Raw genomic sequence first — 144,179 nt, 5'->3', positions numbered from 1 at the left:
CTAGGTTACACAGTGAGGCTCTGAAAAAAAAAAAGTTATTTAAATGATTCCTCTGTACACAACGTGGAGACAGTGAAACACAAGAGCTTAAGCCATGTTAGGATAAAGATTGCCTGGGTATTATGCTAATCCTGACTCTTCACTCTATAACTTAAGGCAAGTTACTTTACCCTGACTGAATTTGGATTTCTTCATCTTAAAAACAAAAAACGCCTACTTCATTGAAACATGGTTACTTAACAAATCTGCAGTGCTAGAGAGGACTGTATGACTTAGTGATTATGCAGAGACACCTCTTAAGTGGCCCACATCTGTAATTCCAGCTACTTACGAGGATGAGGCAGGGGGATAGTAAGTTTGAAGCCAGCCTAGCAACACAGTAACTTAAAAAAAAAAAAGATTCAGCTCCTTAGAAGCTTGATCAAAAATGTGGATCACTTTAATATTAAGAGACACCTGACCAAGGCAGTGTGTGTAGCTGTGTATTAGAGCATGTGCTTTGCAGAGCCACATTTACATGTTTACATCTGTACAAATTTCCAGAGCCCTTAGCATCCTCCCTTCCTCCCCCTCCCTCCACTCGAGTCCCTAATGCCCTAAATGAAACCCAGTTCTTTTTTCTTTAAGAAATACTGTAGTTCCCACTTCTTTAATCCCAGCACTCAGGAGGCAGAAGCAGGTGGATCTCCGTGAGTTCAAGGCTAGCCTGGTCTACAGTGTGAGTTCTAGGATAGCCAGGGCTACAAAGTGAAACCCTGTCTAGAAAAACAAAACAGTCCAAAAAACAAACAAACATCAACAACAAAAAAGAAATACTATAGTTACTCCATATTATGAAATAGAAACAAAATTCTTTTATGGGCCCTCATACAAAAAGACACCCCTGGGGCTAGAGAGATGGCTCAATGCTTGCTGCTTTTCCAGAGGGCCTGAGTTTGGTTCCTTAGAACCCATGTTGGGTGGCTCACAACTCCAGCTCCAAAGGGCTCTGATGTCTCTTGCCTTCTCAGGCACCTGTACTCATGTACACAGGCGCGCACACACACACACAATTAAAAAAGAATAAATCTGAAGAGGTAAAAGGAGACTATTAAGGGCGGCGGTGGTGGCACATGCCTGTAATCCCAGCACTAGGGAGGCAGAGGCAGGTGGATCTCTGTGAGTTCGAGGCCAGCCTGGTCTATAAAGCTAGTCTAGGACAGGCTCCAAAACTACAGAGAAACCCTGTCTTGAAAAACCAAAAAAAAAAAAAAAGGAGACTATTAATATGTATAGTGCCTCATAAGCACTAGCCAGGAATATATTCCATTGGCCCTGCCTCTTGCTAACCTTCTTAGCTCATCCAAAATCTAGACTTACCTCAGTGAAGCTTGTCCAGGTCCTCACCGTGACCTTTGCCTATACTGGATGGAGTTCTGTGGGTTTGGGCCCATGGCCAAGATCCTCAGTTTCTCCTCTTAACAAGACCCTCACTCTGTTTCTCCTCTTACCCATTTTATGGAAGATCATTCTGACTAACAGGTGATTTTCTTTGCCCTCCCTGTTCATCTTCTTGCAGGAAAATATCCATGCAGATGTTCACTGCACTGCTCCCAAGCCCATTGAATATATACTGTACCACTGTAATATGAGACACCTTTCTAGGACTGAGGTTTGTCATGATCTCTTATGGATATTCCTTCATGGTGACTGAATCCAACCATGGAATCTATAAAGAATCCTTTTCTAGTACCATTGTCATGTCTGGAGTCTATAAGAACCCATGTGTGGCAAAAGCCCCATAGGCCTACTTCATCTCTTCTAAATAGAGCCAGACTAAACCTATTTCTTAGAATGCCAGTAGTAATGGCTCATAGCCTACAGATCGCTGAGCTTATTTTAAACTGTTCTGAGCTGGAAATCAGCAAGTACTCGTTAGTACAAAATGCTATCTAACAGCTGTGGAAATGATGAGGCTAATGCCTCTTTTTTTTTTTAAACATTTGTGTGTGCATACGTGTGTGTGTGTGTGTGTGTGTGTGTGTGTGTGCGCGCGCACACGCGCGCGCACCTTCATGCCACAGCACACATGCTGGTACAGAGGTTAGAGGACAAATTTCAATTGATGGTTCTCTCCTGAGTCCCAGGAATCAAATTTAGGTCCTTAGACATGATGGCCAGTGCCTTTACCTGCTGAGCATGTTTCTGGCCCTTAACTTTGCAATAAGGACAGGAAGTGTGGGTGACCACTGAGTTTGCGGAACTTGAACACAGTCTCGTGAACACAGACATTGTCTAGTATTTTTGAAAGTAAGTTCATATTATTATCAAGAGTCATTATCATCTCCAGTCTTGACTCTCTCAAGTTTACAAAGCAGGTAAATAGTTCACTTGGTGAGCCCTTGGTTAGCATTTCAAGAGCTACTTTAAATAAAAGTGATATTACTTAACAAAGGCTAAGGGAACCACTGTCTTCTAGGAAATAAAGTAAGATTGGCTTTACTTACATTTGTATCTGCAAGAATCATTTGTATACAGATCAGTGGGTGAGTTGTTAGGAGTCTGTAAGAGCCCATATGTGGCAAGAGCCCATAGTTAGGACTCACTAACTCATCTCTTTTCTTTGAATGGAGCCAGGCCAAACCCATCTCTTGGAATGCCAGTAGTAGTGGCTTTATTCCAGTCTCATCCTGGAGGTGAGGCCAAAGATTCCCTAGTTTAAGAAAGACTCCCCAGGTGGTTCTGATGTGTGGTTAAGGTGGAGAATTCCAGCTGTAGCTAGGCAACTACAACATAAACAACATAAAACTAACAGATGGACAAGCTGTAAGTAAACTGGAATTTGCTATAAGGAACATGGCATATTCTGAACTATATAGTAACTGCAACTTTTAACTTCATGATTATACTGTGACTTTAGTACTAGGTTCTTAAAAATCTGACAAGTAGGGCTGGAGAGATGGCTCAGTGGTTAAGAGCACTGACTGCCCTTCCAGAGGTCCTGAGTTCAATTCCCAGCAACCACATGGTGGCTCACAGCCATCTGGAATGAGATCTGGTGCCCTCTTGTGACCTGTAGTCATACATGCTGTATACAAAATAAATAAATCTTAAAAAAGAGAGAGAGAGAGAGAGAGAGAAATAGCTGCACAACAAAATGGATTCCCTTTAAGAAACCTGACAAGTAGACTTGTGTTGGCATACAGACTTGTAGAGGAGGTGAAGCAGGAATGGGCTTCCATAAGCCGAGCGCGGGCTGGGCTAAGCACTTCTGGCAGTAAGGTGTTTCTTCTCCCAGGGTTGTCACGTGAAGTATCTCACATGTGGGTGTGTTACTGGTTCAGCTGGGTCTACAAATCTTAACACAAAATTGGCAATTCAGTGGCTTTTTATTTTTTTTTTTATTTATTTTTAATTGAATTCGGCACACATTTGCTATTTTTTACTTGATTCCCAGTTCTGTTCTTCCTTATCTGCCCTCTGGAAAGTGTTAAAAGCTAAAAAGCACTTAGATAACTAGGCATATCAACTCAGGGAGAGAAAGTGGGCTATAACACAGGAGGCAGCATTTGGAGCCGACCTGAATTTGAACAGCAGCTTGTAATCAATAGCTACATGGGTTAAGCTGTTGGGTTTTTAGTGTATTTTACTTTTTTGCTTGTTTTGTCTGCACGTATGTGTGTACACCATGTTTGAGCCTAGTGTCCTTGGAAGTGAGAAGAGGTCACTGGATCCCCTGGAACTGGAGTTATGGATGGTTGTGAGCTTGAACTTGTGTACTGGGAACAGAATCAACATCCTCTGCAAGAACAAGTACCTTAATCACTGAGCCATCTCTCCAACCCTGAGTTAAGCTGTTTTCATACCATAGAAAATGAGGATAAGAGTTACTCCACATTCTGTATAGAAATATGATAGCCTAGGCTCTAGTACCATTTGATAGGTACCATTCTATAATATTCTTTATCTTTTATAGTCATTTAATTTTCTGATACTGTGACATTATGTTCTTCTCAATCTTTTTTTTTATCCTTCAAAAATAGTTTTCAATAAATTTATCTTTACTCAAAAATTCTAGCAGGGTGGTTGTGGCAGACACCTTTAATCCCAGCACTTGGAGGCAGAGGCAGGTGGATCTCTGTGAGTTCTAGGCCAGCCTGGGCTGCAGAGAGTTCCAAGACAGCCAGTGTTACACAGAGAAACCCTGTCTTGAAAAAAAAAATCAACCTAGTAAAATAATACTCAATTTGCATTTGTGTGTGAGAGCACCCACAAATATTTTACGTACGTGAAAGTTGTGAAGCAACAGGAAGGGTGCAGATATTCATTTTTCAGGTAAAATTTTCTAAATTCTCCATTTCTTTGCTCTACAGCATATCAAATCACTGATGAAATGAAAAATAAGATTTCATAAATAGTGTGATACAGTATAATTTTTTAAAAAGATTATGTAGTGTTCTGCCTGTATGTATGCCTGCATGCCAGAAGAGGGCGCCAGATCTCATTCTAGATGGTTGTGAACCACCATTCTAGATGGGTGCTGGGAATTGAACCCAGGACCTCTGGAAGAGCAACCAGTTCTCCTAACTGCTGAGCCATTTCTCCAGCCCCACAGTATAATTATTATTACATTTACTTTTGTGTGTGTGCATGCATGCATACATGGAGGTCAGGGTATAACCTGTGGAATGGTTCTCTTCCTCAACCATGGATGTGGGTTCTGGGATCAGTCTCAGCTAGGCTTGGCAGTGAGTGCCCTCACCCAGTGAGCCATTACACTGGCGCAAATACAGTGAATCTTATACTAACCATTGCTGTCTAGTTTAGGTTTTAATTGCATTCTGATGCCAAGAAAACCTAAAGGGGCTTATTATGCTTTAATCTGTCCTGTCCACCGCTATCTTCCCATTTCAGATGCAGTTTAAAAGATAATTTGTTTTAAGCCAGGTGTGGTAGCTTATACTTGTAGTTTCAGCACTAGGAAGGCAGAGTCAGGAACATCTATGGCAGGCTCAAGGTCAGTGTAGTCTACATAGTGGGCTCTAGAATATAACTGTAGCAAGGTTGAGCCTGTCTCAAGAAAATCTCCAAAGCAAAGGGTAATTATTAGAACACTAGGTGTGCATATTAATGGAATTCTCATTCATACAGCATGCATTGATTATATCCACCCTTCCACCCTCATCCCCTTCCTACAGTGTATTGTTCCCAGCCCCTAATAATCCCTTTCCTACAACATTTTTATTTTTATTTCATTTCCCCCCTCTGTTTTAGCAATCACGATGTTTCAGCTTGTACGTGACTACTGGGTTCATGTATTGGTTCCCATGGGATTTGTCTTTGGCTACTATCTGGACAAGAGGAGTGACGAAAAGCTAACTGCCTTCCGGAATAAGAGTATGCTATTTCAAAGGTTAGTTCACGCAGCTCTGGTGCATTTGGGCTCTTTTCCAAAGATAAAGATGTGATTTTTTTCTTCTCTGATGATTAACAGACAAGTGATGGATAGATACTTCAGGCTTGTTATTTAATCACTGGATGAAATTGTACCTCTGGAATATAAATAATCTTTAGTTCATGATCTAGCCCTTTCAGATCTTTGAAAGTTTCCTGGTTTTTTTTTTGTGTTAATTTTTTCATAGTGACTTTTTAAAAAATGGTTTTTATTTATGTGTCACATGTTGTGTGTGGGTACTCTTTGATGCCAGAGGAGGGCATCAGGTTCCCTGGAGCTGGAGCCTCCCAGTGTGAGGAGATCCTATGTGAGAACAATAAGCACTCAGAACCACTGAGCCATTTTCCAGTGCCCTCATTATGCAGATATTTGTGCTTTTCGTTCCCCTCACTGGTTCCCTTCCTCTCCCAAATGGACTCCCTTCTGTTTTCACGCCCCGTCTGTTTAAATCTAGATTGCATGATGGGAGAAATGCAGCATTTTATCTTTTCTAATTTTCATGACCTCTTCTTGTTGCCCTTTCCCTTGAGGCTTCCCCTCATAGTGCCCCTTCTGCAAAGTTAGAATTTTTAAGTGTATTTTAGTGTAGAAACAAAAGTGAAGCCAGCTGCCCCAAACCTATCACGTATGCCTTCGTATGTGTTATTGTATATGTCTTAAGCCATGATATAGCTGAAATAAATGGTAATGCTGTGGCATCACTGCTTGGGAGCATAACATATGGTGACTGAGCGGTCACACCCAGCAGTTGCCAGGGTCTATGGCACACCTAACAAGACCAGATAGTGTAGCTATCTGCCAGTCGCTATAGTGTTCTGGATTGGAAGCTCAAGGGATAAAGAGACTAGTAGCATCCATTGCAGGTGTGGTTCACAAATCTGGTATTTCAAGAAAGACAACATGAGCTACAAAGAATCTAGAAGCCATTAAGTGCACTCAAAAGAACAGAGCTGTCATGTAAACCAAGAGATTACTGTTCCTTGAGCTGGGAAAGAGACAGTAAAAGTTTATGAGAGAATTGAAGGGATGTTTAGATTAATCTAATATAAAACTTCAATAAGTCAATTTGATAGAATGTAAACAACTATAAATTTCTGGCCCTCTCAAAAAAAATATGTGGGGCTGGAGAGATGGCTCAGTGGTTAAAAGCATTTGCAGCTCTTAAAGAGGACCCAGGTTTGGTTACTGGCACCCACATGGTGGCTCACAACTGCCTAACTCCAGTTCCCGGGGACCCACTGCCTTCTCCTGGCATGCTAGGACCCCTGCACACACATGGTCATGTATATACTCTAAGGCACACACATAGACATAAAATTTGAATATTTTTCTGTAAGTTGATTTATTGTTTTTCCTTTCTTTATTTCTATTCACACAGGGAACTGAGGCCCAATGAAGAAGTTACTTGGAAGTAAAGCCTGTGGCTAAATCACAGAATGTTCACATTTTAAAAGTTATTGGAGAAATAAAAACATTTATTAATTAATTGGAAGGATTTAAAATGTGATTCTTTTTATACTTTTTATTGAGATAGTCAACATATCCTTTGTATTTTATTGAAGTATCTTTCAAGTATCAGGCACAGTTGACTTAAAAAATGACTGTTGAAGCCAGGTGGGGTAGTGAAGTCTATAATAATAGCACTGAGAAGGCGGAAGCAGAAAGATTTCTTGCAAATGCCACATCAGCTTGATTTACATAGTAGGCTCTAGATCAGCCAAGGATATATATATATATATATATATATGTAAGACCATGTCTCAAAAACAACTACAATTGACACGTTGTATACATAGGTATCCCATTTATTATTAGCATTTTATTTCTATTTCTCTCTTTGGATTACAGGTCTAAGTCATAACTACCTTTTTTTTCCCCTCATATTTTTCAAATATATGCTATGGTTTCTGAGTGTCTCCCAGGAGTTCGTGTGTTCAAGTTTAATCTCCACTGTGAAGTATTAAAAGAATAGAAACATCTTCGAATCCCATGTATAGAAGTAGGATTCTGAGAAGTGATTGGACTAGACTGTGCATCAGGGTATTGCAGCTGTAATTGAATGTCTGATAGCTTTGTAAGAGCTGTATCACTTGCCATGTGATACCTTATACCAACTCAGGACTGGCAACAAGAAGGTCAACATTGGATGTGGCTCTTGACCTTGTAACTTCAGAATCCTAAGCAAAAACCAACCTCTTTATTGAAGTTGTCTGGCTTCGAACACTTTGTTATAGAAAGTGTGCTTCCAATGATCTCTAAATGACGCTAGGGTTTTGTTTGGTAAAACCATTAAAAAATTAGGGAGCCTTAGATTTGGCAGTGATTTCCTAAATAGGACACACAGCATTGTTTTGTGAAAGATTAGTGAATTGTACTTAATAAAATTTAAAACTTTTGCTCTTTTAGGGGTGGTGGTACAGCTCAGACAGTGGTAGAGCCTATTTTGAACAGTTCAGATGACTACTCATCTTCCATGGCCTTCTGTGTGTCAATTCCCTAAGCATGGTTTTTGCTTTGTTTTAGGTTCTGTGTTATAGTATGTACCAGTGCTTCATTTATGTAATGGCCAAATGCGCCTTGAATGGTATTGTGTGACTTCCTGGGAGCTGTGAACAGACGCTTATTCTCCCCACACAGGGGCACTAACAAGAGACCAGAGGAATTATTCCATCCAGGTTTAGCTCCGTGAACCCGTAAGTTTACTAGGTTATTTACAGGAGCATGGGTGACTCAAAAGCAGCTAAAACACTAAAAAGCCCACCCTGGCATAGGCAACAACTCACAAAAGCTGCATCTTCTTAGCTCCCTTTTCAACCTACATGCAGCCTCATTGAAGAGTCCTCTCCCCTGGTGACTGTTTATTGTTTATAGAACCTTGGGGAAAGGTTGGCAAATCTTGAAAACTTTGTCTCTGGAGTTTCATGAGCTTGTCCTAGAACCCCCATTTGGGGGAAAAAGTGAGATGGTCTTTTGCATAGCTATGGTCTCAGCATTATTTCAATATGCTGAACATATATTATTTGTTCAATAAAAGTAAAGTTGGTGAAATCTGTAGTTTTTTTTTTTTTTTTGGTTTTTCGACAGGGTTTCCCTGTGTAGCTTTGCGCCTTTTCCTGGAACTCACTTTGTAGCCCAGGCTGGCCTTGAACTCACAGAGATCCACCTGGCTCTGCCTCCCAAGTGCTGGGATTAAAGGCGTGCGCCACCACCGCCTGGCGAAATCTGTAGTTTTAAAAGATCACTGACAATGTCATTCACTGGACATCTTAAGGTGGGGCCAATTCATAGTTTCGAGGACTGGACTACACATGAGGTCAAGAAGTTTGAACTGAGCAGTGACAACATAAAGGAGGGGTGGGGGTGGGAGATGGACAGTATGTGAAGACTGGAGTGAGGACAAAGAGAATCACAAATGAGGCTCCGGCTCTTGATGCTATCACCAAATCCTGTCACCTCCGAAGTTCACATGTTGAAAGATGAATTAGTATCACGAGGAGGGGCTTTGGCTGTGGCCTGGCCACGACAGCAGAGCTTTCCTCTATAAGAGAAGCCAGTGTTCTTAACCACGGAGCCATCTCTCCAGCCCTTCAGAGGCCAAAGGAAGCTTGTTTGTCCCCTCTGCTCCTCTGCCACACCAGGACAAACAAAAGACACCATCAATGAAAAAAATAAAACTTTAGACATTTGGTCTGCTCTATAGAGCCTTCATTGTGGGAGTCACAGCCTCCACAACTGAGCAGTAAATCTCTGGTGACTTATCCTGTTGCAGGTATTTTTTAGCAGCCCAGCTTCATTTATTCACTTGAACAATTGTATCTTTAAGAAAATCCTAGAAAACATGGTTTGCATTTTTCTCATCAGGCTCTTTTCCTGGTGAAGCCACAACTCCTTCAGCACATAGGGTATGCTTGTGTTGTGTGGCACTGTTCCTGGGGAGCTGTGAACAAACATCTCAGAACTGATGACAGGCCAAAGGAAGGATACCACCAGAGTCCAACTTGGTGAACCAGTGAGTTTTATTGAGATGACTTACAGAAGCAGAGATGACTCCAAGACAACTCCAGCATGGTGACAGCTCACAGAAGCTGGAGACATCAACAGCACTTCGCAACTCGCAGGAAGCTCAACAGGTCGGAGTGTCCCTTCCAGGCAGCTTAGCTGGCCTCTGCTTCTTCCAGGCAGTATGGTTGGTGTGAGCCTTTTCTAGGCAACTCCGCCTGTCTGAGTGTCTCTTGGTAGTCCTTACTGCTTATACATACTTGGGAGGAAGAAGCCTAGTGAATTCAATCAGTTTCAGGGACATCCACAAGCCTCTGAGTTGTTTACTTTCTGAGCTAACAATGCCCCTCTGTAAGATGGAACGGCCCTGGGATCAGTCCTCAGCTCTGAAAAAAAAAAAAAAAAAATAGAATATTCTCTTTCCTCACTAGCTTCCTTGCAAGATGGAATATTTCTCATCCCTTAGAATATAGTATCCTGCACCATAAAGAGCTTCCCTCCAATATGGACAGCTTTATCTGTTTTATCTCAAGAGGAAATTGCACACAGAATGTTCAACAAATAATATGGCACTCCCCTGGAGCTGGTCTTCCCTGGTAGTCTCCATTTCCTGACCTCTCACTCCCCTGCTTTTCTTGAACTTGTACTCACAAAGATGATCTTAACAGAAACAAATCTAAGCAGTCTCTTGTAAGTCTTCACACCCCTGAACTTCTTGGCAGCATCTAACACTGACTGGTCCTTGAAGCATTCTCTCCTGGACCTTCCATTTCATTATCTGTACTCTTCTTGCCTACTGCTCTCTACCTTCAGGGCTTAGCTCTAGATCCTCTTTTCTTGGGTTAGGGATTTAGCTCAGTGATAGAGCACGTGCCTAGCAAGCGCAAGGCCCTGGGTTCTATCCTCAGCTCAAAAAAAAAAAAAAAAAAAAAAAAGTTAGATCCTCTTTTCAATCTCTTCCTTTTCTCTACGATGAGACAGGGCTTCTTTGTGTAGCCCTGGCTGTTCTGGAACTTGCTTTTTAGACCAGGCTGGCTTCAAACTCAATGTAGATCCACCTGCCTCTGCCTCCTGAATGCTAGGACTAAAGGCATGAGCCACCATGCCCCACTAGTTACCTGCGTTTTAAATTTTTTTCTTATAGACATACTTTATGTGTATGAGTGTTTGCCTGCATGTATGTATATACATCACTGTGCATACCTGGTGCCTAAAGAAGCAATGGATCCCTTGGATCTGAAGTTACCAACTGTTGTGAGCCTCTGTGCACGCTGAGAATCAAACCCAGGCACTCTACAAGAGAAGCAAGTGCCCTTAAGCCATCTCTCCAGCCCTTTTAAATAGCAACCAACCCCACCCTACAGCTCAAACCAGCTTCTGTAAACTCCAGGCCTGATGTCTACTACTCAACAAAAACACCTGTATGCTAGGCAGACACTTAAATTCATCATTCCCCAATTAAACCTTTGTCCTTTCTTCCCAAGACCTTGCTCGCTCTGGAAAGTGTTTCTGATAGGGGTATTACTCCTACTGTAGGCGGTGCCTACAGTGGAAATCCAGAGGTCTCAACAACACCTCCCTTCCCCACTAGATTCTTCTGAGGCTGCTTCCTAAGGGTTCAAAATGGCCTCTCTGCATCCCTCCAATTACTACCAGAGTCATGACCACCATCATCTCTTCTCCCCAAATGCCTTCAAGTATTCTGTTCCCCAGGGGTCCTTTAAAATGCTAATTTGACCCTATATCTCTAGTTTAAAAAATCTTTAACTGCTTGTCGCCCCCTTTTTTTTGGGGGGGGGGGAGGAGAGCAGGGTGGCCCTAGGTAACCTGGGCTATAGGCTGGCATATCCCAGCTACCCTCCAACTCACTATACTCCTTCCTCTACCTTCAGGTGCAAGGATGCTAAGAATGAGCCTTCACACTGAGTTTCCTTGTTGAGTTTAAGGAACCTAAAATGGTTTCACGGTGCAACATCTGCGCCCATCCTATGCTTAATCTTCATCAATACGCCACCCCCGCCGCCTTTGCCTGCGCCTCCCAACATTTTGTTGGACTTTTCACTTCCCCACCGATGCTTCCTCCTTCAGAGCTAGATAGAGCACTTACCCCGTGACCTGACAGACATTTATTCCAACAGGCAGAACTGCCCTGGACACTGTGCTGTTCCTAATTTCTTCGTGCTTCCATTTCCTCATTTGTATACTATTACAACAGACACACACATCAAAAGATGCCGTACTAAACTGCACTTAGAAATGGGCTCTAAGTCAGCCCTAAATATTAGCTATAGTCTTTTTCACACAAGTACTAGGTACTGAGACAATACCTTTCCTTGAAAGAGGTTTTCAGTGGGAGAGGAGCTATTAATTACATGCTGTTAAGAAGAAAGTACCAAAGAAGATGGAAAAGAAAAAAAGCCAGGAAACCTGGCCACGAGGATCCTCATCTCGAACCCTTGAATCACAAGACTGTCCAGCAAAGCGCGGAGGGAAGAGAAGCTCCTCCGCACGGCAGGCGGCGCCGCAGCACCGCGCACGACGGGGGAGAACAGACGCCGGGAGGACCCACCGCCCAGGTCACGTGCTCCGCGCTCCCTGGCTCCGCGCGCCGCGTGACGTGCGCCCGCAGTAGTGATTGGTTGGCGGGAGGCACGTGGGCAGAGCGGGGCGGGCCGGGGTGGAGGGGTGGGACCGGGGGCGGAGCTGCTGGAGGGGGCTGCTCCGCGCCGGGGCCGTTGGCTCCAGACAAATAAACATGGAGTCCATCTTCCACGAGAAAGTGAGTGTGGGCGTTCGGTGGGGAGCCGACCCGGGCTCGGCGGCGGGAGTAGGGAGCAGAGTCGTCGCCTCAGGGACTCAGGGCGGGGCCCGATCTCCCCCATCCCGACCGGGCTGGGTGAGGGGCGCTTCCTGCCTCCTCCCGGTGGCTCGGCTCAGGAAGCCTCCTTCATGCGCTCCCGGCGCCCTCGCCAAAGAGGACCCGGCGGATAACCCGGGCTCATGGGGCATTTCGGGGGCTTCACCCGGGGAGTTAGCGCGGGCGTTCCTTTTCACTTGCCACGCCTTTTCGGGTTTCTTCTGTCTCCTCTCCTAGGGTCTAGTCTAGCGAGTCGCCCTCTCTACACCTCGTGGACCCTTGCCAACTCCACCTATGCTCCCTGACCTATCCTCTGGCAGAATCAACTTTTTCTTCAACTCAGTTCTATAATAGAATGACCCATGCATTTAGATCTTGATGATCTATCCCACGTCCTTCTGCAGATGTTACCATGGCTCTCCCATTGAAGGGCCTGACACTTAGGAAGTAAAGTAGGAAACCCCGGAGTCCCTAAGGGAAGTCGTCATAAGAGTTTTTATTACGGGATGTTTGGGCTTGGTTTGCTAGCTGGTCTTTCCGGACTAGGAGACCAGCTATGTTTTTAGGTATATGGAATAGATTAGAATCTTTCTGCTGTGTGATCAGGCTAGTCTCTTCCTCACCCTAAATCCTAAATGACTACGCTTAAAAGTATTGTGACATCTTGAGAAACTGGTCTTTGCTCGCCTGTAATTATTAAGTCATTTGGGTGTTCCTCAGATAACTTTGGCATATGATACTATGTTTCATAATCGTTTTAGGTTTGGAGAGCATTGCTAGTTGGGGCGATTGTTTAGTAGGAGCAAAGGGTCTTTGTTTTGTTGAGTACTTATAAATTCAAGGCATTTAAAGTTCATGCACCACAAAGGAAAAACAAAAGTGACGTAATCCAAGAAACTGTTAAATGAGGTGCTCTTGAAAAGACATTTCTGAGTCTTGGAACTGGAACAACTTAGTCTGCGACAAGATCTCTTGTAGCCCAAGCTTGCTCCAGACTCCCCATCCTCCCTGTCCTCCTGTCTTTCTCCTGAGAGGTGGGATTACAGCCATGTGCCTTGATTCCTAGCACCACCCCCCATACATTTGTAGTTGATTTTCCAAAGGCTTTGGCATAGAACCCATTTGAAATGTGGTAGACTTTGAACACTTTATACACTGCTTCATGAGACTCCTACTATGCATTCTTTTAGAAAACATTTTATTACTGTCATGTGTGTATGATGCATGTGTGTGCTTGTGTGGAGGTCAGGACAACTTTACAAAGTCGATTCTCTCCTTCCAACTTTGTGTGAGTACCAGGGGTCTAACTCGGGCTTATGGCAAACCCCTTACGCACTGAGTCATTTCTAGAGCACTTAATGCATTAAAACAATTTTTTTTTTTTAATGTGAGTGTTTTGCCTTTGTGTGTGTCTATGCACTGTGTGTTCTTGGTACCCACTGAAGACAGAAGATCCCCGGAACTGGAGTTGCAGAGGGTTGTGAGCAGCCATCTGGGTTTTAGGAATTGAACCCGGGTCCTCTGGAAGATTGGCCAGTGCTTGTAACTATGAGCCATTTCTCTAGCCCCAATCTCTTCTTTACAATATTGATTGATCCTCATCTGAGCAGATTTCAGTGAAGGTAACTACTGAACCATTATATCCAAAGTGCTAGCCTAACAAAAACTTACTCAGGCTGGGGAAATGCCTCCGCCGTGTAAGCATGAAAACCTGAGTTCAGATTCCCAGCAACCATTTAAAGTCAGACAGGACAGTGTGTGTCTGTATCCCCAGTACCTGAGGATCTTTGTGCATACATGTACACAGGAACACATATACAAATATGCACATGTGCGCACACATATACACACATAAACCTTGCTTATCAAGAAGTCACTCAGTTATCAGCATGTTTATACACTTAATAAATACTTGAGAAGTACATTTACACTGTGTGTGTATGTGTGTACATTCGAACAGATGGGTGGGGGTGTACATGTATGTGTATGCATATAGTGTCAGGAGGTATTCCTCACTGGGTTGGAACTTGCCAAAGTGGCTAGCCCCAGGTATCTGCCCATTTCCACTTCCCCAGCACTGCAGTTACAAATGGGTACTACCATGCTTGGCTTTTTAAATGAGGGTTCTGGGGGTTCTGGGGCTTGTAGCACAAATACTTTACTGACTGAGGCATCTCACAAGTCCTAAACAGTACTTTGCTTTTATCATCAACTTAAATATCCATAGCAAATGAACATTTAGTAAAGCCGTAGTATATTTCAATTCACCTGTAACTATAGGTGATCATGTAAGAGGCCATTTTGGGAATATTTGAGCATAAATGCTAATTTCCAGAGAATTCTTTTCCCTTCCATACTTGCCTTTAATCAGAGAATCTAAAAAAGACTTCAACTACTTCTCTAGGAATTAATTTTATAGTTGCCCCTTTGAGTATTTATTATTAAGTTGGAATATAAAAACAGTTGTCTCCTTCAATAAATGGCATTCGGCATTCAAAAAAAAAGGAAAGTAAGAAATTGAAGACAGTGATGTTCTAAAACAGGAAGTGGTGATGGTGTCATGGGCCTATGATGATATTGGACTAAAGTCTATCAAATTGTGCAAACAGGAAAATTGTATACTATATGAATTATCTGTCAATAAACATCTTATTTTTTTTTTTTTTAAAAAGAAAGAAACAGCAAAGGCAAAAAACAAACAAACAAAAAAACCAAAACCCAAAACAGAACAGTAGTCAGCCAGGCATGGTGATGGTACAGGCCTTTAATCCTAGCACTTGGGAGATAGAAGCAGATCTTTACATAGTGAGTTCCAGGACAGTAAGGGCTTAGCTAGGTAGAGAGATCCTGTCTCAAAAACAATAAATAAATAAATAAATAAATAAATAAATAAATAAATAAATAAATAAATAAATAAATAAAAGCAGTTGTCCATTGGTAGATCTCCAGTTGGAGATACTGTGTGAATGAATGGAGTTAAGCACATGGTATGTGCCTCTATCTCAGCCTTATGCTGAGACTAGAATTCCTGGCCTGAGTAAGACCCTGCACATATGTGGGTGAGGGTGAGAGTTCCTTGAGCATCTAAAACAGTGATTCTCAACCTGTGAGTCGTAACCCTTTGGGGGTCCAATGGTGCTTTCATAGGGGTCAACCTAAGACTATCTGTATATCAGATATTAGCATTATGATTCATAACAGTAGCAAATTACAGTTATGAAGTGGCGAAATTGTGTGGTTGGAGGAGGAAATGTATTAAGGGAGTGCAGCATTAGGAAGCTTGAGAACCACTGCTTTAAAAGATATGTGGTTCTATTTATTTAAAGGATACAACTTTTCTGTGACTTTTTTTTTTAAAGACAGGATCCCACTGTCTGGCCCTGGCTGGACTGGAACTTGCTTTGTAGACCAGGCTGGCCTTGAACTTACAGAGATCCACCTGCCTCTGCCTCCCGAGTGCTGGGATTACAGGCTTGCGCCACCGCCGCCCGGCGACCATCTCCCAACTTTAATAGTAAATTACCAATACCAACTGCTTTCTTGGATGTGATGTTTTGTTGTTGCTCTTATTCTGGTGCTTCCATTGCTGGCTACGTTCGGTGCAGTCTGTACCTGTACTTTCAGTGTACTGTGAACTGGGAGTGCAAAGCACAAAAAGATGGAATAGAGGCTGAGCATTGACCTTGTCACATCCATTGCGCCCTTTTGTGATTGCCGGCTCTTATTGATATTCAGGATATGTGGGGTTTAGGGAAAGCCTAATTCCAAATAATTGATTTGAGGAGATGGTAACAGCACAGAGCCTCTGCCTGGGTTTGAACTTCAGCTCTGCCACTTGCTGCTTGTAGGATTTCTAGAGTTATTACCTCTGTGGTTTACTTTTTTTTTTTTTTTTTTGCCTCTGTAGTTAATGACAAATTAGCTGCCTCAAAGTCACACATGCTAAGAAGCTGTCCAGAAGTCAGTGTAACTGCTGCAGTACTCAGGTCTTGTGTTTAAAGAACCCCATACTAAATAAGTGGCAGCAGAGATCTGGGGGTGTAGTTCAGTGGTAGAGCACTTACTTAATATGGGCAAGGGACCAATCTCCAGCATAAAAGGAAAAAGAAGGACGAGGAAAACACTAAGCAGTACAGAGGTGGTGACAGTGAGCATTGTGGCTGTGACTTGAGCGCTAAGTCACACAGTCCTTACCCACCCAGGGAGACCAGTCCACAGTCGGTCCATTTTTGAGCGTACCATTAGGGTTGTATTTGTTTTCTGTTATAGTTCACCTAGTTTCAGGTTGGACCCCCAAAACCGGGGGTGACTTGGTTGCAGTTCCCTTTTGTGATTTTATATACTATCTTGGTGGAAGTGGAAGTGTAGTGTGTTGATCTTCTAGGCCCAACACAGTAAACTATGGACTCCAAATCATAGGATTTTAGCAGCAAAGTGAGTTTCTCTTCTACTTGGTTGAAATACTTAAAAGTGTTTTATTACATTGTAAGAATTGTGGTGCTCCATGCATGTGGAGGGCAGAGGGCAATTTGGTGGGAGTTGATCCTCTCCTCCCACTGTGTGGGTCTTCATGATCACAGCAAGCAAACATTACCTCTTGAGCCGTCTTGCCAGCTCCCCACTTGGGTCAAACCCCGAATAGAAAGAGTTAACAGTCTAACTTGGGTAGTGGCAATAAGACAGAAAAATTCATGATCAGAGGTATAGATAAATAATTTTTTTGGTTCATGTAGAATTTGATCAGTGTGTGTCAATGAGATTTTTAAATTGAGTTGAACAATTTGTTTTTTTTTTTCCTTCCATTGATTATATTAGAACTATAGAGCATATTTCCAATAGCAGTACCATTTTACTTGGTCAAGGTTTGATTTTAAGTGCTTATTTTTTCATAATAAAAAGCTAGTTTTTTAGGAACTGGGATGTAGCTCAGGCCTGAGTTTAATCTATCCCCACTACCACATAAACTAGGCATAATGAGACTCAAACTTTTGTTTTTTAAGACTTCATTATTTTTACTTTATGTGTATGAATGCCTACATGGATCAAAGTGTACCATGTGCAGACAGTGACTGAGGAGACCAAAGGGCATCAGATCCCTTACTGGAATTACAGCCGGCTGTGAGTTCCGCTGTAGATGCTAGGAACCGAACCCAAATCCATTTCTCCAGCCTCCAAAACCCCCAATCTTTAATAGCAAGAATTTTTTATCAAAATTTTGGATGTCACTATTTCTATATATTAAATATGGCGACCAGGAGCTACATTCCTCAGTGATTACCAGCGCTGGCTGCTTCAGAGGACCCAGGCTTCCCAGCACCCATATGATGATGACTTAGCCCTCTGCAACTCTAGTCTCAGAAGATCCAACCCCTTTTTCTGGCCTCTGTGAATACCAGGCATGTACATGGTGCAGACATACATGCAGACAAAACACCTATACACATAAAAATAAAAATATCTTAAAAAAATATGGTGACCGTAGTTTAAGAACCCCACACTGAAGCATATTGCCTAGCAACAGGACTGAAAATTGCATCACAACTGCTTTCCCAAATTGAGTGTCTGGTTGCCATGTTAGATATTTCTTGATTTCTTTTCTTTCTTTTTTAAGGTGAGGTCTCATTATGTAGGTGACTGGCCAGGCACTCATGGAGGAGATACACCTATCTCTGCCTCCTGAGTGCTGGGATTAAAGTTGTGCACCACCACCACCTGGCCTTGTCTGAATGTTTTAAATTAAGTATGTCACACATAAGAACACACAAATCAAGGAAGCACTCGTGGAAGCTGCCCTTAGATGAAGTCACAGACTATTTCCCTGCACCCACTAAGTACCCTCAGTCCTCTCCTCCAGGAACTAGCCCTTCCAGTACTTACTTCTGCCAGGAAATTCTGCCATCATATATTAAGAGATTAACTTTGCCCATTTGTAAGCTCTTTTAATTTTTTAATTTATTATTATCATGTGTTTCTGCATGATATGTTGTATGAATGGACACATATACCTCTGTGTAGAGAGATCAGTGGAATGTTCTCTTCCACTTTTAAGTCTGTTCTATGGTTGGAACTCAGGACACTAGGCTCCTCTCACTTGCCCCACCCTGTACTTTTGCTGTCTTTGTTTGGTGGTGGTAGTGGGGATTGAACCCAGGGCCTTACACACACTGGCTCTGATGTCTACTCGTTTGAGTGTTGTGTGCTTTTTATTTTTTAAAAGTATTTCAGAGATTCATCCATATTGTTGCAGTTACTTGTATTTAATTTACTTTTATTCTTATACACTGTTCTTTTGTAAATACAGTTCTGTGATCTAAACTGTCTTTGAATGCTTTCCGGTTTGGAAGCCTACAAGAAGTGCTTTGGTGAGCACATTTGCAGTTTATGTGTGTAACCACAGAGCACACAGATGGTAAACTGTGGTAGAGATGAAGGTTGTTGTAGAGTGGTTTCACTAGGCTATACTTGTTCCTGTAACAACTGTTGTCTGTCATTCTAAACCTCTCGCTGTAATAGCTGTCCTGGAGACTGGATAGTAGTAACATATTGTGAATTTTTCTTTTATAAAAATACTTTTTTTTTTTAGCTAGGTAGTGGTGGTGCATTGTAACCAGAGGAGTTTCACAGTCTTGCCCCATCCCACAGCCATTTCCAAATAATCACTCAGAGGCTTATATTATAAATGTTTGGCCAATGGTTCAGGCTTATTACTAGTTAGCTCTTACATTTAAACTAATCTGTATTTCTTATCTATGCTTTGCCACATGGTTTGTGGCTTGTTGCCTCATTTTCTATAGTCTTGCTTCCTCAGCAGCTGGCTGGCATCTGCTGACTCCACCCTTCCTCTTCCCAGAATTCTCCTAGTCTGGCTCTCATGCTCAATCTCTTCCTCCCCAGCCCTCAGCCAATCAACTTTATTATTAACAAATGAGCATAATCTACATCAGTGCACATCTTTGATCCTAGCACTTGAAGTCAGAGGCAAACATTTCTTTTTTTGTTTGTTTGTTGTTTTTTTGGGGGGGAGGGGTTGAGACAGAGTTTCTCCATGTAGGTTTGGTGCCTGTCCTGGGTCTCGCTCTGTAGACCAGGCTGGCCTCGAACTCACAGAGATCTGCCTGGCTCTGCATCCCAAGTGCTGGGGTTAAAGGTGTGAGCCACCACCACCCGGCTGCAAACAGATTTCTATGAATGAGTTCCAGGCCAGCCAAGGCTAGATCACAAAGTGAGATCTTGTCTCAGAAACAACAACAGAAACATCTTTAGGGCCTGAAAGGATAGGTAGCAAGTAAAGGCACTTACTGCCAAGCCTTATAGCCTGAGTTTGATCCTTGGGACCCACATTGTGAAAGGAGAAATTTGAATCCTACAGGTTGTCTTCTGCATCTCCTCCAGCCAATCAATCAACCAATCAATCAATCAATAATATTTAAAAATAATTTTTTAGTGTTTGTGTGTATGTGGCATGCATGTGAGTGCTGGCATGCACATGGCCATGTATGCATGTGGAGGGAGGTCAAGAGGGCAAGTACTCAGGAGTCATTTTTCTCCTTCTGTAGTACTATCTGGGGACTGACATCAGGCACCTTTACCTGCTGAGCCACCTCCTGCCCTGTGTTGTGGTTTTGATACACATTTCCCTGGTGATTGATGAAGCTGAGATCTTTTTGTATGTTTTTAGCCTCTTGACCATCTTGTGAAATGCTTGCATTTCCACTAGGATATAAAGTGAACATCTGTATGTCTCTGCTTCATAGTAGGCAGTATTCAGTGGAAGTTGCTCCTAGCAGTAGATGAACAGTAGAAGGAAAAAGAGGCAGAGACAAAGACTTCTGTCACATGTGACAGGATACTTAACTCTAGCTCCAGGTCAGCCTGGACAACATTTCTTAGCAGATTATGAACATAAGTCTTGCTCCAGCTCTGTGTCAGACTCAAGCTCTCTGACTTCTGCCTTCTTATTCCATAGCAGACATGTATACTGTATCTACTTCAGCAATTATGTTTTGTTTCTATAACATTGATTCATCAGGGGGAAATGCATCTTGTAAGGTGCTCTTTGGAGTCATCATCTGCCATGTAACATAGCTCAGATCAGGAGGCATGATGCCTGGCAGGTTGAGTTCAGTAGGCCTTATTGGTCCCTTAGTGGGTCAGAGTTAACAGAGGAAGTTTTCTCCCACCTGCCTTTGCTCCCAAGAAAAGCAGATTTTGGTCTGTGTCCACCGGACTCATCCACTCCCGAGTCCCCCTTTTTTACCTATAGCTCAGGAAAGCAACACTGTTAGGACCAGGAGAGTGACAAGAAGGCCACTAGGTGCTGGGCAGGCTGGATTTGGAGTTTGGATTGGGCACCAGCTAACCGGCTGGTGGGATGTTGTACCCACCTCCATGAGAGGATGCTAAGGACCCCTTGGGGAGCTGAACCTGGCTGCAGTTCCTCTTGCTAACTTGTCCACTCATGGACGTGGGCTGCGGTCAACTTGGGGCAGTTCTCCTTTCTATATACCACGTGGAATGAGTCTGCAAAATTGGCTATGAAAGCCTCAGTTCTAGAGCTGGGTCTTACTTATTTAGCCTGAGACAGAATTGTTCTCACTTACACCATGTCTGGAGTTTGAAAGGACAGGCTTTTAATGTTAAATACTGACTAACTTGTTAGAAGAACGAATGTTCTAGGGGATAACATTCCCTTTTTGCAGTAGTAATTTGCCAGGAAATCTCCAAAGATGAATTCTTGTAGGTACTGAAAAATTCACAAGGCTAAATGTTCTTATAGGGTGAGTTTTAGGCTTCTATGAGATTGGGTAGTTGAAGCTGTACTGTAAATCATTCTTCATTTTTGTTCCTATAGTGAAGTAGCTGTAAAATAAACATAGACAAATGAAAATGCATATGCCCGTAAAATCAGCTTTGCCTAAGGATTATAAAGTTTGTTTTGACCGTATTAAAAAGTTAGTAATTACATTTTTTTTTTTTAGAAGATACTCTACAGATCCACTTAGTAAATCACATTTAAATTTGTTCTTTTGGAAACACTAGCAAGAAGGCTCACTTTGTGCTCAGCATTGCCTGAATAATCTATTGCAAGGGGAGTATTTTAGCCCTGTGGAGTTATCCTCGATTGCACACCAGCTGGATGAAGAAGAGAGGATGAGGATGGCAGAGGGAGGCGTTACCAGTGAGGACTATCGCACATTTTTACAGGTACTGACTTCAGACTAGCAAAGCCCGGGCTATTTTTAAAATGCGGGTGCTCTTTAAAGGAGGATGAGCCATTCTCCCCATAGGAGTGTGACTTGTTAATTATAACTCTGTTCTTCACTTGGTAAATGGGACTGTGCAGCGGCTTCTTGTCAGTGTGTACACTAATGACAGTTTTAATCCTTTTCTCATCCCTCTGCCCATGAAAATTGAACAGCAGCCTTCTGGAAATATGGATGACAGCGGCTTTTTCTCTATTCAAGTAAGTAGTCTGGAGTGTGTGCGAAGTGCTGCCTCATTTTAGTGCTGTGGTGCTCATCTACCTTTGTGGTTGATGTGGCCCAGCCTGGCACAGCTTTTTATGTAACGACGGAGCCTTCAGTAGTTCCCTGAGTGAACTGTGTCTACAGAAGACTGCACTCCAGGGCACTACACACAGATGAACATTAGGACTGTAAACCCTTCACTTTAGAACAGGGCTTTGGTCACTCGCTTGCTTGCTTGCTTGCTTGCTTGGGACAGGCAGGGTCTCGCTATGTAGTCCTGGCTGGTCTGGGACTTATGTACATTTTCCCATCTGTGTCTCCAGACTGGAATTATAGGCGTGTGCTGCCATACTCAGTTTAGAACAGGGCCTTTAAAAATTACTTTCTGAAAGAGGTTGTTTCATTTGCATGTAGATGCTAATAGCTTTAATTCTAATAAATTACAATGCTTCAAATTTATTATCTCTGGTCCATCTGAGAATCACAATGGCTTGCAGCCTTCCATTTGAGTCATCCTACAGGATTGGGTTCCTGTAGTACTTCTCTGGCTTCTGATCTGTGTGGTAATTTGTAGCCCTTTTGGAGGGTGGCATTGGGATTGGCTCCAAGGTCTCACGGAGCCAAGTCCCATTAGGCTCCATTTTAATTCTGTAGTGGTTTTATTCTTTAAAGTCTTGTCTCGTACGTAGTGAGCAAATATTCTGCCCTAGAGAAAGCCTCCAGCCCTGCGGTTATTTATATATGTTTGTTTATTTTGCTGCTTCTTTTTTTTTTTTTTTTTTAAAGATTTATTTATTTATTATATATACAGCGTTCTGTGTGCATGTACACCCGCAGACCAGAAGAGGGCAGCAGACCTTATTACAGATGGTTATTAGCCACCATGTGGGTGCTGGGAATTGAACTCAGGACCTCTGGAAGAACAAAGCAGTGCTCTTAACCTCTGAGCCATCTCTCCAGCCCCTATTTTGCTTCTATAGACAGGGTGTTGCATTGTAGCCTAGCCTGGTCTTGAACTTCCCAAAGTCCTGCTTTGGCCTGCCAGGTGCTGGGACTGCAATTGGGGGCCACCATGCCTAACTTCATTCATGTTCTTATGGGGTTCTTTTCTCTATGGACACATTCTAACAATGTGAGAGTTGTCCAAATTCTTTCAGAATCTCTTTTGAGAGATCTATTTCTGCAAGTGTTTTTCTTTATAAACTCCTTCTACTCCACCCTCCTCGGGTCCCCCTTTTTTCTAGCACTTCCCCCCAGTGCTTCACTATGACATTATGAGGACCACTGGCCCTGAGCTGAGAGCCCAGGTCAGAGTTGGCACAGCCCCACCGTCTCCCGTGTGTGCGGCACTGCTTACACTTGCTGTTCCCAGCCCTTGTTTGCTCTGTTACTTCGCAGTGTGCTTGTTTCTTTGTTGCCCACCTGGGAGGACAGGTAGAATGTTTTCTCAGTTTGCAATAATCAGGTTTGACTTTCTGTTCATGACTGCAGAAGTCTAAAGTATATCAAACCTTTTTAAAGATTTACTTTTATTTTAAAAATTATTTGTATATGTCTATATCTGTGTGTGGGTATGTGCACATGAGTGCTTCTGTCGGCAGAGGCCAGAAGAGGGCATTGGAGTCCTAGAACTGAATTTACAGATGCCTGTGAGCCCTCTGACACGGGTGCTGGGAACTGAACTTTGGTCCTATAAGAGGAGTATGCACCATGGACCACTTACTTAGTCATCTCTCCAGCCCCCAGACCTTTCTTTCAAATCCCTAGGGAGAACGTACTTTATATTGTATGCCTTTGGTCACTGGCATTGCAAGTGAGTGTATGTAGTGACTAATTTTACAGTGAGTGTGTGCAGTGACTAGTTTTACAAACAGTACCCACAGATGGAATGTGCTTCTGCATTCTTGAGGCAGTTTTATCTATGAATTCTGTGATTTTCTGACATTTCTCAGGAACCTAGTATGGAAAGCACTCTTTTTTGGTTTGTTTTGTTTTTTGAGGCAGGATTTCTCTGTGTAGCTTTGAGCCTTTCCTGGAACTCACTTTGGAGACCAGGCTGACCTCGAACTCATAGAGATCCGCCTGCCTCTGCCTCCCGAGTGCTGGGATTAAAGGCATGCGCCACCACCGCCTGGCCGGAAAGCACTCTTTTAAAATGGATTTGTGGGGGCTGTAGAAATGGCTTCACATTTAAGAATGCTTAATGGTATTTCAGAGGACCAGTTCAGTTCCCAGCACCCACATTAGGCTGCTTACAACTGCCTGTAACTCCAGTACACAGGGACCTGATACTGTCCTCTGGCATCCACAGGCACTTATACAATGGTCTCTACTCACTCAGACACACTAATACACTTAAATAAAAATAATAAAAAATAAATCTTTAAAAAATAACAATGAAATTAAATTCACATGTATATATCATTTATGGATTTAGTGGGGTTATCATGGGGATATACTTTTTAAAAACAGTATTCTCAAAGTTTATATATGAAGCACAGTTGCTTACACAATGTAGCTGTGCTACTTGAAGGTTTAGCTCATGAAAAGTTGCTGTTTTTCTTTTGACAGGTTATAAGCAATGCCTTGAAAGTTTGGGGTTTAGAACTAATCCTATTCAACAGTCCAGAGTACCAGAGGCTCAGAATTGATCCTATGTAAGATTTTTTTCTACATTTCTTTCTTTAAATTTGGTTTTTAAAGCTATAGTTTCTGAATGAGGACAAATTCATCATGCATGTTTTTGCTTTGATACTGCATTGGATGCCCTTGGACTTCACTATGTCACTATGTCAGTGGTGGCACTGACCTGAGGTGTGGAGGCTGTGGTGCATAACATCACTAAGCTGCTATGGAAAATGCATAGAGTTACATAATTTTTATTTTTTAAAATTAGTAACACTTAAGTGTAACTATATCCTAACTGATAGAAATTTTATAGTACTTGCTAGTATATATCATACTATCCCACTTAACAGTATTAACAGTATATGTTTTATCTTTTCTAGAAATGAAAGATCCTTTATATGCAATTATAAAGAACATTGGTTTACAGTTAGAAAATTAGGAAAACAGGTAATATTTCTTCTCCTTTCTTGTCCTTTTATCACGCTACATACTCCATTTAAAACAAAAATGCAAACAATTGGTGTCTTTAGAATGAAGCCCAGGATTCCATGCAAGTCCTGAGCCTGGACTTAATTCAGCAGATAAAAATTGGCTATCTTAAGAGAAGATAATCACTTTCTCTTCAGATTTTTAAAATAAAAACCGTACAAACTATATCATAATAAAAATTCTATATTTAAAACAATGTATATGTGGTTACTATTAAGTATGTTTTTGTGTGACGATTTGTATTTAGCACAGTACTGTAACAAAGTCTGGAATGTCAGGAATAAGCAAAACATTTAGCAGTTGGCATTGGTCAGAAAGGGTTATTCAGGCGATTCCATTGTTCTGTGGTACATACGTCTGCATAAAATCACCATTGCCCATGCTTTTGAAAGAAGCAGACATGTAAAGGTCTTCTTATTAGAATGTTAAACTTGGATTAGGTTATTAAAAACAGGCTCAGACAGTCAAAGGGAATAAACTGTTAATACACAAGCAGCATGGATGAATCTCAGCAATGAGTAGTAGACACAGTGACAGAAAGTAGGCTGACCAGTGCTTGTGTAGGGCTGGGGATGGAGAGAGTGAACACAGGAGAAATGCCAGAGGGGACAAGAGACTGGACTCTGAATGTGTTCAGTGTCCTCGTCATGTTGATGGTTTAATAAATATTTTTTTAATGACAAATTGTTAAAAAAAAAAAAAAAAAGAGAGACAGGTTCTAGTAGATGTATGTGCAGTTTATCCAAGTAGAGTGGCCCATACCTATGACTCAACACTTAGGAGACTGCCCTAGGAAGACCTTGAGGCCAGCCTGGACGACATAAACCCTCAAAAGAGACAGCAGTTTATTTCATGTCAGTTATGCCTCAATAAAACTGTTTTTTGTTTTTAAATAAAAGGCAAAAATGCTAAGTGTGGTAGTGCACACCTTACTCCCAGCAGAGACAGGGAGATCTCTGAGTTTTAGGCCAGCCAAATCTACATAGTGAGACCCTGTCTTAAATCCAAGAATAAGGGGCTGGAGAGATGGCTCAGCAGAGCACTGACTGCTCTTCCAGAGGACCTGGGTTCAATTCCCAGGACCTACATGGCAGTTCACAACTGTCTGTAACTCCAAGATCTGACACCCTCACACAGACAATATATGCAGGCAAAACACCAGTGCACATAAAATAAAAATAAATACAGTTAAAAAATCCAAGAATAAATAAATTATCTTAAATGAAAAAAGAAAAGAAACAATACATTGAACCTGGAGCTAGGGCTCAGTGGGTATGACCTTACTGGTCTTGCAGAGGATCTGGGTTTGGTCCCTAGCACTCACATGATGCCTCACAGTGGACTGTAACTCCAGGACCATAGAAGCCAATGCCCCTTCTTCCTTCTGTGGGCACCAAGCACACATGGTGCTCATACATACATACACATAAAATTAAGTATTTAAAAGGAAAGGACATTCTGTGTGCATGTGTATTACGTATGTGTGTACATATTTATTTTAAGTAAACGGTACTGTTAGCTTTTAACTGGGCCATCTGGAAGCAATCTTCAACGATTGCTGAGTGCTGTAGATCATTGGCAGGACATGTGCTTATAATAAGCACAAGGTCCTAGGTTCAATCTTCTGCTCCAAAAACTAAAGAAAAAGCAATATTTATGTTCTCTGTAAGGCTGTGAAGAGCAGGTAAGGAGATGTGTGTAGTAGCGCAGAGATGAACTGGGACAGGAATCACCTCTATCAAGAGCCAGGTCAATTTCATTTGACTTCTCTGCCCTCCTCCCTCTCAGCCATTGAGGGTTTATTTAGAAAATTTGGACCTAGTGTTGTTTTTCTGAATAAAGCAACCCTGGATTTGTAAGGCCTAGAAATTTAAAACTCATAAGCAACTTCGTAGTGGTTTGTAGGAAAACATTGTTTTGAGCTTTTTAAATTTTGAGCTCTTTTTTTGATTTTTTATATTTTGAACTATTTTATCTTTGACATTTACAGAAGATGGCTAGTATTGATATATTAGTCCTTGGTTCTCATTTATGTTCTTAAGAAGAGATTTTTAGCTGGGTGTGATGGCATACACCTGTAATTCCAGCACTCAGGAGGCAGAGGCTTGGTAGATCTGTGAGTTCTGATCTCTGTGTAAAGAAAGAAATGATTGGAAGAAGTACTCTGGCTTGTATCAAAATCCAGGAAGAATCATTAGTTTTGCATGGAATCGAACATGACTTTGGAACCTTTTTGCAATTTTCTGTCTAAGTAAGGGCATCTCTGCAGTTATGACTTAATGCTGTTAGTCACATGCAGTAGTAGCTTAGAGGTTTTGTTAAAGGGTGATTATAAATTCTCTTCCCAGAATGTCTACATTTTAAAAACCGGAGTCTTGACCAAATGAAAAAGTGTGCAGCTATCATTTTTCCTATGCCAGTATGACATGAGTAGGTGTATTGACCTGATATTTTGAAACCATGTAGTTATAGTTATCAATAAAGGCATTTTAAGGTACTATCAGCTTCTGTCCTTTTAGAAGGAGTTCAAGTTTATGCCTTAATTTGTTGTTAAAAAAATTGTTTTGAAAAAACATTTAATAGTGACAGGTGTATAGCATTTTTTTCTAATCACGGTATTCAGAAAATCTTAGTTTGATATATTTGTTATTTAGATAGTCTTACTAAATTTTGGTCTGTTATATGTTCAACATGGAAAATTATTTTTGCATATAATGTTCATTAACTTTGATATTGGTATCTTTTTCTAGTGGTTTAACTTGAATTCTCTGCTGACGGGTCCAGAATTAATATCAGATACATACCTCGCACTATTCTTGGCTCAGTTACAGCAAGAAGGTAAATAAATGCCAAAAATTTTATCTTTGAAAGTAGCTTAAAGGAAAAATGAGTCATTATTTATGTGTATACTAGTCTATGATCTCTGGCAGTGGCAGTGAATTATCCTTACAGTATAGGTGTTCACCTCGTGGGTGACATAGTTCCATGTGAGTGCTCCCTACATTAGGACCTCCCCTCAGCCAAGGGCTTCCTTTGCATCCCTCCTTAAAGTGATATTTTTCCTTTCTACATCCTGTATATCATAGGGCTGACAGGAGGTACATGCTTCTCCCATTCCTGTTGACTTATTTTCAGCTACTATTCTTTCTATGGACTCCGTGCCTGTGAATTACCTGCCTCTGGATTAACCACACCCTACCTGTGCTCATCTGTGAGCCACCTCCTTTTTTACTGGAGACTTTAGATGACTGGTTATATGTCTCTCTTCCCTAAATTTTTAGTCATTTCTACACCAGTAACCATGTCTCTTTCAAAGATGATTTTCTTTACTCTTGTTTTGACATTACCAATAACCAGCTACCTTCAATTCCCAGTCATAAGCATCATAGTTTTTGACCATCACCTGCTACCTCTACGAATGCCTTCTCCTTTGTCATTCTGACCAGGCTTTCAAGTTACCAGGAGACCTAAGAACTCTTCTTATACTCTGCAGTTTTTACTTTGATTATTTTAATTTTTAAAGATTTTTAAATTTTTAAGTGAAAAGGTGTTTTGCCTGCATGATTCTGTGTGCCCTACATGCAAGCAGTGCTCAAAGAGGCCAGAAGAGAGAGGTATTGGGAATCCTGGACATGGATTCACAGACAGTTGTAAGCCACCAACCATATGAGTACTGGGATCAGAACCTGGATCCTCTACAAGAACAGCTACTGCTCTTAACCTCTGAGCCATCTCTCTAGCTCCTGATTATTCCTCTACTTCTTTTCTTTCTCTCTCCTATACCCCCCCCCCCCACTTTTTAAAAGAAGATTTATTTATTTATTATGTATACATTATTCTGCCTACATGCCAGAAGAGGGCACCAGATCAAATTACAGATGGTTGTGAGCCACCATGTGGTTGTTGGGAATTGAACTCAGGACCTCTGAAAGAACAGCCAGTATTCTTAACCTCTGAACCATCTCGCCTGCCCCCCATCATTTTTAAGTAACAAGAATCTTGACCACAATTAAACCAAATCTTGGCCCTAGACATTTCTGTATCACAGCACCAAACATGGCTTAAAAATTACATCAAATATGTTGGTTAGTTTTAATTTGTCATGTGCACTTACAGATTTCAAATGTCTCTTTAGTGGTTACTTCACAGCTTAGCGCTCCCTTCCTTACAACTTGGTATGCCTTATGCCTTGCTCTTGTATTCTGAGAACATAGGCATAATTCTCTTCCTGCTATCAATACTGTCACCTTGCTTCTGTGTCTTGTATTTTGAGCCCTACATCTAAGGCCATCCCTCCATGTATGCTGTATCCCTGTTCTTCCCACCCAGTCAACATTTGATTTTGGCCTTTTGCTCTCCTGGGTTGAACATTGCTCCCACTACCTAAGTGTCTGTCCATGGGTAAAAAGCTCTTGGCTTTTTATGAAATGAAGAGCTTCTCTTAACTATGAAACTCTAGCTGCTTGCCCATTTTTGATTTTCTCATTAGAATTATTTCTGGTGTACTGTCTCCTATTGAACTCATTCCAATTGTGTTGCCATAAACCAGGGCCTGTCCAAAAGTCTCTCTTCTATCACTGGTGAATCCTGCCTTTTCAACAGGATTCAATTCCTGGACCTCCTTTATTTGAGGAGGCAATTGATTATACCCTGTCTAAACAGACTACAACAAATTTCGTGTGTGTGTGTGTGTGTGTGTGTAATATAAAAGGAAAGGAAATGATTACTTGATCTCCCTGTACCTCTACATGGCCTATTTCTTTATACCTTGCTTATTTATTGTTCACTCTACTGTTTTTTTTCTGTTAAATCTTTAAAAATGATTTTTAAAAGGCATATGCCTTTAATCCTAGCCCTTGGGAGGCAGAGCCAGGTGGATCTCTATGAGTTCGAGGCCAGCCTGGGCTACCAAGTGAGCTCCAGGAAAGGCCCAAAGCTACACAGAGAAACCCTGTCTTGAAAAACCAAAAACCAAACCAAAACAAAACAAAAACAAAAACATACATAATGACATTGTAACCTTACTTAAAAATGTTGTGCTTTGTGGTGATGGGGACTGAAAACTCCATGGCTGTGTGCATGTGAGGCAGAACTCTACTCTGACCCATATCCCCAGCTGGCCAACCACAGTGCTTCCACGACATCAGATACCCAGTGCTGAAGTCTCTCTTACCTCTCAACCCTCATTAGTTCTTTCACATTTCTCTCGGAGTTCAGTAATTGTATTGGGTTAATTTTTTTTTCCTAAATCTACTTTGAAGTTTCCTCATCTCTGTTTTTTCCTTTGATTTATTTACTAATGTTGTTGCAGGGGGAGAGAATGGGTCTTTTTCTTGTTGTGAATATTTTCCTCTGACCCCTGGCTGTTCTAGTGACTAGAACTGAGTTGTAGGTACTTAACTAGGTTCGAGCTGATTTGGGGATGATGTGGCATTTGATGTCTGCTTGTCCTTTGTCATCTCAGTCTCTGTTAACCGACAGTTCTTAGATCCCTTATATCCTTAAAGATTACACAGTGGTATCACATGTCAGCATCTGCCTGTCTCACTTGCCGCTTCTTTCAGGCTCATACCCTTTCCCGTCTCTAACTGTTGGAGTCACCCAGATTCCAGTTCTACTTCTTCCTTATGTGCCATTTCATTGTTTTAATCACAGTACGATCTGTACACTCATAATTCCCAGACATTTATCTTTAGCTTAGACATTCCTTCTGAACACCAGTCCTGGTGTTAGCATCTTCATTTGGCAGTCCAGGAAGATTTCAAATCAAACATGTTCACAGAAGACTGTTTTGAAAATCATTTTGTATTTTATGTGTACAAGGGTTTTCTTTATATGTATGCCTCTGCACCATGTGTGTGACTGGTGCCCCATGGAGGCCAGAAGAGGGCATCAGATCCTCTGGAACTGGAGTTAGAGATGGCTGTGAGCTGCCATGTAAGTGCTCTTCCTCACTGAGCCATCTCTCCAGCCTCAGAGGACTTGGCTTCTATGGTTGTTGTTTGGTTGGGTGGGTTTGCTTGCCTGCCTATATGTGCTTTCTTTCCGGCTTCCATTGCAGGAAGAACTGTTCTTCTTGGACCCTGGATCTATATGTGATGTTGATAAAGCAGTCTGAGCGCTTTTCTAAAAATATAATGTATATTATATCACACACGTACTTTACCAATTAGTGCTTTCTTAACACATGGAAAATTAATTCCAAAGTGGTAAATAAAATCCAGAATTAGTATGTTGTCTGCATAAGGCAGAAAGAATATCTTCTCTTCAAGACCTGCTCTGTAGATATCATAGTGATCTGAAATACTGATTCTAGGGTTTAGAAACAGTTTTATTAGCAGAAAACACATTAAGACATCTGAACTCTGAATAAGCATGTCCTTACCAAAAAAATGTGTTAAAACGTAGTCTTCTTTTTAGTGAAGAGCCCTCTCAATCTTTGTTTCATTGAAGTTCAAGAAAATCAATGGTAGAAAATGTTCAATAAATTGGACTTAGTTGTAGCTAAGAAAACCTGGCTTATTTGGCACGTGTTTATTAAAAATTGCATTGTACTAGTGTATCTTTTTCCAAAGCATGAGGCACATTGGCCCACTGACTATATTTGGGGTACTGGCCTCCCAGCTCCTGTTTCAGTTAGAAGGGCTCTGTGGATGGGGCAGGGATCAGGGTGGGGAGCTGCCATTTCCCGTATGTGTTCCAGTGACTTATTTTATCCATGTTACCAGTCTCCAGACGTATTTAGCAAATGTGTCTTCACACCATTCACTTGAGGAAGGTTCCTTTATCTCTGTTCAACAATTAAAGATACCAACACAGGTAAAAATAATTGACAGATCCTGTGGCACTGGGAAGGGGAAGAGCTAGGATTCAACACAAACAATTGAGTCCAGACCCTTTTTCCCACTCCTTCTCTACCTGCCTGCCCGCTCCCTTCAGTGAGTAGTTGTATGGTCGGGCGCTGCCTTTCTAGGGCCCATGTAGACAGGACCGCTTTTCTTGTAGCCACCGAGTCTACTTGAAGAGAATAGTGAGGCTCGATTCTGTGGGGTTTGTCAGAGACTACCCTCCTGATCCAAGTGAGAGTTATGGCATAAGTCAGGTCTTTCTGAATTGCACCTCGTGTGTTTCTGACTGTACTGTTACCTTTCTGTCAGCTATCATTTCAAGTTAAGTCTGAGCCTCCTACTAGTTGTTTTAGTTTGTTTTTGCCTCTTTTTAGGTTATTCTATATTTGTTGTTAAGGGTGATCTGCCAGACTGCGAAGCTGACCAGCTTTTGCAGATGATCAAGGTCCAGCAGATGCATCGACCAAAACTTATTGGAGAAGAATTAGCACAGCTCAAAGAACAGAGGTAAACATTTAGTGAGACTATGGAGTACATGGTGTAGCATGCCCTTAGAATGAAGTATCCATGCGTACAGTTTTCATGTCTGTGAGTATATGCCACATGTGTGTGGGTGCCCAGCAGGGCCTGTATTGGGGCTTGGACCCTGTAGAGCTAGAGTTACAGGTGATTGTGAGCTGCATGATGTGGGGGTGCCGGGAACTGAACTTGGCCCTTTGGAGAGCAGGAAGTAATATTAGCCACTGAACCATCTCTCCAGACACTGCTTATATTTAGTGTGTGATCACTTACCACCAGTGATTTTTTTTTTTAATCTTATTTTTATTTTGTGTATTTGTTTTTGTGGTGCTATGGATCAACCTCTTGTTCATACTAGGCAAATATTCAGTTATGCCCAATCCCCTATTTTTGTTACATGTATTTTTTAAAATTTTTGACCATTTTATTTAATTATATGGACATACTTTGATGGAGGACAGGAAATTCAAGACTTTCATGTGTTTATGTAATTTTATTTTAAGTATTATTTACTTGACAATTTTATTCATGTATATAATTGTTTTTATTATGTTCACCCCTCATCCTGTCTTAACCCCTTTCTGTTCCCTGTGAATCCCTTTGTCTTTCCAACAGGTCCACTTCCTGTTTTCTTCTGGTTTTTTTTTTTTTTTTTTTTTTTTTTAATCACTGAGTTTAATTAGAACTGCTTGTATGGACACCCTTCCAGAGCCTGTACCACTGAAGAAAAATTACGCCCTCCCTTAGCAGCGAGGACTGCCAAGGAGCTTTTCAGCTGGGGGGTGGCTTATGAGCGCTCCCCTGTCCCTTCAGGAAGGTTGACTGCGTGAGCTTATGCACGTTTGTGCTAGTAACTATAGTGAGTTCACGAGCATAGCAGCCACATCTTGGTCAGAAGATGGCATTTCGCAGCATCCCTCTCTAATCTCCTGCTCTTCCATCCTTTCTGCCCCCTCTCATGAAGTTCCTTGAGGGTTGATACAGGCATCCCATTGAAGTCCGAGCAGCTAAGAGTCTCCTATTTTCAAGCACTTTGAATGGTTCTGAGTCTTTGCATTAGCTGCTATCCGCTCCCCCCTCCCCTGCCCCCCACAAAGCAGTTTTTCTGACCGAGCACAAATCTGTAGGTCTAAATGTATTTAGAAGGGAGTTTGACATGTCCATTTAGTAAAACAGTAGTAGTTGTGTCCCCCACCTAGGGCCTATGACCTACTCAGCCCTATGACCTATGGGCTTTTGACAGGTTTATGGTACCAGGCATGAATTGCTTTTTGTGGAGTGGCCCTCAAATCCTATCAAGAAAATGGTTGGGCCGGGTATGGTGGCACATGCCTTTAATATTTAGGAGGCAGAGGCAAGTGGAGTTCTTCTGAGTTTGAGGCCAGTCATGTCTATATATTGAGTTTTAGGACAGCCAGAGCTACATAGTGAGACCTTGTCTCAAAAAAAAAAAAAAAAAAAAAAGGTTGGGGAAAGAAAAAGAAAAAGTGGTTGTGGTTGCTTGCCCCCCATGATAGTCATGTCACCATTTCTGGCATGATAATATTATAGCATAGGATTTACAGGGTCTGGTTAAGACTATTAATGATTTTTCTTTTCCAGTAGCTTACATAGTACTTACCAGTCTATGAAAGCTGGTCAGTGAAGTGGAAGCTTCAGCTCAGTTCCTGCTTGATTTCTTTATGTTATATAACCAAAGTGTGTGATGTCTCCACCAATTAGCTCTTCCTAGTTATTTAGTCCTGGTGGAACTGGCTGCAAAAAAGCTTTCCTGAGAGTAGCACTTGTCCACAGGTCTAAATGTGTCTAGGAGGCAGTTGGACAAGACCACATGTTGTTGGAGGAGCCTCTGTATTTGTTTTTTGAAATAAGATCTCTCCAGGCGGTGGTGGTTCACACCTTTAATCCCAGCATACGGGAGGCAAAGGCAGGTGGATCTCTGTGAGTTTGAGACCATTCTGGTCTATAAAGCAAGTTCCAGGACAACCAAGGCTGTTTACACAGAGAAATCCTGTCTTGAAACCCTCCCCCCCAAATTAGTAATAATAATAATAAATAAATTAAAAAAAAATAAGATCTTAGCTTGGGCTGGCTGTCATTACAAATGTGTGTGCCACCATGCTCTTTTATTTATGATGCAGGAAAATGAACCCAGGGGTTTGTGTATACTAGACAAATATTTTACCTAGTGGGCTATATATCTAGGATATACCTCCCCCATCCCAAACTGAGCTGCTATATTATTGTTATTATTATTATTATTATTATTATTATTTATTTGTAGTGTTTGTGTTCAAATCCTGAGTTTCATGAACAACATCCTAGTCATCGTTGTCCCATCCCTCCCATCCTACCCCCTCCCCACTGCACCTCACTCCATCTCCCATCCCCCAGCTTCTGATGACAGGTCTCATTAAGTTGCCCAGTTGTTAACTCTGACATCCCTCTGTCTTTGCCTCCCAAGTAGCTGTTACTCAACAGGCATGTGCCACAGTGCCCAGCAAGGCTGTGTTTTAGTGAAGTTTATGGAATGAGCCACTTTGAATTACTTAAATATCTTGCTTTAGATTCAATTGTTCTGTTATTAGACCTTATCTTCTAGAGTATTGTTTTTTGATCCCAGATCTTTAGTTTGTAAGTGCCTTTATGTTTTATCTGAAGTAGAAGACTATGGGGCTGGAGATGGCTCAGTGGTTAAGAGCACCAGCTGCTTTTCCAGAGGAGCTGGGTTTGATTCTCAGCACCTATCTGGTAACTGACAACTTTCTATAACTCCAGTCTCAGGGAATCTAATACCCCCTTCTGGCTTGCTCAGGCACTACACACACATTGTGCAAAACATACATGCAAACAAAATCTCCATACACGTAAAAATTTTTTAATGAAAAATAAAATCAGAGACCAGGCTGTAATTTTTATGAATACATTTGTTGTTTAGTGTTCTCAAAGCAGATCTGGAGCGAGTCCTAGAGGCGGCTGACGGGTCGGGAATGTTGGATGAAGATGAGGATGATTTACAGAGGGCTCTAGCGATAAGTCGTCAGGAAGTTGATATGGAGGATGAAGAAGCTGATCTCCGCAGGGCTATTCAGCTTAGTATGCAAGGTATGAACATTTTGGTGTGTACTTTAGTCATTTTTGGAGAACTGGTTCATGTTATCCTCAGCTCTTCTGAAAATTTTGTGCTTTTGGAAGTTCTTTGATAGTTACTGCAAAAGTAATAGCTCTAGAATTTGAGTATTTTTTTAGATTTCCCTGATCTTGAATCAGTTTTATGACCCGTATTATATTAGGACTGTATTTGTTGTGCTTAATACAGCTATAATTTTACTTCTAGTTATGTTATTTGATTACAATACTGAACTAATACCAACAACTAGTTGAATTAGTCTTCTAGTGGCTAGATGACCCTTACCCAAGCTAGCTGTTTTAACAAATGCATGCCAGTGGACACCCTGCACTTCCTGGCTGTACAGCTTAATTAAACTTAAGCCCTCTTCTGTGGGCTACACCTTTTTTATTGATGTAAGTCAGTCAGTGGAGGAAAGTGATAATAAACCCCTTGGGAATGTAGGCAGAAAAAAAGTGTTAGACACTCAAAGCAGTTTACTGAAAGCATGAAGTAGTTTATTTTTGTGATTTTCTTTTAATCTAATTTATATGAAGCTGCTTCTACTTTTAATGAGATTGCTCATCACCTGAATTCCTTAAATGTCTTAGTGAATTGAGGATCCTTTAACATAGCCATTCCTGTTATCCTAGACTTCTCACCTCCAGGCCTGCCTCTGCATTCTCCATGTAGTGTGAAGACCCATGTTTTATTAGCAGGGCCGGGCTGGATTATTGCAGTAATGCACAGAAAACCATCACAACTGTCACAATTAGCATGGGATCTGTGTTTAGCACAATTACTGGTAAGAACTTAGAAACCTAAGTTGTTGAGAACAGAGTGAGGTCATGTCATGATTGTCATCATGGATTGCTTTGAGGAATATCATGCTTTTGAAGGTGTAAATGTAGTTTGGGAAGTTAAAGAGTATACAAGTGTGGTCTTGAAGACTTCTCATACCCGGTGAACTGTGGACTTGTATTCTCGTATTGGCAGCACAGATGGCATCAGCCTTGGTTGCAGTAACACGTTAGATTTTCCCTGAGACTTCCATAGCCTTCTTACATTTACAGAGCAGTAGTGGAATGTTCTTAAAAAGAAAACTTTCTAGAAGCTTGCTCCAGGAAGAACAAACCTACTGCTGCTTGAACAGGTATATAAAATGATTGGCTTTTTTTAGGTAGTTCCAGAAGTATGTCTCAAGATAGTCCGCAGACACCAAGTACCACTCTTACTTCAGAAGAGCTGCGGAAGAGGAGAGAAGCCTACTTTGAAAAGTAAAGTAGTTGGTACAGATTAAAGTTACATATTTAATACTTGGTTATTTTGTCTGGTTGTAAATTACTGCTTACTGCCTGAACTTATGAACACACAGAAATATATATATTTTACATTTTTACAGCAAATAAGGTGTGAAATACTTGAAGGTTTTAGAAAGAAACCTTTGCCCAATCTTGAATAAATGGACATGGAGTAGAATAAAGGAAACCTTGTGGAATTTTGCTTATCAGAAGGAAACTGGACTTAGGACAGGAAGAACTAACTGCCTATCGATCCACTGGCTCTGCTAACCCTCCCATCAGTTAACAAGGAGAAGAGGAAGGTGGGGCGGGGCATATTCCCAAGTACAAGCCGAGGTACTCTGTAGTCCTGCTGTGTCACTTTAGGAGGCCCAAGGCCCATCAGCATCAGGGGTATAGAAACCAGAAGTCTGAACCATATGCTCCCAAACCTGTATGTTGTGCTCAGTTTATAAGTACTTAAGACATAGTTACACTTTTGTAGTGTCTTCCTTTCTAGTGATTGCCATTCACAAGTCTTCTTTTATTTCTATCTTTGGTTTTTGGACAGGGCTTTTGTCATGTGGTCTGGTGGCCTTAAACTCCTGGCTATCTTCCTGCCTCAGCTTTCCTTGTGCTAGGATTACAGATATATGTCATCATATACAGCTTTTTAATTATTTTTAAACCAAACTCTACCTTAAAAGTGACCAGTAATATGATCAATAATTATGATCAATAATAGATAATTGAACCCTCTGATCTCAGGTCAGAAAGATAAGGCCAGAGATGGACTCTACAGTTATATACCAGGTCTCATCAGTCAGTGATGCATTTATTTTCACATTTCAAAATCTCTGGACATCTGGAATGCAATTCAGCGGGGAGTGCTTATCCAGCATGTGTGAGGCTAGGGCTTCAACCCCAGCACAGCAGCAGCCACACATCAGTACCTCTGAACCCGAGCAGCCTCATCTTAGAGTCATAGTTGGCAGATTAGTGGTATAAACTTTAGACCATTTTTGCATCTGCTGGTATTGTGAAGATAATGTTTACCTTTTTCTGTTTTCTGTTTTTTTAAGTCACAACTCAGAAGTATATGAAGGAAAGTTCTGATCAGCTGACATCCTCTTAATGTGAGATATTTCTAGTCTTTATTCAGTGACTGATTAATAGATTTAATTATATTTACATTTTAAAATAGTGCTTACTAGTTAGTGCTTTTCATGTCCTTTTGAATTTTAAAATTAACTATTACTTTTTAAATTATGATAAGCCTTAGATTTATGCATAACACATCCCTATTTATTACTCAGATATAATAAATACCAGCACATGACCAGGTTTTTATGCCCCGACTCCCATTTCTTTCCATTTTCCCACAGGCATGGACTTGTAATAAGTCACAGTCATCATGCCATTACTACTTTAGTATGCGCCTACAGAATATTGGAGGTTTTTGTTGTGTTCTGTAGGGTTTTTTAGGTTTTGTTTCTGCATTGTTTTCTGATCAGTCTCCCTTACTGCCTGGCCTGGACCTAAATTCCCACTCAGCCAACTCACTCCTGAGTGGTGAATTGCAGGTCTGCACACCATACCTGGCTTGTCTGCTTTTCTTTTTTCTTTTTCCCTAATAAATGCTGTTGTCACAAAATAATAATGATACTCAACAATTTTATAAAAATATCTAGTGTTAAAAATAAGTCAAAAGCTACTTAAGTAGGCATAATTAGTAGTCTGGAAATTTAAGAGTTTTTTTAAAAATATGTTCCCACTATCTCTTCCTTTAATAAGTGATGTTATTCCTCTCTTGTCATATACATACTCTTTTCTCTGTCACATATATTTGCTCTTTCTGGGTATGTGAGAGAGAGTGTGTGTATGTGTGTATACATGAAAGAGTGTGTGTGTGAGAATGTGTGTATATGTGTGTGTGCATGAGTGTGTGTGTGTGTGTGTGTGTGTGTGTGTGTGTGTGTGTGTGTGTGTACCACACATGTATGGCACACAGGTCACTTGGCAGGAGTTGGTACCTCGTCCTGTAATTTGAACCCAGGTTGTCAGGCTTAGCAGCAAGAGCCTTCACTTGCTGAGCCTTGTCATCAACCCCTTCTTTTATTTAGATATTTTGTTAACTCTTTTGAAATAAAAATTTGAAACTTCCAGTAGGGTTGAACTTTTAGTAATAGTAAAGATTTAGTAATATCCCGTGATAAATATTAAGCTATAATGATCACAACTTAAAAACCGTAACTAGTGCTTTTGAGGTGACAGAGATTTTGTCCAACCTCGCACCCTTTTAAAAAGCAGTTGGGTATGAGCATGCCTCTTTTCTAGTGGTTGATTGTGCATTGAAGATTGTCTTTTATCCTGTCCTGAGGACTTAAAGACAGCTAGGGAATGTTCTACTTAGTCACATATAGCTGAGATGAATTAAGGGTTAACTTGGTGGTGTTTATTTTTAACATTGACTAGCATTTGAAAGTGCTAGTTTGCTGCAAGTTTAAGAACAGGGTGCCAAGGGGCTGAGGATAGCTCATTGGGGAAAAGTGCACACTGCACTTGCCTCTTACTCAGATCACTGATTGCTTTGCTGGAATAGTTCTCTCTCTCTCTCTCTCTCCCTCCCTCTCTCGATTCTGTCTTTGGGCTCTTGTCTGTAAGATTGTCTGACTTTCCTTCTTCCCTCTCCACACTGGCCTGGTGCTAACTTGTTAGTCATAGTTCATTCCCTGTCTCCCTCCATTGAGTGTTAGAAGCCTCATACTTAATGTAGATATCAAATAAAACAATTATAGGATTTCTTTTCTTGTATAAAAAATAGTACTAAAAATTAGCCTATTATAAATTCATAGTTTATGAGCAAGGGTCACTAAGTAATATCTCCTTAACATGATATTTTTTCTAGCAGTGATCTGTAAATCTGTTTCAGTCACAAAACCCAAGCCAGAGTCCACACCAGCACTGTTAACGCCTGCTGTTGGGAGCATAGAATTAAGTGATGAGTCTTAAGACTATTTGTCAGCTGTCACATGTTCCAACGATATTTGTTAGCGTGACTAATGTCTTCTCCAGGTATAGCTCTGAATGCTGTAGTCTGCCTGTTACAAGAAACAGTGTTTCTCAGCAGGATGGATACAAATGTCCATAGCCAAGGAGTGTTGTGATACTTTGCTTGCCTAATACTTATGTGGTCACTTAATGGCTTGGCTTAGTTTATTACAACAGTTCAGTTTAAGAAACAGAAACAGGTAAGGGTATTTAAGGAAAACACTAATTAATAGTGAAATTAGAGGCTTATACTATTAGGGAAGTTCTGAGCCAGGCTTCTGAAGTATAGAGCAGTTTGTGAGAAGGGCTGTGACCACTCCTGATTAAGATGATGGGTAGCAGATACTCTTGCAGAGGACCAAGGTTCAGGTCAGAAGAACCCCCACATTGCTCACATCCGAGCTTCAGAGGACTCTACACTTTGTTCTCACTCTGAGGGTACCCACCTATACACATATATAATCTAAAACATTTTTGTATCATAGATGAATATATTAAATTAGAAAAAACAAAATTAGAAAAAAAATTTCCTTCAATTTTATTTTCTATGTATGGGTATTTTACCTGCATGTACATATGTGTACCACATGCATGCAGTGCCTAAGGAGGACAGAAGAGTGTTAGGTCCTGTGGGGCTGGAGCTCAGGTTGCAGGTGGTTTGAGCTGCCATGTAGGTGCTGGGTATTGAACCCAAGTTGTCTGGAGAGCAGCCAGTGCCCTCGACTGCTAAACCATCTGTCCGCCCCTAACAAAGAATTGTTTTGTTTTTGTTTTTCTTGAGACAGGGTTTCTCTGTGTAGCTCTGGATGTCCTGGAACTCACTGAGTAGACCAGGCTGGCCCCAAACTCACAGAGATCATCAGCCTGTTTCTGTCTTTAGAGTGCTGGAATTAAAGGCAAGCACCACCACACGTAACTCCCTAACTAAATCTTAAAACAAACAGACATACAAACAAGAAACAGATATAGCTGGATCCTGGAATTAGGAAGCCATATCATAGTTGTCAAGACTTTCTGGTCCCACTGAAATAGCCCTGAGGTAGGATTCAGGACTGAACTCCTTGACTTTGCTTGTCAGGAAAATAGCCTCCTTGACTCATTTCTGCCCTTCCTAGCTCATGTGAGTACTAACTCTGCTAGCAGAAACCAGGTTCTAGCTCTGCAGCCTCTGTAGGACTGAAGGCATGGTGGGAAGGGTGCTGAGGAACTTGTTCCATAGCAGCATCTTCAGTGTTTCACAGTGCTTGTTTCCAGGTTGGCAGCGAACTTTCTTCTCATTTTGCATAATTGAAATTTATAATAACCAGATGAATATGTACAATAATTGGCAGTTAAATGAAAAATTAGAAGTAGATTAAAGGTTATCCCTCTATCAGACATAGATACTTAAGTGGAAGAAGAAGAGGGCATCCTGGAGCCTCCATGATATGCCAGGATCCCCAGAGTTCAGGCTCTGCTCCAGACTGCCCATGTGTGAAGGCACACAACCCTAGAAGGCCATCAGAGAGAAGATGGAGTTCCTACTATCTCAGTTGTCTTGTTTCTCACATTTAAAACTCAAAACTGAGAAGGACAAGCTGGGTGTGGTGTTGTACCGTGCATATGGGAGGTGGAGGCCAGCAGATCTAGAATCTAAGGTCATCTTAGGCTAGCAACCTGATTAGAGGCCCTTTCTTAAAAATTGAGGGGAATGCTGGAAAAAAAATGTGCTGTTTATAACTGAATTCTGGTCCTATGACTTCTTAATCTCAGTCATTTATAGATACTTTCTGTGTATGTTTATTACTTAAATGTAGAACTAGTGTACAGAGCTCCTTGTAGCTCCAAGAACCCTTTACCCAGATTGTTGCCATCTCAGAAGCATCTGGGAGTAACTTGTGTTCTTTCTCATTGAGGCTTAGTATTTCAGTTTCCATTTTCTAAATACAAGAATATACTCCTGCATGTTTTGTTTTCTTTTTGAGATAGGGATTGATATGTTACCCAGGCTGGCATTGAATTCCTGGGCTTGGAATTCAGTAGCACAGACCACCACAGCCAGCTTCACAACTTGTTTGAAAGGGTGTCTTATTCAGTGTCCTGTTGCTGTGAAGTGACACCGTGACCATGACAACTCTTAAAAAAGAAAGCATGTAATTGGGCTGGCTTACAGTTCCAGAGCTTAGTCCATTATCATCATGGCAGGAAGCATGGCGGCATGCAGGCAAACATGATGCTGGAGAAGTAGCTGAGAGTTCTACATCCGAATCCACAGGCAGGAAGTGAGAGACTGGCCTGGCATAGGCATTTGAAACTGCAGAGCCCACCCCCCAGTAACACACTTTCTCCAGTAAGGCCATACCTATATGAGCCTGGGGGGGGGGCATTCATATCAAACCACCACATTTCATTCCCTGGTTCCCATAGACTTGCAGCTGTGTCATAATGCGTAAGTCTTTCAGTCTTAGGACTGCTTGAAAAGTGTCTTCTGAGATTCTTGCAGTCTCTTAACTGTAACCCCTTGTAAAATACAAAACAAAATGCAGAGCACATACTTCCAACGTACAGTGGCACTGTTGTTGCCATACAGTTGTTCCGTTTTTTTTAATTCATCAAGTGTGTGATGAAGTTACTGTGTGACTGACATAGTCTCAGGTACTGGGGACACAGGAGCAGCATAAGGTGTGTGCTCTGGTCAGCTTACAGAGCACACAGAAGCATCACGGTGGCAGTGTGTTTGTGCTGGGAACTGAAGTGAGATAGTGAGAAGGGCAGGTGGCTGCTTGAAGTGGGATGGTCAGGAGAGTCTCCAGGAGTCAAGGGAGTCTCCAGGGAGAAGCTTACTAAATTCAGACTTGACTGACTGGAGGAGCCAGCCACGGAAGAGCACATTAAATTGAGATGGTTCGTCTTATCAAAGGTGTTTTTCAGTGGCTCCTAATAATATTAAAGATGCATAAACAACATTCATTTTCATGTGAATAACTATTAGTGAACTTTATAGAGGAAATGAAAATGCCTACTTCTTGTCTGATAACTCAAATACGTAAATTTTTTTTTTTAGAATAAAAATTTTGACACTTTTATATTTGTAATTGTCAAACTAATTCTCACCTTCTGGGGTGTTCAGGCCAGTGACCGCTTTGATTTATGGAACAGCTTATTTCCTACCTGAATAGGTATTCTCATGGAATATTCTTAGGTGTTGTTTTAACATATATTCACTTTTGAATCTTCCAGGCAACAGCAGCAGCAGCAGCAGGAGGTAGACCGACCTAGACAGCTTTCATACCCTTGTGAAAGACCGACCACAAGTTCAGGAGGACGTGGGAACAGCCAAGGTATGGCTGTCTGGCCATTCACCAGGACAGTTACTCAAATGCTTTACTTGATACCCAGGGTCCATGTCATTTTTACTTTATATTTTCTTCCTTTTTTGATTGTATTAAAACTCCTAAATGGATTTGTGATCAACTAAGCTCCTCCGAAGTAAGAAGCAGACAGACTAGAACACTTGGTGAATACTTAGTTTTTTAGTTTTATTTATTTAGTTTTTTCTTGGGCCTTTTTATAGGCATGCACCACCATGCCCTGGTTGGTTTTAAAATCATACACATAGTACTTGAACTTCACAGTTAGCACATTCTTCTGAAATCCTCCAGTGATGGTCCAGAGGTAATGAGTATTAGAAATGGAAATACGTCCCTTTCATCACCTAAAGGGAAACCTTAGCATAATGGAGATAATAGCAGGAAGTCCGGTTACTCACCAGGCCTCGATTTAATAGGTCTTAAACTTGAGCCAGGTGTTGGTGAAGTTGAGTGGAAAAGAAACCCTGTCGGTCAGAGGACTTCACGGAGAATCTGTGCAGAGCTCTCAGAATTGTACACTAGGAAAACAGGAAACTGATGGAGGATTGTTGATATGAGGTGGGACTTACACTAGAGAGCACGTTATAAAGAATCCTCTAACTCCAGCTGCAGGTGGATTTGACACATCTGGCCGACTTGGGCACCTATAGTGAAAGTACACATACCCCCCCACTCTGTCAGAGGAGGCTCACAAAACAAAGACTTGAGTAGATTTGCTACCCAGGGTTCAGTTGAAAACCACTATTATGTGAAGAAACATGAAAGAAGAAGCCACTCTGACTTTTTTTTTTTTTTTTTGAGGCAGAGTCTCACTATCTAGCCCAGACTAGCCTCAAATTCACCATTGTTCTACTTATGACTCCTGAGTGCTGAGATTATAGTCATGCTCTGCCACACCTTGATTCTACATACAAATTCGAGAGCAGAAAAATAGCTGACGTGTAAAGACTCAGTGAATGGTCTCAGTACAGAAAAGTCAGTAAACTTGATGACAGGCTTGTAGAAATTACATCATTCTCATCAACACAGATAACCGACCATAAATGATGAGCAGAGGTTGGAGGCCTGTGACATTGTAACAAACAATTCTTAACTCATAGGAGTCTCCAAAAGAGATGGGGACGAGGGAGGGACTGAAAAAGTTTGTAAAGACATAGTGCCTTTCAATCTAACAGAAACTAGAAACCTACAAACTGAAGAAATTGAATGAATTTTAAATGAGTATAAAGTCAAAGAAATACATACCAAGATTCACAGACCTTTGAAAACTGAAGACACTATCCCAAATCAGCAAGAAATAACCTTCCCAACAGCAATTTGAAATGAGAGCTTTCTTATGAGTGGAGTGGATAATGTATTTTAAAGTGCTGGAAGAAAATTTGAAATCACATATGCGGTGATTAACATACTCTTTAGAATTGAGAAAAAATTGTCTCCAGCAGTCCTGTCCTTAAAAGCTAAAGAAAGGGAGCCGGATGTGGTGGATGTCCCTGCACTTAGGGGGCAAAGGCAAACAGATGTCTGAGTTCGAGGCCAGCCTGGTCTACAAAGTGAGTTCCAGGACAGCCAGGGCTACAGAGAGACCCTGTCTCGAAAAACCAAACAAAAGGCTAAAGAACGAGCAGGCTGCACGGGCCTGCGAAGAAGAGCCATCATCAGAGCCAGGACTAGCCATCACTTCCAGAGACCCACAACTGGACCATGTGCAGAGAGTGAGAGACCTTGGAATGCCCAGTGCTAAATGGGATGTTTCCTTCAAACTGCCCCTTAGGGCTCAGGGACCTTTGAGGAGGGGTGGCAGAAAGATGGTAAGAGCCAGTGGGGCTGGAAGACACCAGGAAAACAATGCCTTCCAGATACATCACTGCCACACATACAAACTCAGAGATGGTGGCAGAATGGTGGAGGGTCCTGCACAGGTCCAAGATAGGGTCTCAGCACTGAGATGGGAGGTAGAATGATCTATCCCTACCTCAGAAGCTGTCTCCAATTGACAACCACTTGCAGAAGAAAAATTAGTCTTCTCCATTGGAGTCTCATTGGATCTACAAATCACATTCAAGGGCAGGCCCCATGCCTGGGAGATGACCGACTCAAAACAAACTCAGTGTTCTTTTTAAAGAATTTTTGTCTCTTTTTTTAAAAAAATACGTTACTGGTCTTTTGCTTATCTATTATGGCTTCTGATTTTGTGTTTTTATGGATTTTCTGTGTGCATGTGTATGTATGTCTTTTTCTTTCTTTTTTCTTTTTCCTTTGTTCTGTGGATTTTGTTTGTTTATTTGTTTTAAATTTTAGTTTCTTTTCTAAAGAGAGAGAGAAAGAAAGCATGAAGTTGGATGGGTGGGAAGGTGGGGAGGATCTCTGAGGTGAGAAAGGGGAAAACATGATAGAATATATTATATGAAAAAAATATCTATTTTCAATTAAAAAAAAAAAGAAAGTTCTTGAAACAGAAATGAGATGATGTTGAGGCAAGAACAGGAAGAGTGAAAGATGTTAAATACAGTTCTGTCCTTTTGAATTTTCTGAATTATATTTGATGGCTGAAACAAAATTTGTTCCACTGATCTGGTTTTGATTGTATGTGTGGCAGTTATGAACGAGGGAGCTAAAGGGCAGAAAGTGAGGTGATCTTTCTGTGTCGCATTTTAACTGGTAATAGCAACTTCAGAAAGTAATTCAGTAGTTTCTTAAAAACCTGAATATACACCAGGACACCTTTAATCTTGGTACTCCAGAGGCAGAAGCAGATGGATTTCTATGAGTTCAAGACCAGCCTAGTCTACATAGTGAGTTCCAGGCAAGCCAGGGCTACATAGAGAGACCCTATCTCAAGAAAACAAACAAGCTGAATATATAATGACCATATGACCCAACAGTTATATTTATGGGTGTTTATGCCACAGATGTAAAAATGTATGTCCACACAAAAGTATCTATACAAATGTTCATAGCTATTTTATTGGTCTTAATCAAAATTTGGAGACAAGAAGTATGCCATATATTAGGTGAATAAATGGTTAAGCAAACTGTAGTATTTCATGCCATAGAGTACTACTTTCCGGATTAAAAAGAAGCCAACTGTTGATGCATGCAGCTTTTGGGCTGGACCTCAGGGCCATAATGCCAGGTTCAAGACAGTCTGGAAAAGTTTCAAGCTGAGTTGCCATTTGTCTAGCAACACTCCCAGATGTATTCAGATAGAGAACAAGATAGTGTGGGCAGCAGGATAGACAAGATGGTGGGAAGTTGGGCATGAAGAGAAAGCAGTGTGGGAGGGAGGGCTTTGTGGTGCTGTAATGGTTTTGTGGGTTTTATTTTTGTAGTACCTAGGATCAAACTTGGGGCCTGGTGCATGCTAGGCAAGAATTATACCACTCAGTGCCCTAGCTTACACAGGATGGTGGGGAATGAAGAAATAACAGGCACAGAGAACAGCTGGGGTTGGGTAGGCCATGTGCTCTGATAAGATGCACCAGCAGCAGCCTGGAAACTCAGTGCATTTATTAAATCTAGCACAACAGAGGAGGAGGCATGTGCACACATGTCAGGGTGGGGGTGGGTGGTGTAGTTAGCTGATGCTGATAGGCAGTCTCTCTAGGGGAGCAGTCTCGGATCACGGTCATCCAAAAGGAAGCTGCATTGATAGTTTCTGCTCAGACACTGCTCTTAGCTAATGGTCAACCATTCATTAACATCTCTACTTGGACCAGAGGAACATACCTCTGAGCCTGACTCAGGGAAGGCTGTACCATTCCCATGTGTCTGAAGCATTAGGGTCCTTGACATGGTTGTGTTCATATCAATAATACACATTGACATAGGACCTCATCCATTCCCCACAACTTAGTCATGCCTCTGGCCCTCTAGTCTTGGTAGTGGTGGTGATAGTGATGGGAACTTAAATGTGTGACAAAATTTCATATTAGGCATTTTATCTTTAACAAAACCACACCACCAACAAAACAACCAAAAATAAAAAAGATACTTTAAAGCCATGTAGAACCACCAACATTGTGCTATATAGAGTCCAAGTTTCAGTTTGAGCTTTTGTTATAGATGTAATTGTTGGGTGAAATTGAGCTGACAGGTCCACAGGGCCTCTGTCTTTGTAACTTCCTGTGAATTTGTTTACAAATGAAAAGGTTTTCTAAAAAGTCTGATTTGTTAATAAACATATAAATGTCAAATGCATTACAATAAACGAAAATATCTACATTCATAAGGCTACATACACCATATGAGACCATGACTTGCCAGATGGGCAGAACTATAAACAGACATCTGGCTGGGCTTTGCGTTGGCCACAAAGGAACTGGCCAAGGAGGAGCAATATATATATATATATATATGTCTTGTATGATATTTTGTTCTCTATCCATTTGTGGATTTTAAAGTGTCACACAAATAGTACATGAACTACAAAGTCAACAAAAAGCAAAGGAGGGCCAGGAAGGTGGCCCAGCAGGGAAAGGTGCTTGCTGCCACTCCTTTCAGCCTGGGTCCAATCATCAAACCCACCTGATTGAAGGAGGGCTGTAGATGAATTTCTAAATGGTCTTATTAAATAAAAAACACAGAGCCAGATGTAGGGATGAAAGCCCGAGAGAGATCAGAGGAATAGGAACAGCTACATGCTAACCTCACCTCACACCTTAGTTTCCAAAAGTGAGATACTGTCTACCCATGCCTATATGCCTTGCTGTTCTGCCATCTGATTTGCTCTTTCTGTCTAGCTACATCACTTCCTTTTCCTGCCTAGCTCTGTCACTTCCTGCCTGTCTGTATAGTCAGATCCCTGCCTCCCAAGTGATAGGATTAAAGGCATGTGCTAACACTGCATGACTTTTGTGTTTACTTATAATAGCTTGGGTTTCCTCTGATCTCCAGGCAAGCTTTATGTATTAAAGCACAAATAAACTATCACCACATTTCAGCACAAATAAAATATCACCATAGAGGGCTCTGGTTCCATCTGTCCTCTGACCTCTACACATGTCATGGCACATAGTCCTGCAGATTTACATAGTTAATTCTTTAAAAAAAAAAAAATCAGTATTCAAGTAGAAATGCATTTCCTAACAGTTTTTACTATTTTTTTCTTCATTTTGGATAGATTTCATGTAGCTTGGGCTGGCTTCAAATGTTATATAGTCAAGGACAACCTTAACTTCTGATTTGCCTGCCTTTATCTCTTGAGTACTAAGATTACAGGAATCTCCATACCCGATTTTATGCCATGCTAGGGATTGAACCCAGGGTATTATGCATGCTAGGCAAGCACTCTACCAACTTAGCTACACCTGTAGTTCAAATATTTGCATTTTGATGTTTGAGAATCTTCCAGAAATGTTTCTGAGAACTCCGTTTTTTGTTTTTTTTTTTCCCCAGCAGGTGATGGTGTGAGTGAAGAAGACATTCTTCGGGCAGCTGTAACCATGTCTTTAGAAACTGCTAAAGATAATTTGAAAGCAGAAAGAAAAAAATAATACCTTTAAAAATCATTTTGCTCCTCATCCTTCCTAACATTGTCTGTGTGATTACAGTGTAAGGTCCACTTTGGCAGTGTGTTCACTGGAAGAGATAAGACACTTCGGTGGTTTATAAGCAAAGGATAAGAAAGCCAGAAACATGTCATAGCACGAAGTAATGACCTGGATACTAGCCAAAGAGTCAGTCAGCAACTAAAGAAACTTAAGATAGTTTTCTAAATGTCCCTTTTTGTTTTTCAAGTGTGCAATATCTAACTGAAATTAGTGAGTTTTCTTGGCTCTGTGTGGACCGAATAACTAGCTCTTGCCATTGAACTTGATCTTGTATTTTTGTTTTCATTTTAAAAAATTTTTGTCTTGGCTCACTTGAACTTCTGTTTCATGTAATCTCTGGTTGTGGTTACTCTCCCACAACTCTAACATGGTAATCTGTTCTGAGGTTTGACTTTTTAAGCCCTCTCTAGTGGGATCATTGTTTAACTTTGGTGCATTCCTATACTCTGAAGTCAGAGCTCTGCTCGAGTATTTGACTCTAAATGAGCTGGATTTTGTGTGAGCATGTATTTTCTGGATGCTTTGTGAAGGTTTTCAGTTATGTCCTGGCTGACATCTATAATCCTTCCTGCACCTTATTTCCTTTCTTTACCAGTAGAGGAAGGAAGAAGCAAACACATTCCCTTCTTACTTAACATGCGGCCATCATGAATGTACTGCAGGAGAAACTTGGCCTTCAGTGTTGGTGTTGGGTTTGTTTTAGTTTTTTTCTATTGTTATAGGAGCTTTGTGTTCTAGTTATGATAAGTCCTGGAATATAGATGCCTGCTGCTGCTGCTGCTTTTTTTTTTTTTTTTTTTTAAGTGGAATATAGCCTGCTGGGATGGTGGTCTAGAATGTGAAAATAATTTACTAATGAAAATATATAAATATACTGTGGGTTGACCCTTGCAATCATGTTTCAATTGTTTAAGAATTACAGAAGTCAGAATGGCTCTGTCTGTAAATAAGAAAGCTCTTAGTTTTGATAAACATTGTTTAATTGGGATGCACAGTCTTTCTGGGTCAATACTTTGGTATGATTTGGGTGAAAATTAACTGTGTCTCATGGGTGTCATAGATCCTGATATCTGCTCTCCCTCCCTCCCTCACTATCCCCTTTTGAATGTTGACTTGTACATAGGTAAAATCCAAGAAGAAATTTTAGCCCACAGTTTAGGAAGGTGAAGAATGGTATATTGCTCTATTGGTGTGTGTTCTGCACACGTTTTATCAGGGAAAGTTTTTGATGTAGGATTTATTGCTGTCTGACTGCAAAAAGTACAAATATTTTTATTTATGATCATGAAGTATTTTTTTCTTGGATAGGGCAGATTGTTTTGTTTTGTTTTGTCTTGTTTTGTTTTGCTAGATATTGGACCCAGGGCCTCATGTGTGCTAGGCAGGCACTCTACCTCTGAGCTATATCCCCAGTTCCAAAACAGGTGAATTTTTTTCTTAATCATTTTGTGCCAATTAAAGTGGTTTTTTTTTTTTTTGAGTTTGCTGTATGAAAAATTAGTCTTTTAAAAATCTATGAAGTTTTTTTTTAGTAATTGCAGAGGACCTTTCTTACTATTCACAGATAAGTGTTAGACTGAAGTATGTAACTACCCCAGTGTGCCAGTCACATTGTCTGGACATTGGCCCTTTCCTTTTCTCTTTGAAAAATCACATTAAACTTTTCATATGGTTCCATATGGTCCAGATGAGCTATCTGATAGAAAAATGAGAAAGCCAATATGCATTTCAGTTTTAATTTTAGAGTTTATAAAAGATTCATGTAACACACCCTAGTTAAATCACTTCTGAAATACAGCATGTTGATCTTTTATTAGAAACATTTTGAAGAAAGACTGAGCATACACTGAATATCCGAGTGTATTTTGTTTAGTTTGTTATGAATTGTTATATTTGGCAAGGCAAATCCAGACTCACTATTAGCTGCCATCTCTTTTGGATTGACCTAGGCTTACCTGAACATTTAGATTTCATTATTAACGAGGAGCCAGTATGAAAAGATGCCAATGCTTGTAACCACAGTATACAAAAGTGCTATGAATCTCTAGTTTATACACCAGGAGCTGCCTGTATATGTACATCACTGCATGACAGTCAGAGGCAAGGAAATCCACCGTCACAGTTGCGCTGTGGACTTGACTGACATTTCCATTCTGTTTTAACCAATTGGGAGCGCCTTAATGTTTAATATTTAAACTACTGGTATCATTTTTTCCTAATGTGTAACTTACACACCAGATAAAATATGTACAATTGTGATGCTAGTGTCATAAGCAGGTGTAAGAACACCTTTAATCCCAGTTCTCAAGAGCCAGAGGTCAGGAGATCTCTTTGAGTTCAAGGCCAGCCTGGTCTATATAGTGAGTTCCAAACCTGCTAGAGCTGCACACTGAGACCTTGTGTTTAGAAAAAAAAAAAGAAAGAAGAAGAAGAAGAAAAAAGAAACTTTGGAAAGACCACTTCCTTATTTTGGGATGTCATGAGTTTATTTCTATTTTAAACATCCAGAGTAGCTGCCATCTGGCCTAAACCATAAATCAATAAAAACAAAAAAAACAAGACAGCAATATGCAGACATTTCACTGATATAAATTGTTTGATACAGTAGTGCGGGTAAATTCTGCACTAAACTTTTAAGACCTTGGCCAAATCATTTACAATTCACAGGCATTATTTAAGGTGGTGCTTTATTTTCCCCTGCAAACTTGATTTTTCTTGATGAAGCCAAAGTTAATGAGGAAGAATGCTCAAATTGAGTAGTCTGAATTGTTTTATTTAATATCAAGTTGATTAAAGTAAGTTTTATTCATGTCAGAGTCTAAACTACACATTTTGAATACTTGCATGTTTGGTACTATTTTTAAATCATGCCAGTGCCAGGAATTACTAAATTCTTACAGCTGGCCGCTGGGACCTGAACAAATCCAAATTGCAGTGCAAAACCAGACTGCTATCTGAAGGTTTTAAGCTGGGAAATCCTGATGTTTTAAATTAGTAAGAGGATTCAGTTATTAATACCAAGACCTTTGATTCCAGCTTTAAATTCAGCAGCAAGGATGTGCTCTATGGTAGTGATCCCAGCCTTGAGTTCAGTCCTTACCACTGCAAAGGAACAAAAGTTCAAAATGCAGTCAACATTTAGAGAGGCCTTAAGGGAGTACTTTCAAAGTTAAGTGTCTGTTGTGTTTTAGCTCTATGAAGTATAGAGCTATGATACATGTGACCTTAAGAAAAAACAGATTAATCAGTAGTGTGGATAATTTCTGTTTTTCATATTTAAAACAAAAACTCTCCATTCCTAATTTGTCTATAATAAGGTAAAGAAACAAACTGGTTTTGTATTTTTTCCAAGTGTTATACATAATAAAAAGTTTTGTTTAGTCTTTCATGAATGAAAAGGATATTGACTTTTTTTAATTTGAGGATTTTTTTTTTTATTTCTATAATGGTCTGTCATTTTAAGAACTAGCACAAAATAATATACTCCCTGAATTTATGGAGGTTTAGTAGTGCCAGCACACTTTTAAGACTGCAGTCATAGATAAGGTATTAGTGGAAAGTGTGTGGGAAATGCAGTTATTTAGGAAATACTCACTTGTCTCTTGCATAGTGTAAAGGTGGTATGTTTCCTGGAATTTTTTAAGTGATTTTTTTTTTTTAAAGAGGAAGACAGACATTTGAAATGTGATTATCTAATTTCTACAACACTGGACTAAATAGGAATAACCTTTTTTTTAAAAAAAAATGACTGTTCTGTATAAATAAAATATTTGAAACTTAAGTGCAAAAGCCGTGAAATAAAAAGGCATTGTCTTGTGGCCAATACGATGCACTGTGGCAGTGCTGTTTGCTCAGGACCCAACTCTGCAGTCCTTCCTCGTATGCCTGGTCTCCTAGAGTTACGGGCTGCCACTCCACAGGTCTTCCTTCTGTCTACTCCTTGGAAAGCTGGGCTTCCAAAGCACTGGTGAACACCGAGGGTTCTGTTGATGTGGATGTTAATGAGCTGTATTTTAAATATCAGAGATTATTAAATAAAGAGAATGACTGCTTTTCTATTAACCTTTCTGTGTTTATTGTTAATTTTGTAGCCTTGCTATGCAATCTGATGGGAGGCACGGCTGCATCTCCGTCCTGTGGGAGCTTTTCCTAAATGCAGTTTCAGGCCACTGTCAGACCCACTATACCAGGACCTTGTAGCTGGAACTTGGAGAAGCTGTCTGTGGAGCTGCGTATTTTTATACAGCTGCAGTGATGCAAGAAGCAGGCCAGGGGAGCCCTCCCAGATTCCTGTCAGAGAATACATTTCCACCTGATCCCAAATACACAAGCCTTCCACAATTTTCATTGTTTGAGACTGAAGCCAATGGCCTTTATAAGAATAGAATGCCAGGTTGGGGATTTAGCTCAGTGGTAGAGTGCTTGCCTAGCAAGCACAAGGCCCTGGGTTCGATCCTCAGCTCCACCAAAAAAAAAAAAAAAAAAAGGTAGAATGCCACATTTTTCCTTGAAATCTGGTTTTAAATATTTGTTCAGTTGTTCTTAACCTTGGGTGACAAAGCACATTAGTAACTCACTTTTGTTAATTTGAGACATGTTCTCTATAGCCAAACTGACTTGCAACATTTGGGAACTCCTCCTTTGGGATCTGCTTTAGACTCCTGAGTGCTGGGTTTGCAGGTATGTGCTACTATGCCTGGCTAGCATTGTTTTCTCTTGACTATTCTCTACCTCGTGCCAGGGACCTGCGCCACCCTTTGTTTCTTGGGTCACCTCAGAGAGAGTACATTTATGTAGCATTCAGTGAACAGTTTGTGTGCTTACTATTGAGCATGCATTGTTCTAGGTTCTTAGAAACAACCATGAGTAATACTGCTCATTCAGAATATGAATGTTCTCAAGGCCTGTGAGAGAAATGTTTACTACACTACATGGCTCAGTAGCAATGAACAAAGTGTATAGAATCTGTTAGACACCTTTCTTGGCACTGCGACAAAATATTGACAAGAGACAACTTAGGAATGACCAGTTTGGGCTCACAGTTTCTCAGGGGACAGGCCATCATGGCAGCTACCACATCTCCCATCTTGGCAGATCACAAAACAAGACTAGACAGGTATTGAGGCTGGCCTGTAATCTTCCAAGTCTTTCCTCTAGTGTTGCAGCTAGGCCTCACCTCTAAAAGAGTTCCATAACCTCCGTAAACAGTACCACCATCTAGGGACGAAGTAGTCAAACAATACCCCAGAGGACATCACTCAAACCACACCAAGTCATGCACTGTAAACACTGACGACTTCTCAGTAATTATGGTAACGATATTTAGAGTCCAGAAGGAAAGGGAAGAGGGACATAAGAAATAGAGAAATCTCAAATCTATTTTTCATAAAGGGAATGGGTAGTATATAGTATTAATGAGAAAATGCTGGGAGTGGTGGTTCATGTCTTTAATCTTAGTACTTGGGAGGCAGAGACAGGTGAGGTGGATCTTTATTGAGTTTGAGGCCAGTCTGGTCTAGGTAGCAAGTTCCATGCAACCAGGCTACATAGTGAGATAGGGGTGGGGATAGCACAGATAATAGTATTTTTCTGACTTAAGATTTACTGCTTGGAACCACTAAGGCATGGGGCTTCTCTCTGATGTGATATGTTTAATTGTGCTGGGTTGGTCTGGCAACTTCCTGAGTGGTGATCAGGAACACTCAGGCTAACTATGGGGGTGTTTGGCAGGAAAGGGAAGAGTCATCTCTGATGATTAATCTTGGATGTCAGCTTGACTGCCTGGGAAGAGGGAACTTCAACTAAAGAATTGCCTCCATCAGAGTGGCTTGTGGCCATGTTGGCGGGTGGGTAGGGGGGGGGTGGGGGGGTGGGTGTTTTTTTGTTTTTTGCTTTAAACTAATTGATACAGGAGGATCAGCCATTGTGAGTGGTACCATCTTTAGGCAGGTGGGCCTGTACTATATAAGAGCTGATGATGGTCCTGGGAGTGAGCTGGTGAGCAGCCCTCCTCCATGATGTCTGCTCCAGTTTTTGCCTTCAGGTTCCTGCCTTGACCTTCCTCAGTGATAGATTGTAACCTGGGAGTTGTAAGATGAAATAAACTCTTTCCTCCAACTTGATTTTGGCCATGGTGTTTTTTTCACAGCAACAGAAAACCAAACTAGAATAGCATTTTAAAGTCAAATGTATGTTTTTAAGCTTACTAGAATAAAATTCAGGCATATATATGTAAAAGCAAGATTAGTACAATGAATAGCTGTGTACTCAACCCAATTTTAATAATGACTGATTTCTGACAATATTTTATTTTATTTTTGAGACAGGGTCTCACCATCTTACTCTGACTGGCTTTGAGCTTGCTATATAGACCAGGCTGGCCTGGGACTGAATGCCTGCCTCCTGAATGCTGATATTAAAGGCATAAACCACCATGCTTTGCCTCTGACAATTCTTTTTTTTTCGGGGGGGGGGGGAAGCTTCACCAATTTGTGTGTCATCCTTTCACATAGGGCCATGCTAATCCTCTCTGTATCATCCTAATTTTAGTATATGTGCTGCTGCTGATGTAAACACTTTCTTTTTTTCCAAGACAGGGTTTCTTTAGACCAGACTGGCCTCAAAATCACAAAGATCTGCCTGTCTCTGCCTCCTGAGTGCTAAGGTGTGTGCTACCACCACCCAGCTCTGACAATCTTTTTTAGTGTATGTGTGTGCATGTGTGTGTGTGTGTGTGTGTGTGTGTGTGTGTGTGTGTGTAAGCCAGAAGACAACTTCGGGTGTCACCCTCAGGAAAGCCTTATATTCTTTTGAGACAGTGTCTTTCACTGACCTAGAACTCCCAGTTAGGCTAGCCTGGCTGGCCAATAAGCCCCAGTGGTCTTCCTGTCTCTGCCCAGCATTGTGGCACACACATGTGCTGCCATGTCTTATATTTTTATGTGGGGTCTGGTGATCAAACTCAGGTCTTCATGTCTGTGAATTAAGCACTTGCTTAACTGAGCCATTTCCAACCTGGTTTCTGACAATTCTTTTTTTTTTTTTTTTGATTTTTAATTTTTAAATTTTTTTGTTATTTATTATATTGTGTTTTAATTTTACACATCGGCCATGGGTTCCCCTGTCCTCCCTCCTCCCGTCCCCGCCCCCACTTCCCTCCCCCCCCAGTCCCTCCCCTCTATTCCCATCTCCTCCAGGGCCAAGACTCCCCTGGGGACTCATTTAAACCTGGTGGATTCAGTACAGGCAGGTCCAGTCCCCTCCTTCCAGACTGAGCATGTGTCCCTGTGGAAGCCCAAGGTTCCAAACAGCCAGCTCATGCACTAAGGACAGGTCCTGGTCCCACAGCCTGGATACCTCCCAAACAGTTCAAGCTATTCAACTGTCTCACTTATCCAGAGGGCCTGATCCAGCTGGGTGCTCCACAGCCTTTGGTTCATAATTCATGCGCTTATAGCCAAATGGTTTCTGACAATTCTTGTCTCATGTTCTCTCTGTCTCTTTGAAGCACATCCAAGATAGCGTATCATGCTACTTATCAGGGTAATATGATAGATCAGGGTACTCCTGTCTAAAGGACTTTGTATTCACTTATCTCCCTGTCTAGTCTGTTTTCCCCCATATATCTGTGTCTCTTAACTTATTTCAAGTCTCTGTTCCAAATTACCTTATCGAGGCCTTAACCATTCTCTGCATTACCAGTGCTCCACTTACCATGTCATGCCCATACTGTCCTTACCCCATCTTACTGTTGTCCCTAATGGCAGTCATCACCAGCTGTCTAACACTACATTTCGTCTGGGTGTGCCTTCCCATTGGGACACAATCTTTATAAGCTCACAGACCATTTATCTTCTTTTACACCCCTAGTGCCCAGAATAACAGTAGACACGTTAATCATTCGAGGACTGTGTATGCTACATTTAAAAGACGTACATGATGGTACATACCTGTAATTCCAGTACTCGGGAGGTAGAAGCAGAAGGGTCATCAGTTCCAAGCCAACCTGGCTTACAGGAGCTCCTGTCTCAAAGTCTATACATGGTGTGCACAAGTCTCTGACTTTAATCCTCAGCACCAGAAATTCTCTATCAAATCAAGCTGAATATGTAGCTCATTAATGCCACCACTACAGTGTTCTGGTCTGTTTCTTTTCTTGGTTTTTTGTTTTTTGTTTGTTTTGTTTTTGTTTTCTCGATGCAATTTCTTGCCTTCCTTGCTACTATATTCATGTTTCTGTCCAGTTCCTTCCTCTGGGACACAGTAGCTGAAAATCCCCTGAAGGCGCCCCTAAACCCAAATAGATAACCGGAAGATTATTCAGATTCCAGGAAGAGATAATTCGGTATAGGGGTCATCAGATTCTACAAACTGGGTATATTCTCAATGTTCCTTTAAGTACAGGGTAACTGGTTTAAAAAAAAAAAAAAAAAAAAAGCCCGACAGTGGTGGCACATGCCTTTAATCCCAGCACTCGGGAGGTAGAGGCAGGTGGATCTAAGAGTTCCAGGACAGCCAGTGCTACTCAGAGAAACCCTGTCAAGAAAAACTGAAAACAGAACAAAACCAAAAACTTGCTTCTGCTTGGACTCTTGAATTGCAGCCCGCTTTAGCAGCTTTGTAGCCTTGTTTCCAAGGCTCTGCCACGGAGCAGCCTCGCAGAGGGCTGTTAAGTAATGTGGGTGTGTTGAGGTCGCTCTCCTGCGTGGTGGGTGGACCCTGTCGAATTGTTTCGCTGCAATACAACAGCTCCTGTGGATAGGGTTAAGGAGACGTCCCCCAAAGGTTGCCTCCGCCTATAAACAAATGCTGCTGCTGCCTCTTAGGTCTCCACCTCCACAAGCTACCAGTTCTGCCCGCCCACACGCAGTCCTCCTCAATCCCACAGTCCTTCGCGCTTAGGACGCATCTGGCAGCGGCCCTTCTACACCATCACGGAGCAGCTCTATGGTCGCTGCCGCTTTCCTGGCGGTGTCATGGCGCCCGGCGTTGAGTTGGCAGGACTGGCCCAGGAAACTGAGGAAAGTCACTAAAGCTGAGAAAGATTTGTTCCAGTCGTGCGGCAGGGAGTTGTGGGAATGAGCAGAGGCCTCGTGGGGCCCACGGAGTCCACAGCGGCGAACCCTTGGTGAAGCGCCAGGCCGGGCCTCGGCTTTCTGACGCGGCTGTCGGTGGGAGTGCCGCGTCCTGCAAGTCCTCGGCGTCTGGATCGGCACCAGCCCCGGCGTTCAGGGACATTTGGAGCGGACATCGTTCTCTCCACCCGCAGCGATGTCGTCCTGGCTCGGGGGCCTCGGCTCCGGCTTGGGCCAGTCTCTGGGTCAAGTAGGGGGCAGCCTGGCTTCCCTCACTGGGCAGATTTCAAACTTCACGAAGGATATGTTGATGGAAGGCACGGAGGATGGGCCAGGTAACAGCTGGAGCGAGGCGGGAGGGCTCGGCTGGGACCCTGAGAAGTCCGCTTGGTTCCGGGTCGGTTGCCTAGCCATCGGCAGGTGCGGATGGCGAAGGAGTCACTCCACACTTTTCCTTCGCCTCTGTAGTGGCTTTTCCAGCCTGCAGGACCACTGGTGGAGAGTGCTGGTTCTCGCTCTCTCCTTCCTGCCCCCGTGAATACCCTGGATAGCTCAGTAAAGCAGAGCTGCTACTTTTACACCGAATAGGATCCTAATTGGGCGGTTCATCCTATTTCTTACTTTGCCTTAGTTTGGGGGTCGGATCTGATTTTGATCCTGTTCCCTTATTATGACAGCTAAAATAGCATGGCAATTATTTTTTTCTTAAATACTCATCATTAAGCATTTGGTGACTCTTGTTAGGGGAATAGGGCTGTTTATGTCTTCAGCTGTTTTCTAATTTTGCTCATCGTGAAGACACATTGAAGCTAAAAATATATTTTGGTGTACGATTGCACATTTCTCCCATATTTTGACAGGACCAATGGAATACTTTATCTTTTGAGTATTCTTATCTACTTCACTCACTTAAAAATTTTTTTTAGAAATTATTATTATTGATGTGTGTGTGTGTGTGTGTGTGTGTGTGTGTGTGCGCGCGCGCGCGCGCGCGCGCCTGTGAGATAGCGCCCACAAGTGGAGAGATCAGAAGACAACTTTGTGGAGTTCTCTTCCCCACTTAGTTTGGGCTCTGGGCATGTAACTCAGTTCATTAGGCTTATATGACAAGTGCCTTTTTTCACTGATTTATCTAGCCAGCCTCCTTCAGCCATTTTTAAAGTCTTGCTATCCTAATGAATAGTGACCTAAAATTGTTATCAGTGATTAGGTTAATTACTATTACTATTCTTGCTGTTTCTTTGAGTAGATGGGAGTTTTAAAAGTTTGGATCAAGGGATTGGGGATTTAGCTCAGTGGTGGAGCGCTTGCCTAGTAGTCCTCAGCTGTGGGGGTGGGGCACAAAAGTTTGAATCAAGGGAGTGGGTAAATAATCCAGTGGTTAAGAGCGCTGGCTGCTCTCTTAGAGGATGCAGGTTTGATTCTCAGCATCCAGTAGCAGCTCACAACTCTTTCTAACTTCATTCAGTTACAGAGGATCCGATGTCCTCTTTGAGTCCACCAGGCACTACGTGCCCAAATGGTCCACAGGCACATGTGCAGACAAAACAGCCATACTCACATTAATAACAGTTTTAAAGTTCTAATCAAGGTTTTCTGTGCAGCTCAGGCTGGCCTGGAGCTGACAGGCTTCCTGCCTCTGCCTTTCAGTGCTGGCATTACAGGTGTGTACCACCACACTACGACAGTTTTATTTCTTTATAAATGAACAACTTACTGTTGTAGTTTATACTGTGGGAAGGAATTGCTGGAGATGGAACCCAGGGCCTCATGCATGGCAAACACAGTCTATTGAGTTATACTCTTAACTTCCCATTTTTTCATCAGGGTTTAAAGCCGTGTGTATTTGCTAGAGATGGAGTAAAATGGTTGATAGAAAAAGTCCTTATATTTAGAAGGACAACTGGGTGGCTGCCCAGACCCATTTCACTGCTTGGGCTTCCCTTAAGTGGAAGGTCCATTGGGACAGTGGGGACCTTAAAGGCAGTAAAGGGCTAATAGCCCTGGGAAAGACTAGATTCTCACTGTAGTACAGATAGGGAATAACAGTATTTCTTTGACCTTAAACTAGAAAATAGGGACCCCAACCTGATGTAGAGTTTATTATGTTTTTCTCACGAGAGAGCTTCCTGTGGTCTCAGAACTACAAACAAAACCCTTATTTATTTATTTATTTATTTATTTATTTATTCTTTTGGAGAAAGGGTCTTATTCTGTAGCCCAGACTGTCCTGGTACTTGTAGTACAGCCCAAGGCTGACCTCAAATAGCATTTCTCCTGCCTCATCTTCATATAGTCTCAATTGCAGGTTTGTTTGATTTGTTTTTCTGAACTTTGTAGCCCTGGCAGGCCCAGAACTCACAGATCTGCCTGCAGGGTACTAGGAGTACAGGTGTGCACCACCAAGCCTGATTTATAGTCTCAATTTTAGTGATTTGGCTAGCTGCTAATCTTTCTGACCTAGAAATCTTTATCATCTTTGTTTTGTGTCTTTTTTGTTCATTTACTTCAAATTGGCCCCCAAATCTTGTTCATCCTGTGTCATAGCTTTCCTTTTTCTTTATAACTGCTGCGCTAGTTCAGATTCTGTCTCTCCCAGGTTGACTCTTCAGGTCTTGTACTTAATTCATTTTCTCTTGTATTGCCAGTGAGGAAGCTGTGGCTTGTTCTGCTCCTCTTATCTTCCAGCATTCACCCCAATAACTGGCACTGGGTTTGTTTATTGGTAAGACTTTTTAAGATTGATGCTACATACCAGTATTGGTGAAATTATTAAGGCCACTCCACGTAGTTAAAAGGGAGGTTTATTTTGTGGGGTAACTTACAAATGAAGGGATAGGTTGTAGGGTCTGGCAAAGGTATGGCGCAGTCTGGCGGTGTTCTCTGGAGAACTCTGCTCAGTCTACCTCCTGCATCCAGTGTCCCAGAACCAAGAGAGAGCCCTCCTCCCGATCCTGGGTCTTCCGCTTCCTCCTCCGCCCCACCTTGTGGGCGTGACCATTACCGAAGCATCAGTGGGAGTTGGAACTTCCAGGCCAATGCTGGGATGGCTACCCACTACATACCAGTCTAAAAATAAATTTGCTTAAAAGTTGCTTGACTTACAGAAAACAACAACAACAACAAAAACAAACAAACAAAACAACAAACCAAAAAAAAAAAAAACAACAAAAAAAAACCTCTTATTTTGGGGAGGTCAAAGACCTGTTCTCTCTGGATTCAAACTGTCTTTTCTAGTTGCTGTACCAGTTTCCAAACCTACTGTTGTATATAAACATGTGCAGTCTGCCACACAGAACTGTGGCAGGTTTCCCCATCATCCCAAGACTCTGAGTGGAAAGTCTTCTCTACTTCCTCCTTTACCCTCCTTGGTCTGGAAAACAGTTTTTCTATACAGCCCTGCTCATATATCAGGGACTTCGTGAAAGTGTGAGTTGGTTGGTGTTCTGTATTCTAACAGAGCTTTGTGTATTACTGTCTGATAGCACTAATGATACTGAGTGATAGTTTGTCTTTTTTCTTGATGTATAAGAAGGGGTGTGTTAGTTATTTTCATATTGCTGTGACAAAACACCATGATCAAGGCAACTTCTAAAAGAAAGCACTTAATTTGTAGACTGAAGGTTCCATATGGGTAGAGTCTATGACCGTCATGGCAGGGAACATGGCATAGGCAAGCAGGCATGGTTCTGGAGCAGTAGCTGAGAGCATACATCTGGTCCACAAGCACTAGGCAGAAAGAGGGAGAGCTAACTGGGAATGGCATGGGCTTTTGAAACCTCCAAGCCTGCCTGGAGTGACACACTTCCTCCAGCAAGGCCACACCTCCTAATCCTTCCCAGATAGTTCTACCACCTGGGAACCAAGCATTCAAATATGTGAACCTTTGGGGGCCATTATCATTTAAACCACCACAAGGGATTTTTTTTTCTCCTTCCTATATATATTACCAGCATGGGACATTTTCTTTTGTATGCTATTGTAGATGTTCAATAAAAAATTTCCCTTCGTATTATGTAAGACTTGATTAATATCTGTTTTGTTGTTGAAACTTTAAAAAAATTAGTTTGGAGTAGAGTTTATTAAGACATTCAGATATTTAGTGTCAACTCTTATGTCAGCAATAAACAAAAAATAACCCTCAAATAGCACTTTAGATATATTTTGAAAACCATAAATATTTACAGTATTAGAAGGTTGCTTTTCTGCTACTTTATTGTAGTCAAGGTTAAGAACTTGGGCTTTTAGTTGTGTTTGGGGTTTTATTTATTAATTTTTTTTCCTTGGGGCTACTGGGTATTGGAATCTCTGTGCATGATAAACACAGAGAACTTGGGCTTTTAAATTAGATTGACAGATTCAGTTTTTGTTTGTTTGTTTGTTTTGTTTTTTTGCAACAGGGTTTCTCTGTGTAGTTTTGGTGCCTGTCCTGGATCTCATTCTGTAGACCAGGCTGGCCTGGAACTCACAGAGATCCACATGGCTCTGCCTCCCGAGTGCTGGGATTAAAGGCGTGTACCACCACCAATTCTTTTTTTATACACTACAAGTTGTGGGATCTTTGACAAATTATTAAATACTTGTCTCTAACACAGTTTCTGGGCTGGAGAGATGGCTCAGTGATTAAGATTACTTACTGCTCTTGACCCAGGTTTGATTACTAGTACTTACATGCCACTTACTACTACTTTTCACTCCAGTTCTAGGGAATCTCAACCCCCTTAGGATCTCCCAGGGCTCCTCCATGTGTGCAGTATACATGCATACACTCAGGCACCATTCATACATTTACAAAAGGGAATTTCCTTATCTGTTCAAAAGGAATAAGCACATCATTTGTAAATGAGAGAATTAAATGAGATCCTGAATGTATGTTGTCTGGGACTGTGCCCAGCAAATAGTAAGCACTGAACACACAGGCAGATGTCAGGTTTTCCCTCACTGAGGCCAGGGGGTTGCTGCTGTTGTTTACTTTCCTGTCATAAGACTTGTGAAAGGCAGGATTGGAGCAGGGAACCTAGCACACAGGCCCTGGATTGGATCCCCAGCACTAGAAAGAGAAATGGTGGGGAGTTTTTATAAAGCTGGTTGAGAGGGTGGGTTGCATGGATAGCCAAGGTGGTTTGCATCAACTTTTCAAGTCCTTCTTTGATAGAGTTGCTACTTTTAGCAATTACTTTCCTAAACAAATTAGATCTTACTTCACTCTCTTGAGAATAACATTAGGCATTCCTTTTAGACTGAGTTTCAAGCAAGATGTCCAACACCTATCAAAGCAATCCTGCCTTGTGGTTTTTACAAGAGAGTGACACTCTAATTTATAAGCATGCTGTGTGTGTGTGTGTGTGTGTGTGTGTGTGTGTGTGTGTGTGTGTGTGTGTTTGTGTGTGTGTGTTTGTTTTAATAAATGGTAGTTCTGGGAAGTTATGTTTATAATGTTTATTATTATTACTATTATTATTTTCATTTTTTCAAGACAGGGTTTCTCTGTATAGCCCTGGCTGTCCTGGAACTCACTCTGTAGACCAGGCTGGCCTTGAACTCACAGAGATCTGCCTGCTTCTGCCTCCCAAGTGCTGGGATTAAAGAAAGGCGTGCACCAGGCTTAATTTTTTTTTTAAAGTGTTCTTAATGCTCTTCTAAATGAAAATATTATTTGTTTGTTTGTTTACTGTGTATGTACGTGTATGCCACATGTATGTGTGGTACCATTCGAGGCCAGATGATGATGATTAGACTCCTGGATTTGGAGTTATAGGTGATTGTGAGTTGCCTGATGTGGGTAATGGCAACAGAACTCGGGTCCTCTGGAAGAGGAGCTGGTCTTAATTTCTGAGCCATCTCTCTAGCGTGGGCCTTTTGTTTACTTTTTATTGTAGGGTCAAGCCCAGGATCTTGACTAAGCAAGCAGCTCTACTTCAAAGCTCTGTCTTCTGCCCTGTCCTGTTCTTATGATGTTTAGATGCAGCAGTGGGAAAACAGTACCCACAGGAGAAAGAATGTAACTGTATAGATGACAGTTTCCAGCAGGATTAGTGGTGCCATTTGGCTTTGCTGGACCCTATGTTTACTAAATAATTTATTTATCTTTAATTTTTATTCACTTACTTTTTTGAAACAGGGTTTTGCTCTATAGTGTAGGCTGGCCTTCATCTCAGGTCCTTTTACTATGGTCTCTTAAAGTTTTGGGATTGTACTTCCCCTGCTCCCCAGATTCATTTACTCTTTGGCACTGGGTATTGAGTCAGGGCTTTGCATGTGCTCCGTACCGTCTGAGCTGTAGTTCTCAGTCCTTTGACTGACCCTAAGTGAGAACAAGTCAGAATGACTTCATCTTTGTATGTGTGCATGAGTATAAGTGAGACACACACACACACACACACACACACACACACACACACACGGGGGGGGGGGGGGGGGGGGGAGCTCATATGCGCTCATGCATGCCCTGGCATGTATAGCGGTCAGAGGACAACTTTTAGGAGTAATTCTCTCCATCCACCTTGTTTTTGAATCAAGGTCTCTTGTTTCTGCCATTGCACAGTATAAATGAGCTTCTATGAATTCTCTCTCCTCTCTCTCTCTTTCTCTCTGTCTTTCTCTCTCTCTCACACATCTTGACACAGGAATGTTGGATTAAAGGTTTCAGGTACCTCATCTGGCTTTTCATGTAGATTTTAGAGGTTGACTCAAGGGTTAGGACTTTTACTCATTGAGACATCTTTCTGGCCCCTCATCCCTATTTTTCATGAATTATATTTGTGTTACTCTTAAGTATTCTCAGAATATTTTTGTGTTTTTATTATAGGTCATTAATTATTTTATAGTCTTGGGACTAGAAGGTAAAAGTAAACTGTAAGCTCCAGTTGAGTACGTTTTATGTTTATTTATTTATTTGGTTTCTCCAGACAGGGTTTCTCTGTTTAACAGCCCTGGCTGTCGTGGAACTGGCTTTGTAGGCCAGGGTGGCCTTGAACTCACATAGATCTGCCTGCCTCTGCCTCCTGAGAACTGGGGCTAAAGGCGTGTGCAAAAAGAGGAGTTTATTAAAAACTTCAAATTTCAGCTGGGCAGTGGTGGTGCACGCCTTTAATCCCAGCACTTGGGAGACAGAGGCAGACAGATCTCTGAGTTTGAAGCCAACCTGATCTACAGAGTGAGTTCCAGTACAGCCAGGGCTGTTACACAGAAGAAAAATAAAAACTTCAAATATCATACAACAAAAATTTAAAGAATGTTTCCAAGGGGTAAAGCCACACCTCTTAAGGTGTAGGAGAGAGGAAGAAAGGGTAGCCTGTGTGGTAGTGAAGACCATCAGGAGGGAAGTCTTAGTAAAGATGGAACGGTACTTCTTCTGACTAAGCTTTCCAGAGGCCTCTTCAGGGTTGGAGATACAGCTCAGTGGTGGAGGAGCACTTGACTAGGCCCAGGATTCAGTCCCTCAACACCAGTCCCACCCCACAAAACAATTGTTTATTACTCTATATGGTGTTAATCAAATATTCAGTATATATTGTTTGTTTTGTAGCAGATTTGCTCAATTCTGGGAGAGAGGAAAATGAAGCTACTCATTCAGTCTTAAGATCAGAGGTAAGGACAATTAAAGACAGTTGTCAAACTTCAAATTTTCTATTTTGAAGCTGTGAAAGTTACTGAAACTTTCAGAATTTTTAAATGTACCCTCTCACTTTTCAGCCTTTCCTGTTCTCAGGGTATTTTTGTTTGTTTGTTTGTTTTGTCTTGTCTTGTCTGTTATGACAAATCTCCCCTAAGTAAAGAATGTCTATGTTTACCGTGGTTGGTTCTTTTATAGTCGCATTTCTACTTCTATTTATTGGAAGTAGGAAAACTGCTAAATGTAGAAATAGTTGTGGTAAAAGTTTATCATTGACATTATCCAGCAGTATGCAACATTGTAATGGTACATTTGTTTGTTTTTGGTTTTGGTTTTGTTTGAGACAGGGCTTCTCTGTGTGGTTTTGGTGCCTGTCCTGGATCTCTCGCTCTGTAGACCAGGCTGGCCTCGAACTCACAGAGATCTGCCTGGCTCTGTCTCCCGAGTGCTGTAATTAAAGGTGTGTGCCACCACTGCTTGGCACATTTCTTTGTTTTTGCTTATTATCTGTTATTTTCTTTTACTTTGCTTTTCTAGCTAAGGTTTCCTGTGTAGCCCAACCTGTCCTTGAACGGATGGATGGTCTTGCCTCAGCCTCCTGAACGTTGGAATAACAGGCCTGTCATAGTCAATGTTATATTGCTATGAAGAGACACCATGGCCAAAGTAACTCTTATAAAAGAAAGCATTTAATTGGGGGCTGGCTTCCAGTTTCAGAGGTTTAGTTCATTATCATCATGATGGTAAGTAAGCATGGCAGCAGGCATGGCCTGCATGGTGCTGGAGAAGGAGTTGAAAACTACATCCTGATTCACAGGCAGGGAGAAAGACACCACCTAGTGTGGATTTTTGAAACCTCAGATCCCACCTCTAATAACACACTTCCTCCAACAAGGCCACACCTCCTAATCCTTTTCAGATAGTGCTGCACCCTGATGACTAAGCATTCAAGTGTATCGGCCTATGAGGGTATTTGTATTTGAACAACCACAAAGCTTGAGCCATCACACCTAACTAGTGGCCCATTTAACATATGAAAAAAGGAATTCTGATTAATCTAGAGTTTTAAATTTCCTAACATTAGAATAATAAAGTAATATTTGGAGCAAAGAAATTAAAAATATAGGAATAATAAGATAACTTCACTGTTTTGTTTCTTATGAGTCGGTGTGTAGTTGTGACTAATTCTGGACATTATATTATACTTAATGGGAATGAGAAAAGCTTGGAAAAGTTCAGAGGAAAGCCCTGAAGAAATGAGAAGGGTTTCAGAGTGGGAGCTGCTGTAACGGACTGCCAGAGCTCAACAGTTTAGCCTTGGGATAAGAACAGCAAAGGAACACTTAGTGTTGTAGTGAGAGATGTGCTTAGAGGACTGTGGTGAGCATGATTCCCTCAATTCGGAGCCTATAAAAAGAACACTGAATCTGGATGCTAAGACAGTATTTCCTAACAAGTCTTGTTGAACTCTGGTCTAGGACATCAAGGTGAGGTTGTGGGATTTGAAAGTAGAGGAAGGACTTGAGGGAGGGACGTTAGCACTGAGCCTCTAGAAGACAGCATTGTGGTGGCACTTTGAGACCTTAGCACAGTCACTTGATGAGCAGCTCGAGTGCGGTAGTGGCACATGAGTTCTTAGTAAGACTGAGCTAGAAAGTCCTTGAGGAGGCCCTCATTGGTCCAGACCCACCCAGGAAAGTTAGCAGCAGAGTGTGCATGCTGCTGTAACTTAAGGGAATTTGCCAGTGTGGATTTTGGGGGAAAGTGAGAAAGATGAACCTACTTGAATAATGTCTGCTTTGTACTGAGTCTAAGAGAGGAAATAGAAGTCTTCTGTCCTTCTGTAGATCTCAGTCCCTTTAATGCTTTTTATGGCCATATCATCTATGGCAAGTATGTTTCTAGAGTTTAGAAATATTTATTTGGGGAGACACATCCACCCCCTGTAAGCCACTTCCTCATTTGATGCTACTCAAATGCCAGAGGGAGACAAGGGCTCTATTCTGGTGGTACTGTAAATGAGAGCGGTTCTTGCTGCGTCTGCATAAGTCCATGCCTACATAGGCCTGTGTCCTGCTCTTGTTCTAGCACCTACGTCACCTTGTGATCTATTGTTGTTCAAGACTCACTGATGTCCGAAAATAAGGAGCAAGTTGTAGTCTAGAAGGGAGGCAGTGTGTTTCCAGGGGAGACTAGATTTGCCTGTGAGTGGTTGACTGAATTCCTTAAGGCTCTTATTTTTTTACCTTTGGTGTTTTGTGTGTGCGAGTCAGATGTATGTGCCACAGCACGTGGAGGTCGGAGGACAAGCTCAGTTGTCAGTCCTTACCTTCCACCTGAGACAGGGTCTCTTGTGGTTTGCTGCTTCCTATGCCAGGCTCCCTGGGCCGCAGGCATCTAGGACTCTTCTGAACCCATCTCGCATCTAAAAGTAGGAGTGGTGGGATTATAGATGAGTCTGGCTTCATGTGTGTTCCGCTGTTTTGAGCTCTGGTCCTCAACTTGTGCAGCAAGCATTGTACCCACCGATCCACCTCCCTAGCTCTGTTTGTTGTTGTTGTTTTGTTTTTGTTTTTATTTTTTAGAGACAAGGTCTTGCTATGTCACTGGCTAGCCTATTCCACATCCTAGTTAGGAGTCTATAATTGCAAATCACATGAATTCACCTAAGCTGCCTTTTCTTCTTTTTGCCAAGGAAATAGTTATTACATTTATTATTTATGTCTACTAGACTCTTTTAGTCCTATATTTTTTATATAATATAAATCATTTTTCAGAAGTGTGAATAAAATGATAATGAAGAACTTTCTTTTTTTGTTTTGTAAACAGGGTCTCTCTTTGTAGCCCTGACTGTTTTCAGACTGGCTATAGACTAGGCTGCCTTGAACTCACAGAGATAGGCCTGCCTCTGCCTTCCAGTGCTGGAATTAAAGGTGTGCACCACCACTCCTGACTTCACTAGAAGTTTTAACAGTTTATAAATATAGCAAACCGCAATTTTTAGTGTGTGTATGAGTATTTCGCTTACAAATGTCTGTGTACCACATGGGTACAGTGCCTGTGAAGAGCAGAGGGTGGCATTCCATCACTTGGACTGGAGTTATAGATGGCTCTGAGCCACCATGTAGGTGCTGGAAATCAAACCTGGGTCATCTGGAAGGAAGAGCAACCACTTCCAGCCTCTCATTTCATGGCTATGAAAGCGTAGAGAGTTGGGTGTGATTTGTGTTACATGCCTGCAATCCCAACTATACTCAGAACATTAAAGCAGAAGAGAAGATCACTTGGACTGGGATTCAGGCCAGTCAGGATGAGATAGTAAAACCCTGTCTCAAAACAAACACAAAATAGGCAATGTTCTTTGGATTCATCTGGCCACTTACTAACTCATGCATTGATTATAGATTTCAGCTGCCTCCTATGTGGACTTTTGGTTGTTCCTTCTTCCTTTTCTTTTGTGCGTATTTACGAACATGTGGAGGCCAGCAGTCAACTTTGGATGTCATTCTTCAGGAGCCATCCACCTTGTATTTTGTTTGTTTATTTGCTTTATTTTAATGTATGTATAGGTGTTTAATATGCATGTATGTCTGAGCACCATATGCGTACAGTGCCCATGAAGGCCAGAAGAAGATCCCTTGGAATTAGTGTTACAGACAGTCATAAGCCATCACATGGGTGTTGGAAATTAAACCCAGATCCTCTGGAAGAACAGTCAGTGCTTTTAACTGCCATCTCTCCAACTCCAGGTTTCTTATCTTTGAGACAGTATCTCTCACTGGGACCTGAGGCTTACAGATTAGTTTAGGCTGTCTGGGCAATAAGCTTACCTGTTTCTGCCTTCCCCATGCTAGGATTATACCATGTACCACCATAGTCACCACCTTGCCACGACAAGGACTTTTGTTTTGTTTGAGATAGTGTTTTATTGATCCCAGTCTATGTAGATCAGGCTGGTCTCCAACTCAGAGAGATCTGGCTCTCACTGCTCTTAAGTGCTGGGATTTAAGTCATGCATTATACCCAGTCATGTAATATTATTATAATTATTGTTGTTTATTTTATGTGTATGTGTGTTTTGCCTGCATATGTCTGTGCACCACATATGTACAGTGCCCTTGGAGGCCAGAAGAGTGCCTCATATCTCCCCTGAGACTATAGTTACAGATAGTTGTGAGTCTCTATATGGATATTGGGAATTGAACCTGGATCTTCTGGAAGAGCCACCTCTCCAGCCCCAACTTATTTTAAGAAACATTTATTAATTTTTAATTTGTGCATGTATGTGCATGTTCATGCCAGTGCCTGAGGATGCCAGTACTCTTAGCCTCTCCTTGAACTGAGGTTACAGGTGGTTGTGAGCTTCCTGATGTGTGTGCTGGTGTTAAACTTGAGGATCACAAAGAAAGAGACCACTCTAATTATAGTGCCTCTTCTTTGTTTCTTGAGACAATGTCTCTCTATGTAGTCCTTACTGTCCTGGAACTCACTATGTAGACCAGATTGGTTCCAAACTTGCCAAGATCCACCTGCCTTTGGCTCACAAGTGCTGGCTTTGAAGGCCTGCACCACCAAGACTGGCTTCAATTGAAGTGACTTGACAGGCAAAACTTTGTTCTTTTTCAAGAGGATGTGCTCAGGAGAGTGAGCATATCTGGAGAGGAAGTGAACTTGATTTTTATTCTAACTACATGGTGACTGGGTCTCTTCTCCATGGCTGGGGTGTGACCTCACAGTCTTTCAAGATTGAGCTCAAAGGAAATGAAAGAAAGCCACTTAATTCCCAGCAGGCCCTTTGTGTAAACCAAGGTTTTACTGGGTATGTATGGGGGATTAAAACATCTGTATAAAAGTCTTTGAATTCCTTATCATAAACATAAATTTTACAGTGTTTGATAGAAAGAGGAAAAAAAAACCCTAATGTTTACTGTTCTTCACACTGGGAACCAAATTTAGGTACTGTACCAAATTTGCTCCAGGACCAAATGATGCTGAGGTTGGCATAGCAATCACTGTCTTCACCAACTGAGGCATCTACCTAGCTTTACCTCAGCTTTTCCCTGTTTCTTTAAAACTGATAAATATTTTGGGAACTTTGCCAGCTTCTGAGTTTGTTGAAGCGAAAATGAGGCTAGCATTAGGATTTTAATTTAAAGGTGTATATTAAAAGCCAGAATTCAGTCTGGGGCCTTTGATATTTTACATCATTTTTTGTGTAATGTTTTTTATGATGTGTGCATGTAATGATTGCTAACATGCTTGACTTGAAATCATTTTCTTGAAAATACTTTTCTCTTTGCTTCTAGAATGAAAGACTTAAAAAGCTTTACACCGACCTCGAGGAAAAGCACGAGGCCTCAGAACTGCAGATCAAGCAGCAGTCCTCCAGTTACCGCAGCCAGCTGCAGCAGAAAGAGGCAAGAGCTGACCCTCATTACTTCATCCTTCCTTCATGGCTATTTTTATATTCACGAAAGCATTAAAAATATTAGAGTTCATAAAATTGGGGAAGCATCCCTGTTAAGTTTATTTTAGAAGCTAATCTTCAGGAAGAATAAATTCTAGCTTCTAAATGAAAAGTCTTTTGTAACATATTTTAATGATCTGTTGCTTACAATTTCTGATATTTATGAAATATAATTTAATGTTTGTTCTTAGGTTTTAAAAACATTTATTTAGTTTAACTGAATCCAGGACCTTGCATATACTAGATACTTTTCTAAAGTTGATTTTAAGTCAGTGTGATCATTGCTAATGCTATTTTCCTTTGTAAGAATACATTTTGACTGCATGTTAATACTCTTTGTATTGGCATGTACTTGCGTTTTCCACATAGAAGTATATTAAATGTTTTACAATTTTGGCTAATGTTTCTATTTTCTTTTAGTTTGATTAAAATGATTGTTTTGGCATTATTGTATCTTTTCTTTGAAGTCTTAATAATTGATAATAGGTAGATATTATGTAATTTAACCAATGTTACCCTGATTCCTGTTGTAAACTTTCTTTTGTGTTTAATTCATAAGTAGAGTCTAGTAAATGCTTCCATTGAGTTGATCCATTTCTTTTTTTTTTTTTTTTTTTATCCAGATCCTTTGGATACTCTTTAGTTTGTTGACTAACTTCATTTCTACCACAGTCATCTTTTGGGTTTTACATTTGAGCAAGGACTGAGACTGCAGCTCAGTAGTTGAGCAGAGGACTTGTCTGGAGTGGGAGGCCCTGGGTTCACTCCCCAGCACCACAAAAGAAAAGGAAAACACAACAGAAATTTAGATGAATCGGTTTCTAGTTCTTCTGGTGATTTGTTAAAGTAGAATAAAAAGTGTGCTGCATGTAAGAGAAAAGTAAACAGAGCTAAAGTTTCTCAGCTAATGATGATTGATGATTTTATATTAAAATCAATTACTGCAAGAATGAACCAAATACAAAAAAGAGAGCTACAAGTTCAAATTAAGCTTATATGCCTTTTTTTCAGTACTGAGGGTTGAATCCAGTACCTTGCACCTGTTCAAGCACTTTACGACTAAGCTATATCCTAGCCCTCTTCTTAAAATTAATTTTAAGACAGATCTCATGTAGCCCAGTCTGGCCTCAAACTTGCTCTGTAGCTGAGGATAACCTTTAACTTCTGAGCTGCCTCCCGTCTCAGTCTCCAGAGTGCTGGATTGCAGCATGTGCTACTATGCCCTGCTTTAGTTACTGCTGGGGATCAAATCAGAACTTGATGCTTACTAGGAAAAGCACTCTACCAACTGAGCTATATCACCAGCTTTTTTTTGGGGGGGGGGCACAGTGTGTGTGTTTTGCTTTGTTTTTTCTTTTCTTTTTTCCTTTTTGACAGAATCTTGCTAGGTAGCACTGTCTGCCCTAGTACTTATATATAGCCCAGGATGTACTTAAATTTGCAATAGTCCTCCTTCTCAGCCCCCTGATTACTGAGGTTATAGATATGTGTCACCACACATAGCTTTATAAGTTGGTATTGGCAGCTTTTAATCAGAACTCTGCTTAAGAATTCAGAATTTTTATACTGTTATCTTTCTAAATAGGGCCAGGTTGTCATTGGCTCTTCTTGGCTAGTTTTAAAGCCTGGGCCTCTTTCAATGCATATTTCTTTCTAAGACTCATGGGCTAATAACCATAGGCTGACTGTTATCTTATCTAGAAAGATTGGATTAATAAATCAAAGCATTCTTTCAGTCATGTTGTACAGACTGTGCAGAGTTACTACTGATTCATGGACCTCTTGGTCCTAAATCTAGCCATGGTCTGATTTACCTAAGTTACCTAAGACTTCACTAGCAGGAGAGTCCTGAGAAAACATTTGAATATATAAATTACACATGTCTGAGAAATTTCTCATGTCTGAGAAATTACCTGTATTTTGGTGATAGCAACTCACATTCCTCTGAGAAATTCAGTGCGTGAGTGAAATTCTAATCTTTGTATCATTTCCAATGTTATCTGAACTTTATGGGAATTATGTTTGTCTTTCAACTAACTAACAGTCTTGTGGTTAGGGTATGGTGGAAGATCTGGGTTCACTTAATTAAGTGCTGTTGTTGGGTCATCATGCCTTTCAACATTTCAATCTATAAGATGATCAATAGCATTTTAAAATATATGTTCTCTAAAACATGGATTGTAAATACATAGGAAGAAATCAACCACCTTAAAGCAAGACAGATTGCACTCCAGGATGAACTGCTCAGACTGCAGTCGACTGCGCAGTCTGTACATCCAGGATCTGGCAGGGTACCAGCAGCCACTGCATCACCTTCGTTGAGTTATGGTATCAGTCATGTGTCAGCTTTCCATGAAGATGACATGGACTTTGGTGATGTGATTTCATCACAACAAGAAATAAACAGATTATCAAATGAAGTTTCAAGACTCAAATCTGAACTTGGACACTGGAGACATATTGCTGAGGTTTGTAAAATTTGGATGAATTTGTAAAAACTGTGAGTTAGTAAAAATGCTGCTATTATTTAGGCAGAGCATTTGGTACCAGAAATAATTCTTGACTAGAAAAATAGAAAAGATATATTTGTTTTCTAATGCAGCATCCAGCTTTCTTTTTCAGCCTCAGTCTTCTTTTCTGTGTGATATGTAGAATTTTTTTTTTAAAATTAAAGCAATAAATTCACTTTCAAAAAATAAAGTTATAAACCCAGACTCAAAAGATAAAAATTAAATTGTGCTAGTACCCCTGGAGTCTTTGGTGTAGAAATACAGAGCTTTAAGACATTGTTTTTGAAACTGTGTTAGGATTTTGTCTGAGGTCTTAGAAACTCTAATAACATGGAAAATGAAATTTTGATCATTAGTATTAAAAATATGTTGTTATACTGGGACTGAAGAGATGGCTTTCCATTAAGAGCACTGCCTGCACTGCCTGCTCTTCCAGAGGACCCAGGTTTGGTTCCCAGCACTCACATGGCAGTTTACAACTGTAACTCTTAATTCCAGGGGACTCTGATGCCCTCTTCTGACCTCTCTGGACCCTGCATGCATGTGATGCACAGATCAGGCCCAACAACTACACATGCAGTAATCTTTAAAACTATGTGTTAAGCTAGGCAGTGGTGGTGCATGCCTTTAATCCCAGCACTCGGGAGGGAGAGGCAGGTGGATCTCTGTGAGTTGGAGGCCAGCCTGGGCTACAGAGTGTGTTCCAGGAAGGGCGCAAAGCTACACAGAGAAACCATGTCTCGAAAAACCAAAAAAAAAAAAAAAAAAAAAAAAAAAGTGTTGAAATGTTATATGTTATATTGTTATATCTAATGCACTAGAAATTAAGTGCTGATATTTTGAGCTGTAAACTTTCTTCCAAGGAACTTGTGTCCTGTATACCAAGGGTTCTTTGTTGTTATTGAACCCTTTCGAGATGAGGCTCTCATTGTGTAGCCTTGACTAGCCTGGAATTGATTTTGTAAACCAGGCTAGTCTTTAACTCACAGAGATCCCCTTGCCTCTGCCTCCCTAAGGCTAGGTTAAATAAAGGTGTTCACTGCCACACCCAGCCATACCAAGATTATATGTATTATGGAGGTTGTCAGTAGACAGTAGACATTTGGATTTAACTTCATCAATATAGGGGGAAATATAGTTTATAAGTATACTTCAGTATATTAAAAAACCAAAGTATATGGATGTAATCAGGTTGTGAAAAAGAAAAATCATCTCAATTAAAATTTTGCTTACTGTGTGTAGTACTCAAAACCTTAGCTGGGACTGTCTGTCCATCATATCTCCTCGAAGCCAGGTTTTAAACTTTATAGGCAAAGAATAACCTGGAGCCTTGAAAATGGCCTGGATTTCCTTTGTGTTTGGAGGCTTTGGTTTAATGTCTATTTTAGGGTCTTAGGAACTTCAAAGAAGTGCCAGGTAATTGTGATAATCTGGGAATCACAATTAGTTGGGATTTTTTTTTTACTCCTATTCATTGATGTGTGGGGTGAAGAGGAGTTACATACATACATGCGTGTTAAGGTTGGAGGACCGCTCGCGAGAGTCAGTCCTCTCCTTCCTCCAGGTGAGTCCTGGAGATTGAGTTTAGGTCAGCTGTCTGGGTGGCCGGCGAGTGTTTTATCTGTTGAACCATCTTGACAGTGCGGTACACACCTGTATTTCCAGCATTTGGGAGCTGAAGCAGGAGGATTTGGAGTTTAAGACCACCTTACATAGCAAGATCTTATCTAAACAACAAAACAAAACAGCCAAGTAAGCACATAAAAGAAACATGGTTAGGTTAAGGTTACTAAAGGGAAGAAATGGCTCTCTCTCCTTGTTTTTATTTTAAGGTATTTGACATACCTTGAATGCTTAGTATATGGAAGATAAAAACTGGACTATAGGGTTGGGGATTTAGCTCAGTGGTAGAGCACTTGTCTAGCAAGTGCAAGGTCCTGGGTTCAATCCTCAGCTCAAAAAAAAAAAAAAAAGAGAGGAAAAAAAAAAACCAAAAAACTGGACTATAAAGGTAGAAAAGGCGGAACCTTTCAGCAAGGCTTATTTTCTAGTTAAGACAAAAAAATTATTGTTTGTATTATACTTTATAAAATGTTTCCATGTAACATGTGGGGCATTTATTACTTTTGTTTTATAGATAAGGAATCTAAGTTATTACTATAGACAGTATTCCTATTGTCGGAGTGAATAATTTACACACACACACACACACACACACACACACACACACACATTGTGAGTATTGAAATGATGGCGACTGAATGCTAGGCAAGTACTCTGACACTAAGCCACATCTTGAGCCTCTCTCCCACTTCCTGTGCCCCCCTGGACCTCTTATGTTGCCCAAACTGGTGTGACCCTGCCATCTTCCTTTCTTAGCTGCTTTGTCTAGTTGGGATTGTTGATGTGTATCATCACACTTGCTCAGATAGACATCTTTTGACTGGAGCTTTGGAGTCTTTCCATCTTAAAGCAGCTTTGGTTCAGTAACACGTCATACAATAAATGTTAATAAAAATAAATGAGTGGATACTAGAGGTTTGGTTGGGTAGTAGAGAGGTGGGTAGATGTTGATCAAATACAAAATTACTTATACATGAGAGAAATGAGTTCTGGTGTTCTTTGTTTATTAGGGTGGCTATGGATAAAAGTAATAATGTATATTTGAAAGTAAGTAGAATAGAGGATTTTGGATACTTTCACCACAATAAACATTTGAGATGATGATTCTAACCACCCTGCTTTGAACATTGCATACATAGTATGTACATGAATTGAAACATCACAGTATACCTCATAAGTATCCAGTATTACTAGATATCAATTAAATTAAAAAACATTTAAAGATTATGAACAATAGATAAAATTTAAGTTTAATTTTGTGTGTTTGCGCGCGCATGCATAGATATATACATGTGAGTGTAGATACCTATGAAGACCAGAGGCTTTAGATGCCCTGGAGCTTGAGTTTATAGGCAGTTCTGGGCTGCTTGACACAGATGCTGGGAATTGGATGCATGTCCTGGAAGAATTAAGCCATCTCTCAAGCCCAGTAAGTATACAACATTGAAAGGAATCTGAAAGTTTTTTGGTTAAACAAAGATTATTCTGTAAAGTAAAATATAACCTTATGGGTAAAATCATTTTATTTTTAGTTTGTTTGAGATAGGATCTCATGTCAGCCAGGCTGGTCTCAAACATCTGTGTAGTCAAGGATGATCTTGAACTTCCGATCCTCCTGGCCCCAAGTGCTCGCATTACAGGTTTTGTGTATTGCGGGGACTCCTGAATGCTAGACAACCATTCTACTAACAGAGCTGCATCCTCAGCCTTGTATTAAATCATATTTATTTATTTATTTATTTATTTATTTATTTATTTATTTATTTATTTATTGTTTTGAAACACTATGTAGCTCTCATTGTTCTGGAACTCACTATGTAGACCAGACTGGCCTCAAACTCATAAAAATCCAGCTGCCTCTGCTTCCCATGTTCTGGGATTAAAGGTATGCACTACTACGCCAGGCTTAAAATCTTCTTAAAAAAACCTTTACTGGCATTGGTATTGGGTAACTTTTTTTCCTCTTAGAAAGCTATTCAGTTATCCTCATATTCATATTTTGGTTAGCTAGTAAAATATTTTATTTTTTCCATATAAACTTTATTTTGTAAAGCTATTATCTCCTCAATTAGTTAAAAAGTTCTTGACTGTGGTGTCTTTTATTTATTATGTACTAATAGACTAAAGACTTTGAAAAGTATATGGTATTCTTAATCAGAATATGTCTGGGAAATGCTCTTGTTTTACAAAATAATAACCTTTTAATAAAGTTAGTTTGTGACTTTTTGTTTTAAAGAAAATATCAGTGTAATTTTTAAAAAATTCTTTCTTTCTAAACTAAGGTGCAGGGAACACAAAGCTCTGATCAAACCGAAATCTGCAAGCTGCAAAATATTATTAAGGTAAATCAAACTGTTTATTGCCAATATTTTCCATGCATCTAATGTCTGTATATTATAGATATAAGCCAAATTGGTAGGACTCTTAGTTATAAATTGATTACATAGATGATGATACTCAAGTATTTTATTCTTTTTCAACCTTTTTATTCTTTGTTTTTTGAGACAGGGTTTCTTTGTGTAGCTTTGGTGCTTTTCCTGGAACTCACTCTGTAGCCCAGGCTTGCCTCGAACTCACAGAGATCCACCTGCCTCTGCCTCCCGAGTGCTGGGATTAAAGGCGTGCGCCACCACTGCCTGGCTGTTTTAGTCTTTACAGTAAAGTATATCCAAGAACATTTGGTTTTAAATGTTTTCTCAATAATTCTAGATCTGTGTGTTTTTCTCCTATTGCCAAGTTGATGACATTTTAAGGGTTTGAGCTTAAAGAATATTGGCTAACACTCACTGTAAATAACTACATTACTGATAGAACTTTTCTGGGTTTTGTCAGTTCTTTCTTTTATGAAAAAAGTCTTGGTTACATATATTCATCATGGCAATGAATTGGTTTTAATTATAGTCAGGTGCAGAACTTTTAGTTTTTGCTTAATGTTACATTCCAAGTGTAGGTAGATCCCAGATTCAAATGTGTGTGAATCCTGGCTGCACCCACTATCCGCTGTGCTGCTTGGGCATGTTATGTAACCTTTCCCAGAGTCTGTATTTTTGTCAGTCAGAACAGCGTCTTACAGGGTTGTTCAGAGGCGTCAGTGTAAAGATCAGTGTTGGTACATAGGTTCGTAGGATTCCAGAATTATTTTTTTCTTAGGAAGTAGCAGCTACTTATTATTAGGATTCTTGGTGATACACAAGAACCTTTTCTGGCTCAGTAAAGCAAAAGGTTTACTGGATGGACCCAAAGTAGTCTGTGTCAGAAGGGATGGCAATGGGAACGGCTCTGTGACCCTCTGAGAACACACTAGCCAGACTTGAAGATGCAGCTCGGTGCTCTTCCGGGTCAGGACCTGGAGAAATTTTATCAGCTTGGGTGGAGGCACTGCTCTTGGCAGTTTGGGAGTTCAAGACTGACAGAAGGGTGATTGTGCAAGAGAATAGCAGCAGAAGGAAAACCTGTGTGGATTGAAGAACTCGAATCTGTTAGAGCAAGGTTGTTAGTCTTTCAGATTAGATAATGTAACTAAGTGATATATCCAGCACTCTAAAGCTAGGCCGTGCTGGAAGTGTGGACTGCATTCTGCAGAACGAGACCGTGACTAGCCGTGTTCATTGTCAGAGGTTTGCAGTGACCTCACTGCTTTCACAATCCAAGATTAGCCAGGGGGCTGGATGTGGCTCTGTGCACCTGTAATCCCAGCACTAGGGAGGCTCTGACAGGAGGAGTGTCACAAGCCAAGGTCAAGCCTGAGCTCTATATTGAGTTCCTGGCCAAGCAGGGCTACATAACAAAGACCTGACTCAATAGCAACAACAAAACAAAGCCAGGTTGTTGACTCTAGTATTGAGGGAATATGCCATTAGGAAAAGAAGGTGTTCTTGGCCACGGGTGTAAAGGAAAAGATAGTTTGCCTGTCTTTTGTTTCATTGTGTTCTTGATGTTTCCCTATTGAAAATAAGACAGCTCTTTAAAATCCTAAGAAGGCATGGACCTGTCAGAATTGTCCTAATTTGGGCACTGTGCTTGAATGCTTTTCAGCTTTAATATGTTCAGATAATTTTAATAATACAAACTTCTAGACAGCAGTGAGATGAATTACTTTTTACTGGATTATTTATTCATCATACATGTAGTTAAATTTGTTCTTGTTTTTTTAAGGAGCTTAAACAGAATCGAAGTCAGGAAATTGATGACCATCAGCATGAAATGTCAGTATTGCAGAATACACATCAACAGAAACTGACAGAGATAAGTCGTCGGCATCGAGAAGAGCTAAGTGACTATGAAGAACGAATTGAAGAACTGGAAAATCTGTTACAGCAAGGTTTGAGTTTACTAACTCACAGACTAGATGACAAAGTTAAATAACAAGCCTTAGACAATTCGTAGATCAGAATATTAGACTACTGTCGTAAACTTAGACCAAGGTCCATGGAATAAAAAGTGGCTCATTCTGGCCGGGTGGCAGTGGCGCACGCCTTTAATCCCAAGCACTCGGAGGCAGAGCCAGGTGGATCTCTGTGAGTTTGAGGCCAGCCTGGTCTACAGAGTGAGATCCAGGACAGGCAACAAAACTACAAAGAGAAACTCAGTCTTGAAAAACCAAAAAAAAAAAAAAAAAAAGTGGCTAAGTCTGCGGTGATGGCTATAGACATGGAAAGACCTGCACTTATGGAATGGATTGCTTTGCATTGTCTGCTGATGATGCTACAGCAAAAAAAAAAAAAAAAAAAAAAAAAAAGGAAGTATCTTCACTTTGTTTTAGATTCAGATATATAGACTTTTTAGTAGTTGATTCAAACGAAATACTTGACTTTTTATTTATTTAAAATTATAAGATAGTAATTTGACTTTTTAAGTTGTCTGAGTTCTAAATCTCTTAAGTCTCTGTATTGTACATAGCAAACAATTTACGTTTTGGAACTTGTCATTTGATTCCGCTTGTTTTTTTTTGTTTTATATTTTAGGTGGCTCAGGAGTTACAGTAACTGATCACTCTAAAATGTATGATATGCAAAACACTATTCAGATTCTACAGACGGAGAAAGTAGAATCTACCAAAAAAATTGAAGAACTTGAGGATAAAATAAAAGAGATATATAAAAGATTGTCTTCTGCAGAACATGAGCGAGAAGTGTGGAAGAGGGAACAGGAGCAGCTGGAAGAGGAAAAACGACAGCTGACTGAGCAGTGTGAACGCTTGAAGCTGGAATGCAGTACATCACAGCCCTTTGCTCGGGGCCAGAGGGACGTTGTGACAGAGGAGGAGAGGACTCCACCACAGAGTTCCTCAGTCGCAGAGGTCTTGAGATTACAGCAAGCTTTGACTGGTATAAAATATTTGGAACTTACATTGGTGTTTCTTGGCACTTATGACTGTATATTCTATGGAAATGGAGTGTTTATGGAAATGACTTTGTCATTTGAGTAGAATTGTGGGGTTTGGTCAGCACCAAATAGGAATTGTCTATAATAAGGGTTAAGGACTAGCAGGATGTCTCTCAGCCTCCCTTCCTTATTCTCTGAGGTGTTTACATGGAAGTCAGTAATGTAGGAAGAGATAGATTTCTGAGACGTGGTTATGGATATAGGAATTGTTGTTCATAGGTATTGGTCTGTTCTTTTTACAGACTCAACATTGTCTGTAACTAATCAGAGCCCAGACTTTCCAGTTAAGTAATGTAGCATTCCATCAGCAAAAATCTATTGTTATCCTTTGAAGTGTTCTATATAGAAGCAAAGGCTTGAGTGACTATTATTAATAGACTATTATTTTCCATATTCCAACTGATGCTTAGAATTTTAAATACTAGAACAAAAAAGTTAGTATTAAAGAACATAGGCAAAGCACCAGTATTCATACATAGCAAGAAAATAGTGGGAGGAAACTCCTTAGCTGAAAATATGCATTTTATTTTTCATTTTGTCCTCTTTTAGTATAAACTCTGTATGAACTCATTCATCCCTGCTCTGAAAATTTCCAGCTCTTGGGTGCTTGTGAACACCCATATCTCTATCCTCCATGCCACTCTATCATGAGCTTCTGACCTGAATGGCCAAATCTGTATATAACATGGATTTTCAACCCAAAATTAAATTCAAAGTAAGATCATCTTCTCCTTTCCCTTCCTCATAGTCCTTGTCCAGTCTTTGGGAAGCAGAATTCTAGAAGTCAACCCTGACCGAGTCTTGTAGTTTTTATTTCCTTGTGTTTTATTGTGTGTGTGTGTGAGAGAGAGTGATATTTCAGGATTGCATCCCCAAAACCAGGGTTTCTTGGTGCATCAGCACTGGGAGCTGCCACTTAGGCAAAGGGAGGGCAGTTCAGGGGATTTGGACCCCAAACAGCTCTCCTCATCTATGAAGTAAGTGTATTAGACCGAGTAAGCCACCTAAGTTTGTCTAACAGTAGAGCCACTATCCTAGACCTTCTCTTTCCCCTTTCTGTAACTTACTTATGACTTACTTCAGCCACTCATAATTGCTTATTGTCCAAGTTAATGTTACAGATTTCTTAATGGAAAAAGTAGAAAAATGGTTAAGAACAGGGTTGGGGCCTGGAGGAGGGCTCAGTTGCTAAGAGTGCTTACTGCACAGTCATGAGGACCAGCCTTTGGATCACACCATCCATATGTCAAGCTGAGAGCATCTGTGTGTACCTGAACAGGAGGATTGGTGTACCAGCATGGCCTAGAAAACATGAGTCTCAGGTGCAGGAAGAAACCCTGCTTCAAAGGACTACTAAATAGATGGAGAGTCACAGAGGAGGAGACACAACACCCTCTTTTGGCCTGTGAACAAGCACATGGATGCACTCACACATGCAAATTAAGCTTTAAAAAAACAAGAGGGCTGGACAATACTATTATCTTCCTTGTAGGACTGGAGTAGTCTGTGGGCTACGTGAGTTGCTATTTGCAGGCTTTCCTTTTGAACAGCATCTAGTCCATAGTGAGTGTTAGAAAGTGTTGACTTTTTAATTCTCTGCATTCTGTTGTTCTTCAATCCATCTTTTTTCCCCTTCTATTCTGAAGTGAGAATATATTTTCGAAATGCAAAGCCAGTTAGGTCCCTACTTTCTAGTACTTTCTGACTTTCTGGGAACTTGCAATGAAATTGGAATTTTGTTAGGTGGACATGGCTGTTCATCTGGTCCCTATCTGCTTCCTTAGTTTATTCTCATTGCCCAGCTTTATAAACTTTAGCCATCGTGAACTCTGTGGTTCCTTCAGCCAGTGGTAGTAGTCTCTGGTTCCCTCTTGTCTAGGCAGGATGTTCCTGGTTTTCCTTGGCCACCTGATAGTCCACTGAATCAGTGAGGTCTTAACTGCCACCGAGGAGGAGAGCTGCACTGCTCCTTCCTGGGCCCCTCTGTTCCCACCTGATTTGGACTAGATGTTGGCTGTTTTGCCCTCCTTTGCCCGTGTTCGCTGTATCACACCGTATTGTAATCATTGTTTACTTGCTTCTGTCGCAATTCTGTTATGAATTGTAAGCTCATCAAGAGCAAGAACTGAACTTTTCTGTCTTTTTGTCTAACGCTGGCTTTGTCATAAATGCTCAGTTGTCCTGGAATGAGCGTTAAATGAATTGCTTCCGCTGATCTCATGCTATTCTGTCTCTGGGTTCTTTTTCAGAACCTTTTTTCTCTGTGGATCTAAATGTAGTACATTCATTTCTAAGTCACTTCAGATGTTTGAGAGATAATTATATTGTTACAGTGTAAATTTTTATTTATTGCTTTTCAAGTTTTTCTTTTCAATAATAATCTTAGACCTGATACTATCTCTGACTATTTAAACTAATGGATTATATTTTAAAATACATTGTTACTAATTTTTATCAGAACCATAATTCTTACACTTTTCCAAAGCATTGGACTTTAACATGGTTTTAAGCTTGTAGCTTACTTTTTATAGTCATAATAGAAATGGAGAATGGCAGGAATGTTTTTTACTTCAAACTGTCAACCTGCTTGCTAGTTATAAATATACTTTGTTTTAATGGGCTGTACCTCTGAGTTTAATGTGAGAGGTAATTATTAAAATATTTGAAGTAATGTCAGGTTCATTTATTGTTTTTACAGATGCTGAAAATGAAATAATGAGACTAAGTAGTTTAAACCAGGTAACTTCTTGTTATGGAGAAAGTTTGGGGCATTATTTTACTATCATTGTTTTGGCTTGTCTTTTGTTTTCTCACAAATTCATGTAAATTTACCCTAGGAACTTTCAGTAATCTGTGCTTAATGATCAATAACAAAGTTTTTGCATTATAAATTGGTATGTTTGGTGTATAATGGGTAAAGGTATATTATTTCAGAGTAACTTGACAGTATAGACAAGAACCTGATCCTATATCAAAGTAAGGGATGCATTTTGAATTTTCCTTAAAAAAAAAATCAGTTTTTTTAAATGGGTGTGTGTGCGTGTGCGTGTATGTACATGTATGTAGGGAGGTCACAGGATAATTTTATGGAGTCTGTTCTTTCCTTCCACCTTTACATGGGTTCCTGATAGTGAACTAAGATTCCCAGATTTGCACAGCCAGTGCCTGTACATGCAGAGCCATTTCGCCGGCCCGTGTCTATTAATTCCAAGTTTCTTTGTAAATATACTTTTAGATTTTTAAATATAATAAATACTCTAAGGATGTCGAAAATGAGCGACTGATTCTAAACCGTCCAACATTGATTCTTTATATGTTACTAAAAATATTCTGAGTATAATTGTACAAATATGTAATTAGACTGCTTTCTTGTAAACTGGAAATTCTGTATTATCTGAAAATACTACTTTAACATTTTTATAGGATAACAGTCTTGCTGAAGACAATCAGAAACTTCAAATGTGTGTCCAAATTTTAGAAAAAGAGAAGTCATTATTGAGTCAAGAAAAGGTAGGTGTTGTTAAAATGGGGTAGAATTAAAATGGTGTATGTCATAGGTCACAGCTAAGGATTAGTTCATATCAGTGGAATGCTTAAGTGCTAGAGTCCTCAGAATAAGTCTGAGCTCATTGAGAAGCTTGCCAAGCCAGGTTGGAGTAGCTGGTCAAGGTTCAGAGTATGAGAGGCTGGCCAGAGTGTATGTGCAAGCATAAACCAGTAGGCATACAGATCTGAGCAAAAGAGATGCAATTTCTGATGGGGCCCTGACAGCAGCACCTACAGGCAGGGGAGATATCTGGCTGATGTCGCCCAGGATGTCCATTGTGGTAGGTAGGACTTTCTTACTGGTGAACGGTGAATAGGGATAGTTTTACTATTAGAAGTGGAATCTTTTTTTTTTAATGTGTTAGTAGCAAAGATGGAATAGAGTGCTATGATACATTGTTTGATATAGGAAGGGAATTAATTAAAAAAATCCCTTTTTCCTCTTTTAAAAATTTATTTACTTTCATTTATGTGCATTAGTATTTTGCCTGCTGGTAAGTCTGTGTGAAAATGTCAGATGTTGGAGTTATAGACAGTTGTTAGCTGCCATGTGGGTGCTGAGATTTGAACTCAGGTCCTTTGGGAAAGCAGTCAGTGCCTTTCATCCACTGAACCATCTTTCTAGCCCCAGGAATTAACTTCTTATCAAGAATAGATACTTCACTAGGGCAGCTAAGAATTAGGTTAAAGTTAAAGTCCAGCACTTGAACTCAGTTTCAATTAGGAATTCTTTAAAGTTCTATGCTTTTATGGATGAAAGTATTCAGTAATACATTCTGGAAAACTTCATGCCTCTGTTACTTGGCCTCTTGCCCAAACACAGTCTGTTACAAATTCCTAGAATACTACTTTTTCTGGGTATATCAGTACATGTCTAGTTCTGCACATATCCTTAAGAAATACCAGAGTCAACATACTATATATGCTGTTCTTATGTCCCCTAACATTTTAGTTTCAACTTCTTTCTGCATCAGTATATAGGTGGTGTTCTCACAGAGGCATGATGGGTTTTCAGTTCTAAGTTGTTTGTGTACAGCCCTGGACATTGAGATCTTTGCTGTCATCTTTCCCAGAGTGCTGGCAGTGAGTCACAATCAGTGTTTATTGCTGTGTGTGCTGCTTTGGTTCTGCTCCCACTGAGCCCTCTTCTGTACCTAACTGGTCTAACTACACTTTGCCGGTGGAGGCCTTTCCACAAGTCTTGTGGGGCCTCCCCGCTTTTCTTATAGGTTCAGTTCTCCTTGCTTCTGATGGTTGGTGTTCACTGTAACTCTTCACTGAATTCTGTTTGTTTCCAACTTAATAAAGCCAGATGTGCTTTTCAGGTCAGCCTGAAAAAAGTTATGTGCTGTTCTCCTAAATGGACAGATAACTTTAGAGAGATTTAGGCAAATATCATTTTCTTTCTCTCCTTTCTTCCTTTTTATAATTTACTTATTTTCACTTTATGAGTGTTTTGGCTTCATGAAGTGTATGGATCACATGCTTGCCTGGTGTGTGTGTAGGCTAAAAAAGATTATCAGATTCCTTGGAACTATAGGTACAGGCTGTAGTGAGCCGCATGTGGGTCTTGGGAACCAAACAGGAGTCCTCGGTAGGAACAAGAGCTCTTAACTGCTGAGCTCTCTGTCCCGCACTTCACCCTCCTTCTCTTGTTGTTTGAGATAGGGTCTCACTGTATTCTACACTGACCTGGCCTGTTGTTCACTATATAGCCTCGGGCTGGCCTCAAATTTATAGCAGCCGTCCAGCTTCAGCCCCACAAGTGCTGGGGTGACAGGCGTAAACCCCCACACCTGCCTCCATCTTTCAAGGACAATTCAAAGTAACTGTTTAGATCAGAAGGAAATGAGAAAGAGAGATGGTGGAGATACTATCAGACAGTTTTATAGGACGCTTTTATATGGGACTATTAGGTTCTCTAACGGAAATTGAGATAAGTATTTCAAAGTAGATCCCAGAGAAATTCAGTTCTAAAAAAGCACTGGGGGAAGAAGGCGTTATATAACTTATAACAGACATAACATGAGAAAACGATGTTGAATCATAGAGAACTGTCTAACATGTTAGGTGTTCAAGAAAATGTTATTCCATAATTGGCTATTAAATACATGTGTAGGTCTGTGTTTGGTAATGCTCGGTTTGTGAGAGGGGAGCCTGGTCTATTTGCTCAGAAGGTAAAGGAAACAGATGGGTTCACTCTTTATTTAAGAGAAGGTTTTGTATTCCATTAGAATCAAATAATAGGTCCCTTTAATGAGAAAAATGGGCCCTTTATTTTCTAATTAGAACTAATAGTCTGAATGGGTACTTTTTTTTTGTTTTTTGTTTTTTTCATTTTTATTTAATCTGGCTGGGTGTTAGGAGTGGAAGCGAAGAGAACTGGAGGTTGGGGGCTTAAGACTGTGTTTGGGTATAAGGATAATGGTGGTAACCCTGGGGATAGAATAGAAAAGGCTCTGCCCTGGGAATGGTCCCCTGCAAAGAAAGCAGGGCTAGAAAGTGAATGCAGAGTTGTAGAAGTGTTCCACTTGGAGCTGTAAGTAAAACTGTACGTGACCGAAGGCTGTGGTTTGTTCAGTAATGTTTCCAATACAAAGGATTGAAGACAGGGCCCTGGTTATGTTTATTTATGTCTGTGTGCCTAGTCTTTTGATGGCTCTTCTTGAATGATGGCGTCTGCTGCTTTCCCTGTCCCCTTGTCTTTCAAGGAAGAACTTCAGCTGTCACTTTCCAAACTGAGCAGTGAATGTGAAGTCATCACAAGTATAGCTACAAGGGACGTAGATTTGCTTTCCCAAGTACGTGACTTGAAACTTAACTTGGAGGAGAAGGAACAAGAACTGAATCAGAGTATTCATGAGAATGAAGTGCTCACGGCTGAGTTAGAGGAGCTGGACAGGCAGAACCAAGAGGCTACTAAGGTAACCCATCTTGCATTAACGTGATGAGGCACATGCTCACACCAGCCAGCTGGACTAACATAGATAGGGATATAATTTTGTGGTTTAGTATTTCAGTTCCCTTACGATCTAATCAAAGCTGTAACTTTGTCTTTAAAATGCTAATTACTAAAGTGTGTTTTAAATTTGCAGAACATATCTCACTTGCAGCTATTCAACTCGCTGATTAGGATATGTAAACAAGCAAGCGTGGCTTTGCTTTGGTAAACTATAGACAGAGACAGCTAGCAGCTTGTGGGCGGGCTACCATTTGTTGAAGCCTGCTCTGGTGTTTAAAGGTTAGAAACAACATGTATGATTAGCCTTTTTGATTTTAGATTCAAAATGATAAACATTTTTTTTGTTTTGTTTTGTTTTTTGTTTTTTGAGACAGGGTTTCTCTGTTTGCACCTTTCCTGGACCTCACTCTGTAGTCCAGGCTGGGCTTGAACCTCCTGCCTCTGCCTCCTGAGTGCTGGGATTAAAGGTGTGTGCCACTACCGCCCGGCCTAGAAAGTTATTTTTTTAAGAAGGATTAGAAATATTCAGATTTATTATTATGTGATATATGAAATTTTATAAAATTTTCTTTAGATACTAACATGAGAAAATGTCACAAAGTTACTGTGCAAATTAATTTTTCTTTCAGCATGTGATTTTAATAAAAGATCAGCTATCAAAACAACAAAGTGAAGGAGATAGTGTCATCAAGAAACTAAAAGAAGAGCTAGATGATGGAAAACAGAGAATCCATCAACTGGAGGATGATAAAATGAACATTATCAAAGAGTTAGACACGCAAAAAGAAAAGCTAATTCACAGTGAACGGGCGCTAAGTGATTTACAGTTAACCAAGCAGAAGCTTGAAGATAAAGTAGAAGACTTAGTAGATCAGCTAAGTAAATCAGAGAAAAATAATTTCAACCTTCAGAAGGAGAACTGTGAACTGAGGGAACACATCAGACAAAATGAGGAGGAGCTGTCCACAGTCAGGAGTGAGTTGACTCGGTCCCAAAGCCAGGACTCTAATAGTAATTGGAAGGATGACTTCCTTAAAGAAAGGGAGACTGAAGTTAGAAACTTAAAGCAGAATCTTTCAGAAGTAGAACAGCTCAATGAACATCTAAAGCAAGTCGCTTTTGATCTCAGAACAGAAAATGAAAAGTTGGTTGTAGCATGTGAGGATGTAAGAAATCAGTTGGAAGAGTCTGTTACTGGCAACAGCCAGGTTTCTTTGGAAAGAACTGCCATGCTGGAGACTCTGAAACATGAGAAGGCGCAGCTAGAAGCAGAACTGTGTGGAGCTGAAAAGAGGCTGTTGGAAGAAGCAAAGAAATACAAGCAAACCATTGAGGAACTGTCCAGCACACGCAGCCTGACAACCTCTGCCTTGCAGCTGGAACATGAGCACTTAGTTCAGGTCAGTCAGGAAAAAGACTCTGAGATAGCAGAGCTCAAAAAGAGTATTGAGCAGATGGATACTGACCATCAGCAGACAAAGGAGTCTTTGTTGTCTAGTTTAGAAGAGCAGAGACAGTTGACACAACTTATAAATGAAAAGGAGATTTGTATTGTGAAACTTAAAGAAAGAAGTTCACAACTGCAGGGGGAGTTGGATAAATGTGCTCAGACCTTAAGAGAAAATGAGACTCTAAGGCAGACCATAGAGGAAAAGGATAGAAGTCTTGGAGCCATGAAAGAAGAGAACAATCACTTGCAAGAAGAGCTGGAGCGGATCAGGGAGCAGCAGAGTCGGACTGTGCCCATGCCTGAGCCTAGAGCCCTTGACAGCATCACAGAGCTAGAATCTGAGCTGTCCAGGCTGCACATAATCAAGGATCATCTGGAAGAAGAAATTAAACATCACCAGAAGATGATTGAAGATCAAAACCAGAATAAGTTGCAACTGCTCCAGTCTCTACAGGAGCAGAAGAAAGAAATGGATGAGTTTAGATACCAGCATGAACAAATGAATATCACACACACCCAGCTCTTTTTAGAAAAAGATGAGGAAATTAAGAACTTGCAAAAAACAATTGAACAAATAAAAGCCCAGTTGCATGAAGAAAGACGGGACATTCCAACAGAGAATTCTGATATTTTTCAAGAAACAAAAGTTCAGAGCCTTACTATAGAAAATGAAAGTGAAAAGCATGATTTATCCAAAGCTGAAACAGAAAGGTTAGTGAAGGGGATAAAAGAACGGGAGCTGGAGATTAAGCTTCTGAATGAAAAGAATATCTCTTTAACTAAACAGATCGACCAGCTGTCCAAAGATGAGGTTGGCAAGCTCACTCAGATTATCCAGCAGAAAGACTTGGAGATACAAGCTCTTCACGCCAGGATTTCCTCAGTTTCCTGTTCTCAGGATGTTGTTTACCTTCAGCAGCAGCTGCATGCCTATGCTATGGAAAGAGAGAAAGTAATGGTTGTCTTAAATGAGAAGACGAGGGAAAATAGCCAGCTAAAGACAGAATATCACAAGATGATAGATATTATTAGTGCCAAAGAAGCAGCCCTTATTAAGTTGCAAGATGAGAATAAAAAAATGTCCACTAGATTTGAAAGTAGTGGTCAAGATATGTTTAAAGAAACTATTCAGAATTTATCACGGATCATTCGAGAAAAAGACATTGAAATAGACGCACTGAGTCAGAAGTGCCAGACTCTCCTGACAGTTTTGCAGACTTCTGGCACGGGTAGTGAGGTTGGAGGAGTTAATAGTAACCAGTTTGAGGAACTCTTACAGGAACGTGATAAGCTAAAACAGCAGGTGAAGAAAATGGAGGAGTGGAAACAGCAGGTGATGACCACCGTCCAAAACATGCAGCACGAGTCAGCCCAGCTTCAGGAAGAACTTCATCAGCTCCAGGCCCAAGTTTTGGTCGACAGTGATAACAATTCTAAACTACAAGTGGGCTACACTGGCCTGATCCAGAGTTATGAGCGGAATGAAACCAAACTGAAGAATTTTGGGCAGGAATTGGCACAGGTTCAGCATAGCATAGGGCAGCTTTGTAATACCAAGGACCTTCTTTTAGGAAAACTTGATATTATGTCACCCCAGCTCTCTCCTGGCTCATCGCTTACTGCTCAGTCGGCAGAGCCTCTTAAGGCAGGCCAGTCTGCTGGGCCATGTGAGCCTTCTCAGCTGCTTCAACAAGAAGTGGATGATCTGAGACGGTCACTGCAGGAAAAAGATGCCACAATTAGAACTCTTCAGGAAAACAACCACAGACTGTCAGAGTCCGTGGCTGCCTCCTCGGAGGTGGGAAGAAGAGAACATGAACAAACGGATTCGGAAATCAAGCAGCTGAAGGAGAAACAAGAGATTTTACAAAACTTACTTAAGGAAAAAGACCTCTTAATCAAAGCCAAAAGTGACCAGTTACATTCTTCAAATGAAAATTTCACTAACAAAGTGAATGAAAATGAGCTTTTGAGGCAGGCAGTGACAAATTTAAAGGAGAGAATATTGATTTTAGAAATGGACATTTCTAAATTAAAAGGGGAAAATGAAAAAATAGTAGAAACTTCCAGGGGGAAGGAAACAGAATACCAGGCATTACAAGAGACCAACATGAAGTTTTCCATGATGTTACGAGAAAAAGAGTTTGAATGCCATTCGATGAGAGAGAAGGCGCTTGCTTTTGAACAGCTATTGAAAGAAAAAGAACAGGTATGTTCTTGGTGGGGTATGCAGGAAAACATTGAGGGCAGAGGAGCCCTTTTAATATGTTCATTACTTTATGGATGGTGTTTCTGAGGAAGATGAAACTTGCTCACGTAGGATTATTTATTTGGTGTTTTGGTTTGTGTATAGTTTCTTCATCCCTAAATTACTAGATATTTTCAAATATTTTTAGTAGAAGATTAATTCTTCATAACCTCCTAAGTATAAAACAAAGATTCAGTAGCAAGTACCATTTTCCCTTGTAGTAGAAGTGAGTCGTCAGAGCAGTTCTTCTTAAGGGATGGTAGAGAGCAAACCCAGGACCTCTGCTAGAGGTGCGTTCTACTTTTTTTGCTGTTCTTGAACTCACAGAGATCCGCCTGCCTCTGCCTGCCAAGTGCTGGGATTAAAGGCATGCGCCACCACTGCCTGGCCTGGCAAGCATTCTACTTAGAAGCTATTTCCTCAACTGATCAGAGGGAAGTTTTGAAGTCACTTTAATCACATTTTAGACATATTTCAGTAGCTTCTAGAAATGGCCAACATTTTAGAAATTTCTGGATGAAAGGGAAGCACTAAGAGATGTATTTGACCGTGAGCTGCAGTCAGGGTACTTCTATAATGTATGTATATGTTTGTGTATGTACGAGTGTATGAGAGAGACTGAAAAGTTTCAGAAACCCCAAATTATCCATGTAACATGTGATAAACTATTAGGAAAAAAATGTGCTGGATGAGCCATTCAATTGACTTTATACACTGTTTATTTATTTGGTGTGTGTGCGCTCCTGGCACAGTGGATGTGTGAAAGTCAGAGAATATCTTCAGAGGGTTGCTTCTTTCTCCACTCTCAGATCAGATTTGAGTCATTAAGCTTAGCCACCTTTCCCCACTGAGCCATCCTGCTGGCCCAGAATTGGTTCTGATGGATCAGTCCACAGTTTGAAACACGCTTGGAGTAGTTCCTTAGACAGAACGGGCTCTGCCAATGGCCTAGTCCCAGCTCTGTCACTTCTAGAACCTGGGGTATGTTTTGATCAGACTGGTTTGTGTATTCACTCTTAAAATGGAGGGCCATAGCAGTTCAGTGTAAAGTGCCAGCAGATTTTGATGTGTGCAGTGGCATACATGCTCACTCTAAGCTTCTTTAGTGAACTTGTTTTAGTGGCTATTTTACATGCTGGGTGTGGCAAGAACTAATGAAGATAGTCTGGTAAGTACTGTACTGTGTCTTTGGCATTACTGTTTTAGTATGAATTCTTCACTTGGGTAGTAGAAATTTGCAAAGGGCATGATAGAACAATACAATATTCAACAACAGTTTATTTTTTTTCTTCTTTTCTCAGTGCTGGGGATTGAACCTAGGCCTCATGCTTACTAGGGAGGCACTGTGCCACTGAGTTATATCCCCAGTCCAGTATCTGCTTCTTGAACATGTATCTGCTGCTAGACACAGGATTCAAAATGTTAAGTTCTCCTGTAAGAGTCCTGGCTTATCTGATTTAAAAGGTACACTGTTTGGCTAGGCACAGCAGTCCACGTAGTCCTAGCACTTGGGAGGTGAAGGCAGGAGGGTCAGGAGTCAGCCTTGACTACTTTATGAAGCTAGCCTAGGTCTTCCAGAGATCTCAGCTTGAATGGACTGGCCTGTACCAGTCTAATTGGTTTAAAGGTCTTGGAGCATGGACCTTCCCACTGTTCTGACTGACAACGGGTATAGTATTTTATGATTCCAAGAGCATAACTGGGAGGCGGACAGTGACGTATCTTGTTATACTGAATGTGCCTTTTTATGCAGTTTTGGCATTGGTGCCATTTCCTTCTAATCTATTGACATCTATGGATCTAAATTATGCAGATTTTATTGAAGATCTACCTTGTCTGAGTGGGAGTTTCTATTGTTGTGAAGAGACACCCATGACCATGGTGACTCTTCTAAAGGAAAACATTTGAGGTGGTGGCTTACAGTTTCAGTTACAGTTTAGTCCATTATCATCGTGGCAGGGAGCATAGCAGCTGGGAGTATGGTGGTGTGCAGGCAGACATGGTGCTGGACAATTCTACATCTTGATCCAAAGGCAACAAGAAGTGAGACTGAGACACTGTAAATGCCTTGAACATATATGAGACCTCAAGGCCTACCTCCACAGTGACACACATCCTCCAACAAGACCACACCTACTCCAGCAAGGCCACACCTAATAGTTCCACTCCCTTTGGGGGCCATTTTCTTTCAAATCACCACATACCTTAAGTATTCTATGATTTGAATGTATTTAGTATAAGCTAAATATTTTTCTAATGATTTTCCTTATGTAATTTAAGGGTACCTTTGTTTAACCTATACAGGTTGAGCAACTATAATCTAGAATCAGAAATGGTCCAAAATCCAAGACTTTTTGATCACCAGCCTGATGGTGTGCCACCTCACAGAGCTTATATGCCCCCCTCTTCCGAGTTGTTCCCTGAGCCTTAGGTGTGGAGGCCCTGTTGTAGATGAACTAACAGGATGGGTACCTCGCGTTCAGTTGGTCTCTTTATTTTGACCAGTTGTAAACTTATGTAACTGTCTCTGTCCATTGCAGAAATAAGCTGCTTTGTGGGGTGAACCTGACAGTTATCTGTGGGTCTAAGCATACGCTTTTAGAGTGGAGTTACAACTACACTGGTTTAGTAAAGTGGGATATAGTTGGTCCTCGTCTAGGGTCTGTGACCTCACTGGCCACAGGGAGTTGGCTAGTTTACACTCCCAGGAAGGAGCCTCACCTTACATGGCAGGCCGTAAGGCCTGTCCGACAGCACCATTGGTGACATCTTAGCAGGCCGGTCCCTGTTGTCCATAGGCTTTGCAGATGGGGAGGAATATTAGTTGCTTTTCTCCTTACGCTTCTTGCATTCACCTTTGATACTTTGAGAGCCTGGTGCTACAGGAGGAGGCTTCTAGGTCAGTTCCAGTTCAATTCCTCCAAGTCCTGTTTCCCAAGTGTGTAGTATCTTCAGCAATAGGGTTTACCTTCAAGTTCTGGGAGGTAACCAAGGGCAATGTCAGTATTGTTTGGGGCGGTCTCCTGGACCCTCTTGACCAACAATTCAAAGGGAGCTGTCCAACACCTAGCTCTGGGTAGGCTGTGGCTCTTGCAGAGGACATTGTCACTTCATTTAACTTCATTTAAACTATATGTATGTATATACAAATACATTCATATATGCCTTTTTAAATAAAGATAAAATAATATTTTCCTATGGCTTTTTCAAATGCATTTAGTGTTACTTATCCTTCCTTCTTCCCTCTTTCTCTGTTATCCTGCCAAGTTAGGTCTCCCCCAAATTTTTCCATTTTTCCCTTCATATCACCTGTGTCCTACTATCTTAAAATGTTTCCTTCATGTTTCTGTATTTTGTTTTTTAAGTACTAGTGATTGAACCTATGGCCTCCTCACATATGCTGGGCAAGTGTTCTACTACTAAGCTAGATTCCCAGACCCTTTGAAAATGGGGCGGGGGGGGGGGGGGGAATTCTTGAGATTGAGTCTTGTTATGTAATTCTGAACTTACTATGTAGATCAGGATGGCCTTGAACTCAGAGATCCACTGCCTTCTGATGGAATTAAAGGCATGTACCACCATACTGGCTCCCTTAAAGATATTTCTTTTTTTTGTTTTGTTTTGTTTTTTTTTCGAGACAGGTTTCTCTGTGTAGTTTTGGTGGCTGCTGTTCTAGATCACGCTCTGTAGAACAGGCTGGCTTTGAACTAAAGATCTGCCTGGCTCTGCCTCCCGAGTGGTGAGATTAAATGTGTATGCCACCACCACCAGGCTTCCTTTAAGACCTTTCTAATGAACATTTCCTTTAACATAGCTTTGGGTTTATAGACAAGTTGTAGAGATTGTGAAGAGAATTTTCATCTACCTTGCACGCAGTTTCTCTTATTGTTACTATCTTGCATATTTCAGTTATTATTACAGCTAAAGAACGAGCATTGCAGCAGTGCAGGTTCATGCCTTCTGGAATTCTTCCGTCTCACCATGTGTCCTGCTGCTGCTGCTGCAGGGGCTATGTAGGACACCACATTATATTTAGATGTCACAGCCTTATTTATATATTATGTATACAGTGTTCTGTCTTCATGTCTGCCTGTAGGCCAGAAGAGGGCAGCAGATCTCATTATGGATGGTTGTCAACCACCATGTGGTTGCTGGGAAATGAACTCAGGACCTCTGGAAGAGCAGTCAGTGCCCTAAACCGCTGAGCCATCTCTCCAGCCCCTAGATGTCACATCTTAAGCTCCTTCAGATTGTCTCTTTTTTGGATTTTGAATGTTGTTGGATTTTGTTGACCTTGTTATTAACTGTATTTTAAAAATATTTAATGAAGAAAATGTCATTTTGAAAATATATTATTCTTTAAAGCTAAAGTTATTTCTTTCCAAAAGGGCAAGGCTGGGGAGTTAAATCAACTTTTAAATGCAGTTAAATCAATGCAGGAGAAGACAGTTACCTTTCAACAGGAGAGAGACCAAGTTATGCTGGCCCTGAAACAGAAGCAAATGGAAAACACTACACTACAGAATGAGGTATATGTTTATTGTAATGGACCGTGATGCAAGCTGTATGTTTTTTAACCATTAACTGAGGCAAATGAAATTATCTTGTGGTTTTCTCTTCCTTTTATGTGCTGTGGTAGGGTATATTATAATTTGGTTTTTTGAAATGTTAACTGTGATATGTACCTTATGTATAAGAAATTTGCCAGGCGGTGGTGATGCACACCTTTAATCCCAGCACTTGGAAGAGAGGCAGGCAGATCTCAGTGAGTTCAAGGCCAGCCTGGTCTACAAAGTGAGTTCCAGGACAGCCAGGACTGTTGCACAGAGAAACCCTGTCTTTGAAAACAAAACAAAACAAACAAACGAAAGAGAGAGAGAGAGAGAGAAAGAGAAAGAAAGAAAAAAAGGAGGGAGGGAGGGAGGGAGGAAGGGAAGAAGGAAAGAAGAAAGAAAGAAAGAAAGAAAGAAAGAGAGAGAGAAGAAAATTACCTCATAAAGTATGAAAAAAATGACATTTACTAAAAAGGTACTGTCATAAAAGCCCAGTACTTCTGTATGATTCCATTTCTGTTATAACCATGCAAATGAGACCTTGCAAATATAAAGCTTCCATTTGAATCTTTTTTAACATAATTTGAGGAGAAGTTTTCCTGGTATAAACACACTTTGCAGTGTGAGGCATTAGTATATCAATATATTGTTATATATAATACATAATTAACTTGTGATAACTAAGTAAAACATGTTATATTTATGTTATTTCTTTAGATATCACAGACTTATTTATGTATAATTAAAATAATTATTTAAAATGAATGCTGTAATTAACAATTATAACAACATTGGTAGTTATGTATAATTTATATTAACATATTAGTATATTTCCATAATATGGAATAATTTGATGACATAAGTGTTCTGTAGGAATGAGCATTGCATAAAAGAAAAGTAAAGAAGGTCCTCTCCCTAGGTTCAACACTTACGTGACAAAGAGTCCCGGTTAAACCAGGAGCTACAGAGATTGCGCGACCACCTCTTAGAGTCAGAAGATTCTCACACCCGGGAAGCTTTGGCTGCAGAAGATAGAGAGGCCAAACTGAGGAAGAAAGTCACAGTGTTGGAAGAAAAGCTAGTTTCATCCTCTAATGCCATGGAAAATGCAAGGTAAGTTTTTCTTTTTTCCTTTTGCATGAACTTTAACTGGTCACTTGTTGAGCATCATGCTCAGTAAATGTTTTGCTTATATTCAAGTTCGTTTAGTCATTGTCTCCATTTTACAGTTGAAATATCTTAGGGTAAAGTGGTGTAAAAACTTGATCAAGACGGGCACATGGTGTGGGGTCTCATGAGGATCTAGCACTCAGACTTTCTGCTGCTCATTCCTCCCCTGCCCCCCACACTTAATGTCACTTGTCATTTTAGGGGACTAGTCTTGAGAATCTGGCAGGTTGTATTGGCTCTGTCTAGTTCCTGAAGAGCTAATTGAATTCATGTGGTATGACTTTTCAGCAGATGATTGAAGGTTGACAGCAGGTGGATGTTAGAAATGAAAGTATACAGGAAGGGGCAGGTTGGAGAATGGATCAGCTTGAGGAATCAACTTGTGGCTTATTAAAAGTTTTCAGTGACTAGGTTCCTTAAGTATTACAAATTTTCATTTTTCTCAGTAGAAAGATTTTATTCTTAGTACTTGGTTTTGTTTTTGAGACAGGGTTCACTAACTCACGTTGACCTCAATTTTGAAATTCTCCTGCCTCTGTTGCCCAAGTGCTAGGATTACTGGTGTATATAAATGCACCCTATAAGAATATTACATTTTAGAAAAATCATACAAGCTAAAAAGACATAAAACAAAGCTCTGTTCACCCAAACTCATCCTTTGCGCCATTTTATGCCTTTATATTTGTACATATATATTCTGCCTTTTAAGAGCAAAAAGACATCATATTATTGCTACTGTTTTATGGTTTTTTTTCAGCACTTGGTAATATGTCATTATATAGTAAGCCATATATTTCTACAGCAACATTTTATGACTACGTAGTACACCATTAATATATTTACTGGACACTTAGAAGTTTGGGCTTTTTTTTTTTTTTAATTTATGCATGCCATGTGCATGTTAGTACCAGCAGAAGCCCCAAGAGGGCATTGGTTCCCACTAGAGCTTGAGTTAATTTGAACTATCTGATAGGGCTGCTAGGAATCAAACTTGGGTCCTGTAGGAGAGCTGGAAGCATTCATAATCCCTGAGCCATTTCTCTAGCCCTAGAGTGTTCTAAGTATAACTAAGAATATTGCCATGAAAACTGAAAATGTACTTCTGTGTTGATGTCAGAATATTTCCTAAGTATAAATATTGAGAAATGGAACTTCTAGGTCAAAGGGGCATTTTGAAACTTTTGAGATTGTACTGTTAATGAACTTTTAGGAAAATTATGTCTATTTATATTTCTAAATGCTATATTACATTTTTTCCCTCTTTACTATGTACGGTGCTGGGGGTGGTATGAGGAGAAAGTAAATAGTTCTGTCTTCAGAGAGGTTGTAACTAGAGACAGCACTGAAAGTGAGTCCTTTGCCTACTGACATGACCTGTTATTGTGCTTTCTGATTTAGATGGGAAAACTTGTTTCATGTGGAAATTAAAATGAGGAGTGGTCATTTGCACATGTGTGTTATTACAGTGGCAGAAATGCCCTAACACCCTCAGACTGTAACAGTACATGCTAAAACCCTTCTTTACAGGCCCTCATTTTCTCTAATACTTTCAGTCTCTATCCATTTTATTTACCCTTTCCTGTAACTTCCTAGCGAAGCATCCTTAAAGGAGAACTCTGGCCTTATCTGTATCACTCAGCTCCCCACTACTGTTTTCCTATTTCTTTTCCTCCCTACTTTTTCTTTTCACTAAAGGATGGACCTGACTCTGTCAAGGGTTTTTATGTGACTGTCATCTATTTTTCAAATTCTGTTTTCTTCACAAAGGGTTATTATCTAGTGACCCGTCCTTCATTTCTAAACCCAAACCCTGAGGTAATGTCTTTTTCTGAACTGTTATGGAGCGTTGAATCTTTGATGGCCCTTATGATTGCATTTAGTATATAGCTAATTGTTGCACATCTCTACATTTCTCTATCAAAGAAAGTGTGAGTTCCCGGGTCTAAAAATGACGCTGTTCATCTGTCTTCCCAGAACATATTAAATGTAGACTAATAGACAGTAAATATTTATCTTGTGAGTAAATCCAATCTGTAGGCCACATTATGATATTTTGATCCTTACCAAAGTAACACCTATTGTCTGTTAAACTTTCTGAGTATTTGAAAAGCTCATTTGTCCTTACAATCATCCTTTAATTTATTTGCTAACCAGTCAAGTTCATTGACATTTGGGGATAGTTTAGATCTTAGTTTACCCATGTTTCCACAAGAGGGTGCTGTTGGGTAAAATGTCTTCCAAGTGAGTTGCTTTTAATTGGCTTTTAGTTAATCTTGAGTAAGGGTTTAACTGAATATGAAATACTAATGAAGACATTGTGGTATTCTAAAAATAATCATCATTCATCAAAGATACACTCCAGAGATAATATATAAGCCAGGGCAAGTGTGGTAATGCATGCCTTTAGTCCCTTTAATTCCTTTAAACACTTTGGAGACAGGTGGATCTTTAAGAGTTTGAGGCCAGCCTGGTCTACTTAGTGAGTTACAGACCAGCCAAGGGCTACATGGTGAGACCATGTCTTAAAATACATATAGTTATTAAATAAATAAACAAACAATAAACAAACAAACAAATAAATAAATAAAAGATGTCAGTCAGGATAGGTGCTATGATGTTAGTATTGCCATTGTGGCATGATCTATAATCCAGCAGACAAGCCTCTGGCCATACCTGTGGATTGTGATCCAGAGAGGCTGATCTCAACTGTGGACAGCATCTTCCTATGATCCAAGGGCCTGGATGGGATAGAAAGGAGCAAGCAAGCTGAACACAATTATGCCTTGCTGTCTGCTTTTTGACTGTGGATGCAGTATGGCCAGCAGCTTACACAAACTTTCCACTGTGACTTGTCTACTGTGATGGACTGTACCTGCCCACAGACTGAGCCAAATAAGCTCTCTTAAATTGCTTCTTGTCATGTACTTGGTCACAATAATGGGAACATCAACAAATACAGTTGCTGTATAAGTCTCTTGGGCATCTGTATGTGTTTGTAACATAGACAGAAAGTTAATAGAAGAAGATAAGCAATCAGAACACCTTGTCAGTGGGATGGCCATCGGAAAGTTATGGGTTCACCATGATCCCATGTGTGAGATGCAGAAAGGTGTCATCAGAGTCCATTCCTTATTAGGGCTGAAGCTGACAAAATGACCTTGAAAGTCCCTGCAGATTGGAATTTATGATAAATTGTGCTATGGAATTTAAGTCTGAAAACTTAAATGCTACTTGTAAACCTTTTTTGAGGGGCAGGCATAGTTTCTTATTTAGTCTAATATTTTTAAAGATTTACTTATTATGCATACAGTGTCTGCTTGCATGTATCCCTCCCTGCAGCCTGGAAGAAGGCATCAGATCTCATTATAGATGGTTGTGAACCATGTGGTTGCTGGGAATTAATTGAACTCAGGACCTCTGGAAGAACAGTCAATGAGTGCTTTTAGCCTCTCAGCCAGTTCTCTAGCCCCTTTGCTTAATCCTTAATCTTTAAAAGGGCCATCATTTGTTGAGAGTTACTTTCACAGGATGAAACAGATAACAGAAACAGATCAAAGAACTCTTGAGGGCTTTTTGTTTGTTTGTGACTTAACTAGAATTTAACACTCCACATGTAGGGAAAGTCAAATTGGAGGAGTATGGAATCTCAGTTTGTAAAACTAGACAGAGCTCTGGAGATGGATGGACTGACAGATGATGGGTAGTAGATGGTGACAGTGCTTATACAGCATTGTGAATGGACTTAATGACTCCACACTATGTACTTGATAGTGAATACTTGGTGAATGTTTGGTTTTACCAGTAATAAATGTAGCGAAGCTTTTTGTGTGTGTTTTGTTACATACTCACTAAATATCTTACAATATAACTGGAATTTAATGTATTAAAGTGTAGGGAAAGCATTTTTTGTTAAATTACTTAAGTAGATGAAACAATTTGCCTTTATTCTTTTATTTGAAGTCATCAAGCCAGTGTGCAAGTAGAATCTTTGCAAGAACAATTGAATGTGATCTCCAAGCAGAGGGATGAGACTGCCCTACAGCTTTCTGTTTCTCAGGAACAAGTAAAGCAGTATGCTCTGTCACTAGCCAACCTGCAGATGGTTCTCGAACACTTTCAACAAGGTACGTTATTTACCTGGCTGATGTCTTAGTGAAGAAAAATTGTAGTTATGGTAATTTTGACTTATTTGAATATGAAGATAGGTATAGGAAATCCCTAAATGGTTACTGACTTGTTAAGAGGAAGTAAATTTACACTCCTTTTATGATTAAAATTATTATGATTTTTTAAAAAAAAAATTTTAGTATATTACTAATTAAGGTAAATGTGGAATACAACTCGTGTGTGTGTGTGTGTGTGTGTGTGTGTGTGTGTGTTTTCTGCTTTTGGTTTTTGGTTTTTTGAGACAGCATTTCTCTGTGTAGCTCTGGCTGTCTTAGAACTCATTCAGTAGACCAGGCAGGCCTCTAACCTAGAGATCTGCCTGCCTCTGCCTCCTGAATACTGGGATTAAATGCATGCACCACCGCCATCTGGCTTTTTTTGTTTTTTTAACTATTTTATTTATTTATTTTATGTGTGTTGGTATTTTGCCTGGACATTTGTCTGTGTGAGGGTATTGGATCTCTGGAACTGAAGTTACAGACAGTTGTGAGCTGTTATGTGGGTGCTGGGAATTGACCCTGTGTCCTCTAGAAAAGCCAGAAGTTGAGTTAGAAAGGTAAAGAAAATGAAGAAGGAGAATCAAGTGATAAAGGAGGGCTTCTCACAGGGCTGGTGAGAAGACTCGGTGACTAGGTGCTTGCTGCTAAGCATGATGACCTGAGTTTGATTCCCCAGGACCCACATGCTGGAAGGAGAGAACTCATTCTTGCAAGTTCTCCTCTGACCTTTACATGCACATTGTGGCCCGAGTGCACTCAGACATACACACAAAGTAAATAAGTGAATATTTATTAGGGGACTGGGCATGGTGGCACACACCTTTAATACAGAACTAGGGTGACAAAGGCAGGCAGGTCTCTGTGAGCTTGAAATAAGCCTGATCTACATAATGAGTTCCAGGACAGCCAGAGCTACATAGAGAAGACCTTGTCTCAAAAATCTCAAAAACTTTAAAAAAAGGAGAAGAGAGAAATAAAATGTAAAAGAAGCTCATACAAGAGGAGAATGACATACACTTAAAATGATAGGTTTGAGATTCTAGAGTTTGAAGCCCCTTTTAAGTGTTAATCATTGTAATTGCTGACCTTTGAAATATTAGCTTGTTCTTAGCTGTTCATTTGTGCTTTGAGATTGCTACATTTCTACTCTAAGCGGGAAATACGTTTTAGAGACACATTAAGAGAGACCAGAACATTTCTTATTTATGCTAAGAACAAAGGTTTGTTTGTTTGTTTGTTTCTTTTTTCAAGGCAGGGTTTCTTGGTGCCTGGATCTCACTCTGTAGACCAGGCTGGCCTTGAACTCACAGAGATCCGCCTGGCTCTGCCTCGTGAGTGCTGGGAATAAAGGCGTGGGCCACCACCGCCTGGCAACTAAGAACAAAGTTTGCTTTTTCACATTCACCCTACTTTGGTTAGGTTTACCCACGTTAGATCACTGAACCATCAAAAATTTTGTTGACTCAGTACATATGGTAATTATTAATTGGGTTAACTGCTAGATTATTGGAGGATATTTTTGTGCCTAAGAAAATCTTTAAATTTGTACTCATGTGACCCTTTAGGGCAATGCATTTAGTTGAGGTCTTTAATATACAATTCCCAGGTATGGTGGTTCACACCTTCAATCCTAGCACTCATGAGGCAAAGGCAGGCTGATCTCTGAGTTACACATCAGCTGGGGATACATAGTGGGACCAAAAAGTAAAGACTAGTTTTTAATGTAATTGCTAGACTGACTCTGAGAACAAAATGAGTGTGGCAAGGAGGCTGTAGAGAGTGTTGGTAAGGAAGGGAAAGAATGGGCTTATTACACAGACGAGAAGAGCCTGCAAGGCACACGGGCCCCTGGTGTTAGTACACTTGATATGTTCACTGCATCATTTATACTTCCCTTTGAGGTATTTAAATGTTTTGTTTTTAATTATTAAAAGTCCAAGTGATGCCAAATTCCAGCTTTATTGCAAAATATTACTATAAACTTTCCTTTGTCCTTAGAGGAAAAAGCTATGTATTCTGCTGAATTAAAAAAGCAAAACCAGCTCTTAGCTGAGTGGAAGAAAAAAGCAGAGACTCTGGAAGGAAAAGTGTTATCGCTGCAGGTAGGCAAAATGCTTTTTTTTTCAGATCTGTGTCTTGGCAATAGTCTCAGAAACCATTCATCTACTATTTACTGTTTGAGTGATTGTTCCCAGTCTCCTGAGTATAGCAGTGAATTGTCAGGCTCCGAGTCTCCCAGGTGACAAAATTGAGAGGAGGCACAGTGATAAAGGAACTTGAAATGCTTTAGCACACCTCAGTATCTTAGGGACTATGCAAAATGAAAACAGAGTAATCTGCAGGATTAAGTTGAATTTCTCTCTTTTGAACAAAGTGTTTTATATGTTGTATTTGATATGTATTAAAATTACATATATTAGCTGGTTTAATCTTTTAGAACCGGAAGGGTTCCCTCTTTTATTACTGATTTTAGTAATCTGAGGGATTTGCTTTGTTTTGTTTTGTTTTTTTTTTTTTTTTGAGTCGGGGTCTCACTTTGAGGCCCAGGCTGCACTTGAACTCTCAGCCTTCCAGATGCCGGATTGCAGGTGTGAGTCCCCATGTTCAGTCTTTTCTTTTAAAGCCTCTTGCAAATTTTCCATTTTATATATAAAAGTCATGGAAGGTATGGGTGAGGTCAACCCCGCTGCAGAGATATGACACCAAAGTGACTTGCTTTGGGTTTGGAGACAATTTCCTCAGTCATAGGTGGATTCTGACAGTAGTTGCTGAAACTAACTAATCATATCCCCTTACTTGGAGTTAGTGACAGTGCTTATTTAGGACTGTTGATATTCTAGGGAAATTTTAAATTTTATATTAAATACTAAGTGGCTGTAAAATATTTAATGTGTATAATATTATATATAAAATATGTACACACTAGAAGGATAGCAGTTTAGCAAATGCCCACATTCTCTTACCCACCACAATTGGAATGCTGCCTTTACAGTTCTCCTGTGCTGTCCCACAATCCTCCTTCCACTTGTTTCCTATGGAAACTGATGTTCACCTTGTTTTCCCGTTTACTGGGAAGGAGTTTTTTAAATAATTTTTTTATTCATTTTACACACCAACCACAGATCCCCCTCTCATCCTTCCTCCTGCTCTTCCCCAGCCTTCCCCCTCCCTCCCACTCTTCATCTCCCCCACCCCCTCCTCCAAAAGGGTAAGGGCTCCCATGGGGAGTCAGCAAAGCCTGGTACATTCAACTGAGGCAGGACCAAGCCCCTCCCCTCTGCATCAAGGCTGAGCAAGGTGTCCAACCATAGGTAATGGACTCCAAAAAGCCAACTCATGCACTGGGGATGTATCCTGATCTCACTGCCAGGGGCCCCTCAAACAGACCAAGTTACACAACTGTCTCAGAGGGCCTAGTCCAGTCCCATGCAGGTTCCACAGTAGTTGGTCTAAGTTTATGAGTTCTTATAAGCTTGGTTCAGTTGTCTCTGTAGATTTCCCCATCATGATCTCTGCCCCACCCCCCAATATAATCCCTCTTCCCTCTCTTTGACTGGACTTTTGGAGCTCGGCCTGGTGCTTGGCTATGTATCTTTCCATCTCTCCCATCAGTTACTGGATGAAGGCTCTATGATGACAGTTAGGGTATTCACCAGTCTGATTACCAGGGTAGGCCAGGTCAGGCACCCTCTCCATGACTGTTAGTAATCTAAGCCAGGGTTGTTCTTGTGGATTCCTGGGAATTTCCCTAGCACCAGGTTTCCCCCTAACCCCATAATGTCTCCCTCTTTCAAGATATCTCTTTCATTGCTCTCCCTCTCTGTCTCTCCCCCAGCACGACCATCCTGTTCCCTCATGTTCTCATCCCCCATCCCCTACCCTCTGTTGTCCCCCCTCATTCCCAGTTTACTCATGGAGAGCTCACCTATTTCCCTTTCCCAAGGCGATCCATGCATTCCTCTTAGGGTCTTCCTTGTTTCCTAGTTTCTTTGGAGCTGTGGGTTGTAGTATGAGTATCCTTAGCTTTACATCTAGTATCCATTTATGAGTGAGTACATACCATGTTTGTCCTTCTGAGTCTGGGTTACCTTATTCAGGATGATATTTTTTCAGTTCCATCCATTTGTCTGCAAATTTCATGATGTCTTTTTTTTTTTTTTTTTTTTTTTTTTTTTTTTTTTTTTACTGCTGAATAGTACTCCATTGTGTATATGTACCACATTTTCTTTATCTATTCTTGGTTGAGGGGCATCTAGGTTGTTTCCAGGTTCTGGCTATTACAAATAATGCTGCTATGAACATAGTTGATCAAGTGTCCTTGTGGTATGATTGAGTATGCCTTGAGTGGTATGGCTGGGTGTTGAGGTAGATTGATTCCCAATTTTCTGAGAAGTCACCTAATTTCCAAAGTGGCTGTACAAGTTTGCTCTCCCACCAACAGTGGAAGGGTGTTCCCTTTGCTCCACATCCTCTCCAACATAAGCTGTCATCAGTGTTTTTGATCATAGCCATTCTGACAGGTATAAGATGATATTTTGATTTGCATTTCCCTGTTGACTAAGGATGTTGAGCAATTCTTTAAATGTCTTTTGGCCATTTGAGATTCTTCTGTTGAGAATTCTCTGTTTAGCTATGTAGCCCATTTTTTAATTGGATTGTTTGGTATTTTGATGTCTACTTTCTTGAGTTCTTTATAGATTTGGGAATCAGTCCTCTATCAGATGTGGTGTTGATTAAGATCTTTTCCCATTCTGTAGGCTGTCATTATATCTTCCTTACCCTGTCCTTTGCCTTACAGAAGCTTCTCAGTTTCAGGAGGTCCTTTTTTTTTTCAAGACAGGGTTTCTCTGTAGCTTTGGAGCCTGTCCTGGACAGACCAGGCTGGCCTTGAACTCACAGAGATCCGCCTGCCTCTGTCTCCCAAGTGCTGGGATTACAGGTGTGCGCCACCACCGCCCGAGGCCATTTATTAATTGTTGCTCTCAGTGTCTGTGCAACTGGTATTATATTTAGGAAGTGGTCTCCTGTGCCAATGCATTCTAGGCTGCTTCCTACTTTCTCTTCTGTCAGGTTCAGTGTGGTTGGATTTATGTTGAGGTCTTTGATCCACTTGAACTTGAGTTTTATGCATGGCGACAGATATGGATCTATTTGCAATCTTCTACATGCCCCCAACCAGTTATGCCACCACCATTGTTGAAAATGCTTTCTTTTTACCTTTGTATAACTTTGGCTTCTTTGTCAAAAATCAGGTGTTTGTAGGTGTGTGGATTAATGTCAAGGTCTTTGATTTGATTCCATTAATCAACGTGTCTTTTTATGCCAATACCAAGCTGTTTTTATTATTATAGCTCTATAGTAGAGCTTGAAGTCAGGGATTGTGATGCCTCCAGAAGTTCCTTTATTGTAAAGGATTGCTTTGGCTATCCTGGGTTTTTTGTTTTTTCATATGAAGTTGAGTATTCTTCTTTCAAGGTCTGTGAAGAATTGTATTGAGATTTTGTTGGGGATTGCATTGAATCTGTAGATTGCTTTTGGTAAGATTGCCATTTTTATTATGTTGGTTCTACCTATCCATGAGCATGGGAGATCTTTCTATTTTCTTTTTCTTTTTTTCTTTTTTTTTGTTTTTGTTTTTTGTTTGTTTGTTTGTTTTTTGTTTTTTGAGACAGGGTTTCTTTGTGTAGCTTTGCGCCTTTCCTGGAACTCACTTTGGAAACCAGGCTGGCTTCAAACTCACAGAGATCTGCCTGCCTCTACCTCCCGAGTGCTGGGATTAAAGGCATGCGCCAACACTACCCGGCTTCCCTATTATTCTTAAATTTGGTCTTTTCATGGTGTCCCAGATTTCCTAGATGTTTTGTGTTATGACTTTGTTGGCTTTAGTGCTTTAGTGTTTTCTTTGACTGATGATCTATTTCCTCTATCATATCTTCAACACCAGAGATTCTCTCTTTCATCTCTTGCATTCTGTTGGTTATGCTTGCATCTGTAGTTCCTGTTAGTTTACTCAGATTTTCCATTTCCAGCAGTCCCTCAGTTTGTGTCTTCTTTACTGCCTCTATTTCAATTTTCAAGTCTTGAACTGTTTCCTTCACCTGTTTGATTGCTTGTTCTTAGTTTTCATGGCTTTTCTTCAAGGGATTTATTTTCTTTCAATTTTTTTTTTGTTTGTTTGTCTTTCCCTCAATTTCTTTAAGGGAATTTTTCATTTCTTCTTTAAAGGCCTTTATCATCTTCATAAAGTCCTTTTTAAGGTCGTTTTCTTCTGCTTCTTCTATGTTTGGGTGTTCAGGTCTTGCTGTTGTAGAACTGCTAGGTTCTGGTGGTGCCGTATTGCTCTTTATGTTGTTGAATGTATTCTTGCATTGGCATCTACCCATCTCTTCCTCCAATCAGTGCAAGGAGTTTCTGTGTGTCAGGGAGCTGCTGGGGTCTCGGAGGATTGGGTTTGTTTGGGGGACGGAGTGGGACTTGTAGATTTCAAGGTCCAGTGGTGGTGGTGGGGAGTCTTGCCTGCTGGCCTGCAACTGGGATTGCAATGGGTGGGGTAAGGGGATATGGGTTGTGCCTTGGGGCCCTAGGGCCTAGAGACTGGGCTGACCGGTTGGGAGAGCAGTCACTCACCTCTTGATCCTACTGGGGCTGGCAGAGTCTGTGTCTCAGGGAGCTGCTGAGGTCTTGGGGAATGGGTGGGTTTGGGGGATGGAGTGGGGCTTTTAGATTACAGGGTCTGATAGGGGGTGGTGGTGGGCAGGCCTGCAGATGTCTTGCCTGCTGACCTGCAGCTGGGGTGTGAAGGACATTTTATATTCCTCTGTATAAGAATGTGCTTATTATGTACTTCCTTGTTTACATCTCATGATATACACACATACAGATTTCTATCAGGTATGCTTTGATTGGAATTACTAAATTATAGGCTATATATGACAACCTAAGCTTTATGGTTAGGAGGATAGTTTTCTAAACATGGTTATGTTAAGTTACTCTGACTCTTAATATATTAATGATTCTTGTTCTACATCCCTGTCATGTGATACACTACCAGACTTTGAAGTTTTACTATACTGGGTGGGAAGATAAATTATTTGTTTTGTGCTGTTTTGGCTACAGCCAAGGTAATTTATAGTGAAAATAATTTTGTTAGCTAATGGTTCTAGGGGCCAGGAACTCAAATACTGAGGGACATGTACCCGAGAGGGGCCTTCTTGTTGCATCATTCCATTGCAGGACTAGAGAGACACGGCAGGGAGGGGCCTGCACTCGTCCTTTCTATTCTTCCTGGAGGACAGAGCTCTAGTGTCCCAAACACCTTCAAATAGGTCCTGTTTTCCAATGTCCCAATTACTTTATCAAAGTTATTAATGGATCTAGAAAGAGGTATTTTGTTTTGTTTTTTTGAGATGGGTTCTCTCTATGTAGTCCTGAATGTCCTAGAACTTGCTCTGTAGACCAGGCTGGCTTCAAACTCACAGAGATCATCTTGCGTCTGACTCCCGAGTGCTGGGATTAAAGGTGTGCACCATCACAACTGACTAAAAGATATGTTTTGTTCAGCACTTTAATTGTGTCCAGTGGTATCAAATTATCTTGTCTATGAGACTGTTAAAGTGTATGTCCAGATCTTTTTCTACAAAACTAGTTTTCTTCTTAATTTAAAGTATAATTTATAAATTTTAAAAGAGCAAAATAAGCCAGAAGCAATTAATAAAGATAAAAGGTAAACAAGTGAAATAAAATCCAAACAAATGGCAAAATAACAAAATATAAATGTTAATGTCCAAAGAAGCTGGTTCTTCTTTATTGACTTTGTAAGAGGTCTGAAGTTGGGGTGCAGGGGTGGGGGTGCTTGTGTAGCGCCTGTGACACCCTGGGTTTCATTTCCAGCACAACAAAGCCACATAACCACAAACCCTACTTCATACATATAAACACTGTGAAGTTGTGCTTTAGTTTTTTTGTTTGTTTTAATGTTTAGATTTTTTAAAAATTATTTAAATTTTCTTTATATCAAATTTAGATTTATAGATTTGGAATAATACATTTCTATTTAAAATTTTCAGTTCAGATCCCCTATCAGAGTTCAACTCCTACAAACTAGAATCCGTAAGGAGTGTGTGTGTCCATGTTTATGTGTATAATATGTGAACACACATGTACTTGATTACAGGGAATTGCTACATGGTTGTTGGAGCTGGCTAAGCAAGTCTGGAGTTTGGAGGGCTGGCAGTCAAGATGGGAAGACTACATCAAAGGCCTGGCTGGAACTCACAGGCACAGGACAGAGCTTTTATCCTCAGGCAGTTAGGGCAGTCACAGCTGGAGGGAGTTCTGTGAGCACAGGAAGAAGCTGCTGTCCGTCAAAGGGATATGTCATTTTGGGGGAAGCCCAGAATTTCCCATTGGCTCAACCAGGGCATTCCAGGTTACTCCAGAGGATGAGCTTTCTTTAAGGGCTTGAAGCACGCTTGCAGAATGCCCCTTGTAGTAACTGGTGAATAACTAGGGACTGTAATCTCTCCTAGTAACACACCAGACAAGACTCAGACCAAAATGTGGCCTGGAATTTACACAGTAAATTCTTAAGGAAAACCAAGACAATTAGAACCAAGAAAAGCAGCAAGGAAGGACTAAATCAAAATAGAGCCAATACAATATGGTCTAGATCAGCGGGACAAAAGAATAATCCAGAAGTGGAGCCCAGAATATATTTGAGAATTTAAAATGAAACTGATTTGAGCACTTTTTTTTTTTTCTTTTCTTTTTCTTTTTTGGTAGTTGAAAAAGTCAGTGGACTCTTTATTGCTTCTGGGTTGTAGAGATCAGGAGCTCTTGGTAGTATGGTTTGGCTTCCTCTTCACCATCACAGGCTTCTGGCTTCACAGGATGCCACTGGCTCTGCGAATGGCCACCATGCCCACATCAGGGTAGTTCTGTTCTTGCAGATCATGTGACTGATGCAGCTGAGGCTGCCCATGCATTCTTGATGGTAGTCCTCACATAGAAAGTGGCTGGTTTTTCCTGACATGTCTACATAACCCCTTTGTCTTGGGGTGAACTAGCCTGTTGTAGCAGAAAGAGTTGTAGGACTTCAGATTACTGAACTTGGTGCTGTCCATCTGTTTATTTCTCGTGATCAGGAATCTGGAGCAGTTCTGCAGGACTACCCATTGCAGATGCATGGACATGGCAGCAGCTCCTCTCCCTGTGGTGGCCAGACACAGAAAGAGCCCAATTTGAATTATTTTTAATTTAGTGAGAAAGAAGATTTTCTAAAATAATGTTGGCTGGGCAGGGCTTTAATCTCAGGACTCAAAAGGCAGTTCAAGGCCAGCTTAGTCTACATAGAGAGTTCCAGGCCAAGCAGGGCTACATAGGAAGACCCTTTCTCAAAGTAAACACACACACACACACACACACACACACACACACACACACACACACACACCAAACAAACAAACAAACGAACAAATAAATAAATAAAAATAAATGCCATTGGCAAACTATCCATACAGAAAAAATTAAGTTGGGCTCCGTCTTACACCATATAGAGAAATAAATTCCAGTTATATCCAAACAAGAATCCTTACCTGGTAGGAGTCTTGGCTTCTGAGAGTAATTTTTGTTTGCTTTGAGACAGGGTCTTGGTGTGCTCAGATTGGCAGAACCTTCCTGCCTCTAGAATGCAGGAAGTGCAGGCCTCACTAGTAGTACAGGCCTATGCCACCACATCTGGATTTGAGAATGCTTGTGATGGTATAGTGACTGGGTGGCTCTTCTGACATTTAGTAGGCTAGGAATTGTCCAAAAAAAAGTATAATGAGAAATACTATGTTAAAATTTAAGTACAGAGAACAAACTATCTTACAATAAATTCTAGGCTGTGTGTACAATCTAGAAGTAAAGAGGATCTTAATCCAGATTAAACTCAAGAAACTATAAGAGTAAAGGAGAACCTTTCTTTTTTTCTTTTCTTTTTGTTTTTTTTTAGAAGATTTACTTATTATGTATACAGTGTTCTGTCTGCAGGCCAGAGGAGAGCACCAGATCTCATTACAGATGGTTGTGAGCTACCATGTGGTTGCTGGGAATTGAACTCAGGACCTCTGGAAGAGCAGCCAGTGCTCTTAACTGCTGAGTCCCAGCCCAAGGAGAACCTCTTTGTATATCGCTAAAAAGGGGTTAAAAAGCTATTAGTAGTGACATCATTTTCTTTTTTTGGAGCTGAGGATCGAACCTCGGGCCTTGCACTTGCTAGGCAAGCGCTCTACCACTGAGCTAAATCCCCAGCCCCGTGACTTCATTTTCATTGCCCAGAGCACAAAGGGTTCCTATCTGCCCTCCAAAGTGCTCACACAAACTGATGGCAAGACAATGAGGAGTATACACAATGCAAGTTTTCATATAAGAGCAGATCCAGCTGTTGTATAAACAGAACAAAGGTGTGTAATAATAGTTATAATGAAGCATCCCTTTAGATATGTTAGCTTATAAAAATTTAAAAGAACAAAAACATTTATTGCTGCATTTTTTGACTTTTTATATATTTTTAAATTTTTTATCTTGTTACTGTTACTTTGAAATTGTTTTGTTATGTTATCTTTTAGTATCACCTATACTTAGTTTCTCTAAAAGGGCAGTGATGCATTGTGAAAGACTATGAGGTCAGTAGGTCGCACAGACTTGCCAGTGGTCACAGAAGTGCAGCTTCACCACCAGCTGAGCTGTTGACTGATTCTGAAGTGTCATCCAGCCCTGTAGTTTTGCATATTGCATTTTATAACTTCCGCTTCCTTCTTCCCTTCCCCTCCCCTCCCAGGAACGTTTGGATGAAGCAAATGCTGCATTGGATTCAGCCTCAAGACTTACAGAACAGTTAGATCTAAAAGAAGAACAAATTGAAGAACTTAAAAAGCAAAGTAGGTCTTTTGTCTTTGTTCTCTCTAACAGTGCTTATGTTGAATCAAGTGTAGCCTTCTGCCATACGTTGGCACAGCTGAGTAAGGCTGGTGGATGTGGTTTCCACTTCCCATTCCCATGTGCAATTTGTGTCTATCTGAATCTGTATCTAATGAAAGCAGAGTCATTAGGATAGCCGTGGTTGTCCAGTTAGTTCTCCTGGTTGCCAAGCTGTGACTGTTTTTGGTTGTTGCCCTGTTGATCAAGGCGAATGATTTGACTGATCCAATTTTTTCATGGTTTTGTCTTATTCCTGAAAGTTGATGCTACACCTGAAGCCATCTGAGAGGGCATATGCTCAAATACTGGGTCACTTTTTGTGAAGTGAATGGCTGAGTATAACTTACTAGATTTTTATAGTTGTGGATGGGCTTTTTATCTTTTTTTTAATTTAAAGCAGGTATTTACTTTTATTTTATGCACATTGGTGTTTTGCCATGGGTGTTGGGTCCCCTGGAACTGGAATTACTGACAGTTGTGAGCTGCCATGTGGGTGCTGGGAATTGAACCCGGGTCCTCTGGGAGAGCAGTCAGTGTTCTTAACCCCTGAGCCATTTCTCCAGCCCTGTGGATGGGCTTTACACCAGGCACTCAGTGTATTTGGGTTTGGTGCTTATAAAGTATCTTGTAGTTGGCCATTTCTCTAAAGCTGATCCCCTGTATTTAGGATTATCATTGAACTTCACATGGTATGGTAGTTCACAGTGCTATGGTAAGCCTAACAGCAGACAGTGATAGCATATCATTAAATTTAATCTCTCGATTAGGGGTAGCCAGGGACTTGAAGTGCCTCTGGGGCTGTGTTTAATTAGAATGGTGTGAAGTGATTGGGGAGGTCATAATGGAGCCTAGGAGTGCATTGGCTGTAGATGTTTCTGTTCTCACAACAGTTAAGAAATTTATACCATGTGTCACAAGATAGAAAGCACAAACAGAAGTAGATGGAACAGCAGAGATGTTGTGTTCAGAAACGGTGACATAGATACTTAGGAAATAAGCCCACAAGAACCACTGGCCCACAGATACAACCCAAATAACTTGGCCTGCATTCCCCAGGAGACCCCAAGTAGATGCAGCAAAATAGTAATATGTGCAAGGGAGTTGACATCATTGGGATAACTTCCCTCTAAGACTTTGTTCTGAGATTTTGTTTCATAAGAACTGATCAGCATAGGAGCTCTAAATCTCAGGGAGGCCTGGAAAATAGGCAACCTAGTGAGTATCTGTTATGGACAGTTGACCTAACTTAAGACTGTAACGCTTAGTCTTTTCCTTTCTCATTTGCTGTTCATAAACAACTAAATGTATAGTATTAGTTCCCTTTTATAGATTACAGAAACTGAGCTTTCCTTACAGATCTCTTTATTTGTACCAAAGCTTTGATCTTTCCATGTTCTGTATTCCTGTCAGGGAAGTGGGTATTTATAAAATGTCTAACTTGTCTGTTGTTCTCTGTGGCTCCCTTGGAGAAACAGTGTTGTCCTATGTAGTGAATCCTCACTATTGAAATGGCTTCTTCAATGAGAACTGTATATTGGGAAAATAATCTAGTTAGATAGAAAGCTAGTGCAACTACATTAGTTGGAAGACTTGGTGAACCATAATAAACACTGAGCACCCAAGGGTTATCCATGGATGTCATATCTTAGTGCTGAGCTAAATCAGTGGAGGGAAAGGTGAGTTTTGAACTACATCACTGGGCTGTGACAGCTTGATGCCGTGTGCCCTGATGTCTATGTCCACATCCCCATTTAGTCATTCACCTGGAGTCATTCCGGTAGACCATGGTCAGATACAAAGAGTCTGTGGTATTGGTGTAGTTAGAGTTTTCCTGCCTGGCCCACAGTCAGGACAAATCTCTCTCACCTGCCAGGCCCATAGACGCTCAGACCCAACCAAGTAAACACACAGAAACTTACATTGTTTATAAACTGTATGGCTATGGCAGGCTTCTTGTTATCTACTTCTTCTATCTTAAATTAACCCGTTTCTATTAATCTATACTTTGCCACGTGACTCGTGGCTTACCAGTACCTTATCTCTTTTCTGTCATGCTGGCGGCTGGCAGCGTCTCTCCTCCCCCAGCCTCCCACTTCCCAGAATTCTCTTCTCTCTTATCCCGCCTATACTTCCTGCCTGGCCACTGGCCAAACAGCATTTTATTTATATAGAGTGATATCCACAGCATATTGGTATTTGCTCAGGCACCTATTTAAACTTCTAGGAGTAGAAATTTTTCATTGTAGCGGGTAGCACAGGTAGCCTGGGTGTGATTATTTGTGTAAAGCATAATTAACACTCACTATTAATAAGTAGGAACTTTGGGCTCATTCTAGGGCGTCAGTACTGGAGAGAAAGCTCTGCTTCCTTTGGCTTATACAACTGCTATTTGAAAAGGCCAAGGGAGCTAGTATGGCACAGACAGGAAGGGACACCAAGTTGGTGGGTTGTTAGGTCTTTAAATTATTCCTGCCTTTTATCGCTCCCCTAATAGTGTTTTCTTACATTACCTAAGTGCTTAGGGCCGTGTTTATATCTCTAAACACAAGTGCGATTTTGTTTTCTCAGTGCTGTATTCTTGATTTGATAATGTAAGTAAATTCTTGATTGGCTTACTTATTTCAAAAAGCACCCCTATATATTTTTATAAGTCATTAAGTACTTTACATGTTGATTGATGTTGTAATACTGTATTTTATTTTTAACACAAAAGTTGGCCAGACAGCAAAAGTTTTTGCCAGGAGAAACAATTTTGAAAAAGACAGATTGGTTTTTGTTGAAAGAAAATACACAGACTTGAATTGTAAAGGCAAAGTATTGTTTTATTTCTAAGCCTCTCTAGACTAATGATTAGTTCATCTGCTGTTTCAACATTTAAACAATATTAGGAAATTTACTTTAAGAAGTGGTATTTTATTCAGAATGATTGATTATATCATTACTACCAAGATATGTATGATTCAGTCTGTTTAAACATAAGGAAAGAGTGGTTACATATGACCCCGGTATTAAGGCAGTACAGCATGGATGACATCAGTCCCTCTTAGAATATGTAATTGTTAATGTCAGGTACATGCAACCGTGGTTATGAACTGGAGGCATTTATGGGCCCTTTATGAGAAACATAAAGACAGATGCCTTGGGGCTTTACGAGTCAGTAAGCACCTAATAAAGACCAGCTGCTTGGCTTCACGATGGCTGCTGTGTAGAAGACTAGATAGGCCCCTTTTCAAGGAGCTGAAAAAATGGCACATGAAGAATTCATAAGGTGGTAATTTAAGACAGTTGTACACAGCAGTGGCCTTAAGTGGCATGTTTAGTTCCTCTTGCTAAGGGACAGAGACTTGAAGAAAGTGTTAAGCCACTAGTAGGATTTTACCTAACAAGTGTGAAAACTATTTAAACCATAAGAACTAGTTAGCTAACTCATCCTCCCAACAAGAGAGACCCTAAGATCGTGTAGATGCTGTATTCTACTAGACAGTGTTGACTGGTAGAGGGGTTACTGCTGTCCTTCCTTTCGGGGATTGTTCTTTCAGTATTCCATCCATAGTTCAAAACGACTCTTTGCACATGCCACCCTGGACTTTGTGTTCAGTCAGTGCACCAGTCTATGAGCTGGGTCATTCTTAGTTCATCAGAGTTGAGAGTGCCTATGGAGTTGTTATCGATGAGAAAATACAAATGTGTAAACCTAGTACAGCTGAGCCACTAAAAGACATGTACATTGTCATGTATGTAGGTGTGTGTTTTCCTTTCTCCATTTCCCTAATTGCTCTTAAGATAAATTTCTTCTTAAATGAAAACGATGAGTTGAAATGGGGAGTATAAGATAGTTTTTGATTCTGTAATAAATACTAAAAAGCATTGAGTTTTGTGGTATGCAAAGAAAAGTAAGTTTTTGTAAGTAATAGAAAGGCTTTTGTAACTAATTTTTTTAAAATAGTCACTACTTTTTAAAATGTCTTGTATGAACTAAAAATGGAAACTTTTCCTTAGAATATTTTTAAAAAGAAAGTCTAAAAGTATTTATAAAACGAGTCCAGTAGCCGGCTAGTGGTGGCACATGCCTTTAATCCCAGCACTTGGGAGGCAGAGCCATGTGGATCTCTGTGAGTCCGAGGCTACCCTGGTCTACAAAGCGAGATCCAGGATGGGCACCAAAACTACACAGAGAAAGCCTGTCTCAAAAAAACCAAAAAAAGAAAAAAAAGAGTCCAGTGATATATGAAGCATGAAAACATGTTTTAAAGTCATAGAGACAGAGGGGCTTGAAATGTTTCACATGGAACTACCTTTATGATGCTGAATGTGCCTGAGTTTTTATTTTAAATAAAGACATTCCATTTTCCAAGACATGATTTATACAAGAAAACATATAATGTCCTGTTGAACTTAAGCCAAATACATTCCCAGACGCTTTGTTACCCAGATCTTTTGAATGAGTTCTTTATAGATGTTTTTGGCAGAAGTGGCAGTTTTAGAGGGAACATGTAAGAAGTACCAGATGCAATTTTCTGAATTGCCATAAATGGTTAAAAGTCATTTGTAATGATATAAACATCTGGGTATGCTAGACAATGCCAACATTTAAATTAAGGGGAAAAGTATATTAGGTAAATAAGCTATTTTATACTTCTAGTTACATTTTAAACATGTTTGATATTTGATATTAATGTCTAAACTGAACAATGTTTTACAAGTTGCTATTGAAACTAATTTCTATAAGCAGAAAGGGAAAAATGAATTTTGTACTTATGAGAATATTTTATATACTTCATCTCCTTTTTTCAGTAAGGCTGAGTCATTCAGTATGTAATTTATTTTATTTGTCTTTCCTAGAGAACACCAGTCATTCATTCATTGTTAGTCATTGTTTATGTGCAGAGTATCAAGCACTAAATAGGCCCTGGGATAAACAGGTGACAGAGGTCTTTTTCAGGAGGGTGGCAGGCAGGAAGGGGAAGAGGATTTGTAGTCAGGTACATGCAAGGAATTGTTTTGAAAGAAGCAGAAATGGTGGACAGCTGTAAGGACAGAGCAGGGCAGCTGCACTTACGGACATACAGCTGTGACAGTGTGTACAGAGAACTGTGCAAGCTCAAGGCAGACAAAAGGCAGCAAGTCCCCGCAGGAAGTGGGAGGTGAGCACGGAGTCCACCCCTCCCCGAGGAGCTGTTGGCAACTGAGAGCCCCTGGGGGAAGTGTCATTCCTTTATCTTTGAGAGTGCAGTCCTACCAGTGAGTAACCAGCTCAAATGGAAGACACACATCCAAAATATCTGGGCAGCACACATTGCACTTGATGAGTTATAAGTAAAATGACACAGATATTGCATGAAAATTTTTTCAATTAAAAAGGAAAAACACAAAGTTGGGTGGGTAGAGAAGGGGGATGGATCTGGGAGAATCTGGAGAGGGGTAAATATCATCAAAGCACATTGTACAAAATTATCTAAGAACTAATAATTTTTTAAAAAGAAATTGTTTTGAAAGAGTTATCCAGTCTACTTGGTAATAGTGGTATGGGAAGGTAAGAAAAATTAGTGACTTATCCTTTCTTAAATGATGGATACGTATACCCATCATTAAATAGATTGGTAGCTAGGGAAATTCATTCTAGACAGAGGGAGGGATTCGCATGAAATGAGGTGTCATACTCTGAAAATGTTGAAAGAGCAGTGTGGTGTGGTGGGTTGGTGTGGAGGACTGGGAAAGTAGAAGTGAAAGGGATTTGCTGTATGGGAAAATGAAACTTAGTCATGAATCACAAGTGGATTGTAAACTGTTAATACCAAAACAGCAAGGGAGATGGGCATAAGTAGGTCCAACCTGTTGACATTGTAATATGGCATTGTAATCACACTGGAGAACAATAAGATTGGTTTACCTCCCCTCCCCCCCCCCCCCCAAATAACCTCATCATGTTTTAAGTAAGCTAACAGTTTTGTGTCAGGCTGCATTCATAGATACTCCTGGCTACAGCTTTGACAGGCCTGGTAAAAACTGGTGAGTTGAAGTGTTTCTTGTGTGGGTGGCGGAGTCTCAGCTCAACCCCATTATTTCTACACAGGCTTGTGAGCCCAGTGCTGTGGCTCTTAGGTCTTGCAAGGGATGGTGAAATCTGGATTTTCATATGATAGGTCCTGGCTTTCTAGTGTGACACTTATTTAGAGCTTTGTAAAAACCCTGTGTGGACAGGACAGGTCTCTCCTTTGGGGACATCATCCATTACAATTTGCAGTAGGAAATGAGGTTGGTGCTGAGGCCTAGAAAACCCTCTGTTCTCAAGGGTTTTATGTGGTGTTAGCATTTACCAGGTAGAAAGTGTTACGGCTTTCCTTTTCAGTGATGAGTTGCAGTGCTCTTTGCATATGTCTTGTCTATGCAAAACTGTTTTTAAAAAGTTTATACTATATAAGGATGCTTTAAAATTTTTCTATATGGAAACTGTAAATTGAATTGATAATGAAGGGTTGAGGGGGACTAATAGAGAGGGAAAGCATATTTGATTTGCTTGTATTAAAAATATTTTTAGATGTGTGGGTGCTGTAGAGAAAGCTTGGTTGATAAAGAGCTTATCCTGTGAGCATGAGGACCTGAGTTCAATCACCACACGCACGTAAAAGCTGGACACGATCACTCACCTGTAATCTCAGTGCTAGAGAGGCTTAGGCAGAAGGACCTCTGAGTCCTGATGGTCAGCCAGTACAGCTGAGTCAGTGAATTCAGGATTCACTTGGGAGTCTGTCTGGAAAAAAAGAAGATGTTGAGTAATTTGAAAAAAAAACAAAAACAAAAAAAACACCCAACAACTGCCTCTGGCCTTCACACACATGTACAATATGCATACTCACATGTATACATACCTCTTACCTCTCCTGCACACATGAACACATACATACATATACACAAAAATGTGTAATTACATAAAATCTCTTGGTCGAATCTAGTGGTACAATACTTAACTCTGAGACTAGATTTAATCTCCACTGTTGAAAAATCTTAGTCAGTTTCTCCCTCCCTTGCCTTCTCCTCCTTTTTTCTCTCCTCTCTGCCTTCTTTCTTCCAAGTGTGCATAGTAATTCCAATTAGCTGTGTAAGTAATATAGTAAGTCTTTTATCTTCATCACAAATTACAGTGTAGTAGAACTCATATTACTGATATTGTACTACATTAATGAAATGAATTTATTTCCAACAAGTAGAATTTTAAGATTTACTTTAGGGGCTAGGGATATCCCTCAGTTGGTAGAATACATTCCTAACACACACAAGCCCCTGGGTTTAGTCTTCAGCACATGCCTGTCATCTTAGCACTAAGGAAGGATAGGCCAGAGGATTGGAAGGTCAAAGTCATCTTTGTCTAAAGCAAGTTTAGGGTCAGCCTGGGATACGTGAGACCTTGTCAGGGGAAAAAAGTTAACTTTTTACTCAGCAGTTAATTATGATGGGACAAAACAACCAAAGAAGCAAAACAAAACAACAAAAAAACACATTCACCATGTATACTCTAAACCTTAAAATTCTGCCCGATAGATTGAAAATACTTAGAAGACAAAGCAATTGCTAACTTCAAATTACAAATAGACGTGATATTCTTTTTAAAAACATTTAGTGTTAAAAGTGATTTTGTATGAGTTCTGTAATAAAAAGACTGTCTAGTGGAATTGGGGGTGGCCCAAGCTCTTAATCCCAGCACTCAGGAGGCAGAGGCAGATGGATCTCTGAGTTCTAGGCCAGCCTGGTCTACAGAGTTCCAGGACAGCCAGAGCTACACAGAGAAACCCTGTCTCTAAAAAACAAACAAACAAACAACAAAAACCATGCCAGCCTGGAGGTTTGGAGAGATGGCTTAGCAAGTAAAGCACTTGCCATGCATCCACATGAGTGCTGAGAGGCAGTAATTCAGTGCTTAGGAGGTAGACAGGGATTCCCAGAGCCATCTGTAGAGTTTGAGTAGGTAAGTCAGTAAGTTCTTGGTTCAGAATGGGAGACCCTGACTCAAAGTACAAGATGGAGAGCATCCAAAGAAGAAACCTGATGTCAACCTCTGGCCTCCACACATACCCATGTACACACAAAGACCATCCAGTTTCTAGTTTTTGCTTTGGTTATAGTTAAATGAAGAAGCCAAATCATATTAAATTTAATACTGTGTCAAGTTTTAGTTTATTTTGGGTACTAGAGAGATGGCTCACTGGTTAAGAGCATGTACTGCTTTTGCAGAGGATCCAAGTTTGGTTCCCAGTACCTATACCCACACAACCACCCATAATTCTAGTTCCAGGGTACTGGGTATCCCTTTCTGGCTTCCATGGGCACTTGTAATCATGTACACTGTGATGGCTAGATTTATGTCAACTTGACACGAGCTAGAGTTATTTGGGAAAAGAGAGCCTCAATTGAGAAAAATGCCCTGACCCAATTGGCCTGTGGGTAAGCCTGTAGAGCATTTTTCTTGATTGATGTGGGAGACCCCAGCTCACTGTGGGTGGTGCCCTGGATGTGGTCCTGGATGCTATAAGAAAACAGGTTGAGGAAGCCATGAAGAACAAGACAGTAAGCAACATTTCTCTATGGCTTATGCTTCAATTCCTGCCTCCAGGTTCTGCTCTGACTTTCCTCAGTGATGGACTGTGCTATGAAACTATATGCTGAAATAAATCCTTCCCCAAGATGTTTTTGGTCATGATATTTTTTCACAGCTACAGAAACCCTAACTAAGACATACATTGTCTACACACAGTCACATATTTAAAAATCAAATAAAATTAAAAATTATTGTCAAGTGATATGGGATGTCCTTCTGTATGCTGTGAAAATGTATTGCTCTTACTGGTTAATAAAAAGCAGATAAGCCGGTAGCTGGGCAGGAAGTTAGGCAGGAAAGCCAAACAGAATGCTGGGAAAATGAAGGTGGAGTCAAGGAATCACCAGCCAGACACAGAAGAAGCAACATGAGAATGTCATTTTGAGAAAAGGTACCAAGCCACATGGCTAAACATAGATAAGAATTATGGATTAATTTAAATGTACAAGCTAGTTAGTAATAAACCTGAGCTACCATCTGAGCATTTATAAATAATATTAAGCCTCAGAGTCAATTATTTAAAAAGTAGTTGCTGGGTATTTGGGAACAGGCAGGCTGGAGAGAAACTTCTGCCTACAGTTAAGGTTGCCAATGCAAATAGTATCTCATACCTAATTTACTTACTGATATTTATATAAATGAGTGAAATTGTCTTTCATTTTTCTCTTTCTCCTGTTTTCTCCTTTGCCTTGGCTCTTAAAAATGAGAAAAATGCAAAATAATGGGAAAAAATTATAAAATATCAGTGTCAACATAAGTAATATGTGTGATTGCTATTGATTAGAGCAAAATTTAACAATGAATTTGTTGTTTTAAGAAATCAGATGAAAGCTGGGTGTGGTGGTGCATGCTTTTAATCCTAGCACCCAGGAGGCAGAGGCTGGTGGATCTCTGTGAGTTTGAGACCAACCTGGTCTACAGAGCGAGTTCCAGTTCAGCCAGAGCTATGTAGCAAGAAAGGAAGAAAGAAATGAGATGAAAGAATATTTCCATTTTATATAGCACTTTACTATTTAGAAAGTCAGCCTTTGGTCATTTATTCCATTCTTTCAGAATCCTTTGCGTGAAGCACAGTCATTTTAAAAGAGGCAAACCATGCCTGGCCCTGAGCATGGTTCATCTCTAGGGTTTCTGGGTTCTCATTCTGGTCTTCACAGTTATTTCATTCAGCTGACTATTCAGTGAACCTGCTCACAGGCACTTAGTCATGCGATAACCAGAGGAATATAAGAAGAATGATACACTTTAAGATGTTCTCTGAAGATGATGCACTGTCGTCAATCACAAGTAAAATGTAAAGTTATGATGCACTCACTCTTGCACATGATTTTGATTCTAAGACTGCATCATCTCTGGGAATTTCAGAGCTCTGCTGTGAAAGATTTACTGTGTCACACAATCAGAGTCATGCTTTCTCCAGACTAGACTCCATCTCAGCTGATTCATTGCTCAACTTGAAAATGCTTCCCAGCCCCAGCTTGCGTTTCTACAGAATTATTTGGGTGTGTGTGATTATTCACAGGACTATTGTATTTGGACTAGAACCCATTTCTGAATAATAATATTTTGCCTGCCCATATAAATATAGTTCTGATTTCAAATTGTGGTTTGAGTCCAGTTTTCGTAGAGAAATATTCAGAATTTCTGAGGGGAGGAGAGCAAGTGTTGCTGGAAAAAAGATGAGTCTTTAGGGACTTTGGATGGGTGTGTGACTTCCTTTTCTTCTAACCTCTCAAAATTAATACATTCCTTTCCATGCTGTCCTTAAGTTCTGAGGTCCTTTCCTTTTCCTTTCTCTACTCAAATATCATGGTACATTTAAGCATTTGAGTTTGAGAGAGCCTTGCTTGTGCATCCCATATTGCATTACGTCACGGACTAAAGTTTTAAGACAGTTTAATCTCGTCACTTTGACCTAAACGATGCTTTGGCTTTCTGACTTACTTTATTCAAGTAACTTTTTATTAGAATCTTTGCTTTATAGGTTTTACTCTGAAGATATTTATTCATCATGCAGGCCTTTCATTTGCTTGGGATTCTTTGAGAAAAGGTCTCACTATGTTGCCCAAGCTGGCTTCAAACTCCCAGGCTCAGTTGATCCTCCTGCTTTGGCCTTCTTAGCATCTGGGACTACAGGTTCAAACCACAATGCCCAGCTTATTAAAAGAAAAGCAGTGTTTGATTTGTTGTTATTATGTGTACATATGATGTGTGCTGGGTGTACACAGGCCTGCCATGGAGCATATGGAGGTCTGAAGTCAGTTTTGTGGATTTGGTTCTCTACTTCCACCTTTATGTGGATTCCAGAGATAAAACTCAGGCTGTGACTTACAGAGCAGCACTTTGACCTGCTGGCCATCTCCTGGCTCAGGGCCTGACCTGCTGTTCTTGTTTGTTTAAAGGGAGACAGTGTAATATAGCTTAAGATAGGGTTTATGTGGTAAGAACATACTATCCAATACATGCAATTCTCTCCCTCTTCCATCTTTCCATCTCTCTCTTTTGAGAAAGTGTAGGCTGGCTTCATTGTGTGTAGCTCAAGGTGGCCTCAAATTAGGAATCCTTTTGCCCCAGGTTCCTGAGTTCTTGGAGCTACAAAAGTGTACTACTACTATGCCTAATGTAGTTTTTTTGTTTTTAATGGCTACATTGAAACAGTTTTTTTTAAAAAAGAATAAAAAATAAGTTATTTTAAGATTACTTATTGGAGCTCAGCATTTGCTCTTCCAGAGGACCTGGGTTTGATTCCCAGCACCCACATGGAAGCTCACAGTCATCTCTTAACTCCAGTCCCAGGAGATCTGATGCCTTCTTCTGGCCTCCTCAAGTACTACATGTATGTGGTACACAGACATGCATGCAGGTAAAATACACACTTAAAATAAAGGCAAAATCTTAATAATATTGTTGTTATTTTTCTCTGTGTGTGTTTGCATGTGCACCATGTGAGTACATGTCTGTGGTAGCATCAGATCCCCTGGACCTAGAGTTCCACATGGTTGTAAGACCATGTGGACTCTGGGAAATAACCCTACTCCTCTGCAAAAACAGCAAGTGCTCTTAACTGCTGAGCCCCATGAAATTAATTTTTGTAATTTATTTTACATCACATGTTCCCAAATTATTATCATTTTGAAATGTAATCAGTATAAAATTAATAGTAATAGATACAATTTAGAAAGAGAAGGTAGCAGGGCTAGAGAGGTGGCTCACAGGTAAGAGGGCTTGCTATGCAAGCTTAAAGACCTGCGTTTGAATTCCAGAACCCATGTAAAAAGACCTTATGGTTGCACTTGTTCCCATAAGCCCAGCACTGTGGGGACTGCAGGTCACAAGGCCTCCTAGCTCATTGAGAGACCCTGTCTCGAGGGACAACAGGCAGAGAGTGACAGAGTGACACCCGCAGTCCTCAGCCTCTACATGAATGCACAGCACATGTGCAGAGAGTGGGAACTTTGGGCTGTTCCTAGGCTGCCAGTCTGTCGTCCTGGAGGAGGGGAGGGCATACAGTGGCTCCTGCTTCAGCTTGTTGAGTTGATGTTTTTCCTGTGGCCAAGAGCTCTGCCACATCTAGAGTGTAATGCTAGGGAAAGCAGCACATGCCCTAGTGTAAAATACTTGAAGAGTCTAAGAGAAAACATCTTTGACTGAGTCAGGTTTCAGTAATAGACCCCTCCCCTGCCTTTTATAGTCAGTTGAAATTCCTTGCTGGAAAGACGGGAAAGGAAAAGTTTGTAGGAAATTTTCCAAACATAAACCTTGGCTTTTATAATATGGTTATGGCAACCATCTCTATTTAGGTAAAGTTAGTCTATTATGTGAATGGCATTTTGTAATTCAGAAATTTGCAATTTGGAGAAGCACAAGCCATTGCAAACCTTTCACATGAATGCTTTATATTTGTGTTCAGTACTGTAAGTCAGCATTCTAGTCATTGTACAGGACAGAATGGAGACAAAGGAGATCTAATGTGTCCTAGAGGAAAGTCATGAAAGGAAGTAAGTTAGGAACTTCAGGATGAAGAATGGTTATGAGTCAGTAGAGTAGGTAGTCCTGTCAATAAGAGCTTTTTATCAGAGGTGGGGGAAAAACAGAATTCTGTGGGAAGCAAGAGAAAGAAAACACACCAGATGTTGATGGTCAGTTGACTTTTCAAAATGGTACCAAAAGAACAAGGTTTTACCACGCACGTAATGCTGGAGCAACTGCTTTCTCATGAACACCTGTCTCATACCACGCACAAAAATGAACTTGATAAGGATCATGGCCCTAAATTTTATATTCAAACCCATTAAAAACTCTTAGAAGATGTAGGAGTAAATCTTCACAGTACTGGGCAAAATCAACAAAAAGAAATTTAAAACTATTGTTTCAAAGGTAACAGGAAAGAGAAATGACACATAGAATGGGAAAAATAATTGCAAGGCCTTGTACCTGGTAAGGGGACTCATCTAGCCATCCCCTGTCAGGGAAGGAGGGGGTGTGTGTCATCATTTATTGGGACCTTACATGCAGTCTCCTCTTGCTTTTTTCTGGGATGAAAACATGTGTTTTTCCTTAAAGGCACTAAGCACCTCTTTCAGTTCTACTGCCTGCTTCTAATAAAAGGTGTAGACTGTGGACGGAAAGGTCTCTAGTCCAGAGCTCTTGATCCTTTGACGTGATTAGCTTGTGCACAGGACATCTGATTTAATTTTAAAGTTTGCCTTTAAAAATTGCCTGGATTCCAACCATTTTACAGGTTTTGCTTATTTTTAAAGTACAAGTTTAGAAATAATCTAAACATCCTTTTAAGTCAGCCAACAGCATTGTATCATGATTAGCATGTTAGTGCCCATGCTGTCTTTGCCCTGTCAGTGTCCTAAGCCAGTGTTAGTTGGTTAGATACTCTTGGCTCGCCAACACCGGAGCCAGCCAGGAAAACAGAACGGGGAAAACCTGAAGTTGTCCTTCCCGTTCCCTCCCGTTCAGTGAGAGTTGCTCTGGAAATACATCCTGTAAGAAAGCACTGGAGACAGTTTGCTCTTTGCTTGTAAGTTTCTGTGTGGATGGAAACCTGTTGTGATTATTACATTTCTGTTAAGGAGCTGACCGTTGTACTGGGGGCAAACCATGTGGAAAACTGCATCCCCTGTCTTCTAGGTAATTTTTGTCCAGGTTCCCAGAGCCAAAGAAAAGATGACAGCAATCGGCCATTCTCCAGTAGAGTGGGGCACACATTCACATTTCTAAGTAGGTCTTGCTGCGTGTTTATCCAGCCTCGTTGGCTAATGTTGTCTTTATCCATTTACTTTAAAACAGATGAGCTCCACCAAGAGATGCTGGATGATGCGCAGAAGAAGCTGATGAACTTAGTGAGCAGCACAGAAGGAAAAGTGGACAAGTGAGCTTTGCCTCTTGACTTCCTCCTGAGTTATAGGAATTGCTTTCAGAGAACAGCAGAGCTATAGCAGATGTTTACACGTGACCACATTTTCAAGAAGCAGTTTGCTTTTCTGATATAGTGAGGTGTAGGTAGTTTTCATGGCAGTCAGTAAAGTGACTTACCTTCTTTTATTTTAGTCTGTTTCTCCCAACTCATTGCTTTTGTCAAAACCATATGCAAGAGTTAAAAGAAAGGTCATCCCTGCAGGGTGGTGGCACACACCTTTAATCCCAGCAGAGGCAGGTGTGAGTTCAAGGCCAGCCAAGGCTACACAGAGAAACCCTATGTAGGAAAAAAAAATCACTCCTTTATGAAATACTTAGAAAATAAAAGGTTTATTTTTTAATCACACCCCCCTTCCCCCCTTTGTTTTTTTTTTTTTGAGACAGGATTTCTCTCTGCAGGTCTGGCTGTCCTGGATCTCACTCTGTAGATCAGGCTGGCCTCGAACTCACAGAGATCTGTCTGCCTCTGCTTCCAAGTACTGGGAGCCATCACCACCATCACCCCGGCATATTTTCCCCTCTTTACTACTCTTAAATGAACATATCTAGTATGTTTAAAGGTATTATGTCTGAAACCTAGTTATTCATGCAATAATATCTCATTTAACATATTAAAAATCTAAGATATTTAAAATATATTTTAAATATGGTTGAGGGCATATAACATTTATCTCCATTTTTATGTCTTTCTCAGATGAGAATGACCTAGTTAGGTGTTGAAAATTATTTATGAGATACCTCCTCAGTTGGTTACGAGTCTAATAATTGCTTGGCTAATAAGTGATTTTTTAAAAAGTATGCATTTTGGGTTGTCTGAAATATTCCTAATTAGACTTCTTTAAAAAGCCGCTTTAGAATTCCTTACCATTCAGTCTTTATAATTCAGCATCTCATTGTTTAAGTAAATGTTTATTTGTTTAGTGTTTGAGTATGCTTGTGTCAGGTTGGCCATGTTAGATCGACCTAAGCTGTTTGTGCCTTGATTTTCTAGAGTCCTCATGCGAAACCTCTTCATTGGTCATTTCCACACACCTAAAAATCAGCGTCACGAAGTGCTGCGACTAATGGGGAGCATCCTAGGTGTTAAAAGGGAGGAAATGGAGCAGGTAACTAGATAGCAAAAGCACTCTAACCCCCCCCCAACACACACACATGCACACCTCTTTCCCTGTAGTTCTCTTATCCTCTGGTATCCCCCTCTCTCTCTCTCTGGGGATAGAGCCTAGCATGTCTTTCACATGTTAGGTAAGTACTCCACCACTCAGCTACATCCTGGTTCTCGTACTAAATATGCTTATAATTACATTTATACTATAGGGGCACAGTAGAAAATAGTTTCTTTTTACTATATATAACAAGTTTAATACAGTTTTCTTAGTCAGAGAAGTAGATTTGTTCAGAGTTTTTGGTGTTAGTGTAAATATTTTACAACTTATAAACTCGTACTTACATCAGATTACTGAAATTTTGAGACATAACCACGCCCAGAACATTTATTTCTGATTGTGCTTAGATGGCATTTTTTCTCTGTAACCTCTGTCAGTAATAGGAAACATTTACTAGAATTTGAATTACAAAGCGTGATTTATGATTCCTTGAAGTCACATAAGAGAGGTTCTTATTTTCCTCATCTTATCTTGGCAATTTTCTGTTTTAAAATGCTCTTGCAGTTGTTTGCTGAAGATCAAGGAGGTGTTACTCGCTGGATGTCTGGATGGCTTGGAGGAGGATCGAAAAGTGTGCCCAGTACACCACTGAGACCAAGTCAGCAGTCCGTGTTTAACAGTGTAAGACCCCGAATGATGAAATGGTTAAATATCATGCTCATTTGTATAGGATCAGATTTCTTTTTACAGCATCTAATACAACCCTAGTAATATAACCAAATATTTTCTCCTAGTCTTTTTCAGAACTTTTTGTTAAATTTCTGGAAACAGAATCTCATCCATCTGTCCCACCCCCAAAACTGTCAGTTCATGACTTGAAACCTCTGGATTCTCCAGGAAGAAGGAAAGTTGATGCCAGCATTCCTGGAAGCTCCAAAGGTAAAACTAAATACTTGATTTCTCTCAGTGGTAAAAAATAAAATGTTTAACTTATGATTTAGACTTATAGTGACATTAGGTTTTCAGCATTTTTGAAATATGTAATACTGCTTCTAAAATTCTAATTTCACCAAATTTGGGCCTTACATGTTGTAGTACCTTATTATTTATTTGCTTTAATTAATGTAAATAGTATAAAATGTTTTCATTGAGAAATATTTCATTGGTCACTTCCACACCCCCAAATCATATATATTGTAGTGTAATTTATAGACATGGTAGGAACCTGTGATTTTATTCGCTTTAATTATCAGCATAAGCCACTTTGAATTACTCTCCTGGAAATGGGAATGAACTAGGTCCATCTTTGCTTTGTTGCCTGTTACATGATTTCTCTCTGATAGTAGTTACTACTAATCAAAGTTAGATGCATATAGTTGAAAATGATTTTCATCTTTGGACTTTATTCAATAACGAAACCTGTCACATAAATAATATACATAGGTTGGTTTAGTTAACTGACATAAATATCCAAGAATGTGGAAAAGCACCCCATGTGAGTAAATGTCTGTGGAAGGAAATGGTTGGTGGGTGCATGTGTGTATATTTTGATCCCACTGATTTTGAGTTGGAAAGGTCTTGTTTATTTCATATTGACGGGACTGGCTTATAGTAAAATTTCTTGTTGAAACTGAATTATCTACTTGACTATAGTCAATTCCCTTTTTCTCCTATAATTTACATATTTCAATTTAGACTCACATATTTTAGTAGACACTTAAGGCACATATCACATGCTTCATAGTTTATATCACACATTATAGTTAAATTTGGATAAAATACTAAAGAAATTCTGTTTTATAATTTTTATAACTTTCTTAGTTATTTAGACAGATATTTCTGTTTTTCTGAATTTTTATACGAAGGTGAAGCAATAAAGTTTATCACTAAGATAAAAGGTTTGGCTGCTAAATTCAGTAAAAGTTGTCACTCTAAGAGATACAGACTATACTGAAAATATTTTTCTTCTTCATGTTGCACTAGGTTATAGCTTCTTAAGAGAGATTCTCACATTCTCTATCAAAAGGTCTCCTCATTTCTCTGCCTTTCCCATCATTCTTTCTTCCTTTTGTTTTTTGTTTTTTCATTTTTCTTTAGTAAGAAATTTTCTACTCACTCCACATACTATACACAGATCTCTCCTCCTCCCTCTTCCCACTCCCCAGCCCTCTTTCACAAGCCACCCTGCATCCCCACATCCCCCAAATTGAGGTCTCCCATGGGTGAGTCAGCAGAGCCCAGCACACTAAGCCTAGGCAGGTCCAAGCCCCTTCCCACTGCACCAAGGCTGTGAAAGGTGTCACACCTCAGGTACTGGATTCCCAGAAGCCTGCCCATGCTCCAGGGGCGGATCCTGTTCTCTTTGCCTGGGTGCCCCCCAAACAGTTTGAGCCAAACAACCGTCTTCCATATCCAGAGGGCCTAGTCCAGTCCCATGGGGGCTCCATAGCCACCAGTCCACAGTTCATGGGCTTCCACTAGTGTGGCCGGTCCTCTCTGCACGTCCTCCCATCATGATCTTGACGTCCCTTGCCAGCAGTATCTCTCCTCTCTCTCATCAATTGGATTCCCAGAGCTCAGCCTGGTGCCTGGCTGTGGATCTCTGTATCTGCCTCTATCAGTCACTGGACAAAAGCTCTATGATGACAGCTAGGTTATTTGCTAGGCCAGTCACCAGAATAGACTAGTCCAGGCACCCTCTGGACCACTGACAGCAGACCAAGGTGGGGTTAACTTTGTGGATTCCTGAGAGCCTCTCCAGCACCCTGCAAGACCAGATAAACTATTTAAAGAGACCAATAACCTCTAAGGAAATAGAAACAGTCATTAAAAGTTTCCCAACCAATAAAAGCCCAGGACCAGATGGTTTCAGCGCAGAATTCTACCAGATTTTCAAAGAAGAGCTAATACCAATACTCTTCAAATTGTTCCACACAGCAGAAACAAAAGGAACATTAACAAATTCTTTTTATGAGGCTACAGTTACCCTGATACCCAAACCACACAAAGATGCAACAAAGAAAGAGAATTACAGACCAATCTCCACACAAAGATGCAACAAAGAAAGAGAACTACAGACCAGTCTCCCTCATGAAAATTTATGCAAAAATACTCAATAAATTACTGGCTAACCGAATCCAGGAACACATCAAAAAAATTATCCACCATGACCAAGTAGGCTTCATCCCAGGGATGCAAGGATGGTTCAACATACGAAAATCTGTCAATGTAATATACCATATAAACAAACTGAAAGAAAAAAAACAACATGATCATTTCATGAGATACTGAAAAGGCCTTTGACAAAGTCCAACACTCCTTCATGATAAAAGTTCTAGAGAGATCAGGAATACAAGGAACATACCTAAACATAATGAAGGCAATTTACAGCAAGCCAACAGCCAACATCAAATTAAATGGAGAGAAATTCAAAGTGATTACACTAAAATCAGGAACAAGACAAGGCTGTCCACTCTCCCCATACTTATTCAACATAGTACTTGAAGTTCTAGCTAGAGCAATAAGACAACAAAAGGAGATTAAGGGGATACAAATTGGAAAGGAAGAAGTCAAACTTTCCTTATTTGCAGATGATATGATAGTATACACAAGTGACCCCAAAAATTCTACCAGGAAACTCCTACAGCTGATAAACTCCTTCAGTAAGGTGGCAGGATACAAGATTAACTAAAAATAAATAAATAAATAAATAAATAAATAAATAAAAATCAGTAGCCCTCATATATACAAATGAAAAGGGAGCTGAGAAAGAAATCAGAGATATATCACCTTTTACAGTAGCCACTTTTACAGTAGCCACAAATAATATAAAATACCTTGGGGTAACTCTAACTAAGCAAGTGAAAGACTGGTATTATAAGAACTTTAAGTCTCTAAAGAAAGAAATTGAAGAAGATATCAGAAATTGGAAAGATCTCCCATGCTCATGGATAGGTAGGAATAACATAGTAAAAATGTCAGTCTTAACAAAAGCAATCTCCCTTTGTAACTGGAAGCTTTTTTGTGTTCTGCCTGGCCCCATAGCAGCTTATAAAATAACTCAGAGGCTTAATATTAATTACAGACTGTTTGGTTTATGGCTCAGGCTTATTGCTAGCTAGCTATCACATCTTCAATTAACCCATTTCTATTAATCTTAAGTATTGCTAGGTGTCTCGTGGCTTTACCTGTGTTCTATTCAGGCTCCCCCTCTCCCCCCCAGCTCGCAGTGTCTCCCCTGACTCCGCCTTCCTTCCCCCTGTACCTTTGCTTGGATTTCCCACCTGACTATAACCTGTCTCACCATAGGCCGAAGCAGCTTCTTTATTAACCAATGGTAGGAACACATATTCACATACAGAAAGACCATCCCATCAGTCTGTCCTCCCTCCCTCCGTCCCTCCCTCCCTTCCTCCTTCCTTCCTTCCTTCCTTCCTTCCCATCTCCCTTTCCTTCATCATCTGAGCTCAGCTTGATGTATGTATCAGTCAGAGGTGGACTGAGTTGTGACAGGGTTTACATGGAGGACACAAGCTTAGTATTCATACAGTGTTCACCAGTGTGTGAAGCTTAGTCTCCATGCTTGTTCATCATTGTGTAGAGCTGTGTCTACACTGTGTTCACTAGTGTGTAGAGCTTAGTGTCCACCCCTGTTCGCAGTGTGAAGAGATTAGTGTCCATCTGTGTTCACAGTGTGTAGAGATTAGTGTCCACCGTGTTCACAGTGTGAAGAGATTAGTGTCCACCCATGTTCACAGTGTGAAGAGATTAGTGTCCACCCGTGTTCACAGTGTGTAGAGCTTAGTGTCCACCCATGTTCACAGTGTGTAGAGCTTAGTGTCCACCCCTGTTTGCAGTGTGAAGAGCTAGTGTCCATCTGTGTTCACAGTGTGTAGAGACTAGTGTCCACCCGTGTTCACAGTGTGTAGAGCTTAGTGTCCGTCTGTGTTCACAGTGTGTAGAGCTTAGTGTCTGTCTGTGTTCACAGTGTGTAGAGCTTAGTAGGCAGCATAGGAGCTTTTCCAGTTTAGAAAGCTGTTGGTCACAGGAAGTTTGGAATGGGAATCCAGAAATGCTCCGTGACAGCTGCATATAATGAGTTTGGCTCTGTCTTTGTCTTAGGCACCCACTTTTTTATTTTCCCATTGCTTAAGAAGGGACCTCCCAGGGTTCACTTAGCTCTCATCAATGAATTTATTAGTGTTCTTGAGTAATAAGGTAGAATTCTAGCGACTAAGACAGGTCATAACCAAATAGCTATTTTAATGAAAATGAATTGTAACTGCTCAACCTGATAGAGAAATAATACCACTGAGAATGTTCTCTAGCCTTTAATGCCTAAAAAGATGACTGAGTCATCTATGTGTGTGTGTGTGTGTTGTGTATGTATATATATGTATATATGTATGTATATATATGTATATGTGTATATATGTGTACATATATATATATATATATTGTTTGCTCTTCTGGCAAATTGTATTACTGTTGCATCATTATAATGGTAAGGTATGCTAGTATTTTTCATAGCTATCTTAATCACTGGGAAATCCTAAGTTCTCAGGTCCTTCATCTTTTAGGTAGATGTGGAAAGTAACTCTGCAACATACACACCATTCATTATTTCAACACTATGACAGCAAATTCAGCTCTCCATTATATACTAGTATATGAGGATAACTTTGATCAGTATTGTTGTGCATACAAATGCTCTTTTGCCCCTTTTTCTACCATTCTTTTTTCTTCTCTTTTATGCTGGGGTCTCTGGGACCACCATGACCTGAAGAATAATGATCAGTGGAAGGCAAGAAGGCAGTTTGGTTCAACACAACTGAGTAGCATGTGTTGGTTCTAACTTGGGGAGTCTAACCCTGAGTAGTTTATTTTATCCATATATAAACACAGCACAATTTAGTGAAATTTTTTCTTGTGATAAATGATTCATTCCCTGTGCACAATAAAGCTTAAGATATGACTACATCAAAGCTCTTTGTAAAGTTAAAGTACACATGACATCTTCCATACAGATGGGTTCTATGGATTGACTATATGTGGTGCTGCCTATAAAGATGGGTTCTATAGATTGTATGTGGTACCTCCTGTAAAGATGGGTTCTATAGATTGACTGTATGTGGTACCTCCTGTAAAGATGGGTTCTATAGATTGACTGTATGTGGTGCCGCCTATAAAGATGGGTTCTATGGCTTGACTATATGTGGTGCCGCCTATAAAGATGGATTCTATAGATTGACTATATGTGGTACCGCCTATAAAGATGGATTCTACAGATTGACTATATGTGGTACCTCCTATAAAGATGGGTTCTATAGATTGACTATATGCGGTACCACCTATAAAGATGGGTTGTATAGATTGTATGTGCTACCTCCTATAAAGATGAGTTCTATAGATTGACTATATGTGGTACTGCCTATAAAGATGGGTTCTATAGATTGACTGTATGTAGTACCTCCTATAAAGATAGGTTCTGATTGAGAAACACATTCTAAGGGTCTAGGGGAGGATCCATGTGGTCTTGGCCACACAGATAGCACAAAGGTCACCAAAATCCACATCCTTCCCTGGCCTTTGGGCAGAAACAATTCATATATTCCCCCCTCTTTGAAGGAAGTGTTTAGCATTCCTGGTTCCCCTCCTGCTTATCTGTGAGCACAAGGTCCTCTGTACCCTCACACTTTTGCCCATCTCCTTTTCATAGATAGGGTGTGCTGTAGGAACAGCGGCAGCATATCAATTCGTAGATATATGGAAGCCTAAAGCACATGTGGCATTTTTTTTTTTTTATTGGAAAATGGTTTGAATGACTAGGAATGAACTTTCATGAGGTTTTTATAATACACATTGGTATTCTTAAAATGTTATTTGTTCATTGCATGTATATGTGTTTATATGTGTAAGTGTGGTACTCCATGCATACTTTTGGAAGTCAGAGCAACTTTTAGGAGTTTGATTCCCTTTTACCATGTGGGTTCTGGAGTTGAACTCAGGTCATCAGAGTTGGAGGCTTGGTGGCAGGTACTTTTACCTGCTGAGCCATCTTGCTGGACCATAAATTTGCATTTTATGCTTGGGATTTGGGGGCGGGGGTCTATTGGTGTTCTTGTTTTGAATAAAGGATGGCCCAAAACTTGTGCTAAATAATAGTGTTATGATCAGCAGGGTAGAATTTTAAAATTGAGAATAGTGATAAATTGATTACTGCAGTAGAAAAACTGAGCATGGTAGCACAGTTCAGCCCTCATGGTCAGCCTGAACGAGAGACCCTGTCTCAACAACAAACCACAGACCATGCTGATGAGTTTGATAAAAAATACTGGGACAGGCTTCTTTTTATAATTGTGTCCAGAGGGTCATTTCATTTAACTTCCTTGTGAAGGATGGAAACCAAATCATCTGTGTCTTATCTTTTAGGTGTAGCAGAACCCAGGGCAGGAAGAAGAACAGATCTGAGTCCATTCTTGGCTCCCCGCTCAGCAGCTGTGCCCCTTATTAACCCAGCTGGACATGGACCTGGTGGGCCCGGGCATCTTCTTTTGAAGCCCATCTCAGATGTGCTCCCCACGTTTACACCTCTGCCAGTGTCGCCTGACAACAGCGCTGGCGTCGTATTGAAAGACCTTCTAAAGCAATAGGAAGCTCTTGAGCCAGAGACTATAGCACTTTAAGGAAACTATGAACACTGTCTGTGTGAACTTTACCACAAAGTGGCCTTCTGGAAAGAGACATTATTTGTAATTGTAATTTCTCTGTTAATAAAAATATTCTTAATGCTTTTAGAAATCGCAGATGTCAGAAGAGTAAGTAACTGATACATAATCTGCTTTTTTTTTTCACTTCATGATTTTACCTCATTTAAAACTAGAAACATTTGGTTTACTTTTTAATTTACAAAACTCTAAAAAGGAAGGGCAAGAATAACTGTCTGCTTTTATTTCCTTGGATTTTCAGGCTCATTTAATATAGGGGCATGTGGTTCATCTTTCTTTACAAGATAAGGAATTTATTTTCCCCACTCCCCACCCCCCAAAAAAGGTGCCTAAGCAGAGAATGCTCTGCCGTGTCTGTCAGCCACCTGTAGAGGGCCTGGTGTAGGGAGAGGACGAAGCTGGTCCTGAGAGGTTGGGGTTGTCCCGAGACAAAGTGGGTATTGGTTCTATGCAATTTTATCATGTGTGTAGATTCATCTGGCCATCGCAGTTAAGACCCAACTCTTCATCAAAGGGTCCCCTGAGCTACCCTTTTCTAACTCTTGCTGCCCCATTAGTCCCTGAAAACCACTAACTATCACCCTCTATAATTTTGTTATTCTGTGAATGCTGTTTAAATGAAATCACGTGTTAATGTACCCTCTTGAGATGGGTTGAGATGGGTTGAGGTGGGTTGAGGTGGGTTGAGGTTGGTTGAGATGGGTGTTTTCATGTAGCATAGCTCCCTTTGAGGTCCATCCAAGTTGTTTCATGGACTGGTAGTTTGTTTCTTTTTATGGTGGAATCTATGATGTCAGTAAATGGTATCATTTAGTTTCAAAAGCTGAACTGTCCTTTTTAAAGTATCATCTAAAACTACAGGTTTCCAGCAGGGCCTGGGGTGTATGGTTAGTCTTAGCACTTGGGAGGCAGAAGCAGGCAGATTCTTAGGAGTTGTCAGGCTGGCCAGAGCAAAAGCCATAGTGAGACCCTGGCTCAACACACACACCACAAAACCAAATGAAAAACCTGAAGGTTTCCTTGCATAAATGCACAAAGTCATATAACTTTCATGTAAGTGTTACACTGTACGGCTGCATCCACATAGCCCTTAGACCACAGTTAGCAGTGTCTGGAGACCCACCACCTGCCTCTGGTTGAGCTTCAGCTGTCTAGGGTGTAGCTCCCCATGCAGTGCACCAGCACCAGGGGGTTGGAACTTAAAGCCACTATTTCTGGATTGTTTTTTACAAAGCCTAACATGAAAGAAAAAAATCCTGACTCGCAGCTTTTGTTGGCTCAGGATCTTCATATATGTATTAATTGTTGACGATGTGCATTGAAGTCATTTCTTACATAGTTTGTAAGTTCAGATAAGCCTTTAAAACAAAAAAGCCTGTATAGAAAGAAAGGGTGGAAACCAGACCGATGCAGAAATGTCAACAGTCCTGGCACCTGTTGGAGCCAAGCTGGGTTGTTTGTGAATTTACCTATGATAAGCTGTGTATTTTTAATGCCTTTTAAAGACTGGAGGTTTGTGTTTTAATGATGTGTTGATGGTTAAAATACCTTTTTCTGAAAAATTAAGTAACTGAGGTCATGCTGCTTCCTGGTGTCACCTGTGTCTTAACTAACTTATTTGTGGTTGGTTCCCTTCTCTGCTACATGGTAGGAAAAGTAAAGCTGCTCTCACCAGTTTTGCCAGCGTTACAGATGCCCCTCAATTTACAGTGGACCACAGCCCACTAACCCATTGTAATTAACATCTTGAGTTACGCATTCATTTGCTGTACCCAGTTGTCAGCTGGCCTGGTTTAGCACGGCTGCTTCCTCTCAGGACCATGAGGCTGACCAGGCTCCCACTGTAGGTAGCACTGAGAAAAGAGAAATTCCAGATCTGAAGCATGATTTCTGCTTAGTGTGTATCATTTTGGTAAACCCCAAAATTGAAACAGTTAAGCCATTGTAAGTTGAGGATCTACTGGTACAGGGGTTTGTATGTTCCTTAAAAAGTCACTCTCACTAGTCTGGATCATTTGCTATGTGCCAGGGAATTTTAAGTTCCACGTGAAACAGCCAAAAGACCAGTTTTTACATTAAGAAGAAAGGGGAAAGATGTAAAATGTTTTCTTTTAAAGAGGAGGTACATGGTGGATATTTAAACAATGTGTTTTATATTTGAAATATCTTTTATGATGTTTGAAGTTCCTTGACCGAAACCACCTTGCCCTCCCTACCCTTTTACATAGCCTAAGTTTGAAAACTGTCGTGGGGGCCTCCACACCCAGGTATCAAAGAACAAGGTATCACATGGCTGCTATTGAAGTATAGGACTTGTCCGAAAGCTGCGGTACCTGATGTCTGTCTTGTATGCATGCTAAGTGTGCATTGATCTAAACCAGACGTAACTCATAGCCTTTCTGAACTAAGTGTCATCAGAGAGGAACCATCTGCTCAAGGAAACTTCTTAGCAGAGAGTGAGAAGCATGCACTTTGAGTTACCCACGGGACACCCACCAGTGGTATGCTGACTGCAGTGTGGCAATGCAGTAAGTCTGCTCTTGGTATCTTCCAGCACTCTGTAGAATATGTGGTTGAATTTTGCATCAGATGCCACAGGCTTACAGCACTGTTGATATCTCTGTGTGCTTCGTAGAATTTGCGATTGAATTTTGCATCGGAAGCCACAGTTCTTCACAACATTCCTAATGGTTTTCAAGTACAACGAAATAGACTATCAAGAATTCACCCTGCCATTGGAGCTGATTGAATGTAATCACTAGCATGTACTTCTGTGAGTTTCCCTTCCTGACATTCTTGTTTGTTTTTTAAAAGGGGGGAAAACAAAGCACAGAGGCAAAAAGAGATGGCATGCAGCTATCCAGTTAAACATCTTTTAACCTTCCAAAGGATTCAAGAGCATTCAAATGCATACCCGGTCAGCTACAGAGTAAGCTTTACCCAGGCACAAGGAAAGAGATGAAAACCATAGACAGTGCTGCATTTAAACTGGGTTTTTAAAAGAAATTTTCATATATCAAAGCATTTAAAGCATCTTCTAGCAACAAAAATTTATCTTCTGTAAATATCGGTTAAGTTAGGTAATATTTATTTTATATATTCCTATGGAAAAATAATGATCATTGTAATGTTGATATTTGTGATGATTTGTCAGTCTTTACATCTTAACTTATTGTGATTTAATCATTAAAATTGATACATTGTCTTTTGATTTATAGGAAAATAAATGTGTATCATAAGATTCGGTTGCGTTTTCTACAGAGCTAAAGCCAGTGCACTCTTGAATTTCTCAAGAGCATTGTAAGGCAGAAAAAAAAACAAAAAAAACCAACAACCCTCCAAATAAAAATGATTTAAGTTGGCCGTGTCTTCATCCACAATAAAAAACACTTGGGAACCAGCTGCTGGCGTCTCTTTAGGAGGAGAAATTACTCCACGTATTGCCTCTGCTGACTCGGGATGTCTGCTGTTGGGACTCAGTTTGAACCTTGGAGATGTTAAGTATGGACTACTTATGACTCTTCAAGATTGTGTATAAAAGGAGGGTCTGAGGGATTAACTGGATTTTCCTCGTTTCCTCTCAGAGAATGTAGTGTGGATCACTGGTTGCTTAGCCTTTCTCCAAGGTGGTTAGTACATCTTCATTTTATCTTAGAAGATATAAGAAACTTACTTCTTAAAAAAATTATTTAAATTTATTTTATGTGTATTGGTGTGAAGGTGTTGAATCCCCTGGAGCTGAAGTTACAGACAGTTGTGAGTTGCCATGTGGGTGCTGGGAATTGAACCCAGGTCTTCTAGAAGAGCAACCAGTGCTCTTAACCACTGAGCCATCTCTCCAGCCCTGATAGAACCTATTTTTAGCATTATTGGAAGAATTTTTTTTTTTTTAATTTGACAGCTGAATTGGAGTTGTGACTTTGACCCTTCTGTGTGACCTTTAACAAAATTACTTTGAGGGCCTCATGTTTCTCACCTCTGAAATATACCCACCTCGATAGCCTTGTAAGATATAAAGAACAACTGACACATTTGTTCACATGTGTGTTACATGAGTAATTTTACTGCTGTTGGATGTAGGAACCAGGAACTATTTGAGATTTGACTAGAGTGGTGTGGATGGAATCATGGGAACAAAGACTTTGTAGTAGAGGTAGTGTTGGTAGACAGCACTGCTGACATTAGGGGTGGAGAGAGTCATTTAAAACAGAAAGACTGTAGATGCTGTGGGAAGGGTGGTGGGGAGCCCAAGAGAAAGGACAGCAGAGAGAAGATTGGCCCTCAGGTGGAGGAGTTCTCCTCAGATGGGATAGCAGATGGACTGTGTGGAGGTGTGCTGTGGGAAGTCTCTGAGAAGGAAGGAGTAAGGTCTGTTCTGAGGCTTGAGCCAACTGGGTTACACAGACAGGTGAGTGGGAAAGTGTGAGAACCATCCATGGAGTCACACATGCTGAGGACTAGGGGCCCCTGATTTGGGACTGGCAGACAATTGGGCAGAGCATATCTTGACAGACAATGGTTCTCATCCTGACCAGTTCTAGTGGAGTACAGAATGTTAGCAACTGAACCTTGTCCTGTCCTTGACTCCAGTCATGCGACTACAGATGTAACTGAGGGTTTTAAGCACATTGTCTAAACTGCATATTCTATAAATTAATAATCTTTTATAATTGCAACAATATTTATCTTGGAGATAAGAGGCAGTTTAAAAATGTTACTTAGATCACTTAAGGCAAACATTTGAACTCTTAGTTGGCTCCTAACATGGAGTCTTCCTTTTGGACCTGCCAGGGTTAAGATATCAATAGTTTGCCCTGTAACGATGCCTAACTGAGGCTTTTCAGCTGTCTTTTTACACATTCTTTTTCGGCTGCAACAACCTTTAACTTCAGTTCACTATTTCCAGCCCTTAGTTAAATCTCAGTGATTTGAAGTATTTGGCTGAATTTCATAGTTTGTTAAATTTGTTTCTAAATAGCCCAGAAAGCCCTTAAAAATCCAAGGTACATTTTTTTTCTTGTCACTTTGGAATACAAGACGTGCAGATGTTGAAGGTATGTGAGTTCTCTCACAATGCAGGGTCAGTCTCTACCCTTGAGCCACAGTGACATAGTGCGTGTCCTTGACTGTACCCACTTCCAGAAGGCACAGTCCCCTATAGCTGGCGAAGAGTGACATCATTTTTTTGAAATAGCAAGAAACAAAGAGGTATAAATTTGCCTTGTGTTTCCTGTGCGGTCTGTTAGGGTAGAATGAACGGTGGTGACATCATCTGTGAGCTCCTTAGCTAAGCAAGACTGTTTTCAGGTATTTTCTCAAAGGGGGCCGTCAGGATAAAATTAGAAACTTTTTATTACAGTTTGTGTGTGTGTGTGTGTGTGTGTGTGCAAGTGTGTGAACATCAGGGCAACATGTGAGAGCTCTTTTTCTCATCATGTGGGTTCCAAGGATCAAACTCAAGGGTCAGGGTAACAGGAGTCACCTCTCCCTCCTGAGCCAGCTCACTGCTTTGTAAAATTCTAAATGAACAAGTTCATTTATGTTTTAAAACTTACACGAGGTGTTTAGTCTTTTGAAATTTTGAAAAAAAAAATCATTATGAAGTTTTTCTCCTCAAAGCATTTCCACACCTCATAAACTTGCTGCCACAGGAGTCTTGGGTGTATTTGTTCAGCTGTGTCTTCTGCTCAGGATGGTCATTGGTAGTTGGCACCTGTGTTGGAAAAGTAGCAAGGCTGTTGAGTCAGTTCTTAACAGCACTGCTACTTAAGACATGAAGTCTTCCCTCTTTCCAAGTCCATCTGCCTTTTGTTCTCTTTGTTCTTGTTATTTGTTTGATCATTTTCTAAACTTTTGGTTTTAAAGATTTGCTTTTATTCCTCTGTGTGCTGGGAACTGAGCTGGAGTCCCCAGGAAGAGTGCTCAGCAGTCCTAACCAGGGAGGCAGCCTGTTGTGTTGTTTATGAAACAGGATCTTGCGTAGATCTTCCTGTTCATGCCTCCACAGTGCTGGTGTCACAAGCCTGGGTCATCATACCCAGTCTCTTCCCTACCTTGGACATCAGATTTACTTGCTGAGATTTAGCCTGCTGTCAATCTTCAGTGTATGTTAAATACCAGGACCCATTAGGAAGATCTGGATGGCCCATAATGAAGAGATCAACCAATCCTTCCCGCAGAAAGCAAACTGACTTGTCATAAAGGCAACCACCTGAGGGCTCAGGGAATTGACAGTCACGAAGTTTACAAGGGCAATTGAAGTTGAGAACAGTTTCTGAAAAGCTGCTTGTACTTTGTGTAAGAGCTCTTGGAATCTGGGACCTTTCTTCTTGTCTTGGACTGCTCTCTCCCAAATCTGAACAGATCACGAAAAGCAGCTGCTTTGCTGCAGAATGGTATAGGCTCAGGGCTGGGAATGAAGGCAGGAGACGGGTGGTGGGCCAGCTGGAATCCACTGCAGCCCTGCCAGGGAGAGTTGTAGCTAGTCTGGGGTGATTCGATCTTGGGTAGGGGGAAGCCACCAGGTGCAGGGGACAGACAGCCTGACTGGGGGTGGGGGGCAGGAGATCTGGGCCAACATGGTATGGACCTGATGGATTGCTCCACTTGCACACACAGCCCTCCACTCTGTGTGGAAACTGCAAGGACTACAGGTTGAGCAAGGACAAACATGGCTGACTACTCAGCAAGACTGACCCTGGGAAGTCAGACTAGAAATTCCAACAATGTAAAACTGAGCAGGAGGAGCAGCTATGCTTTCCTGTGGTGAGACAAACTGTCCAAGTTAAATTAGTCAAGCTAAAAGAAATTACACACACACACACACACACACACACACACACACACACACACACACACACGTATGAATCAGTAGTTGCTACAGTATAACCAAAATTGTCCAGTTTTCAGCCAGAAATAATGAGAAATGTAATAGGTCAGAAAAAATTGTGGGTTAAAATGTTGGGTTTGGTCCACAAACCTCCCAAGTGTGATTGCAAGTACAGAAACCTCGGGAGTGTCCAAAGAGCACAGAGGGCAGTGATGAGCCTTTGCTCCTGGGCCTCGACACATCGTAACAGTGCTGTTAGAAAAGGCTTGAAATATGAGCTGTGAACACAGACACAAAGGAGTGAACCGCAGCAAGTCCTGTGCCCATCACCAGATTTACCAACATCATCCCAAGCCCACCGGCTCTTGCTTCATCTCAGACTCCCATCTACTTTTTCTTTTTAAAGCATTTTTACAGCAGCACATCTTAAAACTACACCAAATAAGGAGGCAGTCTTGGAGTTAACTCTGTGTACGATGACATCAAACAGTGAATGCTTCTCCCAGTCCTGACCTTGCCAGGAGCGTTTCGATTGAAACTCCAAATCCACTGTGTCTGGATTCACAGAGGTGCTTACACAGATCCAGGCTAGGGAGGCATGGGGCTTCCTGTGGTAGCACCTGGGGGTGTGGTCTGGGCCAGAAGCCTCTATACTCGGCATCTTCTTTGCTTTGACATGAGCTTCTAAAGCCAAGCGGTATCCATTGCTCACAGGAAGAAGCAGGCATGGGTGTACCTCTCAGCAAACTGGGACAGTGGAAACAGGGGTGTCACAGGCCATGTTTAAGTCTAGAAATGAGGAGACTCTACGGTCACTTATGTAACAATGTTGGATGTTGCAGAAGGTGACCAGGTGTTCTTTGACTGGCCTCAGCTTCTCTAGTGTTCCAGTCATGGTCCCAGATTCCCCACCCTTATCACCTGGGTTGAGCCCAGGCTCTTCTTACTAGAATTTCATGATCTGATCCTACTTCCTGTTGTCCCACGAGCAGAGGACTGGCTCATGTAACAATATCTTGCTGTAACCCTGGAAGACTTGTCTCAGCAAAGCTTGCCTCAAGACTACTGTCTCAAAACAGTCTAACTTGAAATTAAATGTCTCCTTTTGTGGTCGTAAGTTTTCATACTCAGCAAGTATCCAGTGCAGTTAGATCAACGTTTTAGAATGGAGCGGGCCAGGTAGAGTAATTAGGCATCAGATCCACCAATTAGCATGTTGACCAAACATCCAGATGCTCATGGGTATTGCTGATAAGTCTGAATCATGTTATCAAAGAAAAGGAGAGTGGATCCAGGCAGAAGAGAAAAAGGAAAAGCCATACTTTGGTCTGGCAAGATGGCTCAATGATGCAGCCACACGGACTGGAGTTCACATCTCAGCATCCCTGAAACAATCTGGTAGTTACTGCATGTTGTAACCCCAGCTTGAGTGGGTGGAAGTCAGAAGGGACTGTTGGTATCCATAACATAAGCCCTGGGGTCTGGGAAACAACCCTGTTTCAAAGGAAAACTGGAGATTGATAGAGGACACCCAGCCTCCTCTGCTGATCTCTGCCTGACAGGCTTTCTAAAACACACTTGCACATACACTAACAAGTGTGCACACATGGATGGATACTTAAAAGGGGGAGTCAGTGAGGTGGCTCAGTGAGTGAAGGTACTTGTGCAAGCCTGGGTACTTAAGTTAAACTCCAGAACCCAAGTAAAAAGAACTGACTTCACAGACGGTCTCTGACCTCCACACATGTTCACACACAGTGAGAAATGACAAGGCCATACTTTTGTCACAAATAAGTGAAAACTTAAAGTCTTTTCTCTCACCTGGAACTCACTACTTAGCCTAGGCTAGCCTCAATCTTAGTGGCCAAACTCCTGCCTCAACCTTTAATACCCCACCATGCCTGGCTCACTAAAATACCATTCTGGGCTGGAGAGATGGCTTAGCAGGTAAAGGTGCTTGCTGCCAAGCCTGGTGCCTGGAATTGATCTCTGCAACCCACATAGTGGAAGGAGAGAACTGTCTCCCACTAATTGTCCTCTGATGTCCACATGTGTGCTGTGTTGCATGCATACACCCATACATACACATGCACATGCGCACACAAACTAAATGTAAATCAAATTTTAATTAAAAAATACATGTCTCTTCGCAAACAGAACACTAAAGAAGACAGAACTTGCACAAACCTGTGCTCATGATTAAACATCAACTTCATTTATTCCCCACTGTGTTTAGTGTGCCTTCTGAGTCACTCCTTATTGTCCTGCACTCACGGGGTTCAGGCTCTGACAGAGTCAAAGGTCTTCCTTCCTCTCCACACCAGATGCCACATTGCTTGGTTTCTGTGGCTGCCCCTTGCCCCCACTTTTAGATGTGTTCACTCTGTGTTCCACAGACATTCTTTCCTAGACTCCCTGGCTGACTGACTCTCAGTCCAATGCTGGTTCCTGTGGGTGGTCTGGGTTCTGTGGCATGGTTTCCAGTGGTCCCTCCAGCCTTTAGGCCGGGGCTGTCTGCTGTGGCATATGGCTGGTTGCTTCAGCATTCCATTTGCCTTTAGCTCTTTCAACACTTGTAACTAGCTCCCAACAGTATCCCACCACTGCAGTTTTCTTCCTGGATAGATTGAGATGGTTGCAGGCTCACGCTACCTCTCTTTCTTGATCCTGCCTTCCCCGTTTCCCCAATTCTGTTTTGCTGGTTCTTTGTTGTGGGCTTTTGTTTTGTTGGAAGTAGTCTTACAAATTCAAGGTCTGACTGAATTACAGAGATAGACCTTGCTGTGTAATTCAGGCTAGCTTTTAGTTCAGTATGTAGCCCAGGCTGGCCTTGAATATGCTATCCTCCTCTCTAGCCTCTGGAGTGCTAGGAAGTGTGTGCCATTATACCTGACTTGAGGGTCCATTTTGTTTGTGATTTTTTTAAAAAATGGGACCTTATTATGTAGTTTGGCTAGCTTGGAACTTGCTATGTAGACGAGACTTGTCTTGAACTCAGAGATCAGCTTGCCTATGCCTCATCAGCGATGGACTAAGGTGTGCACCACCATACCTCCGTGGAGGCTTCATTTTTGATGAGAAAAATGTCAATTCTCTTTCTCCCTCCCCAATTGCTCTCATGTGTGCATGTGTGTGTGTGTGGGGGGGGGGGGGTTGTTAGGGATCTTTTTCATTTCCTCTCTA

The 144,179-nt window shown here is 40.7% G+C and overlaps 3 protein-coding genes, 1 long non-coding RNA gene, 1 other non-coding gene and 1 pseudogene across 12 annotated transcripts in view; 3 read left to right on the top strand and 3 right to left on the bottom strand.

Moving 5' to 3' along the window:
- Ndufb1 (NADH:ubiquinone oxidoreductase subunit B1) overlaps positions 1 to 6,920 on the top strand; it is a 7,960-nt gene extending 1,040 nt beyond the window's left edge. The window contains exons 1-3 of one of the 2 annotated variants that reach the window (XM_036205928.1): positions 1,559 to 1,651; positions 5,254 to 5,392; positions 6,813 to 6,920. In XM_036205928.1, the coding sequence (XP_036061821.1) occupies positions 5,262 to 5,392; positions 6,813 to 6,849 (168 nt within the window). In that variant the 5' untranslated portion in view covers positions 1,559 to 1,651; positions 5,254 to 5,261 and the 3' untranslated portion in view covers positions 6,850 to 6,920. Of the gene's footprint in view, positions 1 to 1,558; positions 1,652 to 5,253; positions 5,393 to 6,812 lie in introns of those variants that run through there. The other variant, XM_036205927.1, reaches the window with a different exon arrangement.
- A 2,095-nt stretch (positions 6,921 to 9,015) lies between these two features.
- On the bottom strand, positions 9,016 to 12,001 carry LOC118595678. 2 transcript variants are annotated; one of them, XR_004946539.1, is made up of 3 exons: positions 11,541 to 12,001; positions 10,637 to 10,726; positions 9,016 to 9,819 (listed from the first exon to the last, which is right to left on the bottom strand). It is a non-coding gene; the product is annotated as an uncharacterized LOC118595678 (long non-coding RNA). The 2 variants fall into 2 exon arrangements; XR_004946540.1 differs by having other exon boundaries at positions 11,761 to 12,001.
- Positions 12,002 to 12,139: 138 nt separating this feature from the next.
- On the top strand, positions 12,140 to 49,380 carry Atxn3 (ataxin 3). Of its 5 annotated transcripts, none has more exons than XM_036206405.1 (11): positions 12,140 to 12,212; positions 21,330 to 21,494; positions 21,712 to 21,753; positions 24,329 to 24,414; positions 24,766 to 24,832; positions 27,625 to 27,712; positions 32,097 to 32,229; positions 35,180 to 35,346; positions 36,531 to 36,627; positions 42,901 to 43,001; positions 48,426 to 49,380. In XM_036206405.1, exons 1-11 carry the CDS (start codon positions 12,189 to 12,191, stop codon positions 48,521 to 48,523), a joined length of 1,068 nt encoding a protein of 355 aa, XP_036062298.1. In that variant the 5' UTR covers positions 12,140 to 12,188; the 3' UTR covers positions 48,524 to 49,380. The 5 variants fall into 5 exon arrangements, with proteins under 5 accessions (XP_036062298.1, XP_036062297.1, XP_036062296.1 ...); XM_036206404.1 differs by having other exon boundaries at positions 21,709 to 21,753; positions 48,429 to 49,380; XM_036206403.1 differs by having other exon boundaries at positions 21,709 to 21,753.
- Positions 49,381 to 55,045: 5,665 nt separating this feature from the next.
- On the bottom strand, positions 55,046 to 55,156 carry LOC118595879. Its single transcript, XR_004946577.1, has one exon. It is a non-coding gene; the product is annotated as a U6 spliceosomal RNA (small nuclear RNA).
- A 2,335-nt stretch (positions 55,157 to 57,491) lies between these two features.
- Positions 57,492 to 137,559, top strand: Trip11 (thyroid hormone receptor interactor 11). Of its 2 annotated transcripts, none has more exons than XM_036205678.1 (21): positions 57,492 to 57,989; positions 65,186 to 65,244; positions 70,576 to 70,686; positions 72,929 to 73,204; positions 77,152 to 77,211; positions 79,025 to 79,190; positions 79,834 to 80,196; positions 82,953 to 82,993; positions 83,678 to 83,764; positions 86,512 to 86,724; positions 87,392 to 90,421; positions 94,849 to 94,989; positions 95,933 to 96,126; positions 100,144 to 100,307; positions 102,348 to 102,451; positions 111,172 to 111,271; positions 125,206 to 125,287; positions 126,326 to 126,440; positions 127,005 to 127,121; positions 127,235 to 127,379; positions 133,872 to 137,559. In XM_036205678.1, the coding sequence occupies exons 1-21, from the start codon at positions 57,851 to 57,853 to the stop codon at positions 134,090 to 134,092; spliced, it is 5,928 nt and encodes a 1,975-aa protein (XP_036061571.1). In that variant the 5' UTR covers positions 57,492 to 57,850; the 3' UTR covers positions 134,093 to 137,559. The 2 variants fall into 2 exon arrangements, with proteins under 2 accessions (XP_036061571.1, XP_036061570.1); XM_036205677.1 differs by having other exon boundaries at positions 65,183 to 65,244.
- On the bottom strand, positions 109,175 to 109,540 carry LOC118595316 (annotated as a pseudogene).
- Positions 137,560 to 144,179: the final 6,620 nt, after the last annotated feature.

Source organism: Onychomys torridus, chromosome 14, assembly GCF_903995425.1.
Source record: "Onychomys torridus chromosome 14, mOncTor1.1, whole genome shotgun sequence".
Classification (NCBI taxonomy): Eukaryota; Metazoa; Chordata; class Mammalia; order Rodentia; family Cricetidae; genus Onychomys; species Onychomys torridus.
This window is presented reverse-complemented; position numbering and strand designations above follow the sequence as displayed.

What these genes read in the sequence shown, in the direction of transcription:
- Atxn3 (XM_036206403.1), top strand. Translation starts at nt 12,189, where the DNA reads ATGGAGTCCATCTTCCACGAGAAA. An exon ending in AGTCCATCTTCCACGAGAAA is followed by an intron (nt 12,213 to 21,329) that starts GTGAGTGTGGGC and finishes TGGAAACACTAG; the next exon opens with CAAGAAGGCTCACTTTGTGC. An exon ending in GCACAGCTCAAAGAACAGAG is followed by an intron (nt 32,230 to 35,179) that starts GTAAACATTTAG and finishes TTTGTTGTTTAG; the next exon opens with TGTTCTCAAAGCAGATCTGG.
- Trip11 (XM_036205677.1), top strand. Translation starts at nt 57,851, where the DNA reads ATGTCGTCCTGGCTCGGGGGCCTCGGCTCCGGCTTGGGCCAGTCTCTG. An exon ending in ACTGGAGACATATTGCTGAG is followed by an intron (nt 73,205 to 77,151) that starts GTTTGTAAAATT and finishes TTCTAAACTAAG; the next exon opens with GTGCAGGGAACACAAAGCTC. An exon ending in ACAGAAGGAAAAGTGGACAA is followed by an intron (nt 125,288 to 126,325) that starts GTGAGCTTTGCC and finishes TTGATTTTCTAG; the next exon opens with AGTCCTCATGCGAAACCTCT.